The sequence below is a fragment of the Rhinichthys klamathensis genome, unplaced genomic scaffold, assembly GCF_029890125.1.
Source record: "Rhinichthys klamathensis goyatoka isolate OS25496 unplaced genomic scaffold, OSU_Roscu_1.1 h1tg000126l_1, whole genome shotgun sequence".
Lineage (NCBI taxonomy): Eukaryota > Metazoa > Chordata > Actinopteri > Cypriniformes > Leuciscidae > Rhinichthys > Rhinichthys klamathensis.
In genome coordinates, this window is record NW_026606663.1 from 1 (window position 1) to 129497 (window position 129497).

The 129497-nt window shown below is 37.9% G+C and overlaps 4 protein-coding genes and 1 long non-coding RNA gene across 7 annotated transcripts; 1 reads left to right on the forward strand and 4 right to left on the reverse strand.

The window, feature by feature from the left end:
• Positions 1 to 177: 177 nt before the first annotated feature.
• mmrn2a (multimerin 2a) lies at positions 178 to 6991 on the forward strand (the record flags this gene model as incomplete). Its single annotated transcript, XM_056256258.1, has 4 exons — positions 178 to 360; positions 3607 to 4043; positions 4130 to 5639; positions 6227 to 6991. Coding segments are annotated over 4 exons (2534 nt in total), but the record flags the coding sequence as incomplete, so codon positions are not given.
• A 531-nt stretch (positions 6992 to 7522) lies between these two features.
• On the reverse strand, positions 7523 to 8735 carry LOC130089133 (uncharacterized). Its single transcript, XR_008807541.1, has 2 exons — positions 8578 to 8735; positions 7523 to 8150 (listed from the first exon to the last, which is right to left on the reverse strand). It is a non-coding gene; the product is annotated as an uncharacterized LOC130089133 (long non-coding RNA).
• A 569-nt stretch (positions 8736 to 9304) lies between these two features.
• Positions 9305 to 37033, reverse strand: bmpr1aa (bone morphogenetic protein receptor, type IAa). 3 transcript variants are annotated; one of them, XM_056256261.1, is made up of 12 exons: positions 36898 to 37033; positions 25270 to 25550; positions 14991 to 15156; positions 14773 to 14875; positions 14575 to 14671; positions 13579 to 13669; positions 13052 to 13190; positions 12780 to 12972; positions 12386 to 12683; positions 12123 to 12298; positions 9803 to 9933; positions 9305 to 9635 (listed from the first exon to the last, which is right to left on the reverse strand). In XM_056256261.1, the coding sequence occupies exons 2-12, from the start codon at positions 25337 to 25339 to the stop codon at positions 9510 to 9512; spliced, it is 1590 nt and encodes a 529-aa protein (XP_056112236.1). In that variant the 5' UTR covers positions 25340 to 25550; positions 36898 to 37033; the 3' UTR covers positions 9305 to 9509. The 3 variants fall into 3 exon arrangements, with proteins under 3 accessions (XP_056112236.1, XP_056112235.1, XP_056112234.1); XM_056256260.1 differs by having other exon boundaries at positions 12386 to 12972; positions 14991 to 15153; XM_056256259.1 differs by having other exon boundaries at positions 12386 to 12972.
• A 7547-nt stretch (positions 37034 to 44580) lies between these two features.
• Positions 44581 to 89061, reverse strand: ldb3a (LIM domain binding 3a). Its single transcript, XM_056256255.1, has 18 exons — positions 88938 to 89061; positions 88628 to 88821; positions 73291 to 73442; positions 69162 to 69237; positions 66075 to 66097; positions 64178 to 64381; positions 62250 to 62416; positions 62107 to 62143; positions 60847 to 60940; positions 57340 to 57477; positions 52560 to 52744; positions 50375 to 50431; positions 47462 to 47598; positions 46568 to 46934; positions 45364 to 45544; positions 45141 to 45261; positions 44914 to 45029; positions 44581 to 44832 (listed from the first exon to the last, which is right to left on the reverse strand). The coding sequence occupies exons 2-18, from the start codon at positions 88721 to 88723 to the stop codon at positions 44743 to 44745; spliced, it is 2241 nt and encodes a 746-aa protein (XP_056112230.1). The 5' UTR covers positions 88724 to 88821; positions 88938 to 89061; the 3' UTR covers positions 44581 to 44742.
• Positions 89062 to 105009: 15948 nt separating this feature from the next.
• On the reverse strand, positions 105010 to 126318 carry opn4a (opsin 4a (melanopsin)). The gene is made up of 11 exons (XM_056256305.1): positions 126166 to 126318; positions 118898 to 119040; positions 115941 to 116074; positions 112322 to 112525; positions 110935 to 111106; positions 110556 to 110717; positions 110218 to 110325; positions 107066 to 107261; positions 106799 to 106969; positions 106529 to 106597; positions 105010 to 106027 (listed from the first exon to the last, which is right to left on the reverse strand). The coding sequence occupies exons 1-11, from the start codon at positions 126316 to 126318 to the stop codon at positions 105767 to 105769; spliced, it is 1773 nt and encodes a 590-aa protein (XP_056112280.1). The 3' UTR covers positions 105010 to 105766.
• Positions 126319 to 129497: the final 3179 nt, after the last annotated feature.

A 129497-nucleotide genomic window follows, 5' to 3' on the forward strand; every position in this document is an offset into this window, starting at 1 on the left:
TCTGATACCAAGCACACAAACTAATGACCTTCCTGTGATTCAAATACACAGTCCAAAGTGCACAGGTTGCATTCATGCAGTGAATAACAAAATAACAAATCTGTCTGATGGCAAAGGTACCATCAATCGATACAGTTCCAAAACGCCACATAACATTTTTTTCTTGTCTCTCCTAAGGATATAACAAACGAACTCAAGAGAACAGAGAGCAGAATGATTTCCAAATATTTGGCGGTCCATTGTATGAAGCTCAACAACCTGATGTAGAGAATCAAACTGCAACGGAGTCCATCAATGATTATGAGCCCAGCCCTCATTCTGACCATGAGCACCAGAACAGCCACCACTTTGAGAGGAGAGGTATGCTAAACTTTACATGCAACATACCTCGCAGATGTGTACAAACTGTGACGATTTAAGAAAAGGCCGTTTGATTCAACAGTTAGAAACTATTTTCCATGCTTTGAACATCTAAAAATGACTAATTAGTGTTTTGCTTCCAAATGACTGCTCCCACTTAATGTTTAAGCTCATTGGCTTTGCTTAGGTCTGTGGTTAAACACAAGCTTGAGATTTTATTCTCACAAGCTCACTTTTATTCTACACCAAAACATATATCAGTGATACCCCACTTGTGTTTTAAAATGGAAAAAGGCCGTTGCTAACAAGTGTCTAAATGGGACTCCAGAGGTCAACACGCCAAAAAGAAAAACACATATTATTAGTCCGCTTTTACTCCCTTGTGTGTTTATACCCGCACACTATTCTAACTTCAATGTTCCAACTTGTGGATTTTAAATAAAGATTGAAAGTGGAGTTTATTTATAGCTTAAAGGTGCAAAACGCAAGTCTCTGAGTTTTTGCAGAACTATGCCCCCTCTGGCGCCAAGCGAAACTGCAACCAGAGTTGTGCACGCTCATGGACCACACGCATCTTTTATTGGTTATGTTTTATGTTTCATGTTGTACTATTCTTCCGAACACAATTCCTAGTTTATGAAACTGTTCACTAACAATGGTAGTAAAACCAATTCTACTTGTACATGTATCTAGCTTGCGCTAAAGCATTACACATTTTACGCATCGTCATTTGTTGTCATACATAGATTGGCCGTATCAAACATTAGATACTGGGCTATATCTTACCGTTTTATCAAGAAAAAAGCCAACTGAGGATTCCCGTTTGAGACCAAGAGCAGACCGGAGATCTCTCCATTTGTTGAATGCCTTTCCGAGGTTGACTCTCGTCTTACTCCAACGCCTGTCTGACTCCAATTTGGACCTTTTGGTGGCACTAGACAACATTTTTCTTTTCTTTACTTTACGTGGAGTTTGCGTTGGGGTTTGGAATGGACTACAAGCCGGTCTCTTTGAATCCATCTTCTACCTTTGACGCACGAGTTGTCTTCGGCTTCGCTGATGCTAAGAATGGCGACGCCGGCGAATACACAAACCTGCGAGACATAGCCTGGTGAGCGTGAACGCGTATGACGTCACGCCCAGTCTCAAATTCGAGCCCGAATCCCTCTTATATATTTTACTGTACAGGATTATAGAGGCAATCTCAGTGCGCAGAGAAGGGCTCATTCAGCCCATCAGGCAGTTCTTTAAGCATGTATAGGATAGAAAAACAGGTATTTTTAACATGAAAAGTTGAAAACCTTTAACTTTCGCTTTTTTACTTCTGGCGATTGCGTTTGAGTTTCACGAGTCATAAAACGTTGTCTATTGTGAAGAGTACCTTGATGAACAAAACGTAAGAATCAGAAACTTTTGTTGGTCACTGAAAGTTAATGAAAAAATCCTATTGGGTTTTTGTCACGGAAACCAGGGTGATGATAACTTTCGAGTCAGCCTTCAAAAATATGTAATTCCTATAGTACTCTATATTAGCAGTTATCCATTTTCCTTTATGATAACCTCTTGTAATATTCTCAACAACAAAAGAGAGCATTCAGTAGGTCTCTCTTCCTACTCTCTTGTACATACAAACGTTACTTATGGACGTTATCCATAACAAAATGGTTACTAGACACATCCTTTGGTTGTAATATGCATTGTCAGAGATATTATGGGGATATTATTCTGTCTGTCTCGTCAAGTACCGGTCTCACTTATATCCTGCTATGCAGAACAGAACAGAAATAATGCTGCAGACAGGGGGAAAACCTCCATTCTTCTTCTATAACAGCTCCTCACCATCTCTTCACATTACTAGTTCCTGCACAGGATATCCTCTCTTCCCTGGGAAAAAGGCTCCCATACATTGTATGGTTGTGAGAGTGATGTAATGGTCTATGGAAATGACACAGTGGTTCAAATATAGATTGAATCCAGCCACTCACAACAGTAAGAAAACTGCAGTGTTATTGATGTAAAGACACATTTGCCACATACATAACGCTTGAGAGCCTCTTTTAAAAGTTTATTCTCTTCCAAAATGAAGACAAAAGGAAGAAAAAAAACTTTGAAGTTTGAATGGAGAATTTTCCCCTTGTTACTCTGTTGTTCTGAGTAGGAGCAGAGGTCTGTGTGAAATGTGGTTCAAACAGTGAAAAACAATGTTGTCAGGATAATAAAACATGACTCAATCATATATCCTAGACTTTACAACATGAGAAAAAAGCAGCAGGAGCATAAATTCTGAAGCTTTTCCAGACAGTGTTTTGACAGCATGTGAATAAAAAGAACAAAAACGGTACATGACCTCTATGTCAGGTTCCCAGCAGGGAACTTATACATGTAGAGATCTCTTCTTTCTTAAAACTCTTCCCTAACTCACGATCAAAATATACCACACACATACTTTATTTCAACGCTGGGGATGTAAAAGACCCTGGGCTGTTCACTGGTCAATTAAAGGTTCAAAGTTCAGATGAATGACCCAACCTGAACTGGAAATTGAGATATAAATCTTTCCAAAATGATATCGATGTTTCCTCTTGAGCAGCATAGAAAGTCAAACTGAACAAACAGCACCACAGCGAAAATTATTATCCAAGAATGTCAATAGATCAAATTTCTATTTTTGGCAATGTGGTGGTTATCCTCCAAAATATTATTGTTTCTGGGATTCCCCTCTTTGTAAGTTGCTTAGAGTGTTCGTAGAAAATAATGAGAACATCTATTTTAAGATTCTCCCTAAACAAGGCCAATTCAAAGTTCACGGGCCTCATTTGAACTTATAGTGCGTGTACACTAAAACCTTTGATGTGGAAACGTGCTTAGAGCCACATCATTGTCTAAGCAGAAGCACTTTTTCTTGTGGAGTATTGCAGGTATTTGGAAATCTAAGCAATTCTTGACTCTCGTCGTTCGCAAGTAAAGGATTTAGATGTTGACTGGTGCTCTGTTGTGACATTAATTGGGGGGCGTTTACAAGGCCGAGATCTGAAACCATTCAGCTGTGCACAATTTCAAGATCATCTGCGATTTATAAATTTCACATCTGAAAGAGAGGCGTACGCACGTTTTCTGTCCGTACGTTCGTTCTCTGAATCACGCGTACGCACATATGAGAAATGATCGTAAGATCAAATGTAGGACGGTTTCTATGCAACATTTTATAAATGAGCCCACATATAGCAGATGTCCATCTTTTTTCAGACCCTTATGCTGTAAATGAAGGCGTTCCTCACCCTGAATCATCTTACGCTCACTACGGGCTCCTGCCGATCTTGAAAGAAGCTGTGATGTCTCAGCTGCAGCCTGTGTTGGAGAATTTCAATCTAACCCTGGAACGGCTCTTTCAGGAGGTGCAGGGTTTGCAGCGGGACATGGCCGAACTCCGACATGATCAGGGGCAGGGAAGGGTCGCTGAGCCTCTAGAGGTTGGTGGTGAGGAGCACAATCTACAGGAGGCTGTTGAGGATAAGGTGAGGGAGAGTTTACAGAAACTGGAGGAGGTCAAATCTCAGTTTCACAACCATCGCCATGAGGTAGAAGAGAGGCTCCACGCACAGAAAACCATGCTGCACTACAACCTAACAAACTTCAAGATGGACATAGACGTCAAAATCAAACGTCACCAAAAGATGTTGCAGGTCAGAATTTTTACTTAACCTCAAACAACCTCAGATGATTTTTGTACATGCATAACATTGTACTGAATGTGTATATCTCGCTCTAGGTAAATCTCCAGTCTCTGAACACATCAATGTCTGAAGTGATACAGGAGCAAGAGAGGCTGGACGAGGAATTTCAGAAGATTCGGCCTGAAAATAAGGTCGATTCCACACAGAGTCAGTCTCATGATAGCACAGCTGTATGGGAGGCCATCACGCGTCTGGACAACAAAGTCATAAACGACACAGTTAGACTTAGTACCTTGATTGAAGGCCACGAACAAGTGACTGCAAACATCAAGAACCTCCAGGATAGTTGGTCAGATCTGGACAACAAAATAGTCCAGACTGGCCGCAACAGCCAGGTTCAGTTTATGGAGACTGGTTTGGAGGTGGAGGCAGCGAAGGTAGCAGTACTTGACCGTATTAATGAGCTGAGCAGCAACATCAGTGTTCTCCAGAGTGCCCTGCAGGAGATGGAAACTGATGTCGATTATCTTTATACAGAGTATTATAAGAATATAAGTTCAGCAAGTGGGGAATGTGACTGTATCGCTCTTGGAGTATCTGTGACCCAGTTGGAACAAAGTGTAGCTAATGTGATGGAGATAGTGAATGAAAACAAGCTGGCCCGGGAGCGTGAGGCACAGGAGATGTTAGACAATCGGGACAATGGTGCTTGGGTTCCATCCGTGGAAGATCTCAAACTAGGGTTATTGAATGTGCAACGGTCCCTTGCTTTTGAGCAGGAAAAGAGCAGAATGTTACAGCACAATGTGACCCAGCTCCAGGCCTCTTTCCAGGACAACAAGCAGGACATTGAAACACTCCAGGAGCTGGACAGGACCAAGGTCGAGAAGATTGAGCACTTACATAGCATTTTTAACACCTTGCTTCAGGATGCGGTTCGTCACTCTGAGGTGCTAGAGATTTTGCTTGGGGAAGAGGTGCTGGAGTTCATGGAGTGGTCTCACCAAGACCAGAGACGTTACTCTATACCAGAATTGAGGGAAAGCATTAGAACCATGCAAGAGCAGATCAATGGACACAGCCTCAGCTTAGCCTCAATGGTGAACTCTGCTACCCCTCAGGTGACAGCAGCAGATGAGCCCTCTGTGCTTGCAGACTGGGCCTCGGTGGGCGTCAAAAGGAGACGTGGGGATGAAAAATTTGACCTTTCCGAGGAACAGCCAGAGTACTCTGATGATGACTTCTGGACTTTAGAGAAAACGGTAAAAGAGCTTGAAGCTCACATCAAACGGCTTGAGGAATATCGTTGTCCTTCTTGCTGCAACTGCAATAAAACTGCTGCCGCTGGTGGTGTGGAGGTGGAACTGCAGGCTGAGGTGGATACTTTGCGTAAGGACCTAGAGACCCACCTTGGAGTTTTTAACGCCATTTTCAGTAACACAGAGGGACTTGCTGACTCTGAGGTGTCGGTGGATATGGATAAATTGTCAGCTTTGATTAAGAAAAAGGAAGCAAAGCAACAAAACAAGAAACAAAAGAAGAGAGCAGACAGGGGGGATCGAGTGAATTTCCGCAGCAAGAGAGATGCATCACTGGAGTATGCAGGTAAGAAGATGAGATTTAAACATAGTATCTTGTAAAACTATTCAAACTCTTAATAATTTCTTTTCTTTTTCATGAATTAATTTTTTTTCTGCAAATGTCACCTCAGGGCAGGGATGGGCAACTTCGGTCCACTGTCCTACAGAGTTTACCTTCAACCCTAATCAAACACACCTGAACAAGCTAATCAAGGTCTTCAGGATTACTAGAAAGTTACAGGCAGGTGATTTTTTCAGCGTTAGAGCTAAACTCTGTAGGACAGTGGCCCTCCAGGACCGAAGTTGCCCATCCCTGCCTCAGGGGTTACTCTGTTAAAGCACTGCACTTCCATATGACAAAAAAAAAAAAAAAAAAAGATCTCATGGTTACAAATTAAGATTTCATTCCCACAACCTCGTTTTGGTTAAATCGTGGCCACGGTTTAATATTTATTCATATTGAATCTAGACTAGAGTACAGGTTAGTTGGTTTCATTTGTATGACAAGAGCACCCCCAGTGAAAGTCATTTGTAATTGCACTAAGTGTCCTCTTTTTCCTACCTCTCAGCATTCATATTTTAATACCTTACCCGTTATTTGATTCCAAACAGTGCTTCGTCAACTCCCAGATAGTCCAATTATGTTCCTGGCCAGCAGTACAGAAGGTTCTAACGGATCTGGCACAATCCTTTTTGAAAGCGTGGCCCTAAATCATGGACAGTTATACTCACCAAAAACAGGCACATTCCGTGCTCCTACTTCTGGTGCCTATCTCTTTGTGGTGACACTGGACTTTGGACCAGGCCCAGCTCTGGCTCAATTAAAGAGAGGTGGAGAGGTAGCTGCCTCCTTACGGCAGAACCCAAGGAAGTTGGGTGCACCTGCAACACGTGTCTGTATCCTGCAGATGGACCAAGGAGAGGAACTCCGTCTTGACCTGGTGCAGGGAACCATAGAGCGCAACAACCCGCAAGATAACACATTTGCTGGCCTACTAATGCTGCAGACCACCTGAGAACAAGCAACACTCTAAAGGTGCAAAAAGACTGAAAGAACCTTTTTTTAGTTGCACTGCCCACCATTTACATTTTTTCTTTCAGGATCTGAGAGACTTAAACAACAGCTCATGTAGTTATTAATAGGGGCAGGTTATTGAGACATTGAGCATTGTTTGCAAGTACTAAGATTTAGATGATGTGGCCCTGTTTGGTGGGATATCAGAACTCTTACATTTGGCTTCAATGTGACAACTACATTATATTCCTCACATACTCTGTGCCCTAAATAGATTACAAGATATTGTACATTTTCTGTAAAATATAAGACACATCAAAACCACAGATAACAATTGCGTACTAAAATTATATTTTTTAAAAGATTACATGGACAAACATTATACATAGTATGAGGCCTACTTATACGGCAAACGGCACCCTTTCAACATGTGGTTAAATAAAACAAAAACTTTTACAAATTAAACACTAAAGACTTTTTAATATATTACACAGAGGTGGGCTGGGTGATACTATGGTAAAGCACACTGACATATCTACAGGCATATATACAGTATGGTAAAACTCATGTCCTATCAACATACTTCATAGCTCTGCTTATGGTGAGAAGGTGTATTGTCGGTTTTCGGGTAAAGAACAGAAGCCATTTGGGATGGACACAAAACCATCGGAATAGTCACAATGAGAGGATTTGTCTTTCTTTAGAGCAATCAAATGCTAACTTGACGGACCCTTTTCAGCCAAAGAAATGCATTTGATATAGAGAAGTTTCACAGATTCAATTTTAGATTACCTGTATAGTAAAAGCTACAAATGTATTTCCATATACACTCAATTTAATGTTTCTCTAGCATATTGTACTGTATGTTGAAGTTAACCGCACTGAGGTGAGTGTTTCCTTTCTTAGATCTATTATTTATTTTCAGAATATTTTAAATTGTTTTATAAGCATGTCAGTAACCTTGACATTTTGTATTAATCAAGATGCCCTTTTGGCATTTCAGGGCATACTGTACTAAAATCGTGACAAAGCACCTTAGTCTGGCACTGACATTATTAAAGCATTGTACATTCACACTTCCTGTCTTTAAGGGCCCAGATATTGGTGTAAAGAGCTATTGTGAATTGTTGTTTTGTTACTATTAACAAATCACACTGTTCTTTTCAATGGCACTAAGAATAATAAACAAGTATTCTGGGATACAACACTGCATTTTTTAAAGGAATAATATAATTAAATCTGCACGGGAGTTCTGTAAACATGTTATGTAACAATAATGTGTATTTTGGACTATACCAGTTACCAAGACCATATTTTGGCAGCCCCAAGTGAAATATTACGCAATGATGACTAACAGATGTTACTTACAGTCATACCCTTCAACTTCAGGCACCCCAAAAACATAAACAGTGTTCAAAACATGATTAATAAAATTGGCAAAGACATACGATCAGAATATCACCAAATCCTCAAAGGTTAGCGCTTTAAACCAAGTCACATTCATACTGATAGCCAGGCCAGCTGACAGTCTTGCCTGGGCCCGGGACAAGATAATCTTAGATGGGCCTCTATTTTCTTCTTCTCTTTTCTTTTCTTTTCTGAGCACCGGACTTGTGCTGACATTTTGAGCGTAACGTTAGCCTACTGAACTTCAAATGAAATGACAACATCATATTTCGATCAGTGGCCAAACCATTTTTGTTTGGGGGGGGGGGGGTTCTTGACCACTATTTCAAGGACAATTAGGAAGAAAACGAATAAAAAGCTTTTATGTAACTCAAATATTAGATTTTTTTCAACAAATATGCCTATTTTTTTATTATTTTTTTTTCAATTATTCCATAATTTAATGAGGGCCCAGTTCTGGGCCCCCCTCCCTACCCTGGGCCCGGGACAACAGACCCGTTTGTCCCCCCCTGTCGGCGGGCCTGCTGATAGCATCCTGTACCAAGAAAAAAAAAAGACTCAGCTTCTCTGAATGAAGGAAACTCAGGAATGTATCAACTGTATCACGCCAACCAGAAAGCACATATCACCCCCACAAACACTACATTGAGTTTTGGCAACTCTGAAGTGGTGTTCAAGGTTGCCAAATCGCTGCTAGCAGGAGATCCCACTCGACTGCAAACATCAGTGAGTATGAACTGTTTTCTAACCTATAAAATGAGCTGTTTTGACAGCTGGCTTACTTTTTAAAAATATGGTCAAAAAAGTGAAAGATTCAATTGAGAATGTTTTCTATTCTGAGGATGGTAAAAATGGCATGCTTTAAACATTGCAAACAATATATTGTTCATGCAACAAAATCATGAATGGCATGCATCTCTTTATCTTTAACCTTCTGTCAGGGTCTTATTTCATTAAGAAACATTATTATCAGAGAACATGTAAAGAGAAGTACTATATAGTTGAATTAAGATTTTTAAAAGCCACACGTTAGGCTGCAAGAGGCACAGATAGTCTTCCTCTAGATAGTCTACAACAGCTGTTAACTGGACGAGATTATATTGATAGTATATCGTTTTGCTCTGTTTTCAGTACATCTACTCCTATAATAATATATTTACATGTCATACATTAAATCACAGTATGCTTTACACAGATTCCATGAGAAGTCAACAGCATTTCATCCATATGGCAGGAGGTTTATCCCAGAATCTAAAGAAACATATTTTAAGGCAGTGGGGTTTACTTTATCTCTCCAGAAGGTCCCACTCCAGTGTTTTTGTCTGTTGTAGTAATCCTCTGATCCAACTTCACAATGATACAGCTTTCACAGAAAGCAGCAAAGTCAACATGTCTGATCCAACAGAAGAAGAGAGCTTGTTTCTCCTGAAGGGGACAATGATGTCAAAAACAAAATAAAAGCCACTCTGCTGATCAGATTTTAATGTCTTGAGATTCCACCATTTTTGCCAAAGTCTTCTTGACTCGTAGGATGGTCAGGCGTGATGCAGGATTGTGGGCCCAGCATTCTGACATCAGCTTCAACATGGCCCTCGAGCACTAGGGAGACAAAATCTTCTCAGATCACGACATACATTTCTCTTCAGTACATATGTGTGACCTCAAGTTCCTATGCAAAGCTGCAAATATTCATTAAATCTGTAAAGATTCTGCAAATACAATCTGTAAATATACTGCCATCTGATGGTCAGATACTGCTGACTCACCTCATCACTGTTCCATCTATTGGATACGGTGGGCCGCAGTCCTTTGACGCACACAACCTCTAGCATGTCCTCATAAGACGGGTCTGAAGGCACCATCTCATAATATGGTAGCTGATAGTCCTCAACGATACCTAGGAAACAATCAGTGGATGTATTCATGAATTACTGTTTGAATTCTGTAAACATCCACAACAGGAGCCGTTTTCATTTTAGATAGCTTTAGAACAAAATATTTAAAAGTTGTGATGTAATGGAAAAAGTGACAGATCTTTTCTTTTGTATTGTGATGTACATCTGAGTGAAAAGAATTATCAAAAATAATTTCTTTTAGGGCTTGATTCAATTAATCAGTTGTTGATTGGATTAAGGCAGATCTGAATGTAAGCTTGCAGTTGACTGTAAGAAAGGGGCGGAGTTTAAGGTGACTAAATGACTAGAGAAGTCCAGCATACATCACCAGAAAGAATCATAATATTTAACAATTTAATTCAAATTAAAAACACGGATGAATGGTTCCCAATAAGTACATTAGGATGCATTTAGAAAATAGGTTGAATTTCCATTTCATTTTGACTTTAAAAGGACATGGCTTGGATATGAAGAAACTCAGCACATTTATAAAGCAAAACAAAAGAAATTTAACTTACCGTAAAACTTCAAATAATAGCCGAGTCCCAAATCAGGGTTTCTGCAGGTTTTACAAAGTCAAATTTAAGACTTTTTAAGACTATTATGAATAAAATTTAAGACCTATATCACGACATAAAAAAAAACGTACGAAGGAGTCTCAAAATTACTTGCCAAGTAATTTAATTTATTCAAACTGAACATAGTAAGTTACTTTCGTCGAACATCAGCACGAACGGTCCCGTGATTTTGGAAATTAGTTCTGTTTTTATAAAATCCGCTATTCCAAAGCGCGTAAAGTAGGCTGTTTTATCTTTCCCGCACCTGAAGGATTTAGCGATGTCAGAGCCCGAAAACATCGTTTGAAACAATTCCCAGATTTCCTCATTTGCACTGTAGGACTAATGTCTTGTCACCGTGTGGAGAACCCAGAGCACCTCCGCTTTTAGTGTTGGCTCTAATCCAAAAGCAACACGGAGGTCGATTGCGGGAGTTGCGGAGGTACTGTGTGGGCCTCGCCTAGGCAGTGTAGAAGTAGTGCTGGAGCCGCCAGATACTTGCAAGAACTGGCTGATGGCTGTCGTTTGCTGGAGACCTTTCACAGCAGTTAGATGTTTATCACTTTTTGCACGTGACTCCAGCGCCCGTACACCCAAGGTTCCCAATTTCATAGCTTTCTTGCATAAGAAGCAGTATGCTTCAAATGCGTTGTTTGCAACTGGCTTTAACCAAGCATGAAATTCAGATTTTTCAAGCCAAGTATCGCTAAACTTGCACTTCCCCATAACGTTAGCTGAATAAAATCCGTTTTACGTCTGTCTGTGGTATCTGAGACACGCGCCAATAACACGAAAGCTCAAAGCTGATTGGCTGTTGCATGTTGGTCTATTTTGTAGTCGTAATACAGCGAATTATATTTGGACTAACGAAATAAGGAACTACAACACCACGGAATAAAAAAAACATTCCAAAGCGCTGTGGGAGCATTTCAATGAGATTTACATGGACATAGGAAAATTAAGACCTGTTTAAAATGATTCAAGACCTAGAACACAATACATCAGCAAATTTAAGACTTTTTAAGGCCTTAAATTGTGATTTTGAAATTTTAGACTTTTTGAGACTTTTTAAGACCCCGCGGAAACCCTGATTTCAAATAGACGCCTGTCTCTTTTACACGCCTGGTGTGGCAGCAGGTTTGGGTAAATAAAGGCCGGTCTCAAATAGAGGCCGGGTCTGTTTTTTAGTTTCGGGTTGTATTTAATCTAATAAAACCCGTCAGATCGTCCACTTTTTGGCGGCCGCCAAAGCAAATTTTTGTCCCGCCAAAGCCTTTTTTGATCGGTGAGTGATGTAGAATAGAATGACTGCTGCGCTTGACAGGGCGCGTTACGAGCAGAGAGAGAGAGAGAGAGCGCCCCGGCCGCGCGTGCGCGTGCATATTAATCAAAATCAATTGACACGATAATAAAAGGTCGGAAGACCGCAGTTTCACATGGAGCATTTAGAGATTTTTAAAGATTAGAGACTCTAGGCCTACACTCAATGAACAACATCTCAACACTAAATTATAAAGGCCTGTCTCATTTAGACGCCTCTCTCAAATACAAGCCTGTGCAGTTCGACGATTTGGGAAAATAAAAGCCGGGCTATTATTTGAAGTTTTACGGTATATTCATTGTCTTATGAATACCTCCAGTGAGACAGCGTCGGGCCATTTCCCATATAATCAGTCCATAGCTGTAGATGTCCGCCATGATGTAGGCCTGGAAGTGGTTCTTATTCAGAGTCTCGTCCAGGACTTCTGGAGCCATGTAGCGTTGGGTCCCCATACGTGTGCTCAGTGGGACGTCCACTTCATTTGTGTCACTGAGACAAAAAAATGTTACTTCTTCATAATAACTGAACAAACCACTTAAAACTAGCTTTTAAAACAAATGCAAAGTGACAAAGCACCTGTTGAATTTCACAGCAAGCCCGAGGTCAGCGATGCAACAGGTGCCGTTTTTCTTTATGAGGACGTTCTTGCTCTTCAAGTCTCTGTGAGCAATGGCTGGTTTTCCCTGCGTGCCGTAGATCTCTGTATGCAGGTGACACAGGCCACAGGCTGCAGAGTAGGCCAGTCTGAGCAAGGCCTGTGTGTCCAGAGTGGTGAACTTCAAATAGTCATACAGAGAGCCGTTCTCATGGTAGTCTGTGATCAGGTACAGCTGCGTAGAGGCTCCAGTGCCATTGATGTCAGCAGCAATGAAGCCTTCGGGCAGAATGAAGAGAATCACGTCACATAGGAAAACATGGAATTGATACACAATTAAAAACACTACACAATCTTGAATGACATGAAGTGTACCTAGTATGTTCTCGTGTCTCATAAGCACAGTTTGGTAGATCTCAGTCTCTCTGAACCAGCTGGCCTCCTCTCGAGTAAAGAACACTTTCACTGCTACCTTCTCCCCCCTCCATCGACCGAGCCACACCTCTCCATATCTCCCCTTTCCAATAAGGCGCACTGTCTGGATCTGCTTGGCAATGGTGCGCTGCACCTGTAAAATGTGATTAGAAACTGTGAAAAAACAAGCTGTTGATACTAAAATCCTACAGTCTGCATTTCTGATTTCTCACCAGCAGGGGGAGCCCAGAGCCACTGCCTGAGGTTTGAGACTGGTTGATGAGCTCTTTAAGAGATTCTCCTGCTGGGATAAAGGCATCATCCTGCTCCAGGTCTCTGTGGTAGCGCTGCCTCTCTGTCTGCCACTTATACCTGAGGACAGGACAGTCACATTTTTTTTTTTTACATCCATACCTGACATCAGAAAGCTCTTTCCTGACTTTTATCAGACAACACTTTTTAACAGATAGTTCAGTAAACAGACACAAACAAAAGATTCATTTGTTATGAAGGCAAACTTTTTCCCAGTTGTGTACCCAAGGTATAGAGTCTTGCCCCTACTTGCAGTAACATAAGAGTTTGTCTTTCAACAACAACAGGCCATGATGTGGGTGGCATGTGTTTTCAAAGGTGCTGTGCAAAAACACAGCAGCGTTACGGTTACAGTTCAGTGATGTGGGAAAACAGGCCACAACACAAGTAGCTATTTTTTTGTAAGAGCTTCAGTGTGTTTTGCGCTTCAGTGCGGTGATGATCTCACCTGTAATAACAGATGACAGTGACACAGATGAGGGTGCAGAAGCACACAGACACTGAAATGAGGAAGGCCAGCCAGTGAGGGTCTTGTGGTACTGTAAAGAGATCAAGAGAAAACACGTCCATCGATTTTTTACAAGCAAACTGATTCCGATACCGGTTTTATTTTCTTTAAGCAACAAACAAGAAAGAATGGAAGATAAACAATAAACAAGATTTTTATTTGGTACTTTACAGGCCAAACTGGCTTTTAGCTATTAAAAACAATAACTGTAACCATCTGAAATTAACGGCAGAAACTGCGCATAAAGCACATTCATTAGATAGATACAGACATTTAGCATCAACATTTAGCTTTTGTTTTTAATTTGGGTTCAACTTTCGTTTCTCATCCAACACGTGAGAAGCTGAGGTGAACAAGCGTTCACTGTCTACGCTACTGCAGGTTGCGGACAGGTTCACTTGCGCAACTTCAGCGAGCGCAGGAAAGCGGCTCTTATTTGTGCGCCAGTTCACTAACGGCTGTTCGCTTCTTGGTATCTGTGCCTCAGACAGGTAGCTCTGCATGACATGTTCGCGAATGATTATGTAGTCTGTGCACGCGGGCAAAAAATAGTTACAAAAAAACTATTTATGACCGGTCAACTAGTGCATCCCTAAATTGAATACAACCTTGCTGAACAAAAGTATTAATGTCTTTCAAAAAAAAAAAAAAAAAAAACCTTACTGACTACAAACATTTATTTTAAACAGTAGTGTTCAAACAGTTTTGCTGCAAAATTATGTCACACAATATAAAACATTTTTAATTGATAAGGAATTTTCAAATGATTTTGATGCTTCATAGACTACAAGTTATTGTGACAATTTCCCCTGCAATCTTTTTTAAGCTAGCTAGATAATGTTACCCTGCTAAAAGGTTTAAATCAACAATCTGTAATCCTTCACAGATAACCTTACAATGCCATACAACTGCCAGGCAGATAGTACTGAAGCTTACCCGAGTCTCGAGGCGGCAACTCTGGCTTTAGGTCTCGGTTACAAAAGTCAAACTGGCAGCACTCGATGGTTCGACGTGGCTGTGCAAACTGCGAATCCTGTGAAAAATCCATGTCTCAAGTGACTAAAACTTACAAAGTGTGATATTTAATCATGCAAGTCAAAGTGCAAGACACTTAAGAGACATAACTTTCCTTACCTTGCATTGAAAGTGAGAGCCTTCATATTTCATACAGCCTGAGCTTAAGATCCCCACTCCATTTTCATCTTCTTCAATGATGGCGAAGCACTGACCATTTGTCCTGTTGGGTTTCAAAGAAAACGTACATTTTTTTGAATACATATAAACAAAGCACAAACATATAATCACATTAAACAATGATCACTTAAAACGGTGCCATAGCCTGTGACACTTACTCGCAGGTGTTGTTCTTGGCGTCATCAGGGCAGTGACCTAAGCAGTGGCAGCTAAGGAAGCGGGCAGCATCTTCTGGTGCCACAGTAGAATCGCCCCCGGGCCTTCTGGAGTCTGAGCCAGGCTTCACCCCAGTGCCCTGCAGCACGTGGTCAGGGTTCTGCCCTGCTGTATGTGACGAGACACAATCAATGACAAGCTAGGTGCACAGACACACAAAGCATTTATACCAGTCTTTCTGCATTATCTGTAGTGCAGAGTACTCAATTCAGTAGCCTGTTCTGGCTGATAGTCCGCTGCTTTTGAACCCTCATTTTGTGAGTAATGTGGCTGTTCATGTAAACAGTCAAAGGCACATGCTGTTAATTCAAACACAGGTCATTTAATATTTACTTGAATAATAAATGTTGAAGAAATATTTAATTCAAACTACAACCTTCGGTCTACATAATACTGGTTTAATTTTAATCTAATTAATAATAATTAAAATTGATTACTGAAATTTCAGTGTTGTGACAATCCTCAATAAGGCCAGCATGTCCTACATTTATTATTTATCATCCTATGCTCCCCCTCTGTATTTGTGACAGCAAACCTGCTCCTGTTCAAATCCAAACCAACTAGCATACATCCAGATCACCATGTCCCTTTCTGTTTCACACCCTCACCAACATTTATTTTTCATACCTTTCTATCTGAATTTCAGTTGAAATAAAGGCCTCCGAGACATGTCTCTACTGATCTCCCAGTGTCTTCTTATCCTGTCACAGTGCATGGGTATGTACTGCTGTAGCTTTCTGTTGAGCATGACTTCACTGCAGATGTTCCAGTCTAGGCTTGTCGGTAAAACAGCTAATCACTCACAAAGCAGCAGTTTGAGAGATTGGGCGGCAGGGTGACATGGCGCTCGCTTTATCAGCTGCATTCCATCCTCAGATCCCATTACGAGTCTGTCTTGTACAGCCTCTTCGTGTGCTGCCTATCTTACAATTAGACTGGACTCTCCTCTTGGACTAATTCTATTAGGACTCAGTGATTAAATAGAGAGCTGGGCAAGATAAAGGGGCTTCTGATCTTCAATTCACCGCATAATTCAATGGATTGCCTACTATGTACATACACTGAAAATGTGATTGATGGATACACCAAACTAGAATCTGTAGGAAAGTCTGTAGGAAACGCTACTCGCAATATGGTACAATGAAGAACACTTACTTTTCTTCATTGTTTATTGCTTCATTATTTTCTAGCCTGTTTAAAGCTGCAGTCCGCAGATTTTCCTCAAATGTGATTACGCAACTATAAGGTTTGTTGAAAATAACGCGTAGGTAAATGCATTCTTGCTTCCTAATACATTACGACAGTGATGATCAAAAAGGTGGACAAAACAGTCTGTCTTTGTAAACTTTGTTCAATGCGAGTGCCGTTTACTCGAACACGACCAGTCATTTATGCCGTTATCACCCGGGTGTTGATAGCGCGTGAGCGCAGGCGAGACCTGAACAGCACACGTTGCTATCTGTGTTTAAACTAAACTCATTTAAGCCTTGCCAATTTAAATGTTAAAGCACAAGACAACACATATGCGTGACAGCAGGAAACATTAGCAAGACAGTTGATCACAACACAAACAAGGGTGCTGGAGAAACACCCTGAGAAAACAGAGCTGATGGAGGCAGTGCAGTTAAAAGTCCAGATAAAGCTTGTGAGGCTGCGAGACGCTGCCTTTGATGCGCTCAGTCTGACACGATTCTAGACCGCAAACTAAATGAAGCATTCAGTCTCTCAAATGCTTTCGTTCAGGGTGCGGACAGACTCCATAACTTACTTTCTTAAGTAGATCAAACACACCGTCTCATGTTACTTTACTAAACTATAAAAATCAACTCTTAAAGAGAATTATTAGTCTAGACTTAATCTCATTCAACTGCTCGCAAGGGATTTCAATGAGGTAATTTCTGTAATTGAGCTACTCATAAAGCATATGTAAAAGGTTGTGTGGCCTTGAGCCCAGGCTAAGGGAGACAATCCCCCTTTATGAAGACAGACCCTGATGCACAGGGCCAGCATGAACATTTCACATTAGGAGAAGGCTGGACAATGATGATCAAATGGGCAAAGTCCCAAAAAGAAACCCTGGGGATCCCTTTTCCATCATGCTTTACTCCTTTTTTCCCTCTATTCTCTACTCAGGGTCAGTGCTTGAGGAATGATTTTTGGATTGAAGGATCTGGTTTTCACTCCAACTGTACAAAAATATTAGCCTCGTGAGACCATCCTGATCTCGCGAGCTTTCAAGGTTTCACTCGCAGATCAGTCTGGATACTTTCCGTTAAAGAAAATTTGGGAGCAGTTCACCAAACGAACGTTCAATCAGCGTTGGCTTTGAGGCGGGTTGAGGTGTGACGCAACGAGAAGCGCGTCAGTTCAGTCTAAAGAACATGTCGGCTTCAGCGGATGAAACTAGCATCAGCGTGGCTATCGAGCAAGTTTTATCGGAATTACAGACTATTTCTTCACTGAAAGAAGAGCAAAACACTGCTCTGGAGGCTTTTCTCAGAGGAAAAGATACGCTCTGTTAGTACGTCATATGCTTCGTTGATCTGATTGGTTGATTTGGCCCGTCTATCACCAACATAGGCCAATCAGCTAACCAGTATTTTCGCCCCTTACCAAAACTACTTCAACGGAAGGTTTCCAGATGGATATGCGGAGCAAATCCATCTGGCGGAGTCAGGTTACAAAAATATATGGGAGTGGCAGAAAGTGTAAATTGCAACAATGTTAGGATTTCAAAACTTTAAAACTCTCAAAAAGATGCAAAGTACTCTTTCTGACTGCCACTGCTGGACTGTGACTGGTTGTGGGCGATGATTGATTTGTCAGGGGCCCATAAGAGCCTCCATATTCACATGTGTGCCTAAATCTGCCACTGGTTACAGTGGAGTCTGAGGTCTGGCAGAGCATTCCACCATAATGATACTCTAGCAGATACACACCATTACTCTCTCTCTCTCTCTAGTAGATTTCAGTCTACAGCAAAGTTGAGGGGAAATAGAATAATTCAGAGTAATTCACTGTTTCACTGACAAGACTACATCGCACTTAACATTAATTGTTTATGTTCAATCCTCAAACATGTTACTTGAAATTGTAATTTCAAGGACCAGAAACCTTCATCTGAAAGTAATGAAGACTAACGTCAATTAAAATATAATTGAATTAAGTCGATATAGTGGAGTAAATTGTCAGTGTCATTTCTGGGGCAAATGTACATAATAATAATAATAATCACTTCCGGGAAAGCAAGTTAAATGCTTGCCTGCATTTAAAACACATTTTCTTCTCCCCTAGGAGGAGTGCTAACCCCATTCACTACTCAGTCCAGGTAGAAGTCTACAATTGCGTGTGGGGGTGGGAGGGGGGGGACACATTGCACTGTGGATGCAACTGAGGGCTTTCAGTCGCCAATGTCACCTCTCTCTTTCTTGAAGATTATGTTTCAGAGGTGCAGACTCCTACCTGAAATTACATCTCAGGGGTGCATCTGATGAGCAAGGTAAAAAAGATGTACCATAGAGGTATTTAACTAGCTGTTACACAACTCTAACACTAGGAGAAACAACAGCGCATTGAGAAGTCAAATGTCCTTGCCTTCATACTGTCTCTGGTTTCAACAATCTCCTGCTTTTCTGCTGCATCTGTACAAAAATACCGCGACAAGGACACTGATGTTAGATATAATATGAACTCTAAAGGAAAACTGAGCTGTTTGAAAATCTGACTACTGGGCATGTTACAAGACTTCTTCCCTTTCTCTCAACTTATTTATCAGAATCAAATAAAAAGACAGCACAGAAAAGGCCATCAAAAATACATATTTAATCTGCAGTGGCAAGTGTTGAATCTAAATCTGGATTAAATTATTTATTGCTCTGCCTCCGAATGAATATTGTTGCTGTTACAGGGCTTGAATTTTGGCGTGGGATTAGTGTTGTCACTAATGAGAAAAGGTCAAAAACCTAGCTTAATAAATTAATTTTTTTTTTAAATTATGAACTGCTCAAGTTTTTTAATCAGTGTGGAACATCAAGGAAGCCATTCGTAATATCTAAAATCTGACCACACTTATTAGGGGCTTAAATCTGAAGAACAACAACACAAAAGGCTCAAAGTATTTCCCGAGAACACAGTGTTTGGAATAGTTCATACCCACTAGCAATTGTGACGGTGCCATAGAGGAAATTGTTAATGTGCTAAAAAAGGAAGAGAGAGCAGCAGCAATCATTTCAACAGCTTCCTTTAGTGGGGGGCCTCTGAGAGGCTCATGGTTCAGGAGTGAGTCACGATGGAAAAGATGTCTTTTGAACTCCCTGGCATGACTAAACACACATCAGAGATATCAGACAGTGTTCTAAACCTCAGCACAAACTATTGTCTGACAGACATTCAGTTAAAGTATGTTAACATAAATAATGTGACCTAAAATATAAACCTGTAGGCAAGTTTCAACTCAAACTTTTTTTTCCCTGTGCCCTAAAACGGCTTTCCGAGCAATCAGCTATTGCTGTTTGCCTTCACAGCTCATTGACTGTCCACAGGCAACCATCACAGCAGCCTCTGCAGAGTTCACTGGGAAAACAGTTTAGTTTGACTCAGGGAGGGCGTTTTCATTAAACAAAGGTATCGGTTTTCTTTGACATCAGTAAACATCACGTTATTAAGCATATGGAAACGTTCAGATGAGCACTTATGATTCCTGCCCTGCTGAACAGCAATCAACTAGTGAATCAATGAGGTAGTTAACATCCTCCTGCGTACCCCCTTCTCTTCCATTTAGACTGCATTTACACCTTTGCATTAAGGGACCATATCTGTCCCCTTAAATTGATTTTCAGGTGCGTTTTTCACCTAAAAAGGAAAATTCCATTAATTTAATTAATAATATAATAAACAATGCCATAAATGAAAATAAATCAATCATTTCAATCAAACTAAATCAGTAGGGATGAGTCACCATTTAATTATAGAATATCGAATAGGTTGTGCGATTGTCTAAAAAAATCCCCATGTTTTTGCTGCTGATGCGGTGGTGATGCGTTCATGTAACCAGAGGGTGGTGCTGCCAATAACACACCTAAAAGCTATCAATCAACTCTCAGACAACAGAAGAACAACACATTGCCTCTAGGGCTGTACTGCCCTACAAAGCAAAAAGGCAGTAACTACGCAGAGTGCAGAACAGAGAAAAATGACTTTAAAGTTATCCTGTCATCCAGCCTAAGTAGTTGTAGGTAGATTATTGGACATGTGGCTGTTTTGTTGCTTTATATGAGCTTATTCTTTGTACATATCAATCCTCATATTTAATTTGATATTTTATCCCTATTTTGCAGTTACTGTATTCTTGCTTTGTATTACTTACCAAAAACGTGGCACCATACCAAGGAAAAAGGCAGTAACTACAGATTCTCCAAAAACTATTTAGCCACAACTTGGGCTCTGGGTGTGTTAGATACACTGTATTTGAAATAATTGGAACCATTTGGACAACTTTTTTTTTTAAACATTTTTGTGTTGCGAAACTAGTGTTGCGGAACGGGTGTGTGATGGATACGTGGTGTAAATTTTTAGTAATCAAAAATCATGTCTAATTAATTGAAATCATTACACTTTTATTATAAACTATTATTAAACTTATACAATATTTAAAAAATATTCTATGAATATTAAAAATAAAATATATAAAAATTCTAATATATTATTAATTACATTTCTTTTAATCATATGAAATTAAACAAACATTTTTGGTCAAACAACATGCTGCACAATGAGCTTTACTGTTAAATTGAAAACATTTAATAAAAATTAAGTTTTAATCTTAATTTATTTGTATTAGTGTTAGTATTATTATTTCATTGAGACGTTTCTAAATTCTACTGTACAACAGTAGGCCTAATATATTTCTGTCAAGTTAAACCGAACTTTTATTTTGACGGGTTGCCGTGAAGACCTTTGAGTTTCTGTGTTTATGACATGACGATAGCTTTTCTCAAATGAAGCGGTTAAATGCTCACAAAGTGACTTTAAGAGCTGATCTAGAGTCTGGAGAGTAAGTTCATGCAGTCGTGTTCTTATAAGTTATAGCGTTAGGCAAAAAACAGCTTGAGCGTCACACGTGCTTCAGCTCGTGTGTGTGTGTGTTAAATGAAACTGCGCGTCGACTGCACCATTTATTCACAGAACATGTAGGATTTGTATTTAATAGTACTATTATTGCGGTTTAATATTCACACAGTAGTCTATCACGATTTAATTTCAAGTGTACTGAACTGCTATATCGCGAAAATCATATAACCGCTAAAGTTACTACATGGAGCTCTTGCACCTTTTTTTTCTTTCTGGAATATTTTTTTTCATTCTTTCATGGGAGGGGGATAGTTTGGTAGGGGAACAATTAGGGGAAGTTAGAAGGGTGAAATCGCAAATGTTAAAATCATCCCGTGAGGATGCCCGAAAATCAGCTGTGTGTTCACCATGGCAACAGTAACTACACTGCGCAGAAACACGGTTATTTTTTGTTAGGTAAAACATAACAAGAATACAGTAATGGATGTTACTGTACTCTTGCTTTGTTTCACTAGGGCTTTTTGCAGTTACTGTACAAACGACTACCATTTTTCTCTAAAACGACACACATTTGAGATAAGATGTTTTGTCACATAACAAAGGATGCCTTGAATGTCATGAAAATGATAATAACTCATTTTTGACCAAATATGCAGTTACTGCCTTTTTGCTTTGTAGGGCAGTGTAGTAGTCAACCAAAAAAAAAGAAAAAAAAAAGACGTGATGTTTTGCATTTTGATTGAACATTTATTAAACAATTGTCATAGAGCATTTATAAAACAACAACTAAAAAACATCAATAATACATAAAACTATAATAATAATACAATTCTTTGAAAATTAAGTGATTTTTTTAACTGCAAAGATCAGCTCTGTCCTATAGGTCTATAGTGACAGTCACAATCGCGCACCTGACCACACCACACGCTACAAAAAATATAACTGCTAAAACTGCCAAATAATGAAAAATCCTAACAAAAGCTCTCGTTTATACAGGCTGTATATTCTTCTTTACTTTCAAAGCTATGGGTTAACTTTTGTCCAGCCGATCTAGCCGTTTTAAAACAAACGCACAAAAAACCCAAATAGCCTAAAAAACAATCCTAATAATAATAGGCTGTATAGTAGGAAGGCATATAGGTTTACTTTCGTTTTGTTACATTATTTAGGCTATTTTCAAACGCGTCAAGTGTACAAATAAAACAAAAACATAAGAAAAAACAATCTATTGAGTCAGCATAATAAAGCCGTTAAAGGGCCTGCTCACACATTGCGTCTTTTGCGCGCTCAAGTTCGTTATTTCAAATCTAGGCACGCGGTATGCGCGCTCATAATGGAAGCGACGCGCTCGTTTTTACCAAGCGCGTCCGCGCCGCAGCAGCAGTGCAGCCAGCCACAGGTGCGGCTCCCAAGTGTTCTACGTGCTGCGCTAAACTGTGGCGCTGTTACAAAAATAGCCTAAATTACAGCATTTAAAGTTGGGGATAAAACATAGGCTAATTATATTTAGAATACAATAATATATAACTGCTTATAAAAGGAATAAATATCAAGGAGTAAATCATTGAAAAATTCTTTCTATTGGTAAAAAAAAAAAAAATGCAACTGGTCGACCAATGAGAATGTCAGTCGACCAAGACGGCATCGACCGATTAGTCGACTAAACGACTAAAGTTGACAGCCCTAATTGCCTCACACCAGAGCATGTGAGCGAAGTGGTAATATTTCCTCCAGAGTGGAGAGTGCTCAAGCGGAAGCATAATGCTTGCCACAAAGAATCGGCAAAAGTAATGATTATGAATGTGTCAAATATAGCAAGGAGATAGTGCGGTATGACCAAAAATCCATATCACGGTATTTTTCAAAATTATACCGTTTTCACGGTATATGACGGTATTTTTTTTTCCTAAGCATGACTGGGGTGTTAACCACATTTTCTACTGAGTGAGAGAGGAAATGCTGCAGTAGATTGACTTAGAATGCCCTATTTTACTGTCACGAGTGAATATTGTAGAAAAGATCCACACTAGTATTAATACAGGTTTGCAAGGCTGTTTACATTAGGTGCCAGCAGGAGGCGCTGTAGGAGCGGCAGAAACAGCGGTTTCCCCAGTAACGCCTGTACACAAAGCAGCGCAAGATTCAATCGTAATAACAAAGAAACTTTTCTAAAGACCGTTAGTTCACTTCAGATACATTCATATAAAAACACCCGTGCCGCGTTTTGACTTGAAACGTGCAGTGCTCATGTTTCTTCAACGATGTCAATGCCAACCACAAATAGATTTTCCAAAAGGCTGTGTTGATATTGTGAACCATGTATGGGAAACACTGTAATATAATTTGACAGCTATCAATTATAGTTTAACCTATCCATCTTCACAGACACGCTAACTAACACATGCATCACCACAGAGTGCAAGAGTGAAAAGGGACCCTCTCAAACAGTGTCGCGCCGCGTTCCGATCGTTATTAAAGCGTCATACACCGGTATTGCGGTATACTAAAAATTCATATCATAACAAAAATAAACACCGGTATTCGGTATGAACCGGTACACCGCCCAGCATTACAAGGAGACATTTTAATTATTTATTAATAAACTAGTGTTTTTTTGTGTCAGTGTCTGCTGCAAAGATGAAGTTGACAATGCTGACTCGCCATCTTCGCAGTAGTGAACGCGCCTATAGAAATGCACATTTCTTACGAATTACATGAGCCGAGAGTAGTCTTGTTTCTTTTCGTTTTAAAAGTTTTGTTTAAAAGTAGACATTTCAAGCTTTTTATAGATATATTTCTCATGTCTGAGAGACGAGTAGCGTAAACGCAGAGTTTCGGTTCATTTATGAGACGAGCTCCAGTTCACATGCAATGCAATCGCGCCAGCTCCTCCCTGTCCTGATTATATTGTCAGCTATATTTGCTTCTTATTTATTAAATACAGGCAATTGGCTGACGAAACATTGATTAAAATTAAAATACAATTTATGCAAAACGAAATTCACTTTAAAGAAAGGCTTTCTACAAAACTTAATGAAGTGGCCAAAATCATGTCTGACCCACTCCATATGTCTCTTGATTGTGCATCTTATGATTCTATCTTACTCATGCTGTTCACTTTTCATATAATCAACATGGATAAAATAAATAAATAAATAAATAACATTATATTATTTAAACATAAATATGAAACTAAATACATACAGATACAGAGAAATTTCATGTCGCAGCGGGATTTGAGTGAACACCGTTTTACCGGTGAGCGTGAGCTCATGAGTGGAGCGATCGCTTGGGCCATGAACGATTGAGTGGAGCGCGCTGGCATAGAGTGGGATATTCCGCTCACATGCTCTGGTGTGTAGCCTAGGCTATACATGCATGTGTGCGTGCGTGCATGAATGCATGTGGGGGAGGAATGCGATTTTCGAATAATAATCGAATAATTCCCAGCGTTCTTCGCATATTATTTTTGCTTGAAATGCCCATCCCTAGTAGCAACAAAAGCCATCTTTGCACTACAGTGGCACAAGCCGTATCTAGATGTATTTACACACGGTTTGATGTTGCTCAGAGCAGCATACTCTGCACGGAACCTATCATATGCACGCTGCTTGTGTAAATCCAGACGTAGGTAATTTGATTGGATGTCACGTATTTGACCTTTTACGGCACTACCATTTCCTCGATTTTTACACTAGATGCGGCATTTTGCCTTTAGAAATACATGTTATTTTAAGGTGAGGCAGAATTAAATGAATGGCAAAATTCAGCATTTTTTTCCACGTACCCCATCTGTCACCTCACATACCCGTTTAGGAACCACTGCAGTATGGTGAAGAACTGAGTGAAGACCTTTGAGTTACTGTGTGAATATGATGAGTATTTGATAAGCTCCCCATTCAGAATTAAATATTAAAATGCTTGTGAGTTGAGCTCTCAAAGTAGCTCTAGTGCTCGCGTTCATGTGGAGTGTTTACATATAACAAGCTGAACAACTCAAACAATGGAGTTTGCGTAGAGAAGGCGCAAATAGCTAGACAAACTTCAAGCAGCACATCTGAATACCTATTATACATTTAAGACTAGGCATGACTATGAATATAAGCTAACGCTACTGTGAATGTAATATGAAGGGAAGGAAAACACCCTTACCTCCAGTGCAGAGTCTGAGAAGAAGGTAGACTTCAACCAAAACCACAGTGACGGATAAAAGCTGAGCCATTGTCAAACAGCCTTGTCGTAACCTTTGGGGTAAGGATGATATCAGTGATGACGGCTGCTTATGCTCCTAAAATCCAAGTGAACACTAACATACAAGTGGAGCAATCAAAGTTATGGCTCAAGGGACAGAAGAGATGCAGTGGATAAGAGGAAGAGGTAGGATGACAATGGCACTAGAAACTCAAAGGTCCCTTCTCACGGGGTCCACGGCACTAGAATGACAAAAAAAAAGACAAAGCACATATGAGCAGATCATACCAGTCTCAATGCATCTTTCTAGATAAGTTAATACAATGTCTACAAACACCGTCCAAAAATTACTTGTTTATGTACACTCAGTGAGGTTTCACTTTCAAACTAGCATTCCTTTGGTCTGTAATGTAATTATGTGAATAATATAATCATGTGAACAAATTTTTTTATGATCAATATATTTATAACCTTTTTGTAATAAAGTGTAAGATAATAGAATTTCCTAGACTTTCCTATTTCCTAGACCCACCACCACAAATACCTTTGAACATATCTAGAGAATAATAAACCCCCAATCTTATGAAAAATGCAGACTCCACTTTCGCTTAGGCAATGTTGTAATTTTTCTTGGAGGCACTGAACATCATTGCCCCCTTGTTTTTTCTGGGCTTGACCCCTCAACCCGTCAGGCCGGCGCTACTCTTGAATGCTGAAACATGCCCAAATAATTTGATGAAGGATGTTCCGCAATTACCCCGTTGGCCCCATGCAGGATTAATAACGTGATGTGTCTGTTCCCTTGTAGGCCTGTGCGTCTCACTGCAATTAGTGGCCTTCAGTGAAGTCTGTGCTGAGGGGGGGACAAATTAGTGGCAGAGTGGGCCGGTGTCTGTCACTTCTGATTTGCCCAAGGGGGACAAAGAGCCCCGACCTGTGCCCCACTTTCACACATCCCTGACCGGATAACAGGGAACAAAGCTAGCCTCTGCAAGGCAAGGGACAAGATAGCTGTGCAGGCACCTACAGAAAGAGACAAGAAGCTGCGACTAAGTGTGGGTGCTAGGTTAAAAGGTACACAAGAAGCAGGATCACAACCAGGGAAAGTTAAGGCCTGCTGCAAAAGACATGGATGAGATGCCCCACAACTTACCAGCTTCAAAAACGAAAATAAATAAAAATAGATAAAACATAAAAAGCTACTTTAAATTTGCAAATGTACACAGGTATGGTGCATTTTAGATAAGCACAACAGAACAGTTTCCAAAATAGTTGGAGTCAACACAGTACAGGAGGATGTTTAGAGGTGTTATTTACTAAACTGCCAACGTTTACACTACTGTTCAAATGTTTGGGGTCAGTACGATTTTTATTGTTTTTGAAAAACCCCATACTTCATTGTCACATGATCCTATTTAAATAAATTTTTGAAAAATAGCTGTGCTACTTAATATTTTTGAAGAAATCATGAAACTTTTTTTCAGGATTCTTTGATGAATAGATAGTTCATAAGACCAGCATTTATTTTATAATTCTTTAGTCTTTACTGTCACTTTTGATAACTTTAATGTTTCCTTGCTAAATAAAAGTAACAATTTATTTTAAAAAAGTAATAAATAGGATCCCAAACTCTTGAACAGTAACATGTACATGGTTACATAGTTCGATTTCATTCAGCTAAAACAGTAATATGACTTTTAAAAACAATGTAAAAGTCTGTTTAACTGTAGCTTAATTATAACTACATGTAATTGTACTCACATTTTTTTTTTTTAACTTAAAAAGCACTTCTGTTACAACTGCATTTATCTACAAATCACAACACGTAGAGAACACCCTAAAAGGCCAATGAAATCACTCACATTCTACAGGTAAAATCAACTTTCATTCAGATGTTTCTTATGAATGGCTAACAAGTTCAGTCATGTCCTGACTTGAAAGCAAAACTTGGATGTACAAAAAAAAAGAAGAAGAAAGAAGTGGAGAGGACACCCCTGACACTGACAGCAGCTTATTATACTTCTAATATTAGACTGGTCACATTCACTAATAAACAGTGGGGACTTTGATATTAAGTTTAGGCTGTTTTAGCCATGCAGTCATGTGTCTTCTTGTGTACATATATCACTATTATTGCTTCAAAAGTATCACGGATCTTAAAGCAATATAAAGCACACTATGTTTGAGTGTTTCATCAGACACTCCTGGAGCTCTGCCCTCTGAAAGGTTTTGGTGGCGCCATAAGGAGTATGGAGGCTGAATGAATAGGGGTATTGTATGGTGATGTGTAACGAAGGTGCACCTTTGCAGTCAAACCTTATGCCTGACCATGGATATCTCTTGAGGAGGGAGTAATATTTTTATGTTTTTCCTTGTGTAGAACTCAGGGCTTCCTCAGGTCAACAATACAACATAAACAACAGTTCACCACAACATACAGGCGTTTTTTGGAGGGGGTAACAATCAGCCTAAGTACGATAATATTATGAAATACAGACAATCTTCAAAATAAATCTCACTCTGCCTTTCTTATCACTTCTAACTACAGCCTGCATGACGACCAGAAAGGTCTGGTGTTTGTCTCCCCGTCGCCCCCGCTCTCTCAGCCTGCTTTGGCCCGGATCTCTGGTCCCTCCTGGGGCCCCTCCTTACAGCAGGGCTCCCAGTACCGGAGGCTGCCTTCCCTCAGTGTCGGCGCTATGCCCGACATGCCTTTCAAGGCCTGCTAGACTGCAGGGCAGACTTTCTGGCTCCGCTGCCATTGTTTGCTTGGCTGCTTTGCGCCTCATCCCAGGAAAGGATTAGCATAAGAATACTTAGGCACATTGAGATGTGCCCCACGACCAACTCTCTCTCTCCTATCATCCTCACTTCTTCTCATCCTCCCTGAAGTCCCACATCTCTTCCTGACACAACACCAATCACTGTCAAGCGTGGAGAGTCAGTCAAGCAGAGACTTTGAACATAGCAAAAGACTCCAGAGTCTTTGGTGTCACAGCAGTGGATTGCAGGAGAAGAACAAAAGTTAATCTGTGGAGCACTTGGGTGCAATATGAGCTCCTCTGGCCAGATTCCTCTAGAGGGGTAATGGGTTGAGACACCATTCCTAGAACAAAGCCCCCAAAATCTGAGCACATTTTGGCTGCGAATTTAAGAAACTCAGCTCAACAACCGCCCGTCTGTGAAACACTAAATACATCTCACTAAAGAAGCTGATTTGATCTCAATGCTTGATTGGACCAGTTACCACAGAATGACCTGAGTGCTGTGTGCTTGATTCTAGGGCTGGTCCGAATACCATTTTTTGAGCTTTGAAGCTTCGGTAGTAATGAACATTAAATATTCGAAGCTTCGGAATCTCTATGTCTGTCTGTCCGTTTGCATTTTGATTATTTCGAGAACCGTTCATCCAAACGACTTCACAAGGGAGTGCAGTGTCGTATTTGGTGCAATATAGATAGACAGGCGAGACGCGACACGTTCAGAATGAATAAACTTTTAATAAACTACAGAACAGCACGAGCGGGAAGCGGCGCACCTCACGCGAGCAGAACTTATATGCTCCGAGAACGGACACTGCACTAGTGATATAAAACACACACACACACACACACGTACACACACACACACAGGTCTGTTAACTTATAAAAAATATTGCTTACGGTAGTCTAATATTTTTCTCACTAACAAATTACTGACAAAGTAGGGTAGATTTAAATAAAGAAGCGGCGTGCCTCACGCGAGCAGGGCTTATATGCTCCGAGAATGGACACTGGACTAGTGATATAAAACACACACACACACGTCTTTTAACTTAAGCAATATTTTTTATAAGGTATAGTCTTATAATATTTTTCTCACTGACAAAGTAGGGTAGATTTAAATAAATAAAAACGAAATTTAAATATAGAAAAAACGAAATTTAAATAAAGAAAAACTAAATTGTGACGTGACGTCCCAGTAAAATCTCAAAGTCTCCTATATTTCGCAGTATATTGATTTAGATTGATAATACCGAGTAAAAAGGATAATACATTGTGTTTCTATTATTCTATTTTCCACAATGTCAAAGCAACGCAGCTTTACCCAAAATACAAGCTCAGGGATGCACTTCTGTCCATCCAAACTCCGCTGTTCTGCGCTTTAGCCAGAGAAAACTCCCGTTGCAGGAACACGTTTAGTAGTCCAAGAAGAAGCAAATATATTTATTAAGCAGCTATAACGAAGTTATATGTTAAGTATTATATTTCACCAGATTTTATAGTGTAAAACATACATTCAAGCGCGAATGAGAACCGTTTCAAGGGGGATGCCAGGTGTGCAAAAAAAAAAAAAAAAAAAAAACGAATATTCGAATGTCACATTTTCAAATCGAATACCAACCCACCGAACGAATATTCGGGTCCAGCCCTACTTGATTCGTCATTAGAATTTTTGTTGATATTTATCATTACAGCATTCTGTTATTGATGTTATTTATCATTACTGAAACACAGTTCACTGGTTTAACAACTTAAAGTTGGCATGAAATGAAAAACGTGATCCTCTTTTCCTTCCAATTTGAACGTAAACAGGATTATTGACCTGCCCTCGTGCCGATGCACACGTCATCAGAGAAGAGATGTCGTTGCGAGAGTGAGGGGACGTTAAAGGGGTGGTACAATGCCATCTCTGATGTCCCCAGTGTGTATGTGAAGTTTTAGCTCAAAATACCCCACAGATATTTTTATATTAGCATGTTAAAATTGTCACTTTTTGAGGGTGAGAAAAAACGCACCGTTTTTGTGTCTTTCCCTTTAAATGCAAATGAGCTGCTGGCATAGAGGGCAAAGCTTCAACAGCTTGTGTCCTTTTACCTCACACAGACATGCACTGAAAATTTCAAAAACATTTAGCCTTTTATGTTCAAACCGGAGTCAGGCAATGATGGAGAAACTGAAGAAGTGACAATATCTATAAAACAGTGGTCTCAAACTCGCGGCCCGCGGGCCATTTGAGGTATTTTGACCATTTTGATATTTTGTGGCCCCCTACTTGACATTAAAGTTTAATGTTAGTGCGGCCCGTTGTTGCGTGTGCCGCGTTTTCTTTTTTTTTTATCCCTTATGGGCTACCATAGATAGTCTCGTGACAGCTTACGGTGGGTTTGTTGTCAATAGTTGTCATAGACAACCGCGAAGTACAAACATACTGCGCCTGGAAAAAATTAGCGCGTCGCTTCAATTATGAGCGCGCTTGCCGCGCGCCTACATTTGAAATAACGAACTTACCACCAATCAGGCCACGAGCTACTGGTAGCTCGCGAGCGACGTGTTGGAGACCCCTGCTCTAAATCAATGTGAGAATAATAATTTTGAGCTTGTAATATGTGTCCAACAGGTTGATAAGAAGGTTTGCTTTGATTTGTGCAAAGTCAGTAATTTGCCTGAGACACTATACATGTGTAGAAAGAATTCAATAAGACGGGCAGACATGACTGCAAATATTTGTATTTCAAAAGCAATAATTGTTTTTCTAAGTATAATAAAAGGAAATGTGCCTTCCAAAAAAACCTTCAATATCATATTGAAAATAAAAAGGACATGAGCAAATATAAGTATCACAAAAATGTGTTATAAGGAACAGACAAAGAAAGTTTGTAAAATGAACTTCAACTGTCAGAAGGACAGCTCATGAAGAACCAATCATGTACAGAAAGGAATGTTCAAATTCAGAGGAACAGTTCAGAAGAAACGTTAATAATAAAGATTGAGAAGATTGGATCAGTTGTGCTCCTTTTTTGGAATACTTGAATACTATTTTTTTGTGGAATACTTGATGCGGCCCAGCCTGACCCCGACTCTACCTCCAGCGGCCCCCAGTTAAGTTGAGTTTGAGAGTGAGACCCCTGCTATAAAAAAATCTATAAATCGCGTTCCCGGGGCCAGGGTTTATGTAAATTTTAGGGTTTGTGATGTCACTAACCCGGGAGGAAGCTCGTGTAGTCCCTTCCAGCCGTTTGTTGTAGTCCTTATGCTACGTTCACACCGGACGCGAATAGCGCGTCAGGCGCAAGTGATTTCAATGTTAAGTCAATGCAAAGACGCGTCACGCGCGTAAAAAATTCCTGCAGCGCGAATGAGGCGTAGAGGTAGACGCGAATACGCCTCATTTGCGCGTCAAGTTCGCGCGAATGGCACGAATTGAGCGTCTGGCGCGTTACGCGCGAATGGTGCATTTTGTGCATTCACGCGTTTGACGCGAATTCGCGTCTGCCGCCCGAGTTGAAAAATTTGAACTTCTGCGTCAATTCGCGCCGCGTTAACCAATCAGGAGCTTAGCTGCTTGCTGCTGTCACGTGGTGAAGTATCTGGATGCTTCAATAAATTATTTTGTAATTTGACGGTGGTTCTAATGTAGTTCTAATGCACAACAAAGCAAATATTTTATCACATAAAACTTGATTTCAATATAGGCCTATGAGACATATTCGTTTTGTATTGAATGCTATTTATTCCATATCTAGATTAGGCCTATATGAAATATTATTATAATGTAAAGACAACCAACATTCGTGTCTGGACAGTGATGTGTGTGAGAGAGAGAAAAATCACAGGACAGATTAATCACTTTTGGAGGCTGGCTCCATTTATCATCAAAACAAAAATAAATGACAGATTAGGTGGATGAGGGCGAGGGTGATCCTCGCTCCGATGCGGGACAACAGGTCATCAAGCTGGGCGCGGGACAGGCGGAAGTACCGCTGACAGCGGCCGTCATCCAGGCGCAGCTCCTGGAGCGAGCAAATGGTGAAACTCGCCACACTGGGTTCGCCTTTGAAGGGTCTGGTGGACACAAATACGGCGACGATGACCCCTACGCCGCCGTTCTGCTCTCGTATTCAGAATATATGCTATTCAGAGCAAATACAGAGCGGTGACTCTCTCGATGAATGCTCGATCAACATAAAAAAAGATGGCCGCCAACGGGTTTCGATTCAGAAAAAACCTTGGGAGAACTGATCAGTGATTAAAGTCTCCATGAAATCAAAACATTAATCAGTACAAAAGGGGTGGTTGATTATGATTTCACTGTTTGAGCATAAAAAACATCTGCAAAGTTACAACGCTCAAAGTTCAAAGCAAAGGGGGATATTTTCTTTTAAAGAAATTGCTTTTTAATGCTACGTTCACACCGGACGCGAATAGCGCGTCAAATTCGCGCCTACCGCGTCTAGTTATACGCTTGACCACTTTGAATCCATTCGCGGTGTGAACGTAGCATTAAAAAGCAATTTCTTTAAAAGAAAATATCCCCCTTTGCTTTGAACTTTGAGCATTGTAACTTTGCAGATGTTTTTTATGCTCAAACAGTGAAATCATAATCAACCACCCCTTTTGTACTGATTAATGTTTTGATTTCATGGAGACTTTAATCACTGATCAGTTCTCCCAAGGTTTTTTCTGAACTGTATTATTAAAGGGATACTTCACCGATTAGCATTAAGCTTTGTATCAGTAGAAAACCGGTTAGAATTTTCGAATGGCCGTGCTTCCCTCCCTCATGTCCCCCTGAGACGAGAGATTTCTGTATTGTGTGTCTGGAAAAAAACCGATGACGCAAAAATCGTCATTTAGCGTCATCTGAGGCTTTTTTGGCCAGAGGCTAGAGACTACAGCCAGTAGTAGGAGCTAGTTCCGCATGTTCCGCACTCACAGAATGTACAAATAGTGTCAGCCATCTTTAAAGTCCCACTCCGATCATATTTTGAGCTATTTTTAAACATTCCCAGTGGTCTTTAAATTATGATTATGCCATTTTTAGCCAAAATCACAAAACCTGTGCCGGATACCTGCCAACTTTTGAGTTTTGCTCGGCGTGAGATTTGTTGACGGGGGGGGGGGGGGGGGGGACACGAGTGAGATTTGTTGACGGGGGGGGGGGGTCTCGCTCGCGCAAGGTCTCTCGCTCGCTCTACGCGGTTTGGAGCACAATCTCTGTCTCGCATGCACGCTCGCTCTAGATAACGGGAGATTTTTAACGAATTTGCGGTATAACTAGTCGATCACGAGTGGCTCAACAGGTAGATATATAGATAAACTCATCTTCCAGGCATTTGACCGCCCGGGTTGACACTTCAGCGTGAGAAATCGGGAGTGTGGCGTGTGAGCGTGTGAAACCAATCAAATGCGGGTGTCTCACGGCCAATGCGTGAGAGTTGGCAGCTATGCGGGACTTCGCTTCAGCAGAGCGGCAGTAGCTCATTAGCAATTCGCCTCTGCGTTGTGGGCGGAGCCGTTGGCACGGAGACGACCCTCCCCCTGCCCGTTGCTGAGAGCTCTGTCTCTCCCGCTAGCTTACACCCCCAATACCGGTGGGGCAACAGTATTATATACACGTTAATTATTATTATCCGAAGTTAATCAAAGTTATCACCGATCATTATTTCACTCCAAGACGTCGCGTGTGGAGACGCCCAGTGGAGTTACTACGTCACAACTCCAGTCTATTTTAGCCGGCATTTTAGCGTCTGCTACTGATTCACAGCCATTTGAATGTAGAAATACTCAGAAATACAACTTTGAGCTTATTTTTCTCAAGATATGTCCTCTAACATCAGAAAAATGCCACAAGAACATGTTAACACCTAGAAAAACATTATTTTCATCGGAGTGGGTCTTTAAGCTAAGCTAACAGACTCTTGCTCTGTGGAGAAAGTTTAGGCAGAAGGGGATTTTGAAGATCTGGTGCGCGAATCCGATGCTCGTGGCTACCTGTACAAGCCACAATGCAGCGAGGAACAGTTGCGGATGAAGGAACAAGAGGCGGCCGGAGGAGCTGCTGCAGCAGAGGAGTAGATCTGTGCTTATGGACACGGATAGAGAGTCCTATTGCTGTCGCGAATTTCAGCGATGCATTTCTTCAGGAAGAAATCGCTGAATCTGCTGAGGAAACGGCACCGCCAGCATGTGTAACAGATCACCCTAGCTTTGATCCACACATGGATCTATCTATCTGTAACCAGTAGGGGTGGCTTGGGAGTGGCCTTGTAGGGCAGCGAAGCAAGTGCATTCTGGGAGTTGTTGTCTTTCATCCACATGAGCCAAAAATACATTTTCTGGCTTTTCTCAGTCTAGAAAGCACCAACCTTTAAAATAATTTCACATTTCTACTACATAAACGACCCAATTTAAATACACATTCATCTTTCCAGCGGTGAAATAACCCTTTAAGGCCCAGGTATACTTCAAGCGAAATCGAAGAATGAACTGATGTGACGTCATTTTGAACAAAATCAGGCCAAATCAAAGGTCGTTTGGAGTTTGTTTTGAGAGTTCGAAACAGCTTGCTAATGCGAACTTTCTGGAAAAGTTTGCTCCAGCTGCTAAACACCTTCATACTACCATTGCTCCATGGTGATTACGTAATGGGTAGGTGTGCGCCTGGAAGAAGGCGCACACCTACGACGGAGGCTCCGCCTTCTTTCACGTGTAAATCTTTTCTGATTCATTTGGTCTGTGCAGTCAGTCAAGGTCAGATGTCCATGAGTGAAAACATGAACACACTGGAGAGAGCTGCTTTATATTAGAAAAATGCAGTTGTACTTCTGATGAAATGAGACACTGACACTGTTTTTCATGTTTAATACGGTAAAGCTGCTTGATTTTAAGCTATCTAGTGTATAAAGTAGTGCTGTCAAACGATTAAAATATTTAATCGCATTAATGTCATAGTTAACTCGTGATTAATCGCATTTTTATCTATTCTACATGTCTCTTGATTTCTTTTTGTCCCATTATTTTTCACATTTTAATGCTCTTATCAACATGGAAAACTGGATCAGCTTGCTTTGTGCAAATGTTTTTTTATTGAAAACAACATTGACAATACTGTGTTCAATTTCACACTTACATTCTCACTTGGAGCAAATAACCTCTCACACAATGTAACACTGTCCATCAATAAAACGGTGAAAGAAATACTGACGAGGTCCTGATATTGACGAGGTGGCGGAGAATTCGCATCAGCTGTGTGTGTGCTTGGCCATCAAGTGGTATTTCAGACTGGACGTGCTGCGATGATGATAGCTCAGTTCACAACGACAAAACACACAGATCACTTTGGTCTTGTCAATGGAACCATTTGGCAACTTTTAAAAGTAAACTTTCCATTCAGAATCTTATTGGCATCCATTTCGGCGTCTCGCACTCGTCATCCACTCAAAACGTAACGTTAACCAACTATTTGGCCGGCTCGCAAGGCCAAACAAGTGTGTGCGGCGTGCCTGTTGTTTTGTGTCCGGTCTAGCTAGATCCGCTTGCGCTTTCAAAACGTCCTCGCGTTGCACTATAAAACCCATTCATTTCAATGGCTTGCGCCGTGCGAGGACGTTTTGAAAGCGCATGCCGCATCCTGTTGCAAAAGCATGTGAAAAAAAACTACAAAGTTTGCTAGGCCAAAAAGACCGTTAATCGCGCGATAAAAAAAATGAACGGCGTTAAAATGGGTTTGCGTTAACGCCGTTAATAACGCGTTTAACTGACAGCCCTAGTATAAAGTGATATATAAATAAACGTGACTTCACTGAAGTGCCGTAGAACTCATGCAAACATAACCACGTTGCTATAATCAGATGCTTTAAAAATGCTTTTTTTTTTAAATGTATGCAGTTCTCTCAATTTTCTTGTGCGTGTATTTTATTGAGAGGAAAGCGCCACATATTTACATATTCATCTAACCTTCGGATGTTCGGTAAGAGTATATATCGCTGCTTGCGGATTTCGAACTTCGCTGTTACTTCTAAACGAAGAACGAAAAATAACTTTGCCGTGAGTATATCGGGGCCTTTATACTTCTCTGTTTTTAAACTGAAGGAAAATAAAAAATTTCTATTTCTTGGTATTTATAAAGGAACAAATATGGAGATGGAAAAGTCAAATTTCCTGGAATTACTGGAGCAGCAGAGGTTCATTGCAAGTTTATTTTCCATTACCTGCCGCATACATTCCACCGAAGGGTCAGAGCGAGTGGGTGTGCTGAGGTTTGATGAGAGCCAGGTTCAACACAGACAGCTCCCTATCTAGTGTTCAATTATAGTGAACCATCTCCAAACTTATGGCCCTGCCCTGGGATTACGCCTCATATGGTCTCTTTTATTAAATAAATAGACTTGAGTTGACATTGAATATATTTAGACAAAAAAATAAATAATTCTGAGCACACCACTATCAATCACTTCTTTTTTTCTAAGGGGAAATCCTTTTTTCCGTCTGTGAAAATTCCTCCCTGTATATTTCACAGCTTTGCATCTGCAGAGCACAATCCTGCACAACAGGTGTGAGAGAAACTAGGTGGAGCTGTTGCCATGGAAACCAGTCACACATGGATGAACTTTGGCATGTAAATGTTATTTCTCTAAAATGAATTCCCAGATCCAAACATGTGGAAACCATTTGTTGCAGTCCGGCCATCGCTGATGCAGGGAGCATTTCTATCTACTGTGGTCATGTAATCACCACATGAAAACAAACTTCTTGCTTGTACTGCAGGGGATGTCTATAAGAGAGGTCAAGAAGAACTGATATTATCTTTTAGCAGAGGTTTTCTTACCGTACAGAAAGACCCATTTCTGTGAAGCATGTTGGCATAGTGTTTGGTAAGCATGGAGGCTGGCTACAGGTGTCATTCGGATCCAGGTGGCTGAATGTCCAAATGGCATTTGGATTCTGTCATAGTACCACAAAACCCTGTTAACAAAGAATAGGGATGTGTTAAAAATATTGATTTCTAGATTTTAATCAATTCTCATTTTGATGAATTGATATCAAATCTCTCATAACTCCCAAGAATAAATATTTTAGACTATGCCGTTTTCACAAGCTTTGTTCTGTGTTACTTTTGATATATAACAGTCAAATTAAATAATATGTTTATTTTATTACAAAATTCAAACAATAAATACCATTTTGGTGCTGTTTAATGTGGTGTGACAGATCACTGTAGCGCCTGAGTACAAGCGAGGTAGCAGAGGGGAGCGCAGATGGACTGATTATCTCTTCCTCTTTACTACTAGTTACAGCACGAAATAGACATGCATGAACATAAGAAGGTACATGGAAAGAAACAGTACAACTTGCTGAAATCTATCTATTTGTATTATCCAGTGAGCCTAACCTATATAATCAGAATAAGCTTTATTGTCAGGTATGTTTGCACATACTAGGAATTTGTCTTGGTGACCGAAGCTTCCACAGCACATACAGAATGACAGTGACAAGAGACACAGATAATAAAAATATATAGAAATATAAAACTACACAATATTCAATATAGCATCTCAGACGAAGTGCTGTTATGTCACAGACAGAACTTGTTTTGAAACATAGATACTAGTGGGTAGTGGTCCCATCCACAGTAACATCTCAAAGGTCCAAAATCTGGTGCCACTGGAAATTCAACTTCAAATATTTGATATTTCAAATATAATAATTTTGTTGATACTGTCAGCATTTCAATTTCCGTGTGAAAAGGAACATTTCTTGTTGCCGAAAGTGTCATGGTGCACTTGCTAACAGTGCAATCTGCAACATTACTTCATTAAAAAGATTAATGGGATGGAGCGGAGGAGAGTAGCTGAAGGGAGTGCAACTAAAGGGTGTGTGTTTTACTGTGTACAATGATTTTTTAGATATATTCTTATCCATAAATGTAATAAATTTAAAGTCAAGCAAGTATTTAGATTTGCAAAACATCCTAATAGAAAGTGAGTCAGTGTTAGACTTCAACAAGCATGTACACATGTGCAGCAAGCCCAAACAAAGTTCAACAAGCTGCACACTGTAACTTTGACTAAAATATGAATTATTAAAATTAACAACATAGGCCTATTTGTTGTTGGACATTTTTAAAATGTGATTAAACCAATGTGATTAAAATCATTTTGATTGGAATAATTATATTATTAGAAGAACTTTAACAGAATAATCATAACATATGTGATACAGAACTGAACTTCCTGTTCAGAAGACCTCTGAAACTCTAACATTTGTTTTGTGGCTTTGTTTGCCTTTATTATCTATAATTTAGTGACTGTCTTGCAGCTTTATGTGAACAAAACATTTTTTGTTTGTTTCGCGCAGCATACATTTATATTTGTTTTTATGGCCAAATTGCACATTGTTTGGAGAACACTAGGCAGGATGTGGAAACACTGAAAAAACAGAAAGGTGTTCATCTGATGCTGCACGAAAAACTTGAACGAATTACCTGACAATATTTAAGCAGACAAAAATAAGTATCCTTTGACAAGTAATTAAGCTTTTTGGTTACTTTGGTTGGGTTAACATGATCATTCTGGCTTTTTTTTAAGCAGAACAAAAAGACTAAAGTTTATATCTAAAATCTGCCACAGAGTGGAATTAGACTAGCCTAGTTATTTTACAAAGAGAAAAGTGCTGGTATAGACCTTATGTGGGCCTGCCCCTTTTCAGCGTTTGTATTTTCACAGCATGAAGGAAAGATCTTACGGGTTTATGAATGAAGTGCTTGTTTTAAAATCTTCCCGGTCTAATGACATTTGTTGACATCCACTTTAAACATTACAATGCTCATGATGAAATGTGTTAATTCTACAACAAGTAAATCCACTTCACCAGCTAATTAGGCTACTCTTCGACAGCAATGCCATAGAAATATACAGAGTTAGCGCAAAAAGTTCAAACACAAAATTGTAAAGCTGGCTGCGCGCTTGCTTCTCTAACTAAGGCATAAGGCCTGGTGTGATGGCATTCCAAGACACACAAGATGTTCATCACATGGCATTTTATATTAACAAAAAATGCACATGTAATTACATTTTCTAGTTCTCTACAAAATTAAGTTTCCTAAATAATATGGGAAAACAAGTTTTCTAGCTCATTACAAGACCAGACACAAGTCTTTTTGGTTGTCTTCTTTGCACTAACCCAACCCATCATTGAATTCACCCTATCCGGTGCCACTCTAAATAATTTACTCCGATAGCCAAGTGTATTTAAAGCAGATCAATACCATTAAAGGACAGCTGGGGCATACTGAATAAACAGAGACCACTCTCCAGCACTACACCAAGCCCCCACTGCATAGCTTTATCCAATCTATCTTTATCTGATCTGCCATCACACTAACCAACAGTGGCGTAGAAAGAGTTAAAGAAATCAATGGCTCTCCCTCACTTTCCAACCATCCATTGGAAGCACAAGCGCATAGACTCCACAGCCGGCAGTAAGTGTTTAAGAACAGTCTGTTCAAAAAACAGGGCAGTAGTGAGTATCAAATGACCAAGCTCATCTAGGATTAGTTTTTCACCTTTTAGATCAGAATGATATGACTAAATGTGGGTGAGGGTGATACATCAGCACCTTTATGATGGAATGGGTGATAGACTCAGGGCCAGGTCTAGGAGGCCATGTGTGTTTTCCTTCTTGCTTAGCCATCCTGTCTCCAGAGCGAGTAAGGGAGGGGTAAGGGGGCTGACTTTAGATGGTGCAGCAGCCTGAGGAACGCAGGCAGGGAAGAGAAACCTGATCTATACTGCCTCTTAACCCTCCTGCCCCCATACCCCCCTCCTCCCCTCCAAGCTCCCCGCGCTGCCACCTCGCCACAGACTCCCACTGCAATCCGATCCCTCACACTGTGGCTGAGATTGAAACACACTCCTAGAGGGCTCCAGGGCAACTTAATCTAGGCCTGGCTGATATTTTAAACAACAAATAAGAGGGCAAAAACATACAGTATGTGCTTATTTTTGTACGATATTGCAGCCTTTTAAGCAATTAAGTGATTGATTTTGCACATTCTACGAGGGAAAGATCTGTGCCAGTAAGAATATGCCAATTAGAATTTTCAACCTAGGGTCCGGGGAACTCCAAGGGAGTGCTAGGGGGTCACTGGAAGTGCTTAGGGAAAAACCGTGTACATTTAAAAATAATTAAAATAAAAAATGGCAAAAATACATCTACTATTACTTTGGTATGAATATGAAATGTAATAATTAACTTAACAGATTGTTTTTGTTTGTTTTTAATCGAATTAATATTTAGCTATATTTACTTTTTTTTTTTTTTTACAGTATCCTTCACATGAGGATGATCATATTTGGGGGCCTGTGGAATCTATTGAACACTCCTGAACTAAAACATCTCTTTACTCTAGACACAAAGAACATGCCCATCACATCTGCATAACAATTAACCATTCATTAACATTCAAAGTAAGACGGAACAAATAATTGCTCTAGCAGTTAGAGTAAATAACTATCACATGCTACACAACACACACACAACCATCAGGACATACACGCACTCAAGTGTTTTGCATTTAATAAATAGATCATTCAGAAATGTACATTCTGTCATCATTTACCATGCCGTTCCAAACATGTAAGACTTTCATTTATCTGTGGAACATAAAATAAGATGTGACTTGATACAATTATTTTTTATTGTATGGAAAAAAGATTCAGTGAAAGTGAATGAGGTCTCCGCTCCCTAATGGTCTGCGTAACATCTTCAGAAACTCCTACAGGTTTAAAACGACATGAGGGTGAGTAAATTATTTCATTTTTGAATTAACTCTTTTACACAACCTGGTTATTCTGTTCTCATCAGCACAGAGCTCACAGAATTTGACCAATATTATTTTTTGGAGAGGAGATTTTCAATCAAGCTGTGGAATGCACAGATGTCTGGCATGTATATACTAAAAGCCTTTAGCTTTAATTTTATCAAATAAATCCACTTTCCTCAGACTAAGCCTCTCTCCTCCAGGCCTCTCGAAACAGACTGCTTCACAGGCAGTTACCATCTGTTTTTTGACCTCCTCGAGAAGGTAAAGGAGCTGAACAGACCCCCTTCCCCCCAGAACCCATAAATTAAAAGCAGCTTTTGTATTGAGAGGGCTAGAAGTACAGCCACAAGAAAGAGCAAAATCTGAAAGAAAGAGAGTACAACTACAAACTGCTACAGTAAAACGAGGAAATTTAAAATGTAATAGATTTCCACCCACCGATGCACACATAAATATAACTTAAAAGCAGATTTCTGTATTGAGAGGCGGATACGTGACCAGACCAGCCTGAAGTTAAAAACAATCCATGAAAAATAATATATAATCAAAAATATAAAGAAAACCATGTCGTTGTATAGTAAAAATTACATACAAAACATGTAAACCAGTTACCATATGAAGAATAAATTAATATTTATAGGACACGCACAGCTGTCATTTTATTACAGGGAAGTTGTTGCTAGCATTAACTTACGCGACTATCGCGTTAATAACTTTTTACTCTGACTTTTACAGTGACAGTTTTTCTTCTAACAATAATAATGCTATTTTAAAAATATAATAAACCGTAAAATTACGAGGATACTGTATTGTTTTGAGAAAATGCAGTTCTGGTTGTTAGTTAAACGAGTAAATTTAAACGTATTTTGTCTGGCTAACAGCGATAGCTCACTAGCTATCGTTCAACTCGCCGCACTCTTGAGATAGCAGTAATTTACCAACAAAATAATTTAATAAACCCGTAAACGTCCACAGTTTTTTTCTCTTTAAGCCTTGTACATTTGTGTACTGTGTAGTGAAAAAACTGTAACACGCCACGACAGTCGCTTTTGCCTTAATAAGCCGAAACATAGAAAGTGGAAAATCCAACGCAACAAACTTTCGTGAGGCACAGCGTTAGCTTAGCCAAGCTAACACTTTCCATTTCACTTACCGAAGAGATTCTTCAGTAAATCGTATTTTCGTGTACTCCGTAAATTTCTCGGCACTCGAATAATTCAGAGGGTCGGTTGTAGTAGTGGTCGTGATCGACTCTCACTGAGGTCCGTCAAGGGTCTGGCACTGACCATCATCGTAGAGCGTTCCGCACTCACTGATTCCACGCAGTCAGCGGACAGCAGCTCACGGTCACGGCAGAGCGCCCGCTGATTGACCGACTCCGTAGCGACACATGGCGACTAAAACTAAACAGTGTAATGTACATTTTCATGTATTAATACATTAGATAAGACATTTAACCCACAGTTTTTAAAGATAGAATCATATTAGTTCATTTTTAATTAACACATGAATGAATAACATTATTTACCTTACACTATTTTTGTATGTTTTGTGTGCCATTTGTGTATTCTATACATTGCATAAATCATTTAAAAGACAGTTTTAAACATCACTTCATTTGATAACAGGATGATTATGATTTAGATCTAAATAAAACAAATAATGAGATTTAAATATTACAAATATCAATTAGGCTGTCCAGTCTGCAGTACGGTTTTATTTAATCATACATAGAGAAAAGTGCCCATCAAATTTTGTGTTATGAGCTATTTTCAGTTTATAAAGCACCTTAATATTTTTAGTCATGATTAACATGTCAGTGAAGATACAGGTGGATTATTTTTTTTTTTTTACATTCAAATGTAAAGGCATTGAAATAAGTACAAAGTAAGGCTGTTTCCACAACATAATTTCAGAATACAAAAAAAGAGAACACCATTAGTAGTACTAGTTAGTTTATCATCTTATCTTGAAAAACACATACCCATAAAGTACTACATAAAGTAAATGAGTATTCCATAGAGCCGCATCTCAGTTTGAACTCTCATACAAACATTGTATTATTCAACAGAAGACTGCATTGAAGACACTTGTGAACACGAGTGTCACGTATAACATACTGTATCTGGTTCTTAATTGTTTTTCTTATCGCAGTAACACTGCAAATGTATTAAATTATGAATCACTCTTTTTTTCTCCCTGTAATTCCCAAGTGAACTGCAGATATAGCAGATGACAAATAGTAGTAATACATTATGTGTAACATGACTGATTTACATTCAATAGAGTTACATTCAAAATATCTGTTCTTGAAAAAGGCTAAAAAGATACCCACTCCTGAACCCAACACTGCTACAAATGTAATTTTAAATAACTTACTAATGTTGTGTAAAAAAGAAGCTAACAATTTATTAAATTTAAGAGAGGCAATTATGAAATGCAAAACCATTGTTTGTGTTAATATTCAAAACAAAAAACAAGCCAAAATCAAAAGTATACATAAGAACACATCTTAACTGAGGTGATGTGGTGGGTTAGGTTAACTTAGATTAATATATGGCAGTGAAAATATACTGACACATCAATGACACAATCTTAAAATATCTTGTTCAAGTGAATTGTATGCATAAAAATGTTCAATATCACCCCGCATTTAGGAAAACATGAGTGTCCGCAATTGCAATCTCATAATTTGACCTTGATGTTCTTTAATTGGCATGTGGCATGAAACGAAAACTGCTCTGTAACCCTACAGTTGCACGTCAGAGTTGGCTGGCATCTACCCACAGAGAAGAAAAAGAACAAAGTCTCAGGTACCACATTCGTTATTCATTTTAAGGAACAAGTTAATTTACTTGAATCCTCTGTGTATGTGGCTGTTTTAATTAAATTATTTATTAAATTATATTAAATGAAGAAACCCCCATTCTTGGCAAATTATTTGTAAAGATTATGTAAATATTGAGGTTTTGCACGCAATAAATAACCGAAAAAACATCATAGGTGAAAAGGCCAAACATGAATAGTTTCAAATACTCTGTTACATTATACAGCACATACTGTGAGGGAAACAACTGATGAATTAACATAGATTCTGTGTTACCTTTCCAGATGCCCTGCATACAGCATTTTCTTAAAAGTTGTTGATGAAAACATAATGCTAATGTTGACATCACAAATGCATAATAAACAAAATGAGTAAAACATAAATCACCCATTCAGCATTGAAAAGACTGCACAACAACATACGTTCTCAATCTATTAAACATCTTTTTTTGATCAATTTGCAAGTCTGGGATCTTTAGACCATTTAAGTCATACACATTTAAGTTTACTTTAGAGTTTAAGGCATAATAGAATGCATAGACTTTTTTTCAGGCTGTTTCTGGTTTATAAATGATACATATGCAGGCAATCTTCAACATCCGTTAATAACCTATTCATTTCAAAACAAGGTTTTAGTCATTAATAGCATCAAAAATTGTATGTTGTAAAAATTCACTAAATCAAAAAAGTGAAAATGTTATATCTCTTAAATTAATGTATATCGGGCATACAAGTGCATGTATGCAAATGTATCGAGCTATAATAAAAGAATAAAAGAATGACCTAAAATAACCAATACTCTATGTGCACATTGGATTTGGATTTGGAAAAAATGTCAAAACACCTAGTTTATGTGTCATCGCTTATTATGGCATTAAATAAATGATGTACTGTATGTCTTTATATTAGTTTTTGTGTCATTTGGATTGGCACCAATGTCTTGCCATAAAACCACAAATGCAGATGTAACATTAATTGCATTTAGTTCCTTCACTGACAGCTTCTGATGCACTGTTGAAGCATCTACACATTGATGGCATGTGCATGTTTCTTGCATAAGGGCTTGTCCTTCTTGGAGTAGAAAGGTTGTCCTTCCAGGTTCACGTGGCACACCTAAATGTCGAGACAGAAACGTGTCATAATTCCTTAGTGTTGAATTATTTATAAACCAAATGGGTGCTATAACAAACCTACCGCACAAACAAAGCAGGTATCATGCCATGTGTGGCCAAGAGCTTCAATAAATTTGTCTCCTGCCTCAACAGGGAAGTCACAGCCATGGCACTTTGTGCTGAAGAGTGAGATATAATCTGGTGACAGAAACAATTAGTGAAGAATATTGTACTGTGGGCTGTAAATTTGCATACACCCAACTTATAAATGTACACATTTGTGTTAGACATAGGCCGTGGCTCCCATACCTTTCTCACAATATGGCTCACCATCCTCCATATGGAAGAGGCTGTTTCCAAAGGGCTTTCCACAAGCCGCGCACACAAAGCAAGTGGTGTGCCAGGTCTGCCGCAGTGCATGCATCACTTCCTATTGAGCAGATGTTGAGGGGATTAACTGACAGTACCTGTGAAGAGTGTTTACAGTAATGTCTGTGCATGTGTATGCAATGTTAATAGGTTTTCGACGTACTCCCATGATCTTGGTGTTGCAGCGGGCACAGGTAGGTGCAAAGAACTCCCCATAGCAGTTCTCACAGTAAACACTATTCTGCTCCTCCACAAAGCTGACATCAGCCAGAGATGTGTGGCAATAATGGCAGTTGAACTCCTCTGGATGCCAGGAACGACCCAATGCCACCAGGAATGGTCCCCTGAGGAGTCAAAAAACACTGTGGCATCAGGGCTCGTGGAAAAAAATTCCTGAACATTGTCATTTTTTAATTAAGAAAGTACTGGACATCTCAAATTACACTACAGTTCAAAGGGTCGGTAACATTTAAAATACTTTTGAAAGAAGTCTCTTTTGCTCAACAAGGCTGCAATTATTTAAATAGAAATACAGTAAAAAACAGTAATGTTGTGAAATATTATTACAATTTAAAAGAACTGTTTTTATTCCAATATATTTAAAAAAGTAATTTATTCTTGTAAGACAAAGCTGAATTTTCAGCATCATTACTCCAGTCTTCAGTGTCACGTGATCCTTCAGAAATCATTCTAATATGCTGATTTGCTGCTCAAGAAACATTTCAATGCTGAAAACAGTTGTGCTGCTTAATATTTTTGTGTAAGAACAGCATTTATTTGAAAAAATGTAAACAATGTAAAACTCTTCTCTTTTGATTTAAGTCATCCTTGCTCAATAAAAGTATAAATTTATTTACAAAAAAAAAAAAAAAATCGTATGGACCCAAACTTTGTACGGTAGTATATATATTGAGTTTAATAGCAATATGTGATGAAAAAGGACGATTTAAAAATTTTTGGAATAAAAAAAGTGTCACCACAACTCAGGAAGTATAAAAGCTAATATAAACATTACATTTGTAAATGTTACATATTAAAATGCTTATTTCTCCTTTGTTTAGATTATCATAATTTTATTTATTTAATAATTCATATTTTTAATATGGATGTTTATATTTTAAGATTGAACACCTGGGCTTGTGATAGAATAAAAAAAAACATATACACAAAATAAAATGCATGTAAAAATAAGTAAAATGAAGAAGAAAAAAAAAGTAAAAGTAAAAAGAAATCCAGGACAATGTTAACATGACTATACAACTAAAATAAAAATGAAACTTCAGGACACAAAAGTGCCTGAAGTAGAATAAAAACAGCTATATATTACAAAGGGTCTTGTGATGAATATTGCACAAGTGTAATCATACCTGATGATGTTGTTGCATGATCCACACAGAGGTGTTCTGTTGCTGGCTGCAAACCGCTCTGCTCTTTGAGCGACTCCACGAGCCACAGGTGGGAAGGCCGCGGGGCTGAACGGAGCAGGGGAAGGGTTGAATGCAGCAGGAGCAGGAGCGGGAGCAGGGACGGGGTTGGGGATGTAGGCTGGTGGTGGTGGTGCCCCCTGAGGAAGAGGCTGCACTTTGATATTTGTGGTGGTGGTGGGTTTGCTAGGGTCAAATTTTTGGGCAAAGTTGTCATCAGTGACCCAAGGAGGCCTGTTGGAAGACGCTGGAGCTGCGGCAGGAGCAGGTGGAGGTGGAGCAGGTTTATAAGCCATTGGAGGAGCTGGTGCTAAAAGATGCCCATGAATCAGTATTGCATGCATACAGTAAACCAAAGATGGACACACACATACACTGAATACACAATCACATATGTGACTCTGGATCACAAAACCAGTCACAAGTAGCATGGGTATATTTGTGGCAATAGCCAACAATAAATTGTATGGGTCAAAATGATAGATTTTTCTTTTATGCCAAAAATTATGTTTTATTAAGATATTTTGTACATTTCCTACCGTAAACATATAAAGCATTTATTTTTGTGAGTGAATGCAGAACAATCACGGACATAAATGGACAACTTTAAAGGCGATTTTCTCAATGTTTCGATTTTTTTGCAACCTCAGATTCCAGATTTTCATTGTAATCTAATTTTTAGTGGTATCTCGGCCAAATATTGTCCTATCCTAACAAACCATACATCAATGGAAGGCTTATTTATTCAACTTTCAGATGATGTATACATCTCAATTTCATAAAATTGACCCATGTGACTGGGTTTGTGGTCCAGGGTCACATATGTACAATGGTTACCTGGGGCGGATGGATATGCTGTGGGCATAATGGTGGCAGTGGTGACCACTTTAGGTGGAGGTGGACCTACAGGGATCTGGATGGAGCTGTGCTGCATGGGTGATGGCTGCTGCATAGGTGGAGGCTGGGCGTAAGGACTACAGAAGGACAGACCAGAAACTCAATAACATTTCAGTTCAAATGAGAAGCTACTCCACCTTTCTGCTTTTCCTAAACAACTTAAAACATTCACATTACACTTTCATCCAAAGCCACATGCATTGCATTCCAAACATTTTGCGTTCTCTGGCAGTGACCTTGACAATGCTCAACTGGACACATTATATTTAATTTATATATTGTAGGACTTTATTTTACAGTCCTGTTTCGCATGAACATACTATGTACTTGTTGTAGTAATGACACTAACTAGGTACTAACCCTGAACCAGTGTTAATTTTGTCAGCAAATTTTGATTTAGTTTTAGTCTTAGTCTTTTGACTAAAATGCCATTTAGTTTTAGTCATATTTTAGTCATCTGAATTGTTTTAGTTTTAGTCTAGTTTTAGTCGACGAAATACAATAACATTTTAGTCGACTAAATCTACAGTAGATTTAGTCGACTAAAATATAATGGGTTTAGTTCAATTGTAATGCGTTAATTTAGAATTTCTCTAAAATTTCCAAACCCATATACTCCCGGAGAAAACATCTATTAACCTGTTAATATGAATGATTTTTAAGTTTGAACATGCAATACAGATACAGATTTAACTGCTGTTACTTAAAAAATATCTTAAAATGAAATAAAACCACTTTTCCTAAAGTACAACACAGTCTTCTTTACAATGAATGATATATTCATTCCTTATAACTACTTACACATCATTCTTTATTCTATCAAGCAGACATATTTATTTGTATGAATTAAATATAATTAATCCTTATTAAAGCTATTAACAAACAGTGAATGCTTTTCTCTTTTTCTTTTGTTGCTTGATCAAAATTAAGGACACGGACCGCATTAGGTTTATTGCCACTGTCACTTTAAGACGTCGGATCATGTCCAATGACATGCGGATACAATTGCACTGATGCACATCCGACACACTCACAGTTTAAGACATAACCAGCATAGTTTACATGAATACTCTCCAAAAAGGACATTTAGACATACTGTTGTGTATTTCTCCATTCAGACACGAAAGAGAGCTCAATTCAGTAGCCTACTCGCGCGCTGTAGGTGTATTGTGCATGACTGCACGCTTCGGGTTAGGTGTGTGCGCACAGAAAACCGCACCGAATAGAGCTCTTTTTTGCATCGTCACTCTTATTCAGAGATCTATATGTCTGCTCTACTCATTCTCCCAGACGTTCACATTTTTTAACGTTTTATGACCGCGGGGTAGATCACGTTACAGTAGCCTACAAATGTGCGCATCTACCACACACGCAGGACATCAGTTCTGACGGATCGCTTCCCAAATCGTCACTATCTAACATTTTCGTCTAGTTTTTATTCGTTGACGAAAATGTCAATAGATTTTCGTCATAGTCTTTGTCATTCAAAACTAGGTTTTATTTAGTTATCGTCTCGTTTTCGTCTGTGAAAAAATGTCGTTGACGAATAATTTTCGTCGTTATTTTCGTCAACGAAATTAACACTGCCCTGAACCTACACCTAAACCTTAACTTAATCCATGTAGTTACCTTCCACTACTCATTACTTTTGTGGTAAGAAGTGCACATACTGTAAAATAAAGTGCAACCATTAATTATATTATTGGTATTTTGTGAAAAGCAACTACACATTTACTACCCTTAATGCCCATATTTTTCCTCAATGAGATTAATTATATACAGTACATTCATTTAAACATACTGTGTAGTTCTTTTGCAAATTGTAACTTTTTGACTATAATATTCACGTATTGATTTTTTAAACTACACTACTGCACAAAAGTTTGGGGCCAGTATTTTTATTTTAATAGAAATTAATCCTTTAATTTAGCAAGGATGCATTAAATGGATCAAACATGGCAGTACTGACTTTTACAAAAACCTCATAAAAGAATACTATGGAAAAAAAAGTAGTTTTGTAAAGTAAAGTTTTATCTGAATCATAAACATATATTGTTGTCTGGAATACTGTGAGCCTGGAGACTGAAGTGTACACTGTGAATTTTTAAAAGCTTAGCTTAAAGATGTGTTATAAAATGAATAGTGCTCATAAATGGCTGTTGAGATAGTACTCTTAACTGAAAGTGGAGACGTGAACCAGACGCGGCTAATAAGAAATGTTTCTTGAGCACCAAATCATTGATTTCTAAATCAACTAAAGAATGGATTAAACCTGTAGAAAATTTAGCTTTGATTTCACAAGAATAAATTAAATTTTGAAACATATCAAAATATATATATTTTTTATAATATTTCACAATATTACAGTTTTTACAGTAATATTTTTTATCAGATAACTGCAGCTTTAAAAGACAAAAAAGCATAAAAGACAAAAACCGAACCCAAACTTTTGACCAATAATATACATACCTGCATTTATTTTTGTTACAAACATCACAAAAAATTTAGATTATGTCTTTTGCACTAGAGTTGCAAGTTTTACCACGACACACACAAGTTGTCATAAGCTCTTCCTAAGGTTTTACATTTGTACAGTATGTATATACAGCTGTTTTTAAAATCTATAGTCACCTAAAAATATCTACAAATTGAAAAAGAGTAGTATAGCGTTCAGCAAATTTAGTTGTCCAAAGGTTATAACATGAAAAGTTAAAGAAAAATATTATCCTTTGAGTCAGCAGTCAAGCAGTAAGGGAGAAAAGATGTGTTATTGCACATGTTACAGGCCATACTGACACTGGGTGGGGGAAAGAACGCTTTGTGGTTGAATGCAGAGCTGGACCACAGTAGTACCTGGAGATGGAGGTTTGGTACTGAGAAGTGTAACCCATAGAGGTCTGCAAGCTGAAGCTATAGTGTAACAAAGAGAAAAATGGTGGACAGTCAAACTTATGCTTAGATTAAACTTGAGAGAGGCCATGTGCACTCATATCTGTATGACTGCCAAACTAAACCAAATATTGCATGTTTGTATGTCTATATAAAAAATAAAAAATAAAAAAACACAAACAGGATCAGATACTTTGGTTTTCCAAATCAAATGCATATGGAAATTAATTGAATATGCAATAACCCTTTAAAGAACTACGTTGTGTATTCTGTTTTTGTTTTGTCTAAATAAAACAGTACACTATGGGTACAGTACAGTATGAGTGAATATGGCAGCAAATAGACCATGAACAAATCATTTTAGATGCAGACACACAAAACAGAAAATAAACGTGCATTCAAAGCAAAGACACTATGTACCAACAACTACTAAAATAAGGCCCAATTTAACACAAGATTCATATATTTCATATATGTGACAAAGAGGACCTGAACATTAATAGTCTTTGTCACCTCCTGTAGTAGGAGACAAGTGAAAGATAGTCATCTAAATCTGAATTAACAATATGACTATATGGACTCTAATAAAGATATCTTGAAAATAAGCAGTTCACTCCAGTCTGCATGCAATAAACGTAAGACTGCTGGATCAGTGTTAGCAATAGATACATGCAAAGAGAGTGCAGATTCTGCCATGTCTTAAAAATAAACTTACTTAAGAACAAACATGAGCATTAGTTGACACGGTACAAAGGACCATGGGACATGGGTTTCAATACCAGATATGGAAATTTACTTAGGTCTCAAAATGACTTACTCCTTGGTATAAAAGATAAAATTAAATCTAGAAATAAATTCAATATACTAACATTTTAATATTAAATATAAGAAATAAATTGTGCTGAAAGGGGTTCTACTGTATAAGACTAAATTGGATATCTGGACTTGACAAGGACATGTTAGAGATTTATAAACATGTCTTGCAAAAGCAAATAAAATGCTTGAGGCACGCATTAAAGCATCTAGTTTAGCAGTACAAATGTAGTACTCTTTAAAGAGGGTACATAGAAGTGCTTACAGTGATCTTAAGCTTAAAAAGGTAGTTCATGGAAGAACGTTTTTATTTGGGTCAAGTCCTGCTGTTGAACAATACTGTGATAAACAGATGCCACTCATAAAAGCAGAAGCTCAAAACAAATAATCTACCTGGCAATGACAACATGGTGAAAATCAAATGTGAGTTACTTGCTTCCTTAGGTTAGGGGGAAGAGTATTAGTAGTAATAAGCAGTAGCAAAAGAAGCAGCTGCAACATGAAATTAAGTTAAGACAGAGAAGATCATTATTGATTATAACATTAATATGACTGGAGGATTGGCTTTGCTTTGAATCTCCAGGATCAATTGACTTTGTCCCACAATCTCTCAAATGTTATAGGCTAAAATCGAATACCAATAACATCTATCACATGTCTCCACTAATAGAAGTAGATTAACAATGGAATAACTCGTTAATGCTACTGTATGTACCTGCAAGTCATCAAAACAGAAATAAATAACCCCCAAAAAATATATATAAAAAAAATCAAAAACTTAACATAAACTTAAATATACATACACTACAAATGTTTGAGGTCGGTATAGGATTTTTAAAGTTTTGGAAAAATCAAGGCTGCATTTATTTGATCAAAAACACAGCTATACTACCAAGAATTATTATTTTAAAACATTGTTTTAAAACATAACATATTCCTGTAATGGCAAAGCTGAATTTTTCACAGACATTACTTTAGTGTCTTCAGAAATCATTCTAAAATGTCAATCAAGAAACATTCCTTATTATTATCAACAGTTGTGCTGCTTAACATTTTTGTGGAAACAGTGGTACTTTTTTTTTTACAGGATACTATGATGAATAGAATTTGAAATAGAAATCTTTTGTAACATTTTAAAAGTCTTTACTTTTGCACAATTTAAGGCATCCTTGCTGAATTAATGTTTTTCTTTCTTTCTCTCTTTCTAAAAAAAAAAAAAATGACACTGACCCCAAACTTTTGAACGGTATGCATTGCATGTATACATACCAATGTGGAATACAATAAACTAAGCAACGGTAAAGCAAGAAAAAAAATGCAACGCATGCAACTTTACCTGCTTACAGTGGTTTGCTCAGGAATCTCAGGCGCCTGATTGACTATCTGCGGCTCCGAAAGGAGCTCATTGGGCGAAGCAGCGATAGTAGGTGCACATATAGATGCAATGCTGGTGGAAACTGGAGCATGCTCAGCAGGAGTACTAGATACAAGGTTAGGTTGCAGTGATGTCAGAAACTGATGTCAGGCTGAAGCCATAAATACAGACAGCAGCCATGCTCAGGCCGTGTATGTATTTGTGCCTTCATTTGAAAGTTACATTTTGTCATAAGCAGCTGCTTCATTCTCATGCATACAACTTTTTTGAATACAATGCAAGGATGTCCATCATGGGGGGCAGGATATGTTCATTGCTTTCTTCTCATTAGACTATTCTTATCTAATTTTTCATTGAAGGATGTCTCGGCAGCAGAGACAACTGTAAGTGCTATTCTAGGATGAATTAAATGAATCCAGACATTAAGGCTACAATCAATTACGTGCTCGATCAGGGACAATGAACTGCAGATGGCAGGACCTCACCATTTTAAAGTGACGTAGAGTATAGAGGTTATGTGAACCCTCTTAGTCTGTCCATAAAACACAATTAAGTGGTTAGAGAGCAGTAGATTAGTGATAAATGATACTCCCCTGTGATCCAAGCAAAGAAAAGTGCATTATTCACATTTCATTTCTTTAATCATTTGGCATCCCCTATACATAATCAAACACAATTGAATGAAGAAGATATTTTGGTGTTGGAGCCGCCCAGGCAGGAGAGAGAAGAAAGAGGCAGGCATCTAGCAGCAGCAGGCCTGGTGGTGGACCGATGATGACTGACCCCCTTCACACACTCCGCAAACATCCTTTCTGACCATCTCTCTATTACTCATGCAGTTTATGTTGAAAATGCCCACCGGGAGAGGCAGAGGGAAAAGATGAAATAAAGAGAGCATTTAAAGCTGAAGTGCGTTTTAATATGTACCTATAAGTAAGTCATTCCTGATGATCGACACTGCATTTACTTGAGCATCCCGACCAGGCAAAGCAGCAAAATTGGCTTAACCAACACAATCTCATGAGAAAACTGTTTACTGAAGTGCTGATCTTGTAAGAACTCATGCGATGTGATGCGTACAGAAATGTAAATTTAATTTAAATGTAAATGTAAATCTAACCGGTTTAGGAGCATAAGCAGATCATACAAAAATATGTACGAATTAGCCACCGATTCGCAAAAACATAAAATAGTTATGAAATGCTATGAGAGTGTGTTAGCTTAACCAGCGGTGTGAGTTAATTGGGGGACCGTTCTGGAAAGCCATTTAAAAGCAATTGTAACATTGACAATTCTAATTTGTGAATTTAATGAAATTCAGAAATTACACACTTCAGCTTTAATATCATTCTGTGTATTATACCGAGTTATGGTGATGGAACAGAGAGAAAGGTCTGTAAATGTTGGTTGCAGACATTTATGAAGCCTTCATGAAGATTTAAACACTTTCTGTGGTGAACATGTGTGCGTATTTCTGATATTTTGAGGTGTACATTGTGAGAAAAGCATGTATGTGTGTGAATTTGAGGGGCTTTGGGGAAGGTGTGCTGTGGCAGAAAGCAAACACAGATTAGCATTTATAGCAAGCTGTGAGAGACTGAAATGAGAGAAATGATTTGAAAAAATCTGAAGTGTATAAACAAAAAAGTATAACTTGGGAAATGATGATTACATTACTCTTTCTTACTCTCTCATGTCTCTCTTACTGCCTAATCTCTCTCTCTCTCACACACAAACACACACACACACACACACATTTTATAGATCATAAAGTCCTAACACTGTATTCCTCAACTGGCTATGCTGTCAAACTGTGACACTTTTTAGTTATATTAGCAAAATCTTGAATCTCAGCAAATATTCAGAGATCAATGAAATACAGATCACAGAAGCAGACAATGCCTTCAGATTGAGGGGTTGTAATTGAAACATGTACTAAACTACTTGCAAACAAGTAAATGGCTAATTCATGGAACAGGACCGGAGAGCAAAGAGAGTCAAGACAGGCAGAGGGTAATTCGACAAGATACTGCAGTGCCACCTGCTGGCATTTTACGCTTGACACATAGTTTGGACATAGGGAAAGAGTGTTCTCATCCTAAGAGCAGGTTAGTGCAACACAGTCTCATGAAAAGCAGCCTAACATGTATACTATCACTGTTCTTCTCTTTACATTCACACATGCAAATTAGCATGAACAAAATTGGCATGGTAGGGGGTTGCGAAGATAGACTGAATGAATACTGAATGAAATATGACGTTCATGCAATAATAACATCCACACATGGAGGAACCGTAATGCTTTGGATGTTGGATATAGTTTCAATTTATCCAACCCATGCAGTATTAAGTATCTGTTTCCAATTGTATAAGTGTTTTGAGGAAAATATTAAATCTATTAACACAAAATACAGAAAATGACGGAGAATCAAGTTATTGAAAAGACTTATCTCGGGTTTTTAAAAGCTTTAAATAAATGACAGTTTAGCTGCATTTATCAACTTACAATTATTCATGACAGGAAACAACCATTATGAGATTGGTTAAAAACACCAAACCAATCCTTCGATATATAAGAGGATTCAGGGGAGGATTTCTAACAAGATAACAGAGAATATCTCTAAATGAATAAATTAGTAAAAAAGGCTGTTAAATACTAATAAAGTAAAGCACACTGAATGATTGCAACACACAACATAAGAAGATACAGACTAGTACAGCAGAACAACAACATACATACAATTCAAGATTCATACAAAGCTGCTTGGACCATAAATGGCACTACAGACAAGATATTAGCTTTATCAAAATCATTGTTTCCTGACAAATTGGAAAACATGGTGGCACTCTGCTGACTTGACATTTCAATATTTAAAAACTACAATAATAATGATAATAATAGTATGTCTAAATTATTTAACATATTACTGATAAAAGTGTGTGAAACATTTCAGTGTTGTTATTGTATTTATTAACTAAATACAATATCAATATTAATTATTTGAAATAAAGGTATAATAATATAGTATATACATTATTATATTATTATATAGTAATCTAATAAATATTAGATAAAAAAAAACATCTACATTACTCCGGATACATTTGAAAACGGTGTTCCCCCATCCACACTAGAGTTGAAGTGTTTTTCAAAAGTGTTTCCTTCGTATGCGTAAAACATAATACAAGCTCATGAGATGATACCGAGAGAGCAGATGTAATAAATTTATCACGCTATTCTTCTGGCACGATCATTTTATCAGCAAAATATCCCACCACTCACTGTAGAGTCCAGGGCGCACTCAAAATTGTATAGTCTAAAACGCAATTGTCATGTTTTGACAGCAATTGCGGTCTATTTTTGCAGGAATGTAATATGAAGATTCTACAAAGGAACATTTCTCTTTATCAACAATATGATAGCAAATAGCACAACACAACAATGCCAGTATAACCATAGATATCTATGGTTACAATAAATAAAACTAATACCCTTATCGTCTCTAATTTGCGAAAACGGTGACGTCATGCGCATGCGTATTGCGTGTTCTGTCTACAGGCGTATCGTTTTTTATTACAAAGTGCCATTGCCAACTACTGGCCTATGAAGGTAAATTAGTACCAATACTCGAGAGCACGTAGATGTGAATTTGAGAACTTGTACAATAAATATTCGTATTTGTATGTGAACATTTACACTCACAGCTCCAATGTGAAAACCTGTAAAATAAAAATCTGAAGTTGAATGTTGAGATTTGCACTCGCAGACAATAGTCACAAACCTGTATTCTGAATCTGAAGCTGCAGACAAGCAGTCACAAATGTGTAAAATGCCATTCACAGAAATACAATGACAGACACAAACATGTAAAATATATTCGCACTTATTCTTACATTCACACTCGCAGTACAACCTCAAATTGTCACTTGCAACTTCTCAAATCTGTCACTGCAAGTTCAAATTTCGCGCCTTGACTTTTGCTACTCTTTTCGCGATATATGAGGTGCAAAACTGATTTGTGCACTTGTAACTCAGTGGCGGCGAGAGCGGAAAGGGGGCGGGAGCGGGGGTGTTCAAAGGAGCCGTTTTATTGGTTGGCGCCTAGCCAATGAAATGGGACTTCTATTGTACGCGTTGATGTCACGAAACCCGCCTCCTCGTGGATTTTCTGAAATGCTAACATGGCTTAATGCATTAGACTAATTTAAAAGACATAAATTATATTATCAAACTTAGTAAACACAATAATGCATACTACAGAAAAGCAGATGAGCACAGAATATGAACGCAACACGTTAAATTAAGACAGTGGTATTAAAAGACCAAACTCAGGAAACACCATAAATAAAGCATACAGAAAAGCAATTGAGCAGAAAATGAACGCAACTCGTTTAATTGTGCGTTAAGCATTTTCCTCTCATAGAAAACCAAGAAAACGCTTAAAGCCCCGTTCACACTACACGCGACTTTGTCGCTGCAAGTCGCCAGTCGCTGGCGATGAGGTCGCTAGTGGGCGTTCCCACTACTGGTTGACTAGTATGACATCCAAAAGACAGCGAATCAGCTTTCTTGCCGCTAAAAAACACAATTTCTGGAGGGAAAATACTAAATATAAATATACTCCGTACATAAAAACGTCTGTAGTGAAGCATGAAGATGAACGAGACACAGAAGTCGTTTTTTCTCGTTGCGGCCGTTTATCTACGGCATAAGCGCAAACGCCGGTCTATCTGGGTTCACGAGACCATTCGGGCTCGGAGACAGCACGGCGAGTACCACCGGCTGGTGCAGGAACTGCGGCTGGATGAAGTCCGGTTCCAGCAGTACTTCAGGCTGGACAGGACCCAGTTTGATGTGCTGCTGTGGAGGGTGGGTCCCCTGATTTGCAAGGACAATACACGGTTCCGCCGAGCCATTTTCCCCGGTGAACGGCTGGCAATTTGTTTACCAGGGGCTGAGGAGAAGGATCACGTGCGCTCCACTCCTATTGGTTGTCGCTCGCGAAAATCGCTCTTCATTTGCATAAAGTTAAAAATTTCTCAACTTTGTCGCGTCGCCAGACACGCCCCATCTAGTCGCCAACGGTCGCTGTCACGCGTGTCGCTCATCTGCTTTTCTGTAGTATGCATTATTAGTATGGTGTTAATATCACTAAGTTTGATAATATAATTTATGTCTTTTAAATTAGTCTAATGCATTAAGCCATGTTAGCGTTTCAGAACATCCACGAGGAGGCGGGTTTCGTGACATCATCGCGTACAATAGAAGTCCCATTTCATTGGCTAGGCGCCAACCAATAAAACGGCTCCTTTGAACACCCCCGCTCCCGCCCCCTTTCCGCTCTCGCCGCCACTGAGTTACAAGTGCACAAATCAGTTTTGCACCTCATATATCGCGAAAAAGAGTAGCAAAAGTCAAGGGCGCGAAATTTGAACTTGCAGTGACAGATTTGAGAAGTTGCAAGTGCCAATTTGAGGTTGTACTGCGAATTTGAATGTTAGAAGAAGTGCAAATATATTTTACATGTTTGTGTCTGTCATTGTATTTCTGTGAATGGCATTTTACACATTTGTGACTGCTTGTCTGCAGCTTCAGATTCAGAATACAGGTTTGTGACTATTGTCTGCGAGTGCAAATTTCAACATTCAACTTCAGATTTTTATTTTACAGGTTTTCACATTGGAGCTGTGAGTGTAAATGTTCACATACAAGTACGAATATTTATTGTACAAGTTCTCAAATTCACATCTACGTGCTCTCGAGTATTGCTACTAATTTACCTTCATACTGGCCTAGCATCACTGATCTATATAGAATGACATTATATAGATCAGTGCCTAGCATGAATAATACAGCCTTTTTAGTCCTTTTTGCAGATCTGTGTGAATGGGGATAGTTTTGACAACATTATCTTCTGTACGCGAAACATTGTCTTTAGTACATCGTTGTCATGTAAACATACCCTCAGTGTGGACAAGGTCTTAAAAAAAACTGAAGAAATGTTGCCATGGCAACTAACTGAAATAAAATAGGTTTAAGTTGAAGTACTAAAATGACTAAACTAAAACTGAAATAAAACATGATAAAGCTGAATGAAAAACAAAACAAAAGCACCTAACAAAATGACTAAAACTTAAACTAAAATGAAAACATTTAGCATGTTTAAGTTTTAAACTTAAATTTTAGTTTGTTTTAGTCATTTTGTTAGGTGCTTTTGTTTTGTTTTACATTCAGCTTTCATATTTTTTTATTTCAGTTTTAGTTTAGTCATAAACTAGGCATAAAATTAAAACTCAAAATATAAAAATTAAATTCTAAATATTACTACATACCATAATAGAAAGTAAACAATACTAAAATAACACTGCAATTAAGCAAATAATAATAAAGTGGCAAACTTGATAAGACATATTAAAGACAAAACTATTGCCAGAATGAGCAAAACAAACATACAACTTAACGAACAGCAGGCAACAGCACTGCAGTGATGTGTATTGAAATAAAGTGCTTATCTGTTTTTGTTTCAGTCAAGTTGAGGAGAGTCTGATGAAATATTGGAGACTGAAAATATGGGGGAAATGACAGCACAACATACAAAAGAGCTGACTGATGCAACATATGTCTGTGCAACCTAGCATGACATGTTCATCTGTACATGAAGGCAGAGATCTGAATAAATAAGAAAAGGATGAAGAGTGGGGTAGGGGCCAGCCACCCAGGGCCACAAGCACTCCAGTGCAGTCACACAGTCTTCCCAGCATGCACTGCATGCAAGTGGGAGGCTCAGAAGTGAAGTAATCCAGTAGTGAGATGATATGAGAGAAGGGCATGGTTAGCAGAAACATTTTTCTATTCTTAAAACAATTTAGCGCAAACCAGCTCACAGCAGAGATAACACCATTTCCCTATGTGACAACCAGACAGGCAGAATTACCTGGAGGAAAAGTCCTGGTTTATTGACTCTCTCTACTCACAGCCATTGACTTCCATCCTGCTCAACCGCTTGACGTTCTGATGGCTTCATGTGCCTTCGCTCATCTTCCAGACACAGAGCTCGTCCCTTTAGCCACCACTGATCTAGCTAAAGATGATTACACTTCCTACAGAAATAACCTTACACAGACATACCATAAAGTCTTACTAACAGCCTCATTTTCTCGATAAAGCGAAACCACTGGATTCTAAAATAGTGATCTGTCAGATTTACAACATTGACTGATAGATTGACATCTTTATCACCCAAAACCCCTAGGTAGTCTAATATTTAACCACAGGCTTAAGTAAGAAATGTCTGACAAGTTTCAGAACATCAACGAAATAATTAAAAAAAAAATAGGATAATAATGTTGGTGATTCAAAGTTTGGTCTAAAGCTAAAGCTTTTGCTGTCTGTCAGGATTTAGCTTTTCATCAGATAAGAAGTGACATCTTAAAATAAAACTGACTGCATCTGTAAAAGATTTCAACATTTGCAAATCTTCTCAACAAACTTGTCCATGCTATCCCAGTATCAAAGGGTTAGATTCTTAGATCTACATAGAAAAAGATAACATGACAAATTGTCTAATCCAGTGGTTTTCAATCTTTTTTACTCAAAGGCTCCCCATTGTCTAACATTATATCCGAAGGCCCTTCATATTATACCTCTGGTACTTCGGCTCTTATTATGACAACACTGCTTGCTTTCAATGCTAGCTTTTTTTTTATTTTTATATTATATTAATTTTGTGATTCCAGAAAATGTAAGGCTTTGACTCTGAAAATGTTGTTCAATAAAACAATATTTATGGAAGGTAATAATACATAATTTCAGTTTACATCTCGTTTTTTTTAGATAGATAGATTGATTGATTTAAATCTCTTGAATCCATGTATACTCTCATACCCAGATAAAATCCCATTTTCAAAAAGCCTTTCCACATGATTAGGTTCATAACATTTCTTTTATTTGATGGATTTGAAAGACTTGTGTACAGATGCAATGATGTTCTCAACAACCATCAATATGTAATCAAACAATCCGATACAAGTGAGAGAAGTTAAATAGTGGCAACATTCTCTTGAAAATTCCTAAATCTTTCCTACAGGGTGAACAAATAGCTTGAAACTAGTGATGAGCCAAACAACATAACTGACTTTCAACTTCATCTTTTCTGCTTTTATCTCACATGCTTTGACTTTCCTCTTACTCAAACACTGCAGTCTGTCTATGCCACCTGTCTAACTCTCTCTATCTTACAGCGTTTTACTGAGGCACATTAAGTATTTGTGCCGACAGGCCATGGTGCCAGTTTTTCAGTTTAGCGAAACGAGGGCCTTTGGCTTCACACTCAAACATTTCCCTGTGACATCAAGACATATATACAGGAAAAAAAGAGGAAGAAAAGGGAGAAAAGAGAGGGTGGAAAAATGGGTTAGGGAATATGGCCTTCACTCCCCTGCCCAATATTTGTGGCTGCTTAAGGTGTTGTAAAATGTACATGTACCCACTAAATGTTTTGCATTTAGCCAAATACTAGAGGTCACATTTTGCATTGTATTGTGTCAGAAGTGTAATGACATTGTGAAATAAATGAGAGCTAAAGATTTATGAAGAATGAAGCTTGATGTAAATATAACAGACCAGAGGTGTAAAGTATTTGAGTAATTGACTGTACTTCATTACTAAAGTATTATTATTTGGAATTTATACTCGTACTAGGGTACTGCTAAAACTAATTACGTAATCATAAACTTATACATTTTAGAATTTTATTTCTTCACGATTCAAAATACATATCATAACTATGTGTGCAATTGCAAAAATCATAATTGTACTTGCAAACAGGATTCCCAAACACTCCAATTGCCCTTCCAATTTTAATTTAATTACTTAATTAAAAGGTTTTTCAAGTTTATTCTTCAATTTCTTCAATATCTAGTAAAAAAGATATTGAGGCTTTTTGAGGTGGATTAATTTTCTAGGTGAATAATCTTTTGGTTATGCACTATGTAATTTACATCTTTCCTGGCTACAAATAATATAACTGGGCTATATTATTTGTATATCCAATTTGAATGATTGGATATAGGTTTACGAAGACAGGGTTGGCAAGTAATTTGTAATTTAATGCCTATTTCTAAAGCTAAGAAAAATGGTTACATTTTGATACTTAAGCACAATTATTAAATGGGAAAACTCAAGTATGTTTTCAGATATTTTGACATTTCAGTAGCCAAACATTACCAAATAACAATTTCTTTAACAAAAAGTACAATTTCTCTGTAATTTTTACACCCCTGATACAGACTACTATAAATACATCGAACTGTATCAGATTGATGCATCTAATGTGTGCGGATCAAGTTCAGCACAGAGAGTCAGTGATGTGTGAATATGGGGGTTTGGTTGGGGTGTTCTGATCATATGTCAGCTTTTCAAAAAGCCTTTCAGGTTTTAAGAGGCAGAGGGCTGGATTTCAGCAGAGGTCAAAAATGTGGCCACCAGATGCTGCTGCTAGATGCCTACCTTGATTTTCTCAGAGCTTCCTCATCAGGGTCTTGCACTGCAGAAGAGAAAAGACAAGGAGAGAACATGTCAGACTCTACTCAACAAATCAAAATCTATAACAAAATAAAAGGAAAGTGACAAAAACAGGCAGGCAGACTCACTGTATTCAGTTCCAGTAATGTGGGCGAGGTAGCGGAAGGACTTGGACTGCAGCTGGGCGGCTCTTTTAGTCCATTCAGATGGCCCCAGTTCATTGTTTTCACTGGGAATGACAGCCTGATACACTGGGGAAGCACTGTCTATAACATGGTCTTTAACTGGCAGATTACTGCAACCACAGAAAAAGCCGGTTTTGTGAAACACACACTTTCTTTTCAGTAAGACAGGGAACATCAGCAAAATAATTGTTTTTAATAATACATATTTTGTGGTAATTTTTGTATTAAAATTGGATGCAAATTTGCCTATTCTGACTAATTTACTGCCATTATCACAAATTTACGATGTACTGTATAACATGTCTGTTAACACTGATTGTTTTATATATACCGTAGATTGATAAATATCCAGCATACTTAAACAGAGAAGCATGGGCAATGTGGCCAGAAGCTTGCTTATCACACATTATATCTCTTACCCAGAAGAATGACAGAGCAGAGCATTCAGAAATCGGTTTGTTGACATCTAAAACTCAATCGCTGACTGATTTCCTGTTACCACATTAGCAGACCCTCTTGTAAGCCTCACCATTTAAACATGTTTTCACAAAAACAGTCAATGTCACCTAGCAGCAAGATTAAGGGTTTCGGAGGAACATTTGAATGGTTAAGAACCAATGAAATGGAACTGAAAGCTGCGATCTGAAAAGGAGTAGTATGCGATGTCATCGGTGCATTAGGCTAAATAAAAAGGCAAAATCCAGCTATTTCAAAAGTTACAGGACAGACTCTGCTCATGAATACCAGGTGCATTTCAGAAGTCCAAGATGCTCCAAATCAATCAAAGGGAGGTTAGAGGAAGAGATGAGAGATAAATAGATAATGCGGTGATCAGGCATGCAATGCGCAAGGGAGGAGACGAAAAGAGAGTGCTCATATCAAACAGATGGATCAGGCTACTTACGATAGTGGAGAGTCAATTTCATTGCTGCCAGGCAGGGCCATTGAGATTGGACACATGTAGAGGGGGGACAGGGTACATGATGTACAGTGTGATGGATAGAGGAAGCGATGGATGAAAGGATGGATGATCGGGAATGGAGTGAGAAAGGGAAAATTAGATAAAGCTTCTATGCTATGCATTAGAGAAGGCTTCTGACACGAGACCGAAAGCCTAATCTCTCATTTTCATGATTTCAAACCATACAAAGACATCAAAATACTGGCACCAACAAACATAGAGATATGTAGATCATGGCTGAAACTCATTCCCAGTGTGCACAAAAAGAGCACAACTCACAGTACAGATTACCAAAACACACAATTTAAATGCATTCAGACGGTTCAAAAGTTTGGGGTCGGTAAGATTTGACTTGCTGAATAAAAGTATTAATTTCCTTCAAAAAGAAAATCCTATTGACCAAAAACTTTTGAACGGTAGTTTACCCATAAGCCATGATCCCTAACTTTCCTAAAAATTCCCATCATCATTCCTATTTGTTTGCATCATTTATTTGTTATTTTCCTGTTCATCACTGTAAAGCTGCCTTGAAACAATCTGTATCGCGCTATATAAATATATATAAAGGTGACTTGACTTGACTTGAAAAGCACACAAAAATCCAGCTGGTTCCACAGAAACTACACATAACATTGAAGACTTAGAAAACTGCCTTTCTTCTGCTTCTGTAGGGCAACATGTTCACAGCATACAATTCACATCACTATCATTTCGATAATGTTAAAATGAGGAAGAGTGAGACTATATCCAGTCTATGAACAGACATCCTTTGGAAGTCTTTAGCCTCGTGAGCATTAGCAGATAGCACTGGCCTACTCAAGCGTGGCTGTTTGGCAGGCGTTATGGCGAATGTGTGTCATGCAGGGCATAGGAGGAGGTAGAGGACGCAGTTAGGTGCACTAGATCTTACCCGGACATCTCGCTACCCCTGGCCTGGGACTGGCCAGCAATGGCATCCATAATAGCATCCTGGGAGTACATGCTGATGGGGGTGTTGTACTGGGCATGGATGATGGTGGCCTTGCCTCCAGGCCCCTTCACCTCAATGGGCTTATTGGTGGAGAGGGCAGAGTCCTTCAGAGCTATAGGGTTGAAGCTGGACAGGTACTCATTGCTGTGCAAGTGAGGGAAAGGTGATAAGGGATGAGTATGGGTAGAAGAGAGACAAAATGGAGGTTAGAGTGAGAGTAAGAGAAAGGGAGTGAGGAAAGTGAATTGGTAATGAAAGGTAAGAACCCTTGGTTGATAATACCAGCATATGTTGTGTTTTGGATGCTGGTGAGCTGGGATTTCAACAAAGCTTCTTGATTACATTAACCAGCAGAAAAACCATGCTGGTCGACCAGTTCAGCAAGACCAGCCTGGACCAGCATGATAATTCATGGTGAGACAAAATTAGTTAAACCATAGTACGGTATTAATTAAATTGATTAATAAATAAATAAAAAGCCCAGTCTAATTTTTAAGGTAGAAAAAAACACATCAAAAATGTTTTACACAGCAAAAGATTACTACTACACACGACGCATACAATAACTTGTATAACTACAGCAAGCAGTACAACATAGCATACAAAAAGGCATGGGAATCTGCAAGAATTGAACAAATCCAGTCCCGATTCGAATTCTACTTAATCATTCCACTTCCTTAACGGTTCCATTTACAATTTTTTTAGTACTTTAAAGAATAAACATTTGAAGAAAAAAGTTGTTCCATTGTCAAATGACGAAATGATTTCAATAATAAATACACGTACAGCAATTTGTGCAAAAAAATAAAAAATGTTCAGAGTATTTTAGTACGGTACCTGTGCAAGAACCATTAACGGAATTGGACATCAGTTGGTTATAGTATTTTAAAAATATATGGAAACCAGTTGTAAATAAAGGTGCATTCTTGCTATGTCAGAATTACTGTAACATCGACTTGTAAAAAAAGATTCACATCCTTGCAGAACTCATAATTCACAACAGAGCTTCGAGTTGTACAGCCTGACCCCAACAATGTCATGCAGAAAAACTCAAAATAGCAGAGGCTTCAGCAGTAAAAATGTAGTTAAGCAGTTATTTCATAATTTTACTGTTTAATAGTTCCTATAATTGACCTTAATTGAGTTAATGCAATATTCTGAAAATGAACAAAAGACAGTTTAATGCAGCAAGCGCAGAGCTGAACAACTATGTCCTGCTAAACAAACTTGAAATAAAGTTTGTCAATAAGGCATTTGAATAACGACTGTTACTAATTATAGTGCGGTTTTGTCTGTTGATTACTGAAATATTTCAAGTTTTTTTGCAATTAGGGTTACAATGGAGACATAATTCCGAGTCCGAGGATGTGAACAGCTCTGAGTATAACGTCACAGGTTGTCATTTAGTAAATACGGTAATTTTTATATGCCATAAATGCAACATAATAAACAGTTCTCGATTCCCAACCCGAATTAAGTGTATACTAACTGAGAAGTGCCCAAAGAGGATCCATAGAATCATAACAAAAACATTTTCTATGCTAAACATGACTTCAGCAAGCAAAGCTTTAGCCCCCTAAAACACACACATTATATATTTCAAAGAAGTGTGTTTCTATTATACCCAGCACTGATTCTGATATGTTTCTCTGTGTTGTAGTAAAGGTTTACATTAAGCATTAGTACACCATTAAAGCAAGCTTTGATTGCACAGGAAGACAAATCTCACTAACCACACTGTATTGTTGATAACACACCACAAAGGCAGTTCCAAACATTTCCATGCATGTATACCACACAGAGTACTACAACGTTATGCCAGGAGGCTGTTACTAACTTGGCAGGAGTGTTGGTAATAACCTACAATGGGTGAAAGGAAACAGAAACAAGTGCATTGGTTAGCAACTCATTTAAGATTTAACATGGAAGGGTTGTGCCAATGAAAGTTATTCAGGATGTGGAATCTCCTCAGTTCTTTAAAGGTGCAATGGTGCGATTTGCTAAAAAGCAGTAAACTCAAGCCATTGGTTGAGCCAACATTGGCCCAGTTGGGCTGCTCAAACAAATGAATTCTGGTTGTGGCACAGAAATGACACACTTCACCTTTAAGAAAAAAGAAAAGGTTAGTGTGTTCGAGTGCCAATGTGTGTTTGGCGTGATTGAAATGTAACGTGTTTGTGCGCACACACACACAGTAGTGAAGTCCCCTTTCACAGAGGCAAATCAATAAAAAACTGAAAGCAAAAGACTAGTACGCCACTGGCCATATCTGACAAAAGAGAAATACGTTTTCATGAGTGGCTCCTTGCAAAGATGTGACAGGAGGGAGTGAGGGGGATGTATCAGTGTAGTTAGGAAACTGAACCCGGACATTCCATGACCTTTTATAGAGAGAGCTGCGACAGGTGCTCTCTCACCCATCTCTACAGCGACTGTGTAACCGTATCACTCGACACTACAGCCTGAGATTTCCTCTGTGCTGCGGCACACGCTTAAAACGTTTTTCACTGCATATGAATAGAGTAAACAGAGAGGGGTACAGGACATTGTCATCCATTTCCCTAATCCACCACAGTACAGCCAAAGCGCATTGCTTTGAGGTTACAACACAGAACTAAACCGTCAAACCTGGAAAGTGATATAGTGCTTTTAATGTCTCAATATGACAGCTTGCATTGGTTGTTATGATTTGATACACACACACTACTGTTCAAAAGTTTGGGGTCTGTAAGATTTTTTGGTTTTTGAAAGAATTGTCTTCTGCTCACCAAGGCTGCATTTGATAAAAAATACAGTAAAACAGTAATATAGTGAAATATTACTCTTGATTTAAAATAACTGTTTTCTATTTTGAATATATTTAAAAATGTAATTATTTCCTGTGGTGGCAAAGCTGAATTGTCAGCAACCATTCATCCAGTCTTCAGTGTCACATGATCCTTCAGAAATCATTCTAATATTCTGATTTGCTGCTCAAGAATTATTATTAATGTTGAAAAAAGTTATGCTTTTGTGGAAACTATAATACTTTTTTTCAGGATTCTTTGAACTCTTTTGACACTATAAATGTCTTTACAGTCACTTTTGATTAATTTAATGCATTCTTGCAGAATAAAAGTATTAATTTCTTTCAAAGAAAAAAAATCTTATTGACTCCAAACTTCTGAATGGTAGTGTACTTTCTGGTTTGACAGCCAACTTTTCAATTGAAACCCTCTGCTGGATACATTATCTGATATAACCTGATGATCACTGTACCTGAAGTAGGGTCACAGTAGGGACAACTGAAGCCTCAGCTCAAATTTGTCTGGCACATTCCTTCAGAGCCTTGAAGCCTTAACTAGATCCCTCTCTGGCCTGTTAATGCCAGTAGGGAATGGGGTCAATGTAACAGATGTAACCTCTCTTTTCTGAATGCTGTATGGCTGCTGTCATTCTTCTGTCAAAGAGCGAAGTTAGCAACCAGATGGGCCTGACCTATAACCGTCGCACTGATTCTAACCTGAAACTCTAACCTGTTAATTTAGAAATCAACACTATATTTTTAAAATAGGACTGGTTAAGTTTTACCGCACCTGGCTGCTAGCGTCAGATCTTGCTCTATTCATGATTACATACCCACTATGCATGCCTGACCCCGCACTCTTAGCCCTTTCCTGCAGCATGGCCATCTCTTGCAATGTCTCGGCAGAGTACAGACCGATGGGGGAGTTATACTGCTGTTTTTTTTCTCCGGAGGTGGATTTGTCCCTCGGAGAAGCTAAATGTCTTTGAGCAGGGAAAGAAGCGTCTCCGCTACTGCTGGAGTTTGTTTTAGCAGAAGCTGAGAGACCCCCATTCATTTGCACAGGCTGATCCTCAAAGGAGAAGTGCATGTGTGTGGACAGTGTTGAGAAGGAAAGAACAGAAGGAGCAGGTCAGACGAAAGCTGAGAATGATTTAATAACGATGAAATAACTAATCCTTTAACTTCTTAAAAATAATATAATTGTTTGCACACAACCGTTCAAAAAGATCAGTCAGAAAGATTTTTGTGTTTCTGAAATAATGTCTCTTGAAGTCACCAAAGTTGCATTAAAATATTGTGAAATATTATTACAATTTAAAATAACTGCTTTCAATTTGAATATATTTTAAAATGTATTTTTTGTCCTGTGATGGCAAAGCTGAATTTCCAGCATCATTTCTCCAGTCTTTACTGTCACAAGATCCTTCAGAAATCATTCTAATATGCTGATTTGCTGCTCAAGAAACATTTCTTATCATTATCAATGTTGAAAACAGCTGTCATTCATTCATTTTCATTTTTTCATTTTATTTTTTATTATTTTTATTTTTATTACATACATTTCTAAATAAAAGTATTAATGTCTTAAAAAAAAACTGACCCCACACTTTTATGTACTGTTGTATGTTTTAGGTAGTGTATGTACGAATCAGGAATCTCTTCTTTCGTGTGCCTATAACACACTATTTTTTAATAAAAAGCTAAATTAATTATGAAAAACATTATATGTACAATGTTTAGTTAACTTTTTGCTGGAGTGTGCAAAGTGAATACCAGCAGGGGGCATCATAAGGCTTTTTACAGGTAGCAGAACATTTGTAAGGATGTCCTATGATAAATGTATCCTGAGTTGAGGGGAACCCAAAGTACAGAATCTATTATCTTAGCCTCTTAAAAGGAATCTTTAACTTAATCCTGTAAAAAAAAGAAGAAGCTTTTAACACTGAACTTCAGATGAAGCTTTCTCCAAGGCCTAAATTACACATGAATCTTCTTGAAATGAATCCGAGTGAGAGAATGTGGAATGTATGACCTGTGCTTGATTTAAATTTTTTGAATGCATGGACATACAGTATACTGTTTGCAGATGTATGTAGAATGCATGACTGAGTAATGCATGAGTAATGTGTGACAAACCTTCTGATGGGGGATCACAGTCATGGGGGAGTCAATCCTTGATGTTGTCATGGTAACAGGGATGGGTCGCTTTGACCTGTGATAAAATAAAGAACATAAACATTTGAAGAAAATGACAAAGAATTCTCTGGATCACATCTTAAACAATGTATGAAGAAATTCCAATGTCCAATAGTCAACTATAAACATCTCATGCATAGTTTAAGATACATAATGCACCCATGAACAAACTTGTGGCAAATATTTTCAGTATTCCTGGTCTCACATTTTTCCTTTGAGAGTGAACACTGGTCACAATAACAACGCGATTATGAATGCCATCTACAGCGGTTTTTGTTGAAGCTATCAGAAAAATGCTTTTGTCCAAACATACTTTGTTCCAAATTGAACCTTTTCAGAAGAAAAAATTTAAAACATTACAAGCCTTGTACACAAAGGGGGGGACAACTTTAAAGCATACACAGTTTGAAATGTGTGCAAAATGAAAAGCACAAAGACAAATGACAATGTGTTTTCTTTCTCGTAAAAGTGAGAGAAGTCCTCGGAACATCACAGCAGAGGTTGACAACAAAGTAGATAACGTATCTGACAACTGTTACCGTGTATCTCTCCCTACATGTCCACTTTATATCAACAATCTGCAGAGAGAACTCTGGGATCTATTAAGAGTGTTAAAGTGAAGGAAGGATGGTCCAGTGTAATCCCTGCAGGTATGCACAGAGAGGGGAAATGAAGGTGAACACGCCTTTTTGGGGGTTTTGCTCATGATAAAGTGAACTAAAAGCAAACATGACTTAAGCACTAAGATACATCAGAATTGCAACCTGCACTGGAGAGATCAAGGATGTTTTTAAACTCAAAAACTTCTCACGGATGATTGCTTGCAGACATGGTTTATGAGGGAGGTGCGCTAACCCAGGTGTGGCCCAAACACAACACAGAAAACTTCTGCACTGATCTGTTGATATTTGTATAACATACCCAGAAGATATCTTTAAAGCCACTCTTTTTAACCCACAAAGGCCTCCAATTATGACCCAAATATATTTTTTTATTTGCTCAAATTTGATGTTGTTCACATGACCTTTTAAATGTGGCCCATATCAGACAATGTCTAAACAGCCAATGTAACGCATCTCAGCCTGTCATGTTCATCATAACACCATCAACACATTTCATAATTTAATATGATACCATATTTTGTTACATGAATAAGACCATAGTCTTCCAGTCTCAAATGTTTACATTAGCATCAGAACCTTAACATTTTAGTTTCTTTTGCTAATGTTCAAAGCAAGTGACACAACAATATTTGGCATCAACATATTCTGTATACTGTAATAGAGGGGAACCGTCGGGGGCCTCTAGGCCTTCAGAGAGGACCTAAACTATTGTAAAAAATTATATTTACAAACTTTAAATAATAGTTTAAAAAGTAAAAAAATTAAATAATAAAAAGTCATCAGTTCTAATGTTATTTTAGAAATGTATAATTTGACAATAAACATCTAAATCTTTTTGAGTAAATTAACCATTCAAAGCTGCCTATTCAGTTTGTGTTGTGTTTCTCCATATTAGGAACGCTTTCAGCTCTGTGATTGGTGGTCCAGCTGTGAAATTACAGAGGGCCAAGCAGTGGGTCCCTTTAAGTTTGTGACACGTTCCACCTTCTGTGGGGAGCACGATCGAAAAAAGAAAATGCTGATAGAATAGCTAGCGCTATCCGCTATGGAAACCACAAGCAACATTAATGAGGAGGACATCGTTGCTAATTTATTATCCATGCCATTTCAAGATGAACTTTTAAAGAAAAGCTGGAGTTAATCGGCAAAGGAAGACCTACACCAGAGCTTAATCTTTTGCAGAAAGCCAAAGCTTTTTAAAGCATTTCAACTACAGCAATCAAGGGATACTCCTGGATGACATCATCAATCAAAAAGCTAAACCTTTAGTTGAGAAAACTTGAGTCAGTCCATAAATTTACTAACTTAGAGACCATGAAAATTTGCTGTAATTCTGCATAATAGTTCAATTTTTCCCAAGTTATAAGGTTTATTACAGTCTGTCACATACATTTAAATGGCTGCTGTGCCAGTCTAATGATATGGTTTATTATCAACATATGCGGAAGTGTCTGTTGCTAATGTGCTTTGGTCGGAGCGCTGTCATGATTCATCGGTTTACATTAAATTTGATTGGCTTTGTGGCCAGTTGTCACCATATCCCACTGAAATGACACACCAATTGTGTGATGGTGCAATTTTGTGTAATGATGATTTGATGATTTGAAAAATCAGATCCATATTAGAATAAGAAAGTGATCAGGATCAATTGCGGAGTGAACGTAGCCTTGTTTATTGCTATGTTTTGTCAGTGCTGTGCTGGGCAGGCTGGAAAATAGCAAGTTAACAGGAGTATGAGGCTGCTGATGGATCAATGGACACTCGCCAGAGGCCGTGAAGAAAGCTCCTAAAAGCTAGAGCTACTGAATGCATATTACATTGTCTGTTTTGAAGAGCTTTTGAAATGTGTGGATGCTTAGCTATATGACGCTTGTCTAATAATGTTGGCAACATGTAACATGATGACTCAGTAGCTAGTCTGATCTGAATGTTGTCAGAATGTGTCATACTCTTTATATCTTCCTTTTTGACTAACAGGAAACATGAAAGCAATAAAATCACATAACCTTTCCCTTGATAAAAACATACACAGCTCATGATCAGCAGTGTATGTTTTTATCCAGGGAAAGGTCATGTGCTTTAATTGCCTTCATGTTTCCTGTTAGTCAAAAAAGAAGATATAAAAAGAAGATATATACATGACCTTTCCTTGGATGAAAACATACACAACTCATCAGAGCTCACACACAATCTCAGTCACATATGTTTGTGATATATTGAAGCTGCAGTCTGTTTGCGGTTCATAAAAGTTAATTGATTGACTACATTTAACAGTCAAGGCCTGCTTTTATTACACTGCAGTGAATGAGACCCGCTAACATCTGCATTCGATATAATTATTTAAATTAATAATTTGGCTGTAGCTAAAGAATCGCACAAGTGGATAAGAAAAAACTATGCAGTCCCAGAGCTGTCAGTGAAGATACTGATACGAGCTTATGGCCGCCAAGACAGATGAAATATCAGTGTGGATCACAGTGTAAACACGGCAGATCATTTTATTAACTTTACCAGAACGGAAGCCTAGACGAAACTCAAATGGGAATCATGATGTTATCCCAGAGCAAAACTTCCTGGTGTCATTTTAATCAGGATGGACAATTCTATCCAACAGGGACGGTTCTATTCTGTTCGATTCTATTCGATTCTTTTCTGTTATGTTATGTTATGTTATGTTATGTTATGTTATGTTATGTTATGTTATGTTCTATTCTCCAAACTCTAAATGTTACTTATGCCATACACAGTATTGAATTTTCCATTACTGCCACATCCTTCTTTGAGTGTCATCATTCAAACCTTTGGACAATTCCCCTACATTTTATGGTTTCAGATGTTTTTTGGCAAGTAGTATGACGCAAAAATGAATCAGCAAGTAATGACACATTTTTTAAATTCAGAAGTTCAAATGTTCTACCGTTCACGGTTTGATCAGTGAGATTTCAGTATGATATCAGTAAGAAAAGAATACTTTTACTCAACACGAATGCAATAAATTGGTCAAAAAGATAGTAAAAACCTAATTTTACTAAATATTTCAAATAAATGCTGTTCTTTTGAACTTTCTATTTATCAAAAAATCCTGCAAAAAAAATGTATCACAGTTTCTACAACAATATTGCAGCACAACTGTTTTCAACATTGATAATAATAAGAAATGTTTCTTGAGCACCAAATCAGCATATTAGAATGGTTTCTGAAGGATCATGAAAAAGAAGACTGAAGTAATTCAGCTTTGCGATAACAGGAATACATTTAAAAATTTAAAATATACTTAAATATAAATAAGTTATTTTTTAATTGCAATAATATTTCATAATCTTACTGTTTTTACTGTACTTTTTCAAACTTTTGAACGGTAGTGTACATCAAAGCAAATTTGTATGCTTACACAACACACACACACACACACACACACACTCCAAAACATTAACAATTCACTGTACCTTTGCATGGTGAGGGCCAGATTGAAGTTGGCAGATTTGATCTTGTTTTGGGCCTCCAGGTGTGTCATCCCCTCTGTGCTGACCCCATCAATGGCCACGATGATGTCACCCTGAATCAGGTTGCTGGAGGCGGCCTTGCTCCCTGGTGTAATCTAAAAAAATAAAAAAACATTTAAATGAAATACTGACTAGTCAACACCTCTGTAAACACTAAACTTGGGCAAGATAGTCTTTTTTTTTTTTTTGCCTGCCTCCCTATGGTATTGATAATATAGGTTGATATATGTATAAAGGTGAATAAAGGAGAAGGCTCTGCAGGTACTTGCTTTATACCCTCTCAATAAAATCAGTGGAGGATAAAAACACACATATATTCTGAATCCATGACAGCTGGGTGCACAAAGAGATCTAAAGCACACATTTGGCATTCTGCATGCTTAGCGCTACAACAGATAATGTGTTCCTCTTGCTAAAAATAGAACTGTGACTGCAGAATAAAGTTGCTCTTAGTCTACAGACCCTAAGTCAATCTGAGAAAATGTGTATGAACATAATGTGAATGAAGAACATGTCCGGGCCATATACCACATGTTTCTGACAGGCTTTGTGAGATCTCTTAATACCTTTATATCTTCCATTGAACTTATAGTATAAAAATTATTTATACACACTACTGTTCAAAAGTTTGGGGTCAGTACGTTTCTTTTTAAAGAAATTAATACTTTTATGCAGTAAGGATGTATTAAATTGATCAAAAGTTACAGTTAAGACTTTTATAATGTTACAAAATATTTCAATTCCAAAATAAATGCTGTTCTTTTGAACTTTCTATTCATCAAAGAATCCTGAAAAAAAATGTATCATGATTTCCACAAATCAGCACAACTGTTTTCAACATTTCGTGAGAATTTCACACAGGACAACAAAACACTCATTATTGGACATTTTATTGCTGAAAAACTAATTTCTACAATGGAACTACAATGGTAGCGTATGCTGGTAATGGAAAATAGGTCAATTCTGTTCCTCCATGACATGTAAGGAGCATGTTGAGGACCAGCATTTGTGATTCTGTGATACTGATACAGGAAACCTACAGACTGCACAGATGGGTGGCACTGTGTCATCTCTGTGTCATATATCAAGATTTAGAGTCTTCTTTTATTGTAAATCTGTTTCTTTTATTGTAAATCTGGCGAGGTTTCAGCTGTCATCTCCTTAGCCAAAGTCTCACTGTGCATGGCTGTGCAGAGCTGTCTAATTTACAGAAAGCTGACGTGAATGCAAAATGAATAAAGCTGATTTCAGTTGTGTGCATGTTTCTCTCTAAGATCTTCTGGCTAGATGAGGAGTTTTGACACTGTGTTGTTTTGCTCCCTGAGGGACTATTCCTAAAACTCCCATTGAGAAAAACTGAAGAGCTCTCTGTGTGAGTGTATTTTTGCATCTGTTTTGATTTTAAAAAATATATATATGCATGCACATCTCAGCCAAGGATTTGGTTTCAAAAGTGCCAAGACTGCAAAGCCTATTTCAATAGCCTGAGAAGTAGACAACAGATAATTGGCAGTGTTTTTTGTCCAAACAATAGAAGTCAATGGTAACCAAAACAGAACATTCTTCAAAATATCTTCTTTTGTGCTTCACAGAAGATTGAAAGTCATTCAGTTTTGGAATGACATCAGGGTAAGTAAAGGGTGCACTTTCCCTTTAAATGCTTCACTCTAAGCCACAACAATAGATTAATCAAATCAAGCTTATTCCATGGCTCACCTCTGCTATCTTACCTGTAATATTTGTGCCAAGAAATTTCATTATGAACCAGTCCTACAGCAGTCATAATTCAGTATACGACTTTCAATGATCTAGATCAGTGTCAGACATTGATCAGTGTCTGCTATTTGTCTCGCATTAATTGCTGGGTGCCAAGATTGAACCTTGGACAAACCAGCAAAGGGTCCAGAAGGAATATCAGACTGACAGACGGAGAGGAGCAGCAGAGCAGGTGAAACAACATGATTATGCACTATGTGGATACAATGTATGATGCAATGAAAATACTGTTGAGACAAAACTTAGAGGCACTTATAAAATCCCATTATATATCAGTTAGTTCCACTTTGAATGGTCAAACATATAGGTACATATTAACTTGCCAAATTTTGTCTGTAATTAAAATTAGTCAATATTTGGCGCGGCAAGCTTGGCAAAGTGACCATACAAATTTAGCCGTGTGAATGAGTAATTTCTCCCACAGTGCTTTAGATAAGCACTTTTAAATAGAAAATGCATGAAATTCACTTTTTGAAGTTGCATTCAAAATCCACTTGGCTTAGCAATCTGTGAGGTGTGCAAATGGGCATGAATGCTTTTGTTTCTTAAGGTGCTGTCACAAAAAAAGATCCATTGACTATTGGCAATACAATAGTGTAAAAATGTAATGTAGCACAGCTCACCTGGAGCCACTTTCGAATCAATCAGCTTTCTGTTGGTCAACGGAGTGAATCCATGTGACCAACTTGAACCCACTGTGAAATCTGCGTGGTGAAAACTTTCCCCCTCAAGCAAAATTCCTGATCGCATGGATGTCTATTGAATTGACTGGATTTCGCCCGGAAATAATAAATAAAAAAACGCCAAACAATGGTATATGTGGCACCTGCAGAAAAATCCAGTATTGCTGGTCACCAGTATAAGGTATGTTTTGCATGCTGGGACCAGCATGGGATGCTGGTTGCTGGTCACTAGCATTTTGCTTGAGAAAAGCATGACTATGCTGCTCCACCAGCTAGACAGCTCTAACCAACATAAACCAACCTGGATCAACATGGAATTCATTCTGGATTTTTCACCAGGGCCTGAAAATTTATTGCTGTTGTTATTATTCTCATCTGTTACCTTTAACAGACTCAGGGGACGTTCACACAGAATGTGTTTTTTCATTCCACTGCGCTATTTTTCCATTGTTTTTCAATGTAAACACGAGCTACCCTTACGAAAAAGAAGTATACTTCAAGTTCATTTTATGAAGTATACTTAAGTAATGTTCAAGTATACTAATGTCAATTTTAATACCGCTTGGGACTAAATTGGCCCACTTTTAGTATATAAAAGTATATGTTTAAGTGTACTATAAGTGTAACAGTAGTAAACTTTAAGTGCACAACTAGTTCATAATTACGTTTCTCATTTGTACTGCAAGTGAACTTATGGGTAAACTAGTAGTTTACTTTTTTAATATTTGTAGAAAATTTTTAGTTTATGAAAGTACACTTTAAAGTATACTTATAGCATAAAACTACTAAACTAGTTTACTGAGAGATACTAAAAGAAAACTTATAGTATAAAACTACTAAACTAGTAGTTTACTGAAAGTTTTCTTTAAGTGAACTTAACATTAGACTTAGACTTAGACTTATCTTTATTAATCCTTTTAGGAAGACTCCCGCAAGGAAATTGAAAATTCCAGCAGCAGTTTTAGCAAAGGAAAAAGAGAGTAGCAGAGAAAAGGAGAAAATACAGTACAACAGTACAATAATAATAATAACATTAACATTAATCAGAATATCAACAACCATAAATTATTTTAAAAATTGTCAATGTTAAGTCCACTGTTATAGTGATATAGTGACCAGGTATAATGTAAGTCCAGGTGTGTATGTATTGTGTGTATGTATGTGTATGTATGTATATGTATGTCATCTCTGCCCTATTTCCTCCTCCCCCCAAGTGAGGAGTTGTAGAGTCTGATGGCATGAGGGACAAAGGAGTCCTTGAGTCTATTAGTCCGGCACCTGGGAAGGAGCAGCCTTCCACTGAACCGGCTCCTCTGAGTACTGATGATGGTGTGCAGAGGGTGGCTGGCATTATCAATAATGTCCAGTAGTTTGCCCAGTGTCCTCCTCTCTGCCACCATCACCAGTGAGTCCAGCTTTATACCGATCACAGAGCCGGCCCGCCTGATCAGTTTATCCAGCCTGTTGATGTCCTTCTTGGATATGCTGCCCCCCCAGCACACTACAGTGTAGAAGAGGACACTGGTGACCACAGACTGGTAAAACATGAACAGCAGTTTGCTGCAGATGTTAAAAGAACGCAGTCTCCTCAGGAAGTACAGCCTGCTCTGTGTCTTTTTGTACAGGTAGCTTGTGTGTGTTGTCCAGTTCAGTTTGTCATCCAGCCGCAGTCCGAGGTATTTGTATGATTTGACTGCCTCCACCTCAATTCCCTCCAACAGGACCGGTCGCGGACTTGATCTGGTCCTCCCAAAGTTAACGACCAGCTCCTTTGTCTTAGAGGTGTTGAGCTGTAGGCCGTTAGTGCGACACCAGATAACAAAGTCCCCCACCAGACTCCGATACTCCTCCTCCCTATCACCCCCAATACACCCAACGATGGCTGTGTCATCCGCGTACTTCTGTACATGACACAGCTCCGAGTTATAACAGAAGTCCGAGGTGTACAATATACTTATAGTTTACTATTTATATATTTTATTTGCACTTGCAGTATACTACTATGTTTGACATGTTATTTTTTATACTTGAAAAATACTTTAACTGTACTTTAAATTAAAAAAAAAAACATTTTATTAGCTTCATGCATGCTTTTTTATCAACACTTGAATGTTGGCAAGGCAAGGCAAGTTTATTTATATAGCACATTTCATACACAATGGCAATTCAAAGTGCTTTACATAGAAGAAATTAAAATAGTTGGTAAGTTTCATAAAGAAAGGAAACATTTTAAACAAAAAAGTTGAGAAAATCTCATTTTTGTCAAAGACTATGCCTTGATCAGATTCAGAACGATAATCAAAACACAGATGGAGTAGATCGAGTCCAACACCCCCCAAGCTTCACAGTCGTTTTCTCTTCATGGGTTACGCTTCATTTCATTTGTTTACATTAAGCAGTTTTGATTTACACGCTGTTTAATGTTTGATGATCACGTTATTTTACATTTGCGTGAGCAATCTTCTTTCACTTGTTTCAGCTTCTTCTTCTCCTGTGTTTTTAATCCAGAGATTCTGCACTAGAAGATGTCATAGCGCCCCCTACCGTATAACAGTGAAAACATGGATAGCTGTAAAATTCAGTCAATGCGTAAAGCGTAAAGTAGAATTAAAGTAAATTCGTGTACACTACCAGTGGACTAGCCTACACAAAAATTCAGATATGCAGAATTAGAAACATATCTGTTTAATATCAATATTTTAATCAATATTTTAAAACAATGTAAGTTTCATAAGACTGTATATGAAAAACTATGTAAAAAAGTATATTTAATAGGCTACTCGATCAAAAGAGTTAACACAAGTACAAGCCAAGTATACTTTGAATACTTAATTATACTTTTAAGCATATCTCGATCAAAAGATTGAGTACAAGTACAGGCCAAATATACTTGGAATTTTCTCTCAGTTTAAGTCGAGTACAGTTAAGTGTAATTTTAAGTATATTTTTGAGAATGAGAAGTATATAAAATGTAGACTGAAAGTATGCTTTCATTTTTAGTTTAAAAGAAGTATACTAATAGCACACTTGAATAAACTTTTTTTTGTAAGGGTAGACAGACGTCTTTAACCGTTGAACTCTTTTGCAGCATCTCGCGCATGACACGGAGCGCTCAAGAAATGCAACTTTTAAAAAAACACTTCTCTAGACCTTGCGCTTTTCTCATTCTACTGACCTGCATCTCACGTTTTTAACAGCAAAATGCGTTCTGTGTGAACCGGGCCTCATTCCGGTACATCAAAGACAAGGCATAATAATATAGGGATCAACTAGTAATCAAGGATATCTAGTTACTAGCGTAAAGCTAATTATTATTAGACAAACACAAAATGTTTGACTACACCCCTTGAGTGTTTGCTTATCAAGTATTTTGGTTTGATTTTAATTTGATTATGCTTTCAACTCTCAATAAGAGTGTAGTACTCTTTGCTGAGTTTATCTTATTTTATCATGCTTATCCATTCCATTATACGTATTTTTACACAATAATCGAAAAAAATGTGGAATCAAACTGCAGATTCAATCTGGGTTTGATAATCAGTCGGTGTCTCATAAAACAGTGCCATTGTTGGAGGAATGCCTTGCAGTGTGTGGCTACTGTGTGTAATATCTTTAAAAATGTATCGGTATGTGACAGCTGTATTTCCACTATTGTGGTCACGTCTACACTGTGGATGAGCTTAACATGATCAATGCAATCTGACACCTGGATGGACTATATATCCAGGCACTTCGCACAAGCTCATGTGCAAATATGACAGATTGTAGTTGCCCTTCTTGCAGAATGCATGGCACAGTATTTGATAATACTCTGGCACAAATTCACAAATAACTGAAGTCTGTCTCATTTGCTTATTGAGGTACAGGCCTGTAAGAATAAGCCACACTAGGTTTAGCAACAAAAAAGAAATCTGCTGGTCTCGATATGTCCATCCAACCTTTAGTTAAATCGAGGTTGGAATGAACATGCTTGCAGTTAGATGGCTGCGATAAGTCCAAAATAGCTTTGAATGACAGGCTTCTTCCTCCTTCCTTCAAAAACAAATGTTCTGTACTTATAACTACCCACATTGGGTAGCAATTGCAGTCTTTTTCCTGCTTGACAGCTGCTCTAATTGTGTCTGTGTAAATGGGTGCTAGCCACTAGAGTGTTGTGGTTGTTTTAAGAGTTGTCTTCCTCTATAAATGTCAAGTCTAATTGCCTCATCTAGCAAGGGGAGTGTGCTGTCACCTTTAGAAAGGCCACAGTGATGGTTGTGTTCATGTGCATCCCCATAAAGTGACTTCTGACCTATACTCCAAATTAAATGAAAAAAAAAAGTAAGTCGTTTAGGTTTGGAAGTATATGAAGGTGAGTAAATGATGACAGAATTTTCACTTCTGGGTTAACTATCCCTTTAAGGCTTCATTAAATTATGCTGAATATTAGGTAAAATCGTATAAAACATTAATGTCAGAAAAAAATATGGATAAAGACATTTTGCAAAAACATTTCTAATTCAGATTTACATGTTTTAAGGAATGCATGATACTGTTGCTTTGTGCTGGGGTTAGCTAAACTAACGGCAGAAGGAAAAGGAAGGGAGCATGGGAAAACAAAGGCTTTGAGAGACTGGGGGTGGATTACCAGGCCTGGCACACAAAACATGCATTAACTCCCCATTCTCAGCTCATTCCAATTGATGCCTGGATGAATGAGTGGCTGATATGCCAGCTCAAATCTCCTGCTCACTCACAACAGCACAAAGGAGCTGTTCTGTGGGTCAAGTGAATCACAGGAGGGAAGTAGGACTCAGAAAAATCTAGAGAGAGAAATGCGATGGCTGATTGGATGGACAGATCGGCTGTCCATCAAAACAAGTCAACAATGAAATCAAAACACATCATATATACTTTCTTAAGAAAAATTCCTGGTCTTGTGCATGATTGATATGCATCATTCCAATGCAAAATATGATTGAAATCTGTCCACTAAAATCAAGATAATTGATTAAGTCCCACCGATTTATTTATTTTTCTCAGGGAATATCCTATTTCAATCAGCATAAACAACCATTCAAAAGTTTGGGGTTGGTAAGATTTTTAAAATACTTTTGAAAGAAGTCTCTTATGATCACCAAGGCTGCATTTATGTAACCAAAGCCAAAACAGTAATATTGTGACACAGTATAACTATTTAAAATAACTGTTGTCTATTGTAATATGTTTTAAAATTCCTTATGAACATTTTAAAAAGCTGAATTTTCAGCATCATTACTCCAGTCTACAGTGTCACATGATCCTTCAGAAATCATTCTAATATGCTGATTTCCTGCTCAAGAAACATTTCTTATTGATATCAATGTTGAACACAGTTGTGCTGCTTAATAATTTTGTGGAAACCACAATTTAAAAAAAATCTCAGGATTCTTTGATGGATAGCATTTTGATGGATAAAATAGCATTAAAAGCAAATAGCATTGAAATAAACAGCATTTATTTCAAATAAAAATATGTTGTAACATAAATGTCTTCACTGTCACTTTTTATTCTATCTATCACTGACCCCAATTTTTTTTATGGTACTGTACATCAAATTACTGTGCTGAAATTACTTCATTGTAACAGCTTTCAAAATGTTCATTTTTTGTGTGTTCCACAGAAGGAAAAAATAAATATATATATATATATATATATATATATATAATTTTCCGGGTATGTAAAGTATGAGGATGAAACCAGTCCTTTAAGGCAAGTTTTGAATTAGTATATCCTTGTTCTCTGCAGATTCTAAGTGAACACACTAAGATCTACACCAGTCATATTTTGAATTGAGTCATGTTGTGTCAACATCTGAAATGGTGAAGACTTGATCAGTTACATAAGACTAAAGTAGCAATACTTACTCATGATTAAGGCCTGAGTACTTAACCAGATGGCCTCATTTATGCTAACAAGACCGAAAAGAATCCGACACCATATGAATGCAATGCGACCTGATCCTCCCCTAGCTGTAGCACCCCTCATATAAGAGCCTCATATAAACCGCAAATGAATAAAACACATGTGAAAAAGAGCAAGATTTCAATCACAGCACATCAAAGCCAACCTGATGAGTTACCAGAGAACAAGCTTTGGTTAAAAACACCCCACATTTCTGTATTGCTGGAAGAAAGCATGTAGTTTTGGTGGATGCTGGTATGCAACAGTCTTCCCCAGCACGACTGACTTGACCTTCAGCAGCCATCTAAAAACAGCTCTGCCTGTCAGCAGCACCAGCTTCAGGCTCTCACGGCACAAACCAAGACTGGGTACTTGCTGCCTACTGGTTTGGGACTATCTGAGAGAGACTATTACATATTAACTTTATTTACACCACTATTAAGAATCACACAACTTTCTACTGACTCGTTTTCAAACTTCATGAAGAGTAGAATTAGTAGAAGAGTAGAATTTGGAGTATTTTGGTTTCCTGACTTAATACATTGGGTTTTTAATCGCATTCTTTATGACGTGTGCACAAACACCATCAGATTAGTCTAGTGAACCGGAACAGAATGACAAGTCTTAACCTGGTGTGATATTTACAGCGACAAGCAATTTGTCGGTCCACAATGAACACAAAACTAATGTGCGAAGCGACACAACCTCAGTTTATAATAAGATATTTGATGTTTAATGTACAGTTTTGTGGAGTGGGATTTTGAACCAAGGATATTTCACAGAAACAGAAATCAAATAATCAACAAAACATTGTTGCAGCCAAACAAATCAGAATGTTTTTCACCACATTCACTTGTTCCAACAAAAATAATTCATTCATAGCTTCATTACAGGAGTATAATTTCCAGCAATTACTGAAAATGAAAAACCTACATTATTTTTGTTAAGAAAACATTCAATGAAACCTGTTAAATCTTAGTTTTAGAAAGAAGTCTCTCACCAAGGCTGCATTTATTTAATCAAAAATACAGTAAACAGTAATATTGTGAAATATTTATTAAATATATTTAAAGTGTTATTTCTTCCTGTGATGACAAAGCTGAATTTTTAGCATCATTAATCTAGTTCTCAATGTAACATGATCCTTCAGAAATCATTCTGATATGCGGATTTGCAGCTCAAAAAACATTTCTTCTTATTATCAAAGTGCTGTTTAATACTTTTGTGGAAAGCGTAATGCATGTTTTTTCAGGATACTGTGATAAATAGAAAGTTCAAAACAACAGCATTTATTTGAAATATAATCTTTTATATAAAAGTTTTCTTTGCTCAATTACTTTAGATCGATTTAATGAGTCCTTGTTTCACAAATATTTTGTAATTTGTTAGTTTAGTTTCATTTTCATGGACTTTTAGTTCACTTTCATAATTTCCTGTTGTCTTTGTTAATGTTTCCTGCTCTAATCAGTTATCATGGCATTTAATTTGATCATCACACCTGTTAGTCTTTTAGTTCATTATCATTGAATACTTAAGTTCCTGTGTTTCCTCAGTTCATTGTCGGCTAAAGTTTGTTTGTGGACACGCTGTTACACTGTTCTTTTCTCAAATTCCTTTGGGTTGGAACTTTGACTTATCTTTAGACTCCTTAAACTGTGACACCTTGCAGAATAAAAGTATTAATTTCAAGAAAAATATTGAACTTTCGAAAGGTATATGTTGCTAAAATAAATATAAATTTTTGTAGTGGAACCAGTGAAAATATATATTATAAAACAATTTATAAATACAGTTAAATATATATTACACATGACACGTGACTAATATAGCCCCTTTTTATGTCATCTAGCTCATGGGAACAGAGAATGCACTAATCAGCTTTAAAAAATGAAGTAGATTTGTGTTCATCTGCCAGCATCAATTTTCTTGAAGACTGACTGGAATGTACAATTTCCCTCAGCTTATTAGAGAATAGGCGTGTGGAGAGATGTCATATAAGCAGTCCAGCATTGGAAAGCCACAATGAAAATAAACACTGTTGGGAACACTCTCATCAGGGGTGTTGTGCTATTTCTAGAACTAAAAAAAAAAAACTTTGAATGCCGTCCAAGTGAAGAGACAGCTACATTTGTGTCATTATTCCAACACACCCGTAGTGTTAATGCAGATCAAATTCAGGCCAACCATAAAACTCAATCTTCACAAGCTTTAACTGGATGCTCAGTGAATACCATGTGAATGGGAGTGAACCTTAATTTAAAACTTCCATATTTGAACACCCAAATACCACTTCACAAAGGTGAAACACTATTCCACCAGTTGGTGCTCCAAGGGACACCAGGAGAGCTTTAATAATATGTTAATAATATGCTGTGTTTATTAAAAGGCTACTGCAAGTGCCCTTCACAGGATGAGACATTCTCAAAGTATTTTGGCAGATCCTAAACAGTGCATCAATGTTGACATTTAAATGTAACATCATTTCAGAGGCAAATACGTTTCTAATGACACCACAGTGTCAAATGAAATGTCACAGAACATTAGTATAAGCATAAGGTAATTTAGTGCTGGGTAACCCCATAACTTTCCTCTTTTATACTCGCGGTCCCAACCCCCCTCCATTCCTTTCCCTACAGAATTCAATAGGTCATAAGATGTGCTATATTGTACATGCCAGTCACTAGTGACAACACATTGGCTAAAACAAGCTGAGACCTCAACTTCTGTTGAATAATACAAAAACAGTTTGAATATTACCCATATTTTATAGCTAATTTCTTTCTTTTTTTTTAAAAAAACCTCTCAACCGGTATTGGTTTAATGCATCTAGTGACTTTAGTTGAACAGTTTTTGGATCATTTAAACAGTTGACCTTTTATAACTTCCAAAGCCATTTCTGCCATTTTCCAATGTCACTGGTCACACTTTATAAATTGTTGGGTACAATACCTTTTCTGTTCATGTATTGCAAAATGTTTGCTGCTATTGAGGTGGAATATAAAAAACAGTAACACTGTTGCAATTAGTTATCACAATTTAAAATTCAACATTGCTGCCTTGAAAGTTTAGTCTTTTTTTGTTGTTGTGCAGACTTGCCTAAATCTCATCAGGTCTCAGAAATGAGTGTGGGTGAATTTTATTGGTGATGGATGTGATTTTTACATTTGTGTACATTTGTGTACATTGTTTATGTGTGAACGCATGTTGAAACTCACTGAAAGAAAGAAAAAATCCCATGGGGATAATAAAAGTCAATATAATAAAAGTCAATACAATTTGGATATTTGAGCTATATCAAGAAAAAAAACCCTGCTAAATTTTAAGTTGTGACAACTAATTGCTACAATCATTTTTACAGTGTAAGGTTAGAGACAGGTTTGGTGAGTAGTTAATTATAGATATGTAATTTACAGAAAATGAATAACATTCAGGTTTTTTAAATACCTGAATAAGTACAACATAAAAACATGTATACGTATGTACACAAAATGTGCATTGTATCATACATAGTACATAGTAGTTAAATATTACTAAATTACTATCTAATGCATTCTCCAGATAAAAGTATTATTTTCCTTAGCAGTTTCTTTTCATCCAAACCACCCAGAGGTATTTATATCCCTCATCTGCTGCTTTCAGTTTGAACTGAATTGCAAGTTCATGCTTTCTGTGTGCCATCTGTTACAGTCTGAGCTGCTCTCAGCCAAAAGAAATCCTCATTTCAGCACCTAGTGCTGAATGAGAGCACATAAACAGGAGCATCTGCCAACAACATTTCACCTAATTCAGAAGGACCAGTATATTAGCCCAAGAACATTAAAATGTATAAATTGTATATCGTCTGGTATGTATAAAAACAATTGAAAGGTTCAGTTCAAAACACACTGTCAAATTAAGTATGTAAACAAAACCAACAAGACAATACTTCTCATCAGTCTGGAATACTGATTGATTTCGAAATAAAAGTATAGTTTTAAATAAACAAAATAAAAAAAGAAATGTGGGATCTGCATAAAATTATATATAATCTTACCTTAAGCTTTAAACTTATTCATAATAATTATGTGCGACCAAACAAGCCCCTCCCACTCTCCGATATCCCATGACACATCCACCACAGCGCTCTGCAGAGCAGACAAGCAGCATCCACGTCTCACAGACCTGGTGACAGCCAGACAATCGTGTCTGCGCTAAATTTCGGCACTGTTTGTCTTCGCTGTGAAATTAAACCACTATTAAAACATCTCGATACAGCTAGCCTAACTTAGGCAATAGCCCTCCATTAGGCTTCATAACAAACAAGCTAGTCTGCTATTGATGTAAAATAACGTCATGCAAGTTCGGAAATGCCACCAAAATTAATAAAAATGCACCCAAACTTTCAGGATATGAATTGCCCTTGTACGAGGTCTTGCATTTTGTGATAACACAATATAGTTTTCATGGACTCAAAATCAGGTGAGTCAATGATTCAATGAACCATTCATAAAGTCAGTGGACATGAATAAATTAGCCAGTTTGAACGAATCAGTTGAATGAATAATTCAATGATTCACTTATCACAACTTGCCACCCCCTGTCACTTTTAGTTTAACATATAATAGTATCCTTTCATTTTTTCAAAATGTTATATTTAGAACAATAATCTCATTACATTATTTAGGCAATTGTAATTGCAGTGTAAATGGATCTTGATAAATGGTATTTAAATGATAATGATTTTAAATGATAATGATAAATGGATTTTGTTACTGATTTCATTTAATTGGTAAAACAACAGCCCTACAGTGTGTAAAAGATGATCAACAATATGTAACTTAATATGTAACTAATAATAAATAATTATAAGAGAGGTGCCTTTTTTTTTTACTTGAGCGCCTGGCCTCCCAAATGTCTGTGCACAGCCTTGTTGCAGTGTCACGTCAAACATTATAATATGCTTATTTGCTTCTTATTATCAATATTGAAAACAGTTGTGCTGCTAAATATGTACATGCTGTTGATCATTTAATGCATCACCCATATTTTATATTATAAAAAAAAACATCTATCTAATTATTCCTCGCTCTCAACTGCCCAGAAGCAGAAACAGGTCAAATACAGTATCGCATGTGTTAACATTCAGAGCAAAGTCTCCGGCACTGAACTGGAATACTCACTGGCTGATCAGTAAATAGCAACCAGGCCGTCTGTCTCCAGTGGGCTGGCGAATAATATTCATCCTCTTAAGTTACAGGAATCCTCCTCAGACCTACTAATGTGATACTCACAGCAGATCTACGTCTTGATTCAAATACAGAATAACCGAGCACTTCTTGCCTCCTTTACAGCAGGCCACCACACCTGTGTGGTGCTTTTATAGAAAAGCCCCCCTGTTGAGCCCACCATTAGGTCCCACCTGTCACTCTACAGTAACTGACTAGGCCCTGTGCTACTGGTCTTTTCCTGTAGGGAAGACAAATAGAACTGCCACACACCTCTTGATTTAGATATTCTTAGAAACTAGTACAGTGAGGCCAAATAGCTGTCAAATTCTGCAAATAAAAGGCCTCGAAAAGCGTCAGAAGATTCCAATGTGCATTAGGATATTGTCAAGGGTGTTTACGTCACTGTAACATGACAAACTCAGTGGGCCACCTAGGATAGTGTACCAAACATTCTTCCTAACCCCAGGCTATGTTGGCAGAGGTGACAAAATGGCAGTGCATCATCTCTCTGTGGCGTGTATTGGCACCGTTTGACCGCTCAAATCACTGTCTGACATTTTTTACACAAGAGGATCTATTTTTTCAAGACCCTCGAATGCCAGCAACATACTGGGCCAGTGAATCTGTCCTCACTAGACATCTGAGAATAGGAGGGTGCATATGTTGTGGACAGTGCTCTTCCAACACAAATCACACAGATAACAGATAAATTCATGGTCAAACGCAGGTCAAATGTTCTCTGGGCTGTTCTCGTTATGCTTTCAGCGAGTAGAATGTTTCTACTAGGTCTGCTATATGCGTTTGCAGAGATATAATTGTTACAGTAATATGATGAGATCTCGCCCTTCTGTGATATTTGACCTTCCTTTCTCACACCACTCCCAAAATAAAGCCCATAAAACACCCTTTGGAAATCATTCATAATGAATTCCTTGTACAATTTCACAGAACTAGCTGTTTAAGAGAAGCATTAGTCATCAGACTTCATGTTACACACAAGAATAACAGCGGAACGAGGATAAATCGATTAGAGTGTAATGAACTGAATCCACACACTACAATCAATACGGTACATCTACACTGTAAATATGGATTTACATGGGGGTCTTATGAGGTTCCCCAATAAAGCAGCATTGCAGAAAGAATATCAAATCATTAATGAAAAGCAAATCACAATATCAAATCGGACCAAAAGACAAACTTCACACCAAGACACCAATCACTTCTTTATAGCGCTAAGCAGACATGCCCTATGCAAGTTTCCAGATCAAGTAGCATCATATAATATAATATAGAAGAAGCATATTCATTATCATTATATGATGAATAACATAACCAACATAACAAACTATTCTGGATCAGCAACAGATCAGCACAAGATCAACTACCAAGATAACAATGAATGAACAAAGGAACTACAAAATCATCAATTCATATTGTAGTAAATATATGAATATTATGATGGATCATATTTTAAATCTTATAACAAGAGAGTGAATTGGGTTTGCAATGTCTAAACTGACATGGAATTAAATTGAATTCATATTGGAGTAAAATGCTTAAAGCTCTTATTCAGACAATACTTGTGAAAACATCAATAAAATCTATTAGACTCATTGATACAGATTCAGATATGAGTAAAAAGTGCTGAACTAATGAATTGTCATTTTGGCCAGGATTTTGGGGTCTTACCCTAGAAACGGTGAGGGGCATGTTGAAGTCCTTGCCTCCTTGCAACCGGAAGCCCCAAGGAGAAGGTCCAGCGAGTGACACGTTGTAAGAAGTCATTGTTCAAAAAAGCCTGTGTATTGTTTAAGCAACAAAATTTCTCCAAACGGATGGGGAAAATGGATTTGGGAGGGGGCGGGGCACGTGCCAAACAGCCTCTGAAAGAAGAAGAAGAAAAAAGTGTAAAAGGAACGTAACACTCACACCTCTCCAAAAAAAACGGCAAAAAACTGCAGGCCAAAGTAACAGCGTAAAACAATGAATTCAGGCCCACCCGAATACACTGCAAACTAACTGGAGCAACAGAGAAGAGCTATGAGCCAGAGGAAGAGGATTCTTGCCTACTCGGATGAGCTGGACAGACAGCCTAAGAATAGCTGCCCCTCTGCCGACACCGATAGCACTATGGCATTGGGGGGAGGGGGGAGGAAGGGGTACTTATATGGCATGTAAGGGGACACCCAGAATGCCAGGCCTCCCATGATTCACAGGGCTAATATAGTCCCCTCTTAGGCTAAAAGATTTTTCTAGACTCCTTTCTTCTAGGGTGCCTCATCTGGATCATGTACAGGGACCTGGGATAGTGATTATATGAAAACTGAATTCATGTCTTTTTGGTAAAGAGTCCAAGTGCAACCTGGCTGATTCCGAAAAAGGGTTAACAAAAGGTTAAATTGGCTTCCCCTATGGACACAAACAAGCTTATCTCATGCATTCACAACGCATTCTTGGATTGAATTGTCACCTGTTTAAATTAAGTGTCTATTAATTTTATCATCACATTAAATACATTGAAATATTAACAAACTACTGTTTAGAATTCTTTAAAGAAATGAATATTCTTTAATCTAAAAGTAATAAAATTTCTTTAAAAGTGACAGTATAAACATTTGTAATGTTAATTTAAGATGTTTCTATTTCAAATAAATGCTGTTGTTTTGAACTTTCTAATATCAAAGAATATTGGAAAAAATAATGCATCACATTGATAATAATAATAAGAAATGTTTTTTTTTTTTTTTTGAGTACCAAATCCGCATATTAGAATGATTTCTAAAGGATCATGTGACAGTGAAGACTGGAGTGCCTGCTGCAAATTCAGCTTTGCCATTACAGGAATAAATTATATTTTAAAAATATATTAAAACAGAAAATGGTTATTTGGAATTGTAAAAATATTTCACAATATATTACTCATTTTACTGTTTTTTTATTCATATAAATGCAGCCTTGGTAAGCATAAGAGACTTCTTTCAAAAACATTAAAAATCTTACCGAACCCAGAGTTTTAACTTCATTAATACATTAACATTGTAATTATTAATATAGGAGGTAATATTCTCTTAGTATTTATTTCTTTATTGCAAACACAAACCTTGAATGGCATCTGAGATAATGTTATCCCAAACATCCAGAGGCATCTGGAGGTTTTTTAATGAGCAGCTTTAGACAAAGAACAAGTGGCAGTGAGAAACGCCTGATATGCTCTTATTGCTCTCAGAGAACCGAGATAAGAGGACCTCTCGTGCACCGGCACTCTCTCCCATCACAAGGTCCACACTGAGACATCAGAGAGAAGATAACCACTGAGGACCTGCCTGTTCGCCCTGCCTAATTTGGGAGACCTCTAGTTAGCAGCTAAGTTTAGCCCTCTTTGTCAATGGAAGAATTTGAAGTAATACTGTACATGCATGTTCAACAATCAGGCCTTCATAGGCAGAGAACAAGCATGCAAACCCTGGACAGTGTGAGACATTACTTTGATACAGTGCTTGTCATTATGATGTCTTGACAAAGACAATACTATTTATTTTTTTAATACTATTAATTTGCTTTTCTGATTTAATCTTACTAGATCTATGGTTTTCCCATAATGGGCCAAAATTACATAAAAATGTGTGACTGTAGAAACTCTTCACTCCTCTGAGACCAAACTTTCAAAGAGCTAGCCTGTCTGTCTGTTTATCTTATTTGTCTTTCTGACTGTGTATATCTTTCTTTCTTATCTGTCTGTCTGTCTACCAATCTATAAATGTATGTACACAGATAAATTATGTAGGTATCACATATATATATATTTTTTTGCTCATAAGAAATTTTATATAGCCCACTTTATCAGCTGGGTTCCATTTGTAATGTACATGATCTGCACAACCAACATGAATCCAAACAAAAATGCAACCGGATATTGTACTAATTGATTTATGATATATGCCTGCATAAACAGTCTTTATGTAATGTCCCTAATATCTATTTAGTGTCTGTATCAATTGCTGTATTGTTGAAAATAGTTTCTATTCTAAATCTACTTAATGTTTGCTAAGGTTTCCCAGGAAAATATTGCCCTTTAAAGAAAAAGAAAAAAACGTTTACACCTGAAGATGTCACAATACACAAAATAGTAACCTAACGTTATACTAGCTATAAACAAATATTTAGGATATCATTGGATTTTTGACCAGATAGATAGCCATTACTAGCCAATACCAGATTCAACAGATTCATAACAATGTCATCAACACGCCACTGGCTAGAATAGTATATTTTTAGACTCACGTTATATTTATAGTAATACATCGGTAGGTTTGGTAAAACTCATGAAGCCCTAACTGAGAGCAGAGGCTTGTATGTACCCTACAGAAGAAATGCTGTCACGCGACTGCAGCCACGGAGCGTCTCGAGTACAGTGTGAAGCTTCCATTTCCATTCAACAAATCATTAAAAACAAACAACTTTTTTCCAAGTTTTGGTTTAACCTACATTGCATGTTAAAAGTTGCTTGCACTGTCAGCCGCGAGCCTTGCAGTTTTGAGTCGCTCCGCTTCCCCCAGAGGAGAGCTCTGTCACTCATGCCTGATCCCTGGAACCCCCGGTGTTGTACGTAAGCACCGCGGACGCAAAATGACCAATCATACTATGCTGAAGGCTTAACCTCATGAATATTAATTAAGGAATGTGGCGCTCCCCCAGTAGGTCCACCTGATTCGCCGAAATGCAGACCCGGAGCTAATCACCTGTCGAATTAACGAATCATCATATGGTGAGCATTTTGGTACAGCTTCTGTGACTGACGTGTTAGTGGGGTTACCAAGCAACGCCAGCATGATCTAATAAATATTAATGAGCTAAGTCTTTTTAATAGTAGGGTTCGTAATTTCTCCCACGGGACGGGGAGGCGGAGGGCGAGGGATTTTCATTAGAGAAGAATTATTAAAGAGACAGTGGTCTCCCTATTGCCCTTGTCAACTGTTTTGGAAACGAGTCAACCTAACAAGGCTCGAAACGCCTCAGGCATTCTGTAGGGCCCTATATTTAATTTACTAAACGTAATTATCAAGTTACTAAATTTGGAATATGTGTTTCTGCTGTTTTAGTTAGCTAAACTTAGAAAAAAGCACATTAAACCAGCTAGCTGGTTTGCTGTAGCCCTATTAGATAGCTGGCTGGTCTCCCAGGCAAATTGGTTCTCTGCTGGTAGTTGGTCCGCCAAGCCTAAAAAGCCTGACTAGGCTGGAGACCATAACATTTTTAGTTTTAAATTTCACCGTCTTTTTTTTCATGATTTTGATAGCTTCTGTTGTTGATTATTTTGCAGTATAGAATTTTTTTTTCTCAAGCTGAGAATTGGGAATATAAAACTGTGAGCTAAATGTAATGAATAAATATAATAATCGCAGATGTACACGTGGCATGGTTTAGAGAGGTTTGAGGATAACGACGGACCCCAGAGGACACGTCAGTCACAGTGGCTGAATAAATGACTGCTGTTAGTGACACACTTGAGGGGATTTTCCATGCCACATCAGGTTATGATGCAGATCCTGCCTCCCTAGAGCACAATAAATATAACTGCCAGAGTTGGTGTAAGACTCGAAACATGTTGGCTAGTTATACAACTATATACTGTATATAGGCCTACAGTATAAAGTAATTATAATAATAATATAAAACTCAAATAGAAAACAGTTGAAGGGTTGGTCAAAATCCCTTGCCTCTTCAAATACATATATAATCATATGTCATTTTGAATGGTTATATACTTCCTTTATAAAAATCAATAATCAAATATATTCATTATCACATAATAATTTTTATATTCTTGTGCTTGTGAAATTATATTTTCTTAAATGCATGGATGCAAGTAACCAGTTTCTTTTAGGTGCATCCCAATCTTACTTTGAGATTGCACGTAGTACACGCAGGACACGAAGGCCACGTAACCCACAAGGCCGTTTGTCTCTTTCTCTGGGATCAGTAGAAAGGTTAGAGGGTCCTAAAGGCAGCGTGGGCACATATGATTCTTCGCTGGACATATAGTCAAGCTATATTGAGCGTTACTATCAAACTTTAATTGTTGTATTAAAATGTATTCTTTCCAGTATATTTCCTTCCTTGGGAGTAAATGCCAGTTATCTGTTTTTCTCCCAAACGAGTGAATGTTTTAGCATTATGTTTTGGTATACTTAACTGATAATAAGGAGCTCAGACTCTCTTCAGCCTTGATGGGAGCTGTTATTTGCTAGTGTCTGTTATTTGTGTGTGTGTGCGTATGACATTCTATGTAGGTTCTGGACGGTCGGACCAGACACCCCGGCGCCCTTCTCTAACCTGCGAGGCCACCACAGACCTAAATCCAATGAGTGGACGACAACTATCTTTACTAATGGCGATAGGCACCCCTATCTCCTCACATGTGTTAAATTGTTTAGGCTTTAATGTTTCTTAGCCAATGAGAATCATTCAACCTGTAAGCAATGACGTAGCTTAGACCTTGGAAATGGTATAACTGCTGTGATCTTTGTAACTGTAAGGGGGGCGGCCTACGAACTCCTGTGGGAGTCTTGAAGCTGACTTCTGCTGATGAAAATGCAAACTATCTTCAGTAAAACTTTTCTTTAATTTTTTATAAGTCTGACTCCGGGTCTTCATTCTTCATATCTGGTTCTGGGTCTTTGACTGTATACCCCTTACAGTTATGGTGGAGGATGCGCTGGCAATTATTCTCGGTGACACCCCTGGCAAATCAACAAACAAGGTAGTAAGCTTTTGTTAATTGTTAGGGCTGTCTGACTGGAAGAGATTTTGAAGGAGAGCGGGAGAGCTTCACTCCGATGAGGCGAGTGAAGCTTCACTCCGATGAGGCGAGTGAAGGAGTAAGTTAATTATACTGCTGACAGTATAAGAAGTCGCTGAGAGCGTCGTTAAGGGTAACGGCAGCAGACAGCGCAAGCGAAGCGTGCTCTGTGGGGGCCCCGCTGGGCATTACTGGTGTAGCACCACCCCAGCAGAGCACGTCCCTGGGCTAGAGGTCCAGTGGCACCGTAAACCTGCTCAATCTCTTCCATCTCAGATAGGGGATCCCCGAACTTAGTGAAGTGAATCAGGCAGTTAGGGATACTAACAATAACAGGGTTGTTTGCCAGGGATGCATCAGGAACGATTCCGAGAGAAAAATTAAAAAAGTTGTGACCCAAATTGGCATGGACCAGTATATGTAACTGTGATTTTGGAGTATACTTTGCAGTTTCATCACGCAGAAGCCAAGCTGTGTTGTTCAAAGATCGCCGCCTCCATTTCTGCAATAACTTCAGGTGAGTATGAACCATGATTAAGATATGGCAGAAAAATGTAATAACTTAATCAGTAACCTGAAGAGTCCTGAAACAAATAGTGAGTCAGGAAAAGCAAACGCTGTAAGCAGCTGTGCTCTAAAGCCCTCACTTTAAATAAATTTGCAGAAATGATTAAGTAAATGGTAGTCAGGATTTTGATTCTGATTGGAAATTTAAACAACTTGACTGGCTACAACCAAACAAAGAAACAGAAAAATTAAAATGTTTAGCCTCGTATTGCTTACGATGATTACAAGAAGCAAGTGAAAGAAATTCTGGGTCAGGGATAATTTCCCTGGACAAGCGACTAAAGTTAAACAGACACTTTGTGAAAACAATATTTTGCAGCTTATGAAAATTAATGTTCTGCCAATAATAATGATGAAGATTATGATTGGGTTATTATGATTAAATCAGCCACTGGTGGACTGTAAAAGAATACAGAGAACTGCTTAATCAGTAGCTCTGTTTGCATTCCTGAATGGGACACACTGTTTCAAGGGTGTGATGCTGTAGTTGAGGCTGAAACAAATTCACCAGATGACAGAGAGTGTCTTGATTGTGGTCAGTAGGGCCATTTAACACGTGACACATTTCTGGTAATAATGTGAGTTTGAAAGTAGATCAGTGTTTAAATGACGATATTAAAGTTGTCGTCTGAGAAAGAACAAGAGATAAAACAAGGTCAAAAGATTGAAGTCTTAAAGTGAATCCTTTTGAAGAAAAGATCTATAATACTAATTTTTATAAGTGAATTGATGAATACAGGTTGATGTAAAATTAATGACTCCAACAAATGTGAGTTGCAAAATATATCAAAGTAACTAAAAGGATGATTGTGTTGCCATTAAAATTTTTAAAAAGGTTTTAGATGATATAGAGAGACTAATCTCACAGATGATTTACAATAACTGCAAAAGTATCACAAGCAGAGAGTGCTTGCCTCGTCAAACTTAGTGTGAATCCTAATTGGAGATTGATAAACTCCAAGAGAAAACTTAAGTCAAATATTAAGTTATGGTAATTGAGAACTTGACAACTAAAATTGAGATGAAATTTGAAACGTTACTAAGAACTAGAATGATTATTATTCTTTCTTTAAGATAAAACAAGCAGAAGCAGTGTTATAGGATTAACAGTTGCTAAATGTAAAATGTATAGAGAGGCATTTGATTAAACAAAAAAGGCCTGCTAGTGTTGACCATGAAAAGAACAGAGCTGATGTTTTGCTTTCAAAAGATAAGTTTGTTATTGGCTGTAATGAAACAGCTCGCTTATCTAAAATCTGATGTGTGCTGTGCCTGAAACTGCCAGTGCGACAGAGACTCAATCTGAGTGGAAATTTGTAATGTCTAAATTCCCTGAGGTGGGCAAAAGACAAATATAAATAATATGTTTATTTGAAACCGTATGTAATATCTGGCAAAGATGCCTTAAGCTGGGATAGAGTTAAAAGATGGTAGATAAAGTTAGACGTTCAGAGTGCAGTGTACCAGTCCCTCTCTCATTCAATGTCTCTCTCTCAGTCAATGTCAGCTAAAAGCTGTTACCTGAGTCGGTGTCATAAGTGATAATAAGCTATTTGTAGTGACATCTTTGATTAGGTTAGGACCAGTAACTTCTTTGTCTGATCTTAGTCCCCACCATGAAACGGGGGAGGGGCCGACGGAAATGTACACTGAATGTACGGTTGTGATCTAAATTCACTGAGTATAATCCAAGTAGCTAGGTTGCTGCTTTTAAGATAGTTAATGGATTTAAGTGATTAAATACTGTTGTTATTGACCTGTCTCCCTATGTGAACACTATTAGGCAATCCGAATGGCTCTGGTGACTCTTGAACGTGCCTTTCCTAAGCTCTAGAAAACAGCTGAGTTCTGTTGAAGCAAACAGCCTGTGATGGGAAAGAGCGGTCACCAGTGGGCACAAGTGGCTACTCAATGACGGGTAAGACCTTCTATTGGCCAGACAGGGGGCAACCTAAGCCAGAGTGGATCACGTAAAGCCACTGGGCATCTCAAGATGGAGGTGTTTATGTGAGAAAGGTATGAGAGTGGAGCGGATGACTGTGAGGCCAGCAGCATCCTTTATCGTTAGGGCGGATGAGCTGTGAGGAGTTACAGACAGTCTGACCCCGAAACGTGAGTGTTCCTCTAATACCAATCACCAGAAACCGCATTCATTGTATGGCTTGTTTTTTTTATTGTGACAAGCGTCTGCAAATATGCCAGGGGAAAACACCCTGATGGAGATTATAGATAAAGGGCTAACAGGAGTGGGCTTTCAAGAGCCAGCTGAGGCCATGAAGTGATTCCCATTAGTTGTTGTGGAGACAGTAGCAAAACTTTTTATGTACTGGTTTGCCTTATGGGCAAGGAAAATCATAGTGTTGATTTTGAACTAATAGGTCTATGACATAGTTTTAACTCCTGAAGGTCGTTAGACATGGTGGTGGCTAAAGATGAAGACAGCTTTTGTAGATTTGAGAAAAGTCTGGATAACAAGGTGAATGGTCAAAGGTTATTGTAATTAATTTAATATTACATTTTGTCTAAGTTACAGCCTTAGAAGGCTGTTGAAAAAGATTATTTATTTATAGTGAGAGAGACTGCTTGAGCAGAGGAAGGGATGGTAACTGTGTCTGTCTTTCCATTATCGGCCTGCTAGAGCAAGCTGAAGCAAAATAATGATAATGAAACAAAACAACCCAGCTGACCTTGTTAAATTCTAATGAATAATGAACAAGACATGCTTTGAAACTGGTTGGGAGACCATGTAAAATTAGGTAGAAGCTACCGGAAAATGGGAAGTTTAAAATCTTATTTAAAATTTAAATATTTTAGCAATAATATAAAGAAAAGTGAACATTGAAAATGAACAGTTAACATATGTGTGTCTAGTATGAGTGCGTATGATGGTGACAGCACTTTATGTCTTGTATGTATTAGTTTGGGGTACTATTATTTCCTGATTTTGAGGATATTGTGTCATTAACCTCTGGAATTAGTGTTTTATCATTACAGATGGGTTAAGTGAAATGACCAACTTTAAAAAAGTTGATAATTCTAAGTCAATCTGATGAAAAGACAATGCAGAACATGGGACGAGCTTTAATTGGAGTGGTTTTCCAGCTCTGTCTGCTATTGGTAATTATGAATGCTTTTGTCATTTATGATATTGAACTGAATTACTCTCTGGATTAGTATTTTATATAATTTGGAATTGTAAAGAAGATTGCCGTCCATTCTGGGGTAAAACTCTTGTCTAAATTCAACTGAGGGTCTAAATTTAAATAGACAACTAGGTGGGATCATAAGGTTAAACGTAGGGAAAAAAAAAATATATATATAGACTTGACGGCAGAGAGACAAAGTGGCACATTGGCTAAGTCACTATCCAAATTATCCAGAGTGAGCTCCCTCATTTTTATTGAAAGGCCGGAGGGCGAATGAATATAACTTCTAAAAAGAAAAGGTTTTATTTCTCAATCCCTTAAATGTATGTATGACATTAGATGTCTAAGAAAACTACAATTTAATAAAGGTAAAAAGAGAAAGCAGCTATATGGCTGTGGGCTGGGATCTGAGTAACATAATATTTTGGTTTCTGTAAAACTGTAAAGATAAGTGGAACTGAGACAAATACTGTGAGAAGTAGTTATAATGAAAAATAAAGTTGAAGTTAATGATAAGAAAACAAGAGTATTGAAGAATTAATAAAATACCATGATTCCCCTAACGAGGGAACTTTAAGTGTCACTAGGCTGACAGTGGTGAGAGACTCGGATGCAGAAGGAACTGGCATGTAGGGCAAGATGGAAGAAATATAGTAGAAGAAAATGTATGTTATGAAAATACAATTTCTGATAGGATTTATGGAAGTCAAATTAAGTTTAAATGGTATGAAAAAGGTTAGGGTTAGACATTGTATGATTGACAGGGATTCAAGTGATATAAGGATAAGGAATGAACAAAAGCTTTATTAAGCAGAATGGGGAACGATCCTATATTTTAGTGGTAAAATAATGACTGAAATGATGATGTGAATTTGTTTTATTTTATTTCTATTTTTTGAAACAAACAAAAAAGGGTATAAGATGTTATACAATTAAAATGGTACATGCTATGTGACTGTAAACTGAAGGATGATTTCAGTAAAGACTTAAAGTGCTTACATCGATTATTATGGGTCTTAATTATTAATATTTTATTGTTTGTTGTTTATTTTTAGTTAGACAACCATTGTGTTTTAAACCTAAAGGGTCTATAAAAGGGGTAGTGAAAATAATGGATTAACCATCCAACTTTGTTTATAATAAAAGGATTTGGAAATCATAATATTATTTTTTTTTTTTTTTAAAACTAGTGCATATATTCTGGTATTCATGATTATAGACAATGTCTTTATTTAGGATCTGAGTAGTGACTGTGGATCTAGCCCATGCTAGTAGGAATACAGCAATAGTGCTTGCTTATTTAGCCTGGCTTCCAATATGTACTTGTTTCGTAATCAGTTATGTGTTTTATAAAAATTTTAACCTGACTGATAAACTGAGGAAGAATGACATTGATGTCCTGTTGTGAGTGGAAGGTGGGAGAGCCTCTTAATGGGGACTGGAATTTTTAGTATCCAGCATGTCCATGACGAGGTGAAGAGACAAGTGTGACCCATCAGGGGAGCATGCGTCACCACTCCTCCCTTCCGTAGTGACCTCACTGGTTAGACCAGACGTGGCGGTATTGGACCCCACATTGGTCTAAAACGGGGGACTGAAGGGTTGGTCAAAATCCCTTGCCTCTTCAAATACATATATAATCATATGTCATTTTGAATGGTTATATACTTCCTTTATAAAAATCAATAATCAAATATATTCATTATCACATAATAATTTTTATATTCTTGTGCTTGTGAAATTATATTTTCTTAAATGCATGGATGCAAGTAACCAGTTTCTTTTAGGTGCATCCCAATCTTACTTTGAGATTGCACGTAGTACACGCAGGACACGAAGGCCACGTAACCCACAAGGCCGTTTGTCTCTTTCTCTGGGATCAGTAGAAAGGTTAGAGGGTCCTAAAGGCAGCGTGGGCACATATGATTCTTCGCTGGACATATAGTCAAGCTATATTGAGCGTTACTATCAAACTTTAATTGTTGTATTAAAATGTATTCTTTCCAGTATATTTCCTTCCTTGGGAGTAAATGCCAGTTATCTGTTTTTCTCCCAAACGAGTGAATGTTTTAGCAGTATGTTTTGGTATACTTAACTGATAATAAGGAGCTCAGACTCTCTTCAGCCTTGATGGGAGCTGTTATTTGCTAGTGTCTGTTATTTGTGTGTGTGTGCGTATGACATTCTATGTAGGTTCTGGACGGTCGGACCAGACACCCCGGCGCCCTTCTCTAACCTGCGAGGCCACCACAGACCTAAATCCAATGAGTGGACGACAACTATCTTTACTAATGGCGATAGGCACCCCTATCTCCTCACATGTGTTAAATTGTTTAGGCTTTAATGTTTCTTAGCCAATGAGAATCATTCAACCTGTAAGCAATGACGTAGCTTAGACCTTGGAAATGGTATAACTGCTGTGATCTTTGTAACTGTAAGGGGGGCGGCCTACGAACTCCTGTGGGAGTCTTGAAGCTGACTTCTGCTGATGAAAATGCAAACTATCTTCAGTAAAACTTTTCTTTAATTTTTTATAAGTCTGACTCCGGGTCTTCATTCTTCATATCTGGTTCTGGGTCTTTGACTGTATACCCCTTACACAGTGCTAAGGAATACGTTTGTTACTTTTCCAACCCATTTACATGGAGGACTATTGGGCAGAGCTGTGCAAACATTTCTTGCTGTCATGTTTAATGTCATGTGTTTTTTAAGAGCCACTGCTGTGCTGAATTGGCAAATGACAAGTTGCCCCCATGAGGGCATTGTCTGAAAGAGCAGATGGTTCATTGTTTGAAAATGACAACCTGGTTCAGTTGCAATGAACGGACTCTGTAAGAGCATTTTAACCACAGACAACATGCTCTATAAATGATCCAGGGTACATTGATGTGAGACTGAAATGTCCAATCAACACATTTTACACTCATACAACAGCAAATTATTTATATTTATGCACAATATTTCCAAGCCTATACTGAACTGAATTCTAGAGTTTATACTACCTTTCAAAAAATTTCAAAAGCCATTTTGAAGGATGCAACAAGTCTATTGCATTCACCCACAATCCTTTGCACACATTCCAAAAGGTGGGCTCATGCAGTTCAGCATGCGGCCAGACGGGGGCAGATGTGTTTATCCTTTGGGTCTATTCAACCAATTAACTCACTACTCAGTATTATTCTCTTGCTATGGTTCTGCCAGTAGACTACTGGCAGAACCATAGCAAGAGAATAATAGGCGGCCTATAGTAAAGTCTGTATCCCTCCCTATTTATTGAGTTCCAGTTAGAGTAAAAGCCATTCTTATAAGCAACTTTTACTATTATCCCCTAAATGCAAATTAAAAAACCTAAAAGTTATGGTTGAGAAAATTGATGATCAAATCATTACTGACAGGCAGCATGTGTTGACGAGGACAGCACTGTCTAATGGCTAAACATCTCTATTAATAGAACAGCTATTTTATAAGTTCAGTGATGATGCCACTCGACACAGTAAATATCCTTTTCAAAGGAAACATTACAATAATACTTGCAAATTTGATTATGAAAGAACTTGCTCCTACATATTTTATTGAAAAAGGAAACAATGTGTAGAACTGCAGTTTGATTTAAAAAATAAATAAATAAATAGGAGCAACTACATTAAAAATACAAATATTTTTGTATTTTTAATGTAGTTGCTCCTATTTATTTAACGGATATACCGTTACAAATATACAATAATCTTCTCCTTGGTGTCGGATACATACATATATATACGGTGTCTTTCATTTAAATGGATACATTAACAAATATAAACTCGGATACAATCTGAGATATACTTAACAATATAAAGAGTCCACAGACTGTGGTCATCTGGACAAATAAATGATTCCTTTACATGAACAAATAAACCACTCAACAAAGTACTAACACTAGATCTAACAAAGAGTGCCACAATGTTTATTTGCTAAACGTGTCCTCCAGAACTATCTAGAAGAGCAGCCACCATCACATTTGAAGTAGTCAGTCTTTCCGACCTGTCGTTGAGTAAAAAGGCAACATAATTGTTTAAACATTAATAGCCGACTATGATTTGATTGTGTATGCTAACGTGATTATTTAAATTTAATTTTTTAATTGAAATTGAAATTTAAAACACAACTACATTTTTACAATATTAAAAATCAACTTGTCTGTAGAGGTGGTGTACATGTGAGCATATGATCGATATCCATATAGGGTCATTCATCTTGATGGATTTAAACACACAGCAGCATGCATGAAATCAGTTGCAAATTCTCTGTTGGCGTGATTTACAGAGATAATGATGTGTCCCTGCTTCAGGCATATGAATTCTGTGGCGTGGGCTGTTTGAGATTACTTCTTTGTTATTTCCAAAGCGAAAAAAAAACAAAAACTTTTTATCTCTCCAATCACTAGATTAAATTGTTTAAAAATATGATAAACAGATGATATACGGCTTATGATTTATATAGTGAATTGAATAGCTCTGTTTCTACTTTCAATAATGGGATAGCACATATTTGCAAACTATGATTAAATGAATTCCACATTCTTAATGCTGAAGTTCTCAGGGTTCTATTGATCTTACTTTCAGAGGCCATTAATAATAAGACCTTTAGAAATAAAAACACATTTACTGCATATATGTACATTTAGTAAGATATATATTTAAAAAAATGACAACAAACCAGAAATAACTACAATGCTTTCAAAACTCAGATGATCAGAGGTCAGGGGCAGCATTACAGAAACTTCCTATCTTAAAGCTACACTATGGGTCTGTCCCAATACCCACACTTTGGCCACTAAAGAGAATGTGTATGTGTCACAGGTCTGAAAACGCCCTTAAAACACAATAAATCCACACTCTAATCTCTATGTCTATGTAAGTTAAGTTAATTAGATATTACATATAATTTGGTAGTAAAACATAAAGGGCCAGTTTCATAGACAGGGCTTAGACTAAGCCAGGATTTAGGCCTTAAATTCAATTAGGACATTTAAGTAGCTTTTATAAACATGCCTTAGAAAAAAGAAAAAAAAAAGATTACTAGTGTGCATATTGAGACAAAACAATGGCACTGACATATTTGAAGATTAAAACAGCTCAAATATGCATTTTACTCTGGGACTTTAAGCCTTGTCTGTGGAACCGGGGGAAAGTGTTGTTCATCTTATTGGTGCAGAGATGAGTATGTGTATTTTGTAAAACTTTTTTTTATTTTTCAACACTTGTTTAGAAGCACTACAATAAAATTGTATTACATACACTCAAAAAAATGGTTTTGTAGCTCTGTTATTTTTACCCAAGTATGTTTTGTTAAAGTAACACACATATATTTCTTTTACCACCAAAACACTATTGTATTGCATTTAATTCACTTAACCTGTCACTAAAAAAAATGACTCTTTAAACTTACTCAATTTAATTATGGACAGTGGTTCCACACAAGCACACTATTTTTTATTAACATTAATGGAATTTGTTGAATCTATGTAAGCTCCTTGTGTTGTGACAACCAACTGAATCAGAAAGAATCTATGTGAAATAGTAATGTCCAAACAAATCAACGGAATTGCTTCCCTGTAACTGATACAGACTTAACTGAACCGATATAGACTTTCATCGAACCTTCGTACAACAAGGTTAAAAACTAGTTCAAATGTGGCCATTGTGGACATATTTTCAACATCATTTATGGTCTCTTTTAGACAGAATTACTTTGACTATTGCTGTCAGATGATCTTAGTGAGAATTAGCACAAGTTTAGATAATTAGATTATTAGATATTTGTTTCATTTGAAGTGTCACCATTGTGGTGATCAGTGTTTGCTTTAGTTGGGCTCTTGGTCCCTGTAGATTTTACATTAAATTTTCATTGGCTGCTGTAACTGTGTGTTTGTATAACACAATTGTTGTGGCAGAGAAAGCCAAGAAAAAGTTAGATCAGGTGTTATCAGCTCAATGTTGATGATGAAATAATCATCACAAATCAAGTTTCAAATGTTTAGTTTAAAATTGTATTTATGTTTGACATTACCAACCTTGTGGAAGTGCAATATTGGTGCCAATAGAATAAGAAATATTTTTAAAATATAAAAAGCATGTGCACATGATGTTTTGAGCAAATGTATTATGTAGTCACACACAGACATCATGATTTTGGATATGAATCACAACAACGGTGACAATCAAAACAAAAAAGCTTGGGAATCAATAATGAGGAACTATGAAAGCTACCCATCATGCATTGCAGGCAGCATGACCATTTTTTATTGTCATCATTGTTGTGAATCATATGCAAAATCTTGATGTCTGTGTGTGACAACATGATATGTTTGCTCTGAACATCGTATGCACATAATTTTTATCCACCTCTAAATAAGTGATCATAAAAATGCTATTGGTGCCAGTATTGCAGATCCACATGGTGGCGGCTAGAAATGCGAAAGTGTCTGACAACATTAGATGCATGTTTTGTGAAGCTTTCATCATCAACATCAACATGAAGCTGATAACACCTGATCTTACTTATTCTTGACTTTCTTTGCAACATCGACTGTGTTATACAAACACAGAGATACAGCAGCCACAGAAAAGCTAAAGTAAAAATTAAGGGGACCAAGAGCCCAACTAAAGCAAACACTGATCACCACAATGGTGACACTTCAAATGAAACATCAACATCTAAACTTCTGTTAATTCTCACTAAGATCATCTGACAGCAATAGTCAAAGTAATTCTGTCTAAATGAGACTAAAAATGATGTTGAAAATATGTCCACAATGGCCACATTTGAACTAGTTTTTAACCTTGTTGTACGAAGGTTCGATGAAAGTCTATATCGGTTCAGTTAAGTCTGTATCAGTTACAGGGAAGCAATTCCATTGATTTGTTTGGACATTACTATTTCACATAGATTCTTTCTGATTCAGTTGTGTTGTCACAACACAAGGAGCTTACATAGATTCAACAAATTCCATTAATGTTAATAAAAAATAATTTGCTTGTGTGGAACCACTGTCCATAATTAAATTGAGTAAGTTTAAAGAGTCATATTTTTTTATTGTAGGGACTGAACAGACATTTTAAAGTTTGTTTTAATGTGCAGAGTATTAAAAATCAAAAAGTGTAAATAAAGCTTTTGCATTTTTACAATGCTAGGTTGTAAGTGTGTCCCATCGGATAATCAAAAGTTATAGAGTGGTGCACTGCAGGTATGACGTCGTCATGTGAAAAGGGTCCATTGGGACAGGCCTTATTAGTAACTTTTGGCCCTCTATTGGTCACAAAATAAAACTGCATCCATCCTGTAGAAGAACATTGTTTTGGTTGTGCTTCAGCTCTGCGTGAATGGTTATCTCGGTGTACGGATATGACACGACAGGCACGGGTGAATGACATATATATATATAATTTCCAGCAAAATTCAGCTAAAATATAAATCATTATTTTAAGTTTATTACATGGTTTGGAAGTTTTTTTGTTGTTGTTTTTGCTCTGATTAAATAACATTTAGTAATTTATCAACATTTAGTAATTTATCGGTAAGTTAAGTCTTAAGTTCTAAGACGTTTAATGATTCAATTAATATCCATACCAGAAATCACCATGTTTCCTAAACATGATGTTTCAATGTCTTTATATTGCATACCTTTAAGTTCTGTGGAGGCGAGCAGAGAACATTTGAGCTCCTCAAGAGCAAAACTCACATACCGCAGTCTTAAAATGACCCTGTTAAGCAAAACACATCCAGACAGAGTCTCGCTTCGAGTGATGACATAAATATCAGGTATGTTGGTTGAAAATGGCATTATAAAAAAAGCTTAAGGCTAAAGGAAACAACTTTCGAAATAGTATGTATAATGTTCAAGAAACACAAACCTTTAAAGCTTAATACTAAAGCAAACACAAACAACTCCTTAAGTAAGCTAATATTACCTGTAAATGCCATTTGAGGTTGATGACTAGACTAAAAGAACTTGAGATGCCCTTTCTCTCCATCCATCCAAGTCTCCATAAGTAACTTTGCCTGATTTAAAGCACTGTCTGTTAAATACACCCTTAAAACAGAGGGAAACAAAGGTGCTGGTCATCCTGTAGTAGTTGAGGTCATCATAAAAATGCATTACATGTGTAAAAGAAAAGAGAATCGATGTATGACTATTTTACATTCTGTAATACAACTCTCCCTTACTCTCTTACTAAATGTCTACACCACAAAACATAATAACTCACAAAAAAAAAGAAACACTGAACCCTGACACAATGCTAAAAGGTAAGCTTGAGATGGCGAGTGGTATAAACACTATGTATGTTTGGGGCGAGGGTTGTCTAAATGAGCGGCCTCAGGTGTTTCAGCAGCAATGGAGAGAAGCACTGCCCCCTGCTGGACTCCTCCACGAGAGTCTCTTCTGGGCAGATTTGCCCCAAAACTGGTCATACTTGAGCAGCTGCTTCTGTAGGATCGTACTGAGGGCAGGAGAGAGCTAAACTCAGAGGTGATGAAAATGCTGGGAATCCGACCAATCGCACCTCTTGAAACTGGCATGTCTGTCATGTCACCAGCCTGCAAATAGCACAAAAGAACATTTAGATTTTGTCGATTATCAGCCATTATTGTACATTAAATAAGAATAAAATAAGCATAATTCTCGGTTTAATTAATAGGCATTCACGTATGAAAGATGATTATTAGAATTATTCTTTCAAGGGCACATATTTCTTCCACAGAAAGATTATTGGAAAAATGGAACAGTCATTTTATTATATGCTTTACTTTTGTAATCAATATTCTAATTAATTCACTAACCATTTTGTTTTCTACAAAGCACGAGTCATCAAATAGCATTCTAGAAATTTAAATACGCTTGCAGATTTTTCATGCACAAATTTGATTGCCTGGGCGAGTTGCTCTGCCAGTGGCACCAGAACACAATGTTCCTGAGGTCAGGACATTTTACAAATCATACCGCCTACAGGATCCCGCAACAGCTTGAGGTGTGCAGGTCAGCATTGAGACTGGTTTATACTGAACTATTATATTGAAGAGATTCACTGTCAGACTTACAGCTAAAGGAAAAGTACGATCAGGTTGAACGATTCCGACCACAGACACATCATCCACATCAGAGGAGCTCTAGGGCAGAAATGAGAGAGTGAGGTCACTCTTCAGGTACATACAGCAACATCCAAGAGTGGAGTAAGATTTGTTTTTAAAGAAACACGCTAGGGCATACTTTCAGTGAGGCTTGCGAAGACTTGAGGATGAAAATTGTTAAACAAGCTACATTCCTTTGATACTTGCCACATATGGAATACATTCAGCCTGTGAGGTCACCTTTTCAAAGATGCCCGAGTCATGGCTTTTGACCTTAGACTTGAAGCTGGATGAGTTGCATGGTTTGAAGTCTGGGATCTCCGCAGTGTCCTTGCTGATGTCACAAGACACCTGTCGGCTGGCAGGCCTGGAGCTCAAACTCAAGAGATCAGCCTCAGTGTCTGTCCAGCCCTGAAGAGAAGAAAGAGGTCATCCATTACAATCACATTTACTCACATAAGAAGAGTCATAAACAAAACTACAGGTCCTTCAGGCAAACACACTCACAGATTCGCTGTCGGAGGCTGAGGAGAGCCGGGACTTGCCATTGCTGGTTCTGCGGAACTGTCCGGACATATCAGAGGACTGGCTTGTGACGGTGGAACGACGTGTGGACATAAAGCTGCTGTGGAACGAGTGGAGGTCACGCTTCGGGACGCACAACAGCACACGGAGACATGGAATGTATTTCGCTATGGCCAACCTGACAGACACAGATGAGATACCGGGATAAGACAGCTTAGACATGGTGGATCCATATTTACATAGAGTATGACAAGATCCAAGTAGGTTCAGTATAAATAAAAATAATATAAAATAAATAATCAAATCAAAAAAATATATATAATTAGAAATATTAAATTCATTTGAACAAAACTTCCATTGGAATCTAACTAAGTTTAAGCAGAAGTACTAAAATTACTAAAAACTAAAACTGAAATTACTAATAAATTAAAGCTAAATAGAAATATAACAAAAAATGACAAAAGCATGTAACAAAATGACTTAAACTAAAAATAAAAAATAAAAATGGCTAATTCAATACATTACAATACTATAGTAAAAAAGCATATACCGTTTGTAATAAATACCAAAATAACACTAAAGACTGGTATCAGATATGTAAAAACAAAAATGTTTTCAACTCCATTTTAAAGGCAGCAAAGGGGTCTGTGGTTTAGTGTTTTGGGAGAAAATCGAATCAAAAGGACTTTTTACTCCAGCAGGCCTGTAGGCGCATGATACAGTACCATACCATCAGGACGCTTCTGCTGGATTAATAACTCTTTATGCTCAAATGGATATTTAGGTTAATTAAATCAATCAAAATGGAATTTTACACTTTAAAGCTGCTGTCCGTAGCTTTTTTGGGGTTAAAAATTATCCAAAATACATATTTGATAAAATACATAACCAGCCAGTGTTCAAAACTATCTGCTTGCCGTAGCTCGATGCAAAACGGTAAGCTTGTAATAATGTTTTTAATTTTAGTGGTACTGGTGGATTTCCGCGGGAGATTCGAGCATGTCTTTGCGTCATTACGTCACATCTGTACACATAAAGAAGGAGTCTCGGCTAGTATAAGCTATATTGCGTGTGAGGATGTTGGAGGTAGAGATTTATAGCCTTTTCTCACAGCACTTGATATAATTAAACTTATCAATTTGATGGCGGATCCAGAAAGGTTCAAACGACGATCATCATCAGTGACAACTAGAGACTCACCCGCTGTAAAATGCAAAAGACTTCGTTCGGACTTCGGAGTGGCTACAGAAAAAAAGAGACTGCAACCGGACCCATGCGAAAACAAGGATAATATCGGAAGGACATTACATGATGTAGTCACGCAATGCTTGCTGACGTTGTTAACATTAACAATTAGAGAACATAGTATAGCTACTTTGCACGGTTTTGCGTGAAATGATAACTTATAAGCAATTGTTAGATTTAATCAGCGCGATTTACTGCAATGTCAGAACCAGAACAAAAGTGAATGTTTCTTACTAGTTCAGATGACATTTCCCGGTGAAAATTCTTATGTTGGTCATACTTCCAAAAAGAATCATCTGTGATTCTGAATGACAATATCCACATCGGCGCGGTGACTGACAGCTGCACACTCTCCTCAAACACTGTGTTCATCCGCGCTGTGCCGTGTCGAGGAGATATATCCAGCTGCAGACCCGCAGCACCACCAGTTTCAGAACCCCAGTGCCAGAACCCCAGCGCCAGAACCGGAAGTGAGGGAGGGGCGGAATTATTTACAATGACACAAGCATGGTTATTTTTGCAAGTATTTAAAAATATTTAAAATTGTTGCACCTTTTAAATAATATTTAGGGTATGTTTTTATTACACAGTGAGTCACTGCTCGTTGTATGAACTATAACTGGTATGTGACAAATAAAGAGCAAGTGTTGTTTGAAGACGTGAGAGTGCGCGCGCGCGGCCAGGGCTCTCTCTCTCTCTGCTCTGCCCTGTCATGCGCAGCAGTCATTCTATTCTACATCACTCACCGATCAAAATAGGCTTTGGCGGGACAAAAATTTGCTTTGGCGACCGCCAAAAAGCGGACGATCTGACGGGTTTTAGAAGATTTAATACAACCTGAAACTAAAAAACAGACCCGACCTCTATTTGAGACCGGACTTATATTTACCCAGACCTGCAGCCACACCAGGCGTGTAAAAGAGACAATCGTCTATTTGGGACTCGGCTATTATTTGAATAAGTAGCCTATGCTACGGTACATTTTTATGGTTTCTTTTAAAACAATGCCGGATTTTCTCTCTCTTTTTAGATTTTTGACATTATTTTACATAAAGAAAAATGCATGCTGCACATGTTCTTGTGAAATAAAGTATATTTTATATAAAATGACCATAAGTTTCAAGCATTATTTTTCACCATCATGATCAGGAAGTAACTCATAATACAATGAAACGGATAACTATATAGAATTATATTACACAAAATCAATGTTTTAAAATGCTTATTGTACTATACCTTAATGTATCATTATAATACGTTAAAGTATGGTTTCGTGTGTAATAATGCCGTTTCGTGTCTAAGCAAATTACGCTCCAAAGCGTTAGGTGGCGTTACTCGGTTTAGAACGTAAGCTCCACCCCTCACTTCCGGTCCTGGCGCTGGTGTTAGAACGTAAGCTCCGCCCCTTACTTCCGGTTCTGGCGCTGGGGTTCTGAAACTGGTGGTGCTGCGGGTCTGCAGCTGGATACTATTGGAGGAGACGAGGGTGTTGAACTACAACCCACGTAAAGTTGATAATTCCGCGAATGACTGCAATTGCAGATTTCGAACAGAGATGGCGACAAAGAGGGAAAATGCCGGACTGCAGCTTTTAACCCAGAAGCAAGGCCTGTTTCTGATCAATTTGTGAATGAATGGCTCAGTGAGCTAGACACTAGTAAAATTAAAATAATCACAATTTGCCCCAGGTGTTTAGTCTTAATGGGGCCAGACCAGGTAATCTAAATGTATGTAATCTGACCAATGTTCTGCATTAATGAAAAGTGAGTTTGTCCATTTACCACTTACCATTACGGTTTTTACCACTTCTGGAGTCAAAAAGTGTCACGGAGTCACCAATATTGTCCCAAATATACTAAACTGACAACGATACATAGAGACTCCTGTACCTGTATTTAGGGTGTGTGATGGCATAGATGATGGGATTGTGGATGGCTGAAGCTTTGGCTATCACAGCAGGAACTGAATTCATATATGGTGTGAGCATATCAGCATACCTGCAAAACACATGCAAAATAAGTTCATACATTAATTAACACTATTTTATGAATATCTCATTTCATATGTTATTACCTCTATTTGTAGTCTACAAAATGACTATAAGTTGAATAATATCTAAATGAACACAAAAGGCGCTAAATCAAATAGCACAAAAATGAAAGCATTAAAATGGTATATTATATTATATTATATATCATATTATGTGTGAGGATTGGGATTAATTTACCCAGCAAAGGCTGTCAGTGCCACAGTTGAATATGGAGACCAGGAGATGACATACATGAGAATGACAATAAGAGCAATTTTTGCCATCTTCCATTCATTTTTCAGTCGTTGGAATCGTTTAATTGTGTCTCTCTTGTTATCTCCATTAATTTTGCCCACAGCTCTTCCAAAGACAAAAAGGAACAGTTAAACAAAATGGTTTATTGACATTAAAAGCTCATTAAAATATAGAATATATATATTATATATATATATATATATATATATATATATATATATATATATATAATACAAAAGACATTTTAACAGCTTTGGAACACTGCTGACGTTTGGTATAATTAATTTATACTGTATTGTTGAACCTGTATCAAAGAACTCACTCATTAGTGCTGCGAATGGATCGGAAAATAAAGAAATAGCAATAGATGATGACGATAAGCGGAATGAAGAAGACGAAGGTGAAGAGAAGCATAGTGTAAGCTCGCACGGAGGGTGTAAAGGTCATATAATCCCAGGTGCAAGAGGTCAACAGCCCTTCAGGAACATAAGCACCTGCAAAACAGAGGCAGACCAAACAGAATTTGAGGAGGGAAGTGAAGGATAGCCAGCAGTTAAGCCGTTTACACCCAGTGAAATATTGTGAAAACTGGAACAAATTCACACAGAAAAAGGATTTAAGACTACTGCTGGCTGCTGAGCAAACTCAGTGAAATACAACCCAATGCACACACAGCTGAGGATATTTTTTAGGTACACTGTAATTATAGTATTTCTTATCACAATCTAACTTTCATGCGTGTAGCCTGCCAATCATCAGTTTCCTGAGGTTTGAGGTTGGTGTGCCGATCAGCGGTGAAGATATAAGCTGTCAGAAACCTTAAAGGAGACAGACACCCTTCGTGTGAAGAGCAGGTTGCCTGTAAGTGCTAGAGAGGCAAAAGCACCAGGCTTTACCAGTCTATCCCTGTTAAGCTAAAAGCCTCGGTCCTCAGAGACCACCTTTACACAGCACAGATCAGAGTCCAACAACGCAATTTTTTAGCAAAGCTAGCTATTGGCCAACAGCTCACATGCTGGTGTGCTCACACATGAATGCTCAGAGTACCTGTCCCAAAAGATTTGAGCTAATAAAAGACTGGCGCATCATGTTAAATAATTTTTAAATTAGCATCAAAGGTATAGTCGACTCCATTAACAAAGCACCACACTTGGCCAGAGGAGAACTGGTTCCTTGCCACTGTCGCCTATGGCTTGCTCAGTTGGGGACACTTAATATTCAACAATATTATTGATTTGACTGTACTGACGCTGTTGTATGAGAACTGAACTGAGCTGGATGATGACACTGAACTGACTTCAGCTGAACAACAGCCAAAATGCATAATTTTTTTTCCTGTTATCACTGTAAAGCTGCTTTGAAACAAGCTGTATTGTATAAAGCGCTATATAAATAAAAGTGACTTGACTTGACTTAAACTTCTTTCTTCAGCTGAACATAAAAGAAGGTACTCTGAGAACTGTCTCAGAGTTTTTTGTCCATAATGGAAATCAATTGTCACCAAAACTGTTTGGTTACCTGCATTCTTCAAAATATCTACTTTTGTGTTCCGCAGAAGAGAGAAAGTCATCCAGGTTTCGAGCCACATGAGGGGATGTCTCTTAATTGTGTACGAATGCTGTTACAGGACTGTTAGATACAGTAGAAATATCCAAGTAAGTGGAAATATAGCTTAAGTTTAAAATGATAAAACAATATACTACACTTACTCCATCCAAAGAAGGGTGGAAGGCTCCAGCCAAGTGAATAGGCCCAGGCTATGAGAAGGATCAGCAGAGCTCTCTTCTGAGACAGCACACCAATAGAGGCTAGCGGCCGCGTGATCACGAAGTATCGATCCACTGCGATGACCATGAGCGTGATCATGGAGCAGATGCCAAATAAAGCCCCACAGAATGCATACAACTCACAACCTGGAGAGACAGGAGGAACAGAATTAAGTGAGTCTGTAACCAAGCACAATTTATACACTGATATATTTCTGTGATCAATTCTAGCAGTTTTGCTTGATAAGGGTGTTCACCCTGTTGGTATTTATTCTGTTAGTGTGAAAATAACATTCATGCTTCCAAACAAAATCTAAATCCAGCGGCAAACTTCTTAAAACATTTGAAATCTTGGTTACTGTTTTTTTGGGGTCAGTGTGAACCAGATTTTAGGCCTGAAGACTCTTGGCTGACCGAAACACAGACCGCTGCTGGCTCTATTTAAGGGCCAACTTCTGCGGCAGCAGTTCATTAAAATAATCTGCTCTGAATAAACTTAGAATGGATGTTTTTCTTTTTGAATGTTTCTTTTTTGACTCCAAGGCTCCCCCGTTGTCATACTGGACAACTTACTGGATAAGGATTAAGGATGCATGTTTTTTTAACTCAATTTCTACCCAATAAAATACTTTAGAGCTTGTCATAACGAGTGAAATGTATATTCATTACTTGATTTTCTGATTTACATGACATTTCCAGGCACACTTTTTCCAGGAACACTGATTCTACAAAAGATTTTTAGTTGTTTTAACTTATTTTAAATAATTTTAAGTTATCTTAAGGCCACCAAGTTTGCTGATGCCCCCTCAGCCCCCTGATTAAAAATCACTGTTTTAAATTAACTTCCACCCTACATATCCAAATGCACATCAACCTGTTTACACCAGGTATTAAGATGCATTTTGGTCGATCGTATCACAAGTGGACAATGCTCAAAACGGGTGTAAAGGGGGTTTACATTTTTTTGAGCTTGTCCACTTTCAACCACTTCCAGAGGTTATCTAAAACGCATTCGACTGGATTGCTTTCGTAGTGTAAATGCTCATGTGGTCGAATGTGTTCGAACAGCCACAAAAGACCACCTACTCTCTGCCTACTGACCTAACGTGTAAACATTATGGGAAGTGTGCTAGCCAGATGGGATTTAAACTTTGGCTGAAGACCCAAGTTTGGTTTGAAGATGAAAAACACACCAAACACAATGTTCTCTCAACCATTCCTGATTTCTAACACACTCACAGTGTTCGCCATGGTCTCGCATCTATCAGAGCAGAAACGAAAGCTGCTGCCCTCCGTATGTTTTTTCGTCGTCTCCGATCGTGTTCATATTTAAATTGCTTGAGCTTATTTTGTCCATTAGATCGAAAGATCTGAAAAAGCCCATGCATTTACCCACCCATAAACCCTCTCGAAGAAATCAAAAGAAAAGAAATGTTTCAAAACAGAAGTGGTTGAAAGTGGACAGAAGAGACGGATTTAAACACCAGGTGTAAACAGAAATGTGTCTTCTTCGTCTACTTCCTTGTGATCCGATCGACAAGGTGTAAACAGGGCCATAGTAACACTACTGTTCTAAGTGGAGCCAACGTCACATAAACACACAAATACAGAAAGAGATAACAGTCTGTTTGGGTCTGTCTGAAGGCTATTGCACATAACACATCAGGTCAGCTAAAGAAGAACCTGTGGAGCAGAGCAGAGAAACACCATTATACTCGACAGACACAGTCTGCCACCTCCTCAACATCCACACACATCTGTCTTCTGTGCTATCAAAGCATATGTAAACAACAGGATGAGAGGCAATGCATTCAGTCTGATTCACGGTAACTGTGCTTGCTTTTCACAGAACACATTAACAGGATGCACTTTAATAATTACAAAACAGAAGCTTCTGTTATTGAAGATAATCCTCTCAAACATCAGGATGTCTACTCTTACACCTTGTCAGTAGATTATGCTTTCAGGTTAATCCTGGAAGAGAGCATTTTGTGAGATGTATCTGATTGATTGTGAAAGCTTTCACAGGGATCAAGCCTACGATTGTCACAATCGAATTAACTGTGGTCATAACTGTGCCTTGTGCAGTCAGACCTTACAGAAAAAGGAAGAGCATATTTTAACTCTTTCCACCAAATGAAACTGGGTCAGAGCCCCTGCTCCATGAGGGAGGCTTCAAACTCCACTCAGACAAGCATAACGTGTCAGGATCCCAAAAGGGAGATCAGAGGCTGTTCTGTATGGAAATCAATGGAGCAGATGCCGTCAATATGCTGAATAAACTGCTTTGAGTGGAAATTACACAACATTTCCACACAATATTAAAGTGTTTGGTGTCTGCTGTGACAAATTAGGTGTTTTACAGGATAATATTTTGATACAGGCAGACACAGTACATTTATGTCCCTGTGTTTGTCCCTGGACTTTTATGTTACTTCCTGTCCTGAGTGCCATGTTTGTAGTCCTTTGTAGTTTTTTTCCCTTGATTGTCTTCCCAGGTGTGTCTTGTTAACTCAGTATTTTGTTAATCTCGTTTACCCCTATGCCCTTGTGTTTCACTCATTGATTTGTCAGTTGCTGAATGTTGCCCTTCTCCTTGTGGTTTTGTTCCACAAAACTACTTTGCTCTCTAATTGTTCTCATGGTTCTTTGATGTCATACAAAGATCGATCTGCGCACACTCCCGCTTCAAGTCGAACACACTTAAACTTTGACTTGGTGACCTGATTTCCTGTCACAGGGAAAGAGCGGACAACAATTTCAAGACTGCCCAGTAAACTCCCTAAACACAAAAGATCAGCATCAATCACTACAATAATCACAATCTCTCATTGCAAAAGTCAGCAAGCAGAAGATTCCAACAAATCCCAGTGAAGGCTGATGAAGGCAATTAAGATTCGGCCATGATAAGAACTGACATTTAAAACACCTCAGGGGGAAAAAGAGCCTTCCATCATTTAATGTCACAAAGGCAGCATCTCACAGCTGAGCAAAATGACTAGCGAGTGCTGAAAATCAACAAGAAAAGCCTTGATGCACATGTTTTGAGAACAATTTAGAGAGATGATTTGTAAACTGATGAAAAAGAAACAACTGTACTAGAAAAGGTTACATACATTTGTCATTTAGCCTCAAAAATATGAAGAAAGACCGGTATGAATAGTTATTAGTACTGACAAACCAAGGCCGTCTTCCGAGGGCAACCTCTCCTTCATTTGAAACTATTCAACATTATAAGTGATTCATTCAATTAAACCATTTAACTCTCATTTAATCTTAAATCCGTTCATTATAATTCAAAAAGTACAGTACAATAAATCATGGACCTGCATATTTTATTTCAGACACTGCCTATGCATTAACTTTTAATGATCTATCTGCAAAGATAATGCTGGATAAGTCTGCATTTGACTGTCTGTGTGTACAGATTGGCTGTACTTGTAAGTTGTGAAAAAATATGATTGATCCTGTTTGAGCTCATAAATGAGCAAATCACATTTTGCTTCAAACATTTTATCAACATGTCCACATATTTAGTGAAACCATGCATGTACGTTTGTACCTTTCTCCCCAAAGATCCATCTCTTGTGCATGCTGGTGGTGAAAAAGATGGGCGCCTGGGTGACACACATGAGGAAGTCTGTGAGGGCCAGGTTTATTATAAACAAGTTGGCAGGTGTCCTCAGGGTCCGGCTCCTACACATGCATGCACACACACAAACACAAAACAATCAATTGTTCATTTCTCTGTTCATTAGGTAGATTCTATTAGTTTTATGTCTGTGAGAAAATCAGCCTCCCTGTGTAACGCAAATAGCTCCAAACAAAGTCAAACCGGTGTGTCAACAATAAACACAATATAGTGGAGTTGCATGTCTGATTGAATCAGTGTTTTTGAACGACTTAGTTGAGTGACTGATTCATGACTCACTCTGACAGTCACTTGTTTCGTTCCTTAACAAACAGTCTTTTAATTGATTCCATGACTCACTCATAAAGAATGTCACTTCTTTTGTTCCTAAATGAATCAGTGTTTTTTTAACTAAACTGATGAGTGGCGATTCATGACTCACTCAGACAGTCAGCAGGGGCGGACTGGCCATCTGTGTGATCTGGAGTATCACAGAACGGCCGGTTCTCCAGGACGGCCGGCGGGCCGGCCCACCACCCGCCACACACGCAGTCATAACCTGTTTTTTCCCCCCACTAATCTGTTTCACACTCCAGTACTGTAGGTGGCAGCAATGCACCTTTAAGTTGGATGCCAGCGCGGAGCATTATCAGCTCGGCCCAAAAAAACGGTCGAATCGCGGCCGAAGCAGCTGTGCGGACTGATCTCGATCACGCGAACATTATACACAGAGTTGCGCGATCCACTGAGAAGCATTTCAATTCAGTGCAGAATTCTCTATCTCTATTATAAACCCACAGATGGCTGTGATTTAAGCTAGTTAAAAGCCAGATTAAACAGCGCTGATATTCTCAACATCTTGACGCAAAAAAACAGGTGAAACATTGTTCCAAGAACAAACCAGTTAGAAGACATTTCACTCCACAACTTATGAATTAACTGTAACTTAGTAAAACAAACTTTTTTGGCAGAAATGTGCCTGTATTCATATTAAAAATGCTGTTATATTAATAGTCATGTAGGCCTATAAATGTAGGCTATTAAATGTAATGCAGTAATGTTTTTGTTTAGAAGTTATGGCAGTTTATTTATTTATTTTGCATTAAATATTTATACTAAATGTTTATGCTACAATAGGTTTTTAGAGAATAATATTACAATTTTTCACCAATTGTTGAACCAGAATATCAAGATATTTTATCATTTCGCATATGATGGTGAAAAATAAAAAAGTTAAAGTTAAAAGTAAAGGTAAGGTAAAGGTAAGGTAAAAAAACACCACCATGTTATATGTATAATAAATATTTTTGAGTATAGACCTTCTAGATTATTTTATCCCTTGAGGTAGCCCTCACACACAAAAAGGTTGGAGCCCCCTGGTATATAGTAACTAAATGTTTTATAATTACAAGTTTGTGTAATTAGGGTTTCTGTAGCCAGTGACATTTCATTATTTGTATTTTATTTTCAATGCAGATGTAATGGCATTGTACATTTTTTGTTTTTATTTGAAGACTGAGGCTTCATTAATAAACAAAACCCCAATTGTCATCATTGTTTTTGAGATATTACTTGCTGTGAATACCTTGTCTGATATAGGTTACAGTATTGTGGCATAGTATCAGGACATCCTAGTGGCTAGGGGCAAATGGCTGGATGATGGGCCTATTTGGGAGAAAGTCCAGGGCTGTTTTTTAGCCCCAGTCCGTCCCTGGTCACTTGTTTCTTTCCTAAATGAATCAGTGTTTTTGAACTAAACGGATGAGTGGCGATTCATGACTCACTCAGACAGTCACTTGTTTCATTCCTAAATGAATCAGTGTTTTTGAACTAAACTGATGAGTGGCGATTCATGACTCACTCAGACAGTCACTTGTTTCTTTCCTAAATGAATCAGTGTTTTTGAACTAAACTGATGAGTGGCGATTCATGACTCACTCAGACAGTCACTTGTTTCATTCCTAAATGAATCAGTGTTTTTGAACTAAACTGATGAGTGGCGATTCATGACTCACTCAGACAGTCACTTGTTTCTTTCCTAAATGAATCAGTGTTTTTGAACTAAACTGATGAGTGGCGATTCATGACTCACTCAGACAGTCACTTGTTTCATTCCTAAATGAATCAGTGTTTTTGAACTAAACGGATGAGTGGCGATTCATGACTCACTCAGACAGTCACTTGTTTCATTCCTAAATGAATCAGTGTTTTTGAACTAAACTGATGAGTGGCGATTCATGACTCACTCAGACAGTCACTTGTTTCTTTCCTAAATGAATCAGTGTTTTTGAACTAAACTGATGAGTGGCGATTCATGACTCACTCAGACAGTCACTTGTTTCATTCCTAAATGAATCAGTGTTTTTTAACTAAACTGATGAGTGGCGATTCATTACTCACTCAGACAGTCACTTGTTTAATTCCTAAATGAATCTGTGTTTTTAATCAAATTGGTTGAGTAGATAATCACAGATCAACCAGGCCTCGTCCCCTTTTATGCGTATTCCGTGGACCACGTGTTTCGTTCCTGATAGCATCAGTGTTTTTGAACAAACCCTTTAAGTGAATGATTCATGACTCACTCAGAATGTCAATTGTTTTGTTCCTGAATAAATCTGTGTTTGAACAATTCCTTTGAATGACTCAGACAGTCACTTGTCACCACCGCAATAAAATCTGCAGAAGTCGTCAAAATTCCCCAAAATTCGTGCAAACACAAACAAGCAAAATCTGTGGAAATTTCAATGGTCTTGAAAGGCCGCTAAACCAATTAAATTGGAAGAGTGGAACTAACTATTGTGTAAATGTGTCTATTCCAAGTTATGCACCAATCCATCTGACTTTTTTCATAATACTTGTTCAACTTCACCTCAGCCTGTTCTTCCCACCTGCTAAATGCATAGATGACCAGGAAGTTGCCCAACATGCCAGTGATGCCAACAGCAAGGATGACAGCACCAATAGTGTAATGAGCATGATCAGGCACATCCACCGTTGGGAAAGGGTAAACTGACTCTTCTACCATGGCAACCTTGAAGACACAGAAGCACACATTAATTAATAGCTCAGATGAAAAGCAGCAGTTGCTGTTTTATAGTGACCTTTGCATCAGAGAGGGCGCAATCTGTTTAAGAAACACCATTAAGCCTGAACCCAGATGACACCAACAAGATATTCATTCATGAAATGGGAGGACAGCAGATAAACAATACATTTACATTTTCATTTAGCAGGCGCTTTTATGCAAAGCGACTTACAGACACACTGTAGATGTTTTTATATTTTTGATATGATAAACGGATCACACATTTTTTAACAGATCTCAAGATGCCTCCTTTTTTTAAAAGCTTACATCCAGTTGTAGGCATCTCATCTAAATGGGAATTTGCACTATATTACAAACTCATAATAGAATATTGAAAACAGAACCTATATAATCTATTTTTGTGAACAATAAGCATCATTTTGGAAGTCTTCATTGTATATTATTTGCATTAAACAATTCATTATTCATCAGAAAAATACAGTTGTTTTCAGTTCTGACAATAGTTTATACTGAACATATATTAATATTAAAAGGATTGTACTTTTGTAGTTTCAGTGAAACATTGCCAAAATGTTATCTGATTATATTAAAGGGTGGGGCACTCATTGATTTTCTGCTCTTTGTCATACCAGCTTTATTTATTTAAAAAAATTAAAATTTTTAATGGATCACATTATGAAATAAATGTTTTTCTCCAAAACACGTTGGCCACAATTATTGGCACCCTTTTATTAAATACTTTTTGTAATCTCCTTAAGAGATAACAGCTCTGAGTTTTCTCCTATAATGCCTGATGAGATCAGAGAGCATTCCTCCACACAGAATCTCTCCAGATCCTTCAGATTCCCAGATCCATGTTGGTGCTGCTTCTCTTCAGTTCAGCCCACTCATCAGGTCAGGGAACTGGGACGGTCATGGCAGAAGCTTCATTTTGTGCTCCGTAACACATTTTTGTGTTGATTTTGATGTTTGTTTTGGATCGTTGTCCTGATGGAAGATCTAACCACGGCCCATTATAAGATTTCTAGCAGAAGCCGTCAGGTTTTGATTTTTTATCTGTTGATATTTGATAGAATCCACAAGGCCATCTGCACAAGAAGTCCAGGACCTCCAGCAGAAAAATAGACCCACAACATTAAAGATCCAACGGTATATTAAATTGTACACATGGGGTACTTTTTATCCTTGTGTGCACCAAACCCATCTAGTGCGTTTGCTGCCAAGAAGCTTTTTTTAGTTTCATCTGACCACAGAACCCTGTGCCGTTTGAAGTTCCAGTTGTGTCCGGTAACTGAATATGCTGGAGTTTGTTTTTGGATGAGCGAGGAGGATTTTTCTTGAAACCCTCCCAAACAACATGTGGTGATGTAGGGGTTTGATTTTTTTTTATAGGCTTTCTGACCCCAAGACTCAAGTAATCTCTGCAATTCTCCATCTGTGATCTTTGGAGAGTCTTTGGCCACTCAAACTTTCATCCTCACCGTCCATTAAGGCAATATAGACACACGTCCTCTTCCTGGCAGATTCGTAACATCTTTAGTTGATTGGAACTTCTTAATTATTGCCCTGATGGTCAAAATGGGGATTTTCAATTATTTAGCTATTTTCTAACAGCCACTTTCTATTTTGTGATGCTCAACAATCTTTTGCTGCACATCAGAACTATATTCTTTGGTTTTACTCATTGTGATGGATGATTAAGGAAATTTGGCCTTTGTGTTTCCTCATATTTAAACTCCTGTGAAACAAGAAGTCATGGCTGGACAATTGCATGTTCCTAGTCACCCTGGTGTGCTAAAAAAAGGTAAACATTAATGGGAATATCCTTCAGAGATATTTTACTCGTAAAAAATTCTAGGGGTACCAATAATTGTGGCCAACGAGTTTTGGAGAAGTTCCCCCCACTTTCAATTCTTTTACTTCAATGAAATGTTAGATTTTTGGCAATTTTTTGAATGAAAGATCAAAAGGATAAACGATGCAGATTTATTTTTTACAGGGGTGCCATTAATTGTGAGCACGACTGTATATATATAATATATAAATTAATATTCCAATATTATCGCAGCGTTCAACTTGTTGCTAGGCCTATTGTTTTCTACCAGATAATAAATCATTTTAACTTAAATCAATATTCCATATCCATATATTTATAAATAGTTGTGTGATTCTGCTGGTCATTATAATGACTATATTTATTTTGCTTGGCATGATATGGTGCAAAAAGGAACACAAGGAAATATTTGGCTTTCCTAGAGCAATTATGATCAAACGCAAACATTTCTTTGGCAGACATTTGTTTACTGCATTTTCCTCAGGAAAAGCTTTAATGAAAAGACCTTTAAGTGTCAGAGCTCTGGGCACACGAGATGGCTGTATGTATGCAGGACAAGCACTCCCGGAAAAGTCATTTCACAGCAGATGAGTGTAACCATGTGGCCATGACGGAGGAAATATGACAAAGCAGATTCAGTAATTGCCTTTGGTATATGTCAAGTGATGATGTGGAGACAACTCTTTACCAACAAACTGTCAAAATCATTCATTATTATGTAAAACACAGAGTCAGCTATAACAGAACCATGCATTTTTTTCTCGGTCATATCTTCTTGTGTTCATGGTTTTCACGCAACCTGTCTAATTTGGCTAGTTTCTTCTAGACAGATGAGTTTTCTGCCAAAAGAGGTTTGCTTAGACAGCTTTTGACAACAACAAACAAAATACAATATATGATATGAGAAGTGTTTGTTACTCACATATTTATAAGCTGATTTATTTCGCTGTCCTTACTATGATTATTTGTTAAGTTGAATTTTACTTTTTGCATTTACCACTAGTGATTTTCCCTGTTTGTTTGTTTCTTCCAAGGATGGCAAATGATATTTTGAACTGATAAAAATCAGACATGTTGAAAGAAAGATTAAAACCTTGGAGATGTATGAACATGGTTCCTCTTATAAAAACCCAAACTTAATTGATACAAATCATGTTTCTCTTCAACTTCAACAGACATGGGCCATTTTGTGTCATCAAAACATTTATTAAACCACTTCCATCCTGAGCTGCACTGGTGAATTTATTTGTTCTGAAGGATCTTCAAAATATAGCAGTAGCCATTGCTGTGTGTTTTCATTCATTACTTCTGAGTTTGGGGTTAACTGAAGATCTAAGCCATGAAAAACTTTGAGGGCTGAGATAAGACCGTTTTATTTCTCTGGAATGAGAAGGATTCTAATGAAATAGATACTGTTTGAGTCCCACATCTGTTTCTCACTCAGGGTAATATGACAGTAACTGTGCATGGGATTTTTCGAAGATGTTTCAAAATGAACCAGCCTCTTCTAAACCATGTAGTTTTTCCAGAGAAAAAGGTATTGAAAAAGTATTTTTTTTATTTACTGCAGATCATAATGCAGATGCACTGTTAGAAAAAAAAAAACTTTAGGGTTACAACAGCTTGTCACTTGGACAGTACCCTTAAAGGGACATATTTGTACCTTATATACCCCTAAAAGGTGAATATTATTCTTAGAGTAGTAATATGTACCCTTAAGGTAGGCCTACTACTATGAACGTTTATTGGTAAATAAAGGTGCAAAGATGTCTCTTTAAGGGCACTGCCCTAGTGACAAGCTATTGTACCCCCCTAAAGGTAAAAGTTTGCACAATTTTTTTCTGAATATGTGGGATAACTGATTATGGAAACATTTGCGCTGGAAACAGGATCGCCTCACAAAAGCAACCCAACACAGGATACATTTTTTTTCTTCCATTATTCATACCACTCCTGTGGACAAATAAAACTCATTGTCATTGTAAACACTACTGATTCACAAAATGGGAGGTTTGCTTCAACCACAATGACTACAACTGAACATTAAAATTAAGTGTACAGTAAATTGTGCTATATTAAGGTTATGCTTGCTTATGTTATATAATATGCATGATTTATGATATGCCCCATTACATTCATTGTGTAGTTTAGTAGTTCAGAAAGTAATTCATTTTAAAGAATCAATTATAGTGATTAGTGACCTATATTAAGCAAATGATTTGAAATGATTAAAGCATATTAAAGAATATAAAAAGCATGTCTTCGTTTTTCTCCGCAAATCTGTTCCATTAAATGTGATTAAATTTATGACAAAACCTCAACTCCCCTGTTTAATGAACATTAGTTGTGTCGTTATTTTAAGCTGAAAAATGTTAAGACAGAACAGTACAACTCTAGAGGTCTTTAATCATCTTTGATGATACTTCAGATGCATGAACATTAACAGCATTATTCTGAACGTGCAGATACACATTAATCTGCTATGTGAAAATCAGTATGTTGTTTCAGTATGTTTATCGTTACGTCATCCTCGAAATTGAAAAAAAAGTATTTAAAAAAAATGGAACATTGCTGTGCGTGGTTACTGCGTCCTTGGTCCAGCTAACAGATATGAATGTACTGTCATTCACAGGATGTTCACAGCTGTCCTTCATATCTGGATAAGTTCTCTTGCGCTCCAGATGCCACTGCGCTTGTTTGACTGCATTACCATGATTACTTAGTTAGCTCAGTTAGAAAGCAAAGCTGCCGGAGCTCGGCTAAACGCACGCAGTGCCAGTACCTCCCACTCTTTCATCTCAAACCATTTCTCCTAGTTCCACTGTGTACTGTTGTCCTTTTGGGGGCATTTTTCTCTTCAAATTAGAAATAATGCTGCATTTTTATGAGCGACACTGTAAAAGAAATGCCAATTTTGTCCAAAGCCGGCTGGCAAATAAGTCTGTTTTGGTTGATATTCAATATATTGGGTTTCAGTGTCAAACACTTGTTTTCTTCATTTTGTTTATGGTGAATGGCTATGGAACTTGCAGAAGATTTCACAATAATAAGAGTTTTCATAATAAAGATTTATGCACCCACACAAACTGATATAAAGCACAAGAACCCAAACTCAACAAACTCTCCTGAACCAAACAAACTGTCCCACAGTTACAAAATATTCACTCTGCATGTCTCTGCTCACGGATCACATTATTTTTTACCAACAGAAGGAAAAGAACACATTGAGAGGTCTATATGTGAGCATGAACCTGAATATGATTATATTATAATCGCATGATTATGATGCTTTTTTTTATCCTAATCCCTCATGGTCAGTGAAGCTGGTATTCCTGTGACGTTTGCTGGCATCAGATTGAGACAAATGAGCAAGACAACGCTAAACCCCCATTAATGTTATTGATAAACTTAAATCTATGTCACTATGTTCTGGAAATAACAGCATCTTATCAGCCTTGGGTGTCATTGGGTTTCTGGGTCACATTTTATGACAGGGTGGTCACAAGCATAAGTGCATGTGTATGAATTACACAAATATGATTCATCATCACCTAATAAATCTTACTTGACCCAAATATGTATCCTCCTAAACAAAATGCTAAAGGCTCAGAGTTACATAAAAAAAATTCAGAGAGGTCAAAATGTGATTCATTACAGTACCAGCTTTTAGGGACCATTTTAAGGTCTCCCCCATTCCACTCAAATACAGATTCAGGATATAATAAATACAGCACCCCCTCTGTTCATTTTGTGTTAAAACATTGCCGCAACAGAGATTAGGTCATTAACAGAGTCCTATTAAATTTATAGATGATTTATGTAAAAAAAAACAAAAAAATTAGATCTCATCTTCTGATGAAGACATGTTAAATTAAAGATGGGAACAAATCATTAGTTAAAGATATATTCTGATTAAAACTAAATGAGTAGCCTGGATGTCACTCTAAAAAAAAAACAATCTTACAGCTAATTAAATTATAAAATCTGAGTATATATGCAGATTAAAACAGCCTTTTAACTTTAAACCTAGTTTTCTAGTTTGGTTAATAAATTTACACAAATCTACCACACTTTGTGTTGTGTGTGAGACACCCATTAGCAGAAGCAGTCCAGACTGTTCAGTTCATTTAATGACGGGAGACAGAGATAGCAACTGCAACATCGACATGCAACATGTACGAGAAAACGAACACCCCAAGACATGCCCAATTAGCATAAATATGTAATGCAGTGGTAGGCCTACTCATCTGCAGCACTGACATGCCTTCATAAGTCCTCTAGTTAGCTCAGTGTTTAATGATCTTAAGAGGGAAAACCCCAAGGACTTAACCAAATACATCTTCAGCCCACAAACTCCAGCCATATATGGTAAAATTAAGTAAGTGATTAACAGTGAAGGACAGTTTTAGTCATCTGTGTTTAAGAATTGAGATTTCAAATGAGAATAATGCAATGGTCTGACCTGACTCAGTAGCATAAAGACACAGTCCTGTAAGCATGAATATTCAAACAGGATGAGTGTCATATAGTTTTTAAATATATCTTATCAGAATATCTTCACTCTTGGAAAGGTATAAATTAACTGTTTTATTTATCAAAATTTATCAAATTAGAAAAAGTTAAAATCTTTGAATTTATGCTGATATGAGGTTTTTTTCCACCCCAGAAGCAACACAGACCTTTTCTCACTTTTCATGGCAGTAAATTTCTCTAAATGCATCGCTTTATATTTAAGCTGCAGCATAACTTAATATCACTGTCCCACTTCACTTGAAAAAAAGTCGAAAAGGTTCAAATGTGTTTAAATGTCTATCACAAATAACTTAAAATATTGTTTTTACATTGTTTAGATTTAGGGGTAATGTATAACTCAAAGACTGAGTGCTCCATCAGGAATCTACCATAAACTTTCCCGCTTTTGCATAGTTCGTCATATGACGCAGACATTAACTTTTAACACCCTTATTGCATTTAAATATAGGCTATAACAGTTTAAGTATATTATTTAAAGTGTATTAAACTATTGTCTCTCTAGCCTATATTAAAAAGCACAGCATAAACATCATCAGTAACCTACATTACAAACATATCAACATGTTGATATTGTCAAATGTAGCCTACTGTAAATTTCACTGGATCCAAATCCATAACATGAAAAGATAATCATTTAAAGCATTTGGCTACATCTTTTCAAGTAGGCTACACCTGGACATCTGCAAAGGAAAAGATGAAAAACACTGAAAAGACAGAAACATGGAGAAACATGCTTAACTCACGGAGGTGGTCGTGGGGGGTAAATCTACCAGCTTGTACGCGCTCATCACGGAGTTGTTCCACAAGGAGAGGCTTTCCACGATGCGCGTGCAGTTCGGGTCTTGAGTCGGGCACGAGATGCCCTTCCTCACTGAGCTCACGGCGCCGCCAGCCATCACTCTGAGAGAGCGGCACACCAGAAGACTTTTCAGCCGGAGATAAAAGCGTTAAACGTGATTAGAGCGAGTAACGTACAGATGTCAGATTCTGTTCAGTCGTGCTCAGTTTATGAAAGGGCTAAAAGAACACAATAAAAACTGTCAGCTCGCGCGCCGTAGTAGTTTTTCTTTTGACAGTCTAGCTGAACTACTCGCACACCTTTAACATGCACTCAGACGACTGTTATGAAATTAGAGCAGCATAATGACGTGACTCCACATACTGTAAATAGACAATTGCTGTGACGTATGTGAAGTTAGGCTGCTAATAAATTGACATTTAATGGTCATTTTTCAGATTATTCATCAGATTATTAATTTTACACTAAAGTAATTTGATGAAACATTTAGTTTTAGACAGACATGCAGTGAGGTTTAAAACATGAGACCTCTGTCACAGAGGCTCTGTGGAAAGATTAGTAGCCTATTTTGCATTGTTTTCTAATACACAATCCCAATTATCAGCATAGCAAATAGAGAAAATATAATTTCACAATTTTTTTTGACTCAATGCAAGTCTTTTCTCTGTATTCAATTGGAAACGAAGTACACTTTAGCATACTTTTAAAGAGAGTATTTTTTACCGAAATAATATAGGCCGGGCCCCACTTCAAAAAAAGTGCGAAATGAATGGAATATTTTCAAACAATTAATTGTCATTTAATTGCAATTGATGTAGGCTAATGTAAGAATGGCTTCATTGACACTTCAGTTAAAAAAGCGGGCATTCAATTTCCAGGGTTCTCAGGATGCTTAGAACACATCAATGTTATCTGGCAACGAATTCAATCAGCTAAAAAGGAGAGGAAGGAGCTCCATGTGACATTCCTGGATTTGGCTAATGCATATGGTTCAGTGCCACATGAGCTTCTTTGGGCAGCATTTGATTTTTTCAAAATACCAATGTCAATAACAAATTTAGTGAAAGCCTATTTTGGAGATTTGCAATTTAGTTTCTCAACTCCAGAATTCAGCACTACATGGCAATGCCTAGAGGTTGGAATAATGGCAGGATGCACCATTTCTCCACTGGCTTTTACCATGGCAATGGAAGTAATAATTAGGGCATCAAGATGGGTAGTAGGAGGAGAGCGCTTGGCTTCTGGGATGCGACTACCACCAATCAGAGCATACATGGATGACATGACAACCATGACTACAACAGTAGCCTGCACTAATCGGTTATTGGGTAAGTTTACAGATAATATTGAATGGGCACGAATGCAATTTAAGCCCTCTAAATCAAGGAGCATCTCGATAGTTAAAGGAAAGGTAGTAGATGAAACATTCTTCATTAATGGTGAGGCAATACCAACAGTTTCTGAGAAGCCAGTGAAGAGTCTTGGGAGATGGTACGACGGGGATCTAAAGGACACAGTTTGAGTGGGAGAAGTTAGACGACAAGCAGTGGAAGGGTTGAAGAGCATAAACAGCTGTGCTCTACCAGGCAAACTAAAACTCTGGTGCTTTCAGTTTGGTCTATTGCCGAGGTTGCTGTGGCCACTGACTGTGTACGAGGTTTCTTTGACAACAGTGGATAAGCTGGAAGCGTTAATAAGTTCATACATCAGGAAATGGTTGGGAGTTCCACGCTGCCACAGCAGAGTGGGACTTTATAGTAAAGGAATATTGCAGCTGCCAGTCTCTGCTTTAACCGAGGAGTTTAAGTGCGCCAAGGTCAGACTGGAAATGACCTTAGTAGAGTCACGCGACAAATGTGTAAGGGAGGCAGCCCCTGTGTTAAAAACTGGTAGAAAGTGGTCAGCAAAGAAATCTGTGGTAGACGCAAAGGCTGCCCTTCAAATTGATGATATCGTGGGACAGGTACAGCATGGAAGAGGGGGTTTTGGGCTCAGTTTAGCTCCTCCTAAATGGCACAAGGCAGGCCCAGCTCAAAGGAGGAAGCTGGTAGTCAATGAGGTGCGAAAGCAGGAGGAGAGGATGAGGTGTATAAAGGCCATTTCCCAGGCCAAGCAGGGAGAGTGGATGAGAGGGGAGAGTGTGGAACAACGCAAGATGGGCTGGCAAGACCTTTGGTCAATGGAAGAGAGTAGGATCAGTTTCCTTATCAGGTCAACATATGATGTTCTCCCATCACCACAGAACCTAAACCTCTGGGTAGGAGAGGATCCCTCTTGTCCTTTGTGTTCATCACCTGTCACATTAAGGCACATTTTGACAGGATGTTTAGTTGGCTCTTAGCCAAGGTCGGTTTACTTGGCGCCATGACCAAGTACTGCGATGTTTGGCTTTAGTATTGGAAGGCAAGCGTAACATGACCAATAAGTTGCCACCTGTTCTAGCAAAACATTACACACAGAACAGAAGACAATATTCCTCCGCCCAGGCGAGCAACCACCAAGAAAAGGTGTTTAAACCAATTCTCGCCCAGGACAACTGGAAGCTGCTAGGGACTGGAAAATACTGGCTGATCTTGATCAACTGCTTATTTTTCCACCTGAGATTGCCACCACTAACCTCCGACCAGATATTGTTTTGTGGTCTGGATCAGCACGCATTGTTCAACTGATAGGTGCCATGTGTGCCATGGGAGGATGCTGTAGATGAGGCATATGAGAGGAAGAAACTGTGGTATGCTCATCTGGCCACTGAAACAGAACAGCGAGGATGGAGAGTCCAGGTTTATCCAGTGGAAGTGGGTTGTCGAGGATTTGTGGCACACTCTACAACCCGGTTCCTCAGAGACGTCGGATTCAGTGGCCAAGAGTTGCGTCGCACAGTAAAGAACTTATCTGAAGCAGCAGAGAGGAGCAGCAACTGGCTGTGGTTGAGACGGAAAGATTCTGGCTGGCTGTGTACAGGCCGCCACGCTACGGTTTCGTAGAATTCTTGAAAAACTCGAAGAGTCTGTTGGTTTATTTGTATAGTTTGCATAGTAAGTACAGTTATTACGTTCCTGTGTATATTGCGTGACTGAGGGTTGGTGATTGGGCAGATATGGTGTTTTGCGGTAGGTAGTTTGCCATACGGAACCGTTGCCACTGAACCTACTTTAACGAAGACAGTAGGGCTCGACAGCCTTAGTCAAACGGGTTGGCGCGTATGGTTGGGTTGCGGAGAGATTGTGAGATTGTGGTTAGGTCACATGTGAACTACGAGGAAGGAGCAACCTCAGC

Bases quoted from the DNA above. Each gene is read 5' to 3' on its own strand.
- bmpr1aa (XM_056256259.1), bottom strand. From the start codon at position 25,339: ATGGCTCAGCTTTTATCCGTCACTGTGGTTTTGGTTGAAGTCTACCTT. The intron at 14,876-14,990 runs GTAAGTGTCACA...GAAACCCAACAG, and splicing joins GCCAAGAACAACACCTGCGA to GACAAATGGTCAGTGCTTCG. The intron at 12,973-13,051 runs GTGAGAAATCAG...CACATTTTACAG, and splicing joins GCTCTGGGCTCCCCCTGCTG to GTGCAGCGCACCATTGCCAA.
- ldb3a (XM_056256255.1), bottom strand. From the start codon at position 88,723: ATGACTTCTTACAACGTGTCACTCGCTGGACCTTCTCCTTGGGGCTTC. The intron at 64,382-66,074 runs GTTAGTAACAGC...TCACTTGCACAG, and splicing joins ATTACCAACACTCCTGCCAA to CAATGAGTACCTGTCCAGCT. The intron at 47,599-50,374 runs GTACTACTGTGG...GTCCTTCTGTAG, and splicing joins TACCAAACCTCCATCTCCAG to TCCTTACGCCCAGCCTCCAC.
- opn4a (XM_056256305.1), bottom strand. From the start codon at position 126,318: ATGGCTGGCGGCGCCGTGAGCTCAGTGAGGAAGGGCATCTCGTGCCCG. The intron at 116,075-118,897 runs GTGGGAAGAACA...ATGCATGTGTAG, and splicing joins GTCATCTATGCATTTAGCAG to GAGCCGGACCCTGAGGACAC. The intron at 110,718-110,934 runs GTGAGTTCTTTG...TGTCTTTGGAAG, and splicing joins TCCATTCGCAGCACTAATGA to AGCTGTGGGCAAAATTAATG.